The 144,179-nt window shown below is 45.6% G+C and overlaps 1 protein-coding gene across 1 annotated transcript; it reads left to right on the top strand.

Moving 5' to 3' along the window:
• Positions 1-44,382: 44,382 nt before the first annotated feature.
• On the top strand, positions 44,383-103,796 carry TAPT1 (transmembrane anterior posterior transformation 1). Its single transcript, XM_043447796.1, has 14 exons — positions 44,383-45,229; positions 56,693-56,823; positions 69,702-69,820; positions 80,346-80,508; positions 83,277-83,412; positions 85,226-85,323; positions 85,509-85,578; positions 89,808-89,888; positions 91,192-91,301; positions 92,735-92,794; positions 93,309-93,377; positions 96,384-96,460; positions 99,001-99,161; positions 101,522-103,796. The coding sequence occupies exons 1-14, from the start codon at positions 44,398-44,400 to the stop codon at positions 101,737-101,739; spliced, it is 2,325 nt and encodes a 774-aa protein (XP_043303731.1). The 5' UTR covers positions 44,383-44,397; the 3' UTR covers positions 101,740-103,796.
• The last annotated feature ends 40,383 nt before the right edge of the window (positions 103,797-144,179 follow it).

Raw genomic sequence — 144,179 nt, 5'->3', positions numbered from 1 at the left:
TCTATATCTGTGAGTCTGTATCCTTTTTGTTGTATTCACTTGTTTTATTATTTTAAATTCCACATATAAGTGATACCATATAGCATTTGTCTTTTTCTGTCTGACATATCTCACTTAGTTGAATACCCATCAAGTTCACCCATGTTGTTATAGCTGGCATTATTTCATTCTTTTTATAGCTGAGTAATATTCCACTGCATATATGTATATGTACATACATATCACATCTTCTTTATCCATTCATCTGTTGATGAACACTTAGGTTGCTTCTATATCTTGGCTACTATAAATAATGCTGCTATGAACACTGGAAAGTATGTATCTTTTAAAATTAGCCTTTTCATTTTTTTTTTCAGATTTATACCCAGGAGTGGAATTGTTGGGTCATATGGTAATTCTATTTTCAGTTTTTTGAGAAACCACCATACTATTTTCCACAGTGGGCACCAATTTACCTACATATTCTTAGCGTAGATTGCACTAAGGTTTTTTTTGTTTGTTTTGTTTTTATTTTATTTTTTTATTTTTTTACTTTACAATATTATATTGGTTTTGCCATACATTGACATGAATCAGTCATGGATGTCCATGTGTCCCCCATCCTGAACCCACCCCCCTCTCCCCTCCCTCCCCATCCCATCCCTCTGGGTCATCCCAGTGCACCAGCCCTGAGCACCCTGCCTCATGCATGGAACCTGGACTGGCGATTCATTTCACATATGATAATTTACATGTTTCAATGCTATTCTCCCATATCATCCCACCCTCGCCCTCTCCCACAGAGTCCAAAAGACTGCTCTATACATCTGCATCTCTTTTGCTGTCTCGCATACAAGGTTATCGTTACCATTTTTCTAAATTCCATATATATGCGTTAGTATACTGTATTGGTGTTTTTCTCTCTGGCTTACTTCATTCTATAATTGCTTGTTACATAGTATAATTGGACCATACATAATTCTATCGGCAGTACATTTCAATTCTACTTCATTGCACTGTGGACCAAGAATAACATCTGCTGAATCAGGAAACAAAGGATGTTGCAGCCATCAAGCCATCTCGGGATGGAAACTGGATGCCCGCCATCAAGCCCGCAACCACTGCAGGTACCCACCCCCAAGGGTGCCCCCTGAGAAAACTCAGGATGGGAAAACACAGGATACTGGCCCCAGAGAGCTGACCCCAGGTACACGTCAAAGGAATAATTTCAGTGAGTCCAGACTTTTGCATCTTCCCATGTATAGAAAAGCACTAAATTCATTAACTTGAGATATCTCATTTTCTTTAATTAACAGTCATCTTTTGATGTTCTGATCACCTGGTTTTTGTTACCAAACTTCTATATATACTGGCTCCTCCCTTACCTCTTCAGAGCGATTCTCTCAGAACCATCTGAGAGTCCTATCTCCTGGGCTTGACGGTCTCAGGAAATCTGCCAAATAAAACACAACTCACAACTTTGATGTCGTGCGTTTTTCTTTTCAGTCAATGCTGTGCTGGTAAAACTCCGTGTAAGTAGTGCTCGGTGAACGGTGCATGTCTCTCTAAAGTGATTGCTTTTTTCTTTAATTGTTCCAACTCTGTATCTCCCTAAAACTTTATCCCATATTTTTACAGGTCATGATCCTAAGGAATGTGGAATGGCCTTCCATTCCAGATGCTTCTAGGAAGGAAGTTAGGATTCTTGAGGTTAGTGCTAGAGCTGGGGGTAGAGTAAGGCATTCCCACCGAGACAACAATGGGCTCCAAGATCGGAGGTGCTGGTGAGGTCAGAGTCTAAAACAAAAAGAACTAAAGGCCAGACACAGGATGGCGAGAAACCACAGATTCAAAGAAACGATTGTAATCCAGCTCTCCAAGGAAAACAATCAGGGATATGGAGCTGATTTTAAAGGGAATATGTACATAGAGAACCCTAAGGAATCTAAAAAAACATAAAACAGATAGAGCTAATTAAATGGAGTTAGCAAGGTTTTAGATACAAGGTCAGCAACCAATTATATTTCTCTATATCAGCAACAGACATGAACACCAAAATTTCCAAAATAAGCCATTTTTAATAGCATCAAAGAACACAAACTAGTTAATAGCAAATTTAAATATATGTATATGTAGGCTCTGTACCTTGAAAAATACAAAAATTTTGATGGGAGAAATTAAAGATGAGCTAAATTAATGGAGAACCATATGGACTCAATGGACATGAGTTTGAGGAAACTCCAGCAGATAGTGAAGGACAGGGAAGCTGGCATGCTGCAGTCCGTGGGGTCACAAAATGTCAGACATGACTGAGCAACTGAAAAACAACAAAATTCACAGATTAGAAGACTCAATATTGTTAAGATGTCAATCCTACCCAATCAGAACAGCAGCAGGCAGTTTTTTTAAAAAAGACTTAGATTCTACAGTTTTTTGTAAATCTAAATGACTTAGAATTGCCAAAACTATTTTGAAACAGAAGAGTAAAGTTGGAGAACATACATCACCTAATTTCAAAACTTACTGTAAAGCATCAGAAACCAAGACAATGTGAGACTCATACAAAGATAGACACATAAATAAATGGATCAGAAGAGAGAGCTCAGAAGCAGATGCCAACAAACACGGCCCATTGATTTTTGCTGAAAACACCAAGATAAATCAATAGCAATAGTCTTTTCCATTAATGATGTTGAACAACCGAATATCCATTCACAAAAAATTAACCTCAACTTAGCTCACTGCATACATAAAAACTAGTTCAAAATAGATAGGAGGCAAACATAAAAGGACAAACTATTAAAACTTCTACAAAAAGGCATAAAAGAAAATCTTCCCAACACTGGTGGTTTCTTAGGTAGAATTCAGAAGCTTGCATTATGAAAGAAAAAATAATATATTTGAGTTTTATAAAATTAAAACCTCTTCTTCAAAAGAGGCTATTAAGAAAATGTAAGGACAAGCCACAGATGGGGAGAAAATATTTGCATTAAATGTATCTGACAAAGTACTTGAATTCAGCATATACCAAAAATTCTTACAATCAAATAATAGAAGGATAAGCACTCAATAAAAATATGCAAAGGCTTAAACAGACATTTCCCAGAAGAAGATGATATATGAATACCCAAAAGACAAACAACATCATTAGTCATTAGGTAATGCAAAACATTAAAAGCTAAAAATAAAATACAGCTATCCATCTATTAGAATGGATAAATTTTAAAATATTGGCAGGAAGAAATGAAGCAATATTGCTGGTAGAAAACAGTTGGCATTTTCCTATAAAGCTAAATATATACTTATTTTCTTACTCCTGAGCATGTACCCCCTACCAAATATTCAAATTTATGTCCACACACATGAACGTTCTCAGTAGCCTTATTCATAAGAGCCAAACATTGGAAACAACTCAAATATGTGATTTTGTCGGTTAAACAGATTATGGTATATTTCTATGATAAGACAGGGCTTCCCTGGTGGCTCAGTGGTGAAGAATCCGCCTGCAATGCAGAAGACCTGGGTTTGATCCCTGGGTCAGGAAGATCCCCTGGAGAAGGAAATGACAACCCACTCCAGTATTCTTGCCTGGAGAATCCCATGGACAGAGAACTCTGGTGGGCTACAGTCCATGGGGTCGCAAAGAGTTGGATACAACTTAGTAACTAAACCACCACCATATACAGTAAAATAGCACTGAGGAATAAAAAGGAACAAACTACTGATATATATAATAGCATAGATGAATCTTAAAAATTATGTTAAGGAAAAGAAATCAAGCATAAACAAGTCATACTGTCTGCCACCATTTATTTACACAGTCAAAGCTAATAGGTGACTCCACTCTAGAAAAGGCAACACTAGTCAATACTAAGTGTCTTAGTCAGTTCAAGTTGCTATAACAAAAGTACCATAGACTAGGTGGCTTAAACAACAAACATTCCTCATAGTTCTTGAGGCTGGATAATCCAGGATCAAGGTGCAGACAGATGGTGTCTGGTGAGAGCCTTCTTGCTGGCTTATAGAAGCACATCTTCTCCTTGTGTCTTTACGTGGTAGAGACAGCAGACAGCTTGATAATAAGGGCACTAACCCCATGATGTGGGCCCCACCCTCACGACCTAATTATCTCCCAGAGGCCCCACCCATTGGGGGTTAGAGTTTCAACACATCCATCTTGGGGAGACACAAACATGTATTTCAGGACACCAAGAGAAACCAGATCAGTGGTTTCCTAAAACTGTGAGTGGGGGACATTTGAATGCAAAGGAACATGAGGGGACTTTGGGGAATGATGGGATTGAAACTATGTCTTGAGTGTGCTGGTGATTACATAAGTGCATACATCTTTCAAAACTCATCAAACTGTGCATTTAAAGGGGGGAATTATTTTGTGTAAATTATATATTAAGATAAACAAGATAGTGGGTCCAGCAGTGGGGATAGGGAAATACGGAAGGGAGGAAGCCTAGTCACTGCATCCATGTCGCTATCGTCTGCAACTTGTCTTTCATGCATAGTAAGTGGGTGATTCTGGTCACCATGCCCCACGCTTTCTCTGCTAGTATGTATTAAAGCTTAGTACAAATAGCAAAGAATTCTCAGTCTCTCTGCCCACAAACACTTCACACTTTATGGTTCTCTGCTTTTGTATGTCTGCTTTTCGTTTTGTTATCTTTACTCCCACACTTCACTGGCTTCCCTGGTGGCTCAGACGGTAAAGAGTCTGCCTGTAGTGTGGGAGACCCAGGTTCGATCCCTGGGTTGGGAGGATCCCCTGGAGAAGGAAATGGCAACCCACTTCAGTATTTTTGCCTGGAAAATCCCATGGATGGAGGAACCTGGCAGGCTACAGTCCATGGGGTTGCAAAGAGTCGGACATGACTGAGCGACTTCATTTCACTTCACTTCACTTCATTTCACTGACCCCAACACTAGTCCAAACATACAAAGATAGATAGAACCTAGATAGGTGAGCGATGGACAGATAGATAAATATGTTACTCATCTGGTTTACATATAAATCCTGTCAGCCATAAGCTTAGCATAGCAGACAATAAGATGAAAAAGCAATTGCTACAAAATATTAAGTGCAAAGAACATCTCATATTTATTTCTAAAAAATTGTATGTTCACCAAATGAGCAAGGACCTGGAGAAGGTGGAAAGGGACGAGCCAAGCACAGAAACAGGTACTGGTCTTGGGGAAAATCCAGGAAATCTATTCATTGAGATAGAAAGAAAGAAAGTCTGAGAAAAGAGGTGTTTAAGAAGGATGCTACAGAATCGGTGGCCTTTTGTCTCTGCTTTGAGGGAAATAAAGTGAATGGAAGGGTAGGAACTTGATGAAAAAGGGGAAACTTTGTGACAGTCACTGTGAGCAGTGGGCAATAAAGTCACCACAGAAGGTCAGGAGTGATACTGCATAGGATCAGCTGTGGTCAGAAGTCATCATTTATTGATGCTTCCAACTGATCTTGAGTCAAAATCCATCTCCTCTGAAAGTCCTGGTTCTCTTTCTTGCCTTTCATATGCAGGCATTTTGAGCATTTTGAAAATGCAGAAGATATGTAAGATAGATATATAAAAATATATATTTAAGATATATATATCTATAAGATAGTATAAGGTACAGAGAGATACAAGATAGTAACACCTTGATGTTCTCACAGCCTAGAGATATACAATGTGTGGGTGATATATGTATCTGGGTTGTGAGAACAGCAAGGTGTTACTATCTTTGTATTACTATAAGCCCCTAAATTGTCTTCTTTCCAGTTTAACATCTCAACCTGCAGCTATTCCTCAAAGAGCTGCTGTTTGGCCATTTTGGCAGCTCTCTCTTACAAACAGATAAATAACAATAAAAATATTGGTCATACTTCACAGCAAATTATGTGGTGGCTAATTTTATTTGTCAGCTTAGCTGGGCCATAATTCCCAGACAGTTGGTCAAGCATTGCTTTTTATGTTTCTCCAAAGGTATTTTTTTAGAGGACATTAACACTTAAACTGGTAGACTTGGGGTCAAGCAGATTGCCCTCCATAATGTGGGTGAGCCTCATCCAATCAGTTGAAGGTCCTAATAGAAAAAGACTGACCTCACCCATGAAAGAAGGAATTCTACCAGCAGGCTGCCTTTGGACTCAAACTACAACTCTTCCCAGGGTCTCCAGCCTGCTGGCCTATCCCATCAGAATTTGGACTCCCCAGGCCTCCACAAATGCATAAGCCAATTCCTTAAAATAAGTCTCATAGATAGATGGATAGATAGAAAGAGAGAGAAAGAAAGAAAAACAAATATAAAGATTAGATATACAGCCAATTCCTTAAAATAAATCTCACAGATCAATAGAAAAATAGATACAAAGATTAGAAATAGAGATTGAGATAGAGGTAGAGACAAAACTTTGGTTCTATTTCTCTGGAGAATCCTGGCTAATACACTTTACAAAAAGTACTTTTGCATAAGCTCTCCAGAAGGTGAATTGTGGAAGTCATTTGTGCTAATCAGCTTACACAGCCTTTTCAAACATCTTTCACTTAGAAAAGAACATAAAGATCTGTGATCTCACTTCCAACTCTCCTAACTATAATTTCCAGACTTCCAACCCCACAGTGGCCACTGACTTGTCAGGATATTTAGTATATCAATATAAATCTTAAATGAGTTACACAGAAGAATGTTCAATATCAATTCCTTAATAGCATTTTTATAATATAGTGACTAGAAGTTTGTTTATTCACCAACTTTCCCTCTGGTCGTCAAATAAGTTGCTGTTTTTCAATAATGCAGGATTTCTAACATTCCAGTTATACATATTGTTACTCAAGTGGATTTGAAATTCAGCATCAAATCTATAGTTCATGGAGAAATTTGTCAGAATAAAGATGACTAATAACATATTATCAAGAGCAGTGAACAGCTACGGATGATGCAATTGGCAACTCACCCACATGTTACCAAAACCAGACTGCATTTCACAGATCCCTAAAGGAACACTCACACCCTTCTCCTGATGCTGAGCTCTCGGGGGTCTTTTCTTTGACCTAGTTCTTTGACAGAACATTACTTAGAAGCAAACAAACCATAGTTTAGGATGGAAAGTGAATGGGACAACAGTATACATGGGATATATTCTCTCTCCTTTCAACTCCAGTTCCCATAGGGTATAGTTCAGAGCTGCATCAGAACGTAGGCAGGCTTCCTGGGTGGTGTTAGTGGTAAAGAAATTGCCTGCTGATGCAGGAGACATAAGAGAGTCAGGTTCAGCCCCTGGGTTGGGAAGATCCCCTGGGGAAGGGCATGGCAACCCACCCCAGTCTTCTTGCCTGGAGAATCCCACGGACAAAAGAGCCTGGAAGGCTACAGTTGATAGGATTGCAAAGAGTTGGACACGACTAAACGACTGAGCGTGCAGATACACAGAACACAGACACCCACCCAGCTAACCCAGATATTAAATCAGCGAAGTGGTTTCCTACAGTGAAATACAATTTGCTTACAATATTGTCCTCCTGTGTGCAGCATAGTGATTCAATATTTTTATAGATTATGCCCCCTCTAAAGTTAATAAAGAACAGCGGCTGTATTTCCCTATCCTTGTTGCTTATCTATTTATACACAGCAATTTGTGCCTCCTAATCCCCTCCTCCTGCCTTGTCCTGCCTCCTCCCCTCTTCCCCACTGGTATCTAGGAGTTTTGTTTTCCATACCTGTGAGTCTGTTTGTGTTTATCTTATTTCTTGGATTCCACATATAAATGATAACATACAGTATTTGCATTTCTCTGTCCAACTTATTTCACTAAGCATAATGCCCTCTGGGTCCATAGCAAAATTGGTTTGTATTTGTTAGAAAACGACTTCTATGATCACTGGGGTAGAATGTCTCTACCCCAGACCTTTCTTCTTTTTCTCTGGTTCCTCCTTAGGGCTCCTCCAAGGCTTTCTCACAATCTCTAGCTAAAGGGATAATGCTGGGAAGGGTGGGAGGTCTTGGAACCCTACTCTCTGTAGCTACTGCTGACAGCCATTCTGACTGATCTACACACGTGCCCTACCGATTGCTAAGTATTCTACATATCATTCCTGGTTGGTTGGGAAAGTTTTGAGCATCTTTCTCTTTTTTTTTATTTTTTTATTTTTTGCACACAAAGGCTTTTGATTACTTGACCTATTTTTATTGAGACAATAAATAATTAAAGCAGAAGCACTTTTATAACAATCTACACCTTGTAGATTTTCTAATACAGTAGCTTATTCAACCAATATTTATTGTCTTACCATGTTCTGTACTGTAATAAGTATTAAACACATGCATGCGTGCGCACGCGCACACACACACACACACACACACACACATCACTTACTCCTCATGATAACCCTGTGACTTGGGTGCTGCTATAATAATTCCCCCCCGAAATCATGTTAATATTACCTAACATTTTTCCCCATGCTAGGTGACGAGCACTATGCTAAGCACTGTGCATGGGTTAGCTCATTTAATCTACAACAATATCATGAGATACGTGCTTTTTCTCATCCCCAATACATAGATAGTCATCTGGGACCAGAAAAGATTAACTCTTAAGGTGCATGAGCTGGTAGGAACAAAGTAGGCACTCTCATCCAGCTTCTCAATTTCAACTTTTCCATTGCCTTTTCCATTGTCCCCTGTTCCCTTGCATTAGGAGTGGATATGGGCAGACATCTTGAATAATAGGGCTCATGTAATTTCTAAATGGCTCAAAGTATCTTGAGCTCTAAGTTTCAGCTTTTGGATGGCCAACTTACAGTTTTCACGTTAGAGAAGGGCCATGTTCACACCAACAAATCATCTCACTGATCTCTAGATGAAGTTCTGCTTCAGCTACTCAATGGTTCTTGTCTTTAAAGAGTGGGCATTTTGCTATTGGGTGGAGACTCTTTCTGTGTTTTTCTTTTACATTGTATTTAAGATTCCCTGGCAGCTCAGAGCATAAACAATCCACCTGCAATGCAGGAGACCAAGGTGTGATCCCTGGGTCAGGAAGATTCCCTGGACAGGGCAAGGCAATCCACTCGAGTATTCTTGCCTGGAGAATCCCCATGGACAGAGGAGCCTGGCGGCTACAGTCCATGGGTCACAAAGAGTCAGACCTGACTCAGCAACTAACATAAGGTTAAAATACTGAGAATTCAACTTCCTGCAGACATTATAGAGACTTGCTCCATTATTGCCCCCTCCCCACTCTCCCCTGCTCTTTTCTAATGGAGGATGCTACTGGGAAAGATTGAGGGCAGGAGGAGAAGGGGACAACAGAGGATGAGATGGTTGGATGGCATCACTGACTCAATGGACATGGGTTTGGGTGGACTCCGGGAATTGGTGATGGACAGGGAGGCCTGATGCGCTGCGGTTCATGGGGTCGCAAAGAGTCGAACATGACTGAGTGACCAAACTGAACTGAACTGAACTGACACCATAAGTTTAGGGGGCAGGGACTGTGCCTATGTCATTTTATCCTTGGCCACTAACCCAGTGCTTCAGACATGTGAACATGATAAATACTGCTTGAACACAGGAATAAGTATGAGTGAGTGGTGGTGCTTTTTCAGGGTCTCCAAAAGAGACAATTGTCCTAATCATGATGGCCATGTGCTTTTGCACCCCCAGCAAACCTCCACTCCCATCAGGTCAAAACTTGACCATGTCCAGTATATGGCCTCTGATACATGGTGCTCTCTCTTAAGAAAAAAAAAAATAGATATTTTTGGCTGTGCTGGATCTTTGTAGCTCTGGATGGGCTTTCTCTAGTTGCAGTATGCAGGCTTCTCATTGCGGTGGCCTCTCTTGTTGTGGAGCGCAGTCTCTAGGGAACATGCACTTCAGTAGTTGTGATGCGTGGGCCCAGCAGTTGCAGCTGGAGGGATCCAGAGGGTGGGCTCATGAGTTGTGCCTCACGGGCTCAGCTGACCCGAGACCTGTGGGATCCTCCCGGACCTGGGATGGAAGCAATGTCCCTTGCATTGCAAGGTGAATTATCAACCACTGGATCACCAGGGAAGCCCATATAGTTCTGTCTACACAACAAACGTTTAGTGAAATTTCCATTCATTTACTTAACTGGTGTTTGTGCACACATGTTCCACACAAGGTGATATGCTAGATTCTGGGAATACAGTGATGAAGAAGAAGGTAAGCAAGGCCCCATCTTCAGGGGGCTCACATTCTTGTTGAGGGGAGGAGATGGAAATGAATACTTCCAAAAACTAACACAAGAAAAAGAAGGCAGAGGATAATTACCAATTGTATAAAGGGCGATGAAAAAAATAAACAGGAAAGAGAGATGGAGTCACCAGGAATAGCGAGGAGGGGGGACCTATGAGTTGAAATGACCTCAAGATGAAAAGGACCTTGTTGTGGTTTAGTCGCTCAGTCAGGTCTGACTCTTTGCCACCCCCTGGGTAGCAGCACGCCAGGCTTCCTTGTCCTTCACCATCTCTGGAGCTTGCTCAAACTCACGTCCATTGAAGATGACCTATCTGTGCAAAATGATGGGACGGGAGCCTCCCAGGCAGAGAGAAGACACGGGCAGGTGCCCAGGCTCCCGGGGAACAGAGCGGAGGTGGTGCTGCTGAAGTCCAGTGGGAAACGGGGGAAGGGTGCAAGCAGGAGAAGCCAGGCCTCCCGGGCTCCAACGCACACAGTGGGGCTTTTATTTGAAGAGAAATGCAAGACCAGCGAAGGGAGTGTCTTCTGCGGTCTGAAGAGGAAAGATCAAAGACAGGAGGTGATGGGGCTTGGACCAAGAAGGGGGCGGTAGACAGGGAAAGAAGTGGATGGATTTGAGTTCTACGTGAGCTGAATGTATTCGACAAGAGAGGGGGACAGAAAGGGACTGGCCAGAGCAACTGAGATGGGGAAAAGTGAGACCGGAACAGGGTTGCCATCAAGAGTTTTCATTTCGTATATATTATTTTTCCACTGCCTATTAAATACCCAAATGGGGTTATCACGTAAGCAGCTGGATATACAAGCCTTGAGTTCAGGGAGAGGGAAGAATGCGGGAGAGAGAGAGGAGCTGCGAATATTCAATTTGAGTATCAAGAGCAGATGGTGGTGGCCATTTAGCTGTAAGTCGTGTCCGACTCTTGTGACCCCCGTGGACTGTAGCCCGCCAGGCTCCTCTGTCCATGGGATTTTCCAGGCAAGAGAACTGGAGTGGGTTGCCATTTCCTTCTCCAGGGGATCTTCCTGACCCAGGAATCAAACCCAGGTCTCCTGCATTGCAGGCAGATTCTTCACCGACTGAGCTATGAGGGAACTCGAAGACCAGATAGACGGTATCAAAATCAAGCCAAGGATCTGCTCTTCAATATGTCAAGTCAGCAGCTGGCTAATTCTATGATCCTGTGTAAATAACTTCTTCGTGTCTCTATTTTCTCATCAATAAAATGGGAATAAAAGCATCACTCCTTAAGTTTGCATTGAGGATTAATAAAATAATCCATACCTGGTCAATTGAATGCCCTTTGTGTTTCTTTATCCGACATGCTTCTCTGTCACACTCTGGAAGTCCTGGATGGTCGTTCCTGCCCTCCATCCCCAGTTGCCCTCTCAGACAGCTCCAATCAGCCTCCCACCCTCGGGACCCCCAGGCAAGGGGAAGGCCCCAGTCTCATGGTTGGGGGATGTCAATGTCCTCTCCTGGCAGACTTTCCTCCTTTCTAGCTTTGCTGGAGGACCACTTTAATTTGGCTTAAAGGGACAACGCTCCCTTCTCACCCCAGAAAGAAGACCAGAAAAATGCTGTGATGCTCTTATACCTAAGAATCCCACCTAAAGCATCATCTAGCTTTTTCTTATATAGTTGAAGATGGTTAATGGAGTTGATGGAGCTGACAAAGAATCAGTTTCTTCACCTCTCAGTAAATCCTGCAGAAATGTGTCTAGCACTGATCTTTAAAACACAGGGAATTTGTCATACATCTTAACTAACTTTGAATTTCAGCCAGAATTCCGACAGGAAACTTCCCATTTCTCATCATGTGTATTTTATTTTTAATTTTGTTTCTTAGTGTCAGCTTTATTTGCCCATCACGACCTCCATGCCAATAAATGCTGGCCCATGAACCTGAAGAGATTCAAGAAGAATAACAGTATAGAATATTGCCTCTCTTTTCTATATGCCTCTGATCTTAGGTTACAAGTCTGAATAAGATATTATAAATTCTGTACTATAGGAGAGTGCATTAAAAAATATCATCTGGGTGATGTTTGAGTTTAAGGGAGGGTGATAATTAATTGCTCTTCCTCTTCAGAGTCCAGAAACAATTAAGAAATAGAGTCCAATGCATGAAGGCCAAAGCATTAAATTTACAATTCAGGAAGGCTGGGTTGGAAAATGGAGCTCATCCTGTAGCAAATGTAGGCTCCTCCCACTCAGAAAGGCAGGCCACTACATCCAGCAAGATGAAAACCCCACTTCAAAGTCTATCATACAGAGGCGGAAGCCACAAATGCAAGCTGGTTGTTGAAAGGCAGATCCCAGAGAGACAGTGTCACATGGCCCATTTGAAAATGGGGAGAAGCAATCAGGGAAGCTTGGACAAATGGACGTCCAACTTTCTCTACCTCCCCAGTCAAGATGGAGAGAGAAGAGAGAGATAGTAAAATTATTCCTTGCCTCCTTTTCCTTCCTTCCTCCTTTAAGGAAAGGCTGGATGGGAGGTGAGTGCTCCCTCAAAAGGAAGAACTAAATGCTATCAACATTCACCTGGCAGAGGAAAAACCCTGGGAGGACAGCATCATCGTGAGGTCATTTGCTCTGAACCTACCAGGTGTGAACTTTTCAGGGGAAGGTGTTCAGGAAGCATTCCTGCCAGAGAGAGACCATGAGTGAAGGGGAGGGGGAAAGGCAGCTGTCCTCAAGGACAACTGAGTGGTCTAGAAGGACTTGAACATCAAGAGCATCCGTGGGTAACAGAGAGAGACCCTGGAAAGGCCATCTGAACTTGGGTTGGGGAAAATCTTGGTTACAAGCCAAGGATTTGTATATATTCTTTGGTCAGAAATTGGAAGACAGGCAAAGTTTTTGAGTTGGAGAGGAACATAATTATAGCAATGCTTTAAGAAAATTAAGTCAGCTGCAGAGTTTGGAATATATTATCTGGGGAGAGTTTGGAAGCAGGAAGATAAGTGAGAGGCTCAAGTGGAAGCAATGTTAATTAGTGTCATCTTGGGGTGGATGGGGGTGCTGGAAGGCAAATGATGTGTGTGTGGTGCTTTAGAGTTTACAAAGTTCTTACGCCATCACTTATTTCTATTGATACGGCAATTGTGGGAAATAAATAGCTCAAAGGTAGACACACTGCAAGTCAATCAGTTTGCATCAGTAAATCTTCGTTGAATTAACACCAGGAAGACGCTAAAGGACTTGGTGGCTCAACACAGGAAGGAAGGCGAGTGAAGAGGCAAAAATGATTCACAGCCCTTACGCTAGAATAAGTCATTCATCTGTCAAATAGTTATCAAGCTCTTACTGTAATGCCAGGAACTGTTCCAAAATCTGGGCTGCAGAGAATTTGGTGAACAAAGACCTTACCCTCAGGGAGCATCTGTACCAGGGATAAGATTTCATCAGCAGATGTACAAAGAAATATAAAATGTCACGGGATAAAGAGATAAAAGTCAGGGTGAGAGTATGGAGGGCGAGAGCATCAGGGAGGTACTTTGTAAGATGTGTGATCAGAGTCCTTTCTGTGGAAGTGTCAGAGATCTGGAGGCTAAAAGGGGAGCCAAAGGCCAGGCTAAGGACTTCTGGTCATTGTGCAAAAGAATCATTCATAGAGGAACACAAGTGGAAATACAAAGACAAGCAAGAAGGTACTACAAAACATGGGTCCAGGCAAGAGATGATGATGGCTTGACCTAAAGTGTTATTTTTAGAGACGGCAAAGACCAGTCAGATTCCCAATATATGTCTCGATAAGGCTTACAGGATCTGTTTTATTCAATGTGATGTAGTATAGAAGAAAAGGAGAGAAATTAGGATGCTTCCGAAGTTTTCGCTCTGAGTGGTTGGGTAAACAGTTGTGCCCTTCTCAGATGGAGACTAGTGGGCCAAGGAATCAAGGGCTTTGCTTTGAACCTGCTATTTGTGATCAACTTGCTGAAAATTCAAGTGGAGAGGCTGCAAAACAAGGACATGATTCCGGACTTGGGGGAGATGTCAGGGTTAGAGATCTAAACGTCAGATGGCTTTTCCATCACCCAGGAGGGAGACACTGATTCTTGTACTCATCCAGCATTTATTAAGTGCTTACTGTACGTGAAATACTTCTAGGCCTTGGGGGTGCAGAGATCAAAGACATTTTCCTTCCCTTCAAAGGGTGCACAGCTTGTCAGGAACACAAATGAGGAAACAGCCAACCAGACTGTAATGTGATAAGTTTCATAATAGGAGTTTCCAGGGGTGATACAGGAAACCACAGAGGGGCAGTGGATCCAGGAATTCAAGGAAGGCTTCCTCAAAAAGGTGATGCTCAAGGGAAGCTTTGAGGATTGAAGAAGGGTTGTCTGGGGGAAGAGAAATCCAGGCACAGAAAGAAGGGTTATTCAGGTGGAGGGAACATAGTTAAGAGCGTTGAAGTACAAGATTGCATGGCATGGTCATGCACCTGTGGTTATTTAGACATGACTGGGAAACTGGGTGTTTCAGTGAGGGCAGCAAGAGAAGAGACGGGACAGAGGTGGGTGAGGACAGATCATGAAGACCCTTCTAGGCCGTGCTGAGGAGTCTGCCAGGTGGAAAAGAGGACCACCGTAGTCTTAGAAGTGCTGAGTCTGAGATATACACAGGACATGTCGAGAGGGCAACAGAAAATGGAAGATCAGACCCAAGAGAAGTCCAGGGCCAGAGTCTTACTTTCATTTCTAGCTATAATACTTAGCATCTCACTCACAGAGATCATTGTTGAAGACATTTTTGTTGCTATTATTCAGTCGCTAAGTCATGTCGAACTCTTTGTGACCCCACAGACTATAGCACACCAGGCTTCCCTGTCCTTCATCGTCTCCCGGAGCTTGCAGATGAATCCATTGAATCGGTGATGCCATCCACCCATCTCATCCTCTGTCATCCCCTTCTCCTCCTGCCCTCAATCTTTCCCAGCATCAGGGTCTTTTCCAATGGGTCAGCTCTTCACATCAGGTGGCCAGAGTATTAGAGCTTCAGTTTCAGCATCAGTCCTTCCAATGAATATTCAGGACTGATTTCTTTTAGGACCGACTGGTTGGATCTCCTTGCTGTCCAAGGGACTCTCAAGAGTCTTCTCCAACATCACAGTTCAAAAGCATCAATTCTTCAGTGCTCAACTTTCTCTAGGGTCCAACTCTAACATCCATACATGACTACTGGAAAAACCATGGCTTTGACTAGATAGATCTTTGTTGGCAAAGTGATGCCTCTGCTTTTTATATGCTGTCTAGATTGGTCATAGCTTTTCCTTCAAGGAGCAAGCATCTTTTAATTTCATGACTGCAGCCACTGTCTGCAGTGATTTTGGAGACCAAGAAAATAAAGCCTGTCACTGTTTTCATCTTTTCCCCATCTATTTGCCATGAAGTGATGGGACCGGATGCCATAATCTTCATTTTCTGAATGTTGAGTTTTAAGCCAGCTTTTTCACTCTCCTCTTTCACCTTCATCAAGAAGCTCTTTAAGACATAGACATGAATTAAATGTCCTAGAAACAGGGAATGCAGAGGAAAGAGGAGCAGGAAAGGGACCAGGTTGTAGGCAATGTCCACAGCTTGAGGGCTGGGAGAGGAACAGAGTCAGGATGGAAATCAGGGCCGGAAAGGTCCGGGATGGTCAGGAACTGAAAGAGTAAGTAGATCGTCAGCGGCCCCAAGGCAGGGGAAGATGCATGAAGGGAACGGGGGCTGGAAATGCCATATACTGAGCGAGGTTAAGGAAGGCGACATTTGAGGTAATGTCACTCAGTGTGCTGACCAAGTGTCCCTTTGTGACCTTGGGGAGAATAATTTAGAAACCTGCGGGTGAAACTCAGCAGCCAGGCATTAGAGGGACTAGGACTGGGGTGAGAAAGTGAAGGCAGAGAAGGGAGACTTCCAAGCCTCCAATCCTGAGCTCGTCCTAGTTCCTGCCTGGCAGCGGCCATCTGTATTCAACCTTCACTTGACCCTTTTTCCCTGGCTTCCTGTCGTGTCTCTCTGTCTGCTGTCTGCGGTCCCAATAGCACAGCATCTCCTGCCAACAACAATCCCAGCGTTCAGCCAACCAGCAAGCTATGAACTGAATCGTCAAGTGGACTTTATCTGATAACAAAATAGGTCAAGGATTACCTCGATGACACGTGTGCGGTCCTCGATTCTGTAAAACGATTAGGATCTCTTTGAGGACACCATCGACCTGGAAGAATCCACAAGAATCTATGAAGAGTGGTTACTAACTGGGTCCAGAAAGTAGGACATTGTGGGCGGTGGGGATGTTTTCTCCATTTCTACTATATACCCCATTTTATCATTTTAGGTTATTGTTGTTGTTGTCAATGTTTTACAACAAAAATGTGTTAGTTTTATCATTTTAAACACTTTTGGTAAAAAAAAAAACATATGACATCACCCCCCTCCCCATGCTTCTAGGCTGCAGAGACAGCATTTGGCCAAGACCATCTACATTTCTTCTCTTTGTGTTCTCCTCTCATCAATCTCTGGCAGCTAGAATTAACTCAATGGAAATGTTGGCAAACCCTCCAGTCAGACGTTTGTTCTCTTTAACATCATGGCCATATCAAGACAATTGTTCTTCTGTATCAACTGATATCTAGCATTTAATTAATTGGCTTTGCATATCCAAAAGCCACTTATGCAAATTAAAACGATGACTCCGCTCAAGAAACTGGGAATGATAACCAGGGTCATTATGAAAATGAGTGAAGCTAATCAAAGCCCCATTGTCATAATTTTCTTTTTAGAGACCAACTGCTGAAACAAGTGGAATCAGCAAAAGAATAATTGGCCACTTATTCCAAATGCCCACCATTTATAATAATAATGAACAGCACAAATAGCAAACAAATTAAGAACTGCTCCCATTGAATTCATCAGTTACCAACATGATGGCTTTACTTCTCAATACTTGAATTTCTCCCTTCTACCTCTGGCCCCATCCCTCTCCCAGGACCACAATAACCGCCTCCCAGTTTCCACTCCTGTTCCTCTTAGGTGTAGAATCTACACTGGCTACTGGATTGAACTGTCTAATACCAAAAGCAGGTCATTGTCTTGCCTTGATTAGAACACTTTGACCTGGAATTGAGCTCTTTACCAACCATCCAAGATGGCTGGCCTCCTGGCTCCCACCTGTGGATCTTCTGAACTCAGGCTCACGGTGGATCAGCTGAAGCTGATAGACTTGGGACTATCCTGTGGCACTCAGGTTACTGCCAAACTCCGCTCTGTCTTGTGGTGAGCTTCCCTTGGGGGAATTCAAGTGTCCTCTTCTGTCCCAGCACCTTGGTCAGGACCACCACCATCCACTGTAGCAGGTTTTTCTAATTTTAAGATTTAGGGAACTTTGCTGATAAAAGTCCACATAGTCAAAGCTATGGTGTTTCCAGTAGTCACGAAGGAATGTGAGAGTTGGACCATAAAGAAGGCTGATCATCAAAGAACTGATGCTTTCAAACTGTGGTGTTGAAGAAGACTCTTGAGAGTCCCTGGGACTGCAAGGAGATCAAGCCAGTCAATCCTAAAGGAAATCAACCCTGATTCATGCTGTTCAGGCCTGATGCTGAAGCTGAAGCTCTGATACTTTGGCCACCTGATGAGAAGAGCTGACTCATTGGAGAGGACCCTGATGCTGGGAAAGATTGAGGGCAGGAGAAGGGGATGAGAGAGGATGAGATGGGTGGATGGCATCAGTGACTCAATGGACATGAACTTGAGCAAACTCCGGGAGATGGTGAAAGACAGGGAAGCCTGGAGTGCTGCAGTCCGTGGGGTCACAAAGAGTCAGTCATGACTTAGAAACTGAACAACAGCTGGTGGTCCAGTGGCTAAGGCTCCACACTCCCAGTGCTGGAGGCCTGGGTTTGATCCCTGGTCAGGGAACTAGATCCCACATGCCGCAACTAAAGATCCCTCATGCTGCAATGAAGATCAAAGATCCTGCATGCCACAACTAAGACCTGGCCCAGAAAAAAAGAAAAAAAGTTTTGGTGGAAGGAGTTGGTACCTTACCTCTTCTCTTTTCACAAGTCTTTTGGGATCTTTAGGCAAATACATCTACTTCCTCCCCAGACCTCGGCAAAATGAGAAGTTTGGCTAAATCACAGGATTTTTTCTTTTTTAAGCTACTTAGTATACCATTTCCCAAAGTCAAGATATGCCTCAATTGTTACATTTATATAAAGGATGCAACTTCTATGTGACTTTCTATGTTCACCTTTAACTAAAAAATTTCAGCACACCAGGTACTCATTATAGATATAAGCACACACATACATCTTAAGTCTTATTATCTCTGCTTAGAAAATGACTTTTCTGAAAACATCTTTTAATAATATCATTGCAGTTTTGTAGGTAGTCTGACACATCATTTCCTGGAGTCAATAGCACTAAGATTAGAGCCTTCTTGACATTAACCAGGAACAAAATGAATGGACCGTCTCAATTAGCTGTTAATTACTTATTCTGCCCTAGACTTCTAAAAGAAAGAAGGAAAGAAGCTAGCAATTACAGATTTCTCAGACCATTAATAGGCGCTGTTGAACAGCATCTGCCTCTGTAGCTCTCAATCACACAGAAACACAGAAAGCGGCAATAGCCACAGTTTTTAGGATCAGGTGACTCTTCGGAAGGCAAAATTTTCAAACTCAGTTTTCAAACAGTTCAAGCTCTTTCACCAAGAATAACCTTGCCTCTTGGAAGACATTACTTGGGCGTCTAGAAAATGGTGACTGCAGAGACAGGACTGTCCATTGAAAACCTAATGGCAAAAGCTTTAGAGATATGATGCTGGACCATCTGATATCAGTAAAAATTTCAGCAGGACCCACAGACATACAGTCAACTAGCAAGCTGTGATCTTTTTAAAGACCCTTCAATACACAAAAATACAGTTCAGTTCAGTTCAGTTCAGTCACTCAGTCGTGTCTAACTCTTTGCAACCCCATGAATCGCAGCACGCCAGGCCTCCCTGTCCAGCACCAACTCCTGGAGTTTACTCAAACTCATGTCCATCGAGTCAGTGATGCCATCCAGCCATCTCATCCTCTGTCATCCCCTTCTCCTGCCCCCAATCCCTCCCAGCATCAGGGTCTTCTCCAATGAGTCAACTCTTCGCCTGAGGTGGCCAAAGTATTGGAGTTTCAGCCTCAGCATCAGTCCTTCCAATGAACACCCAGGACTGATTTCCTTCAGGATGGACTGGTTGGATCTCCTTGCAGTCCAAGGGACTCTCAATAATCTTCTCCAACACCACAGTTCAAAAGCATCAATTCTTCGGTGTTCAGCTTTCTTCACAGTCCAACTCTAAATACAGAGTTGGCCATTATGTCTGCAAGTACATCAGCTTTCTGAGTTCATCCATTCTTACAAGGACAAGTTGAAGCAGACAAGGAAGTTATTCCAGGACACTGGGAGCTCTGGAATCTCTGGGGTCATGTTTGGAGCCATCTGAGGTATCTAACCAGGAACAAGGCTGCCCAAGTTGGGCACATGTTCCACACATTCAGGTTGAGATTATTGGGAGAGGTTAATAAAGCTTTGTGTCTTTCTTCACATTATAGTTTCCTTTTACTCCAAATAATAGACTCTTGTAACTCAACACTTATCCTATTTTTGTCTTAAGTCTCAGAGCTCAATTTAGAGCCTCCTGCAGTAACTCCCCAACCAAAGGTTTTGGCACCAATTGCCGGGAGAAATATCAATAACCTCAGATATGCACATGATTCCACCTTAATGGCAGAAAGTGAAGAGGAACTTAAGAGCCTCGTGATGAAAGTGAAAGAGGAGAGTGAAAAAGCTGGCTTAAAATTCAACATTCAAAAAAGGAAGATCATGGCATCCGGTCCCATCACTTCATGGCAAATAGATGGGGAAACAATGGAAAAAGTGACAGACTATTTTCTTGGGCTTCAAAATCAGCGCAGATGGTGACTGCAGCCATGAAATTAAAAGACGCTTGCTCCTTGAAAGAAAAGCTATGACCAACCTAGACAGCTTATTAAAAAACAGAGACATTACTTTGCCGACAAAGTTCCATCAAGTCAAAGCTATGATTTTTCCATTAGTCATGTATGGATGTGAGAGTTGGACTATAGAGATAGCTGAGCACTGAAGAATTGATGCTTTTGAACTGTGGTGTTAGAGAAGACTCTTAAGAGTCCCTTGGACTGCAAGGAGATCAAACCAGTCAATCCTAAAAGAAATCAGCCCTGAATATTCATTGAAAAGACTGATGCTGAAGCTGAAACTCCAATACTTTGGCCACCTGATACAAAGAGCCAACTCGTTGGAAAAGACCCTGATGCTGGGAAAGATTGAGGGCAGGAGGAGAAGGGGATGACAGAGATGGTTAGATAGCATTACCAACTCAATGGGCAGGAGTCTGAGCAAATTCTGGGAGATGGTGAAGGACAGGGCAGCCTGGAGTGCTGCAGTCCGGGAGGTCACAAAGAGTCAGACACGACTTAGCGACTGAACAACAACAAACATACCAGGTGTCCTGGGAAACGCTGACACAGGCATACACAGGGAGGTGCCATCTGCACCCACTTAGCACATCCCATTTCAGTATCTCCAAGGTGCCCGTGAGGTCATATTTCTAGTCATCAGTATGTCCTCTTAGCTTCCTCCTTCCACTTTGCTCCTCCAGGATTGTGGGAAAAATCTGTGGGCACCCAACCAAACACAGCTACATCATCCAGGAGGTTCAGCTTCCACCATCCCTCCTTCAGAGAAGACAGGGATAATGACTGACCAACACAAGGGTCTGAAACAGCACCCCTTCGCCTGAAGAGAGGACCAGATGACGCAGTGTATGCGCTGAACCTCCCCCTGGGGTCAGGTCCGAGTCAGCCCCAAGGCCTCGTCCATGTGGGGTCCCCCGCTCTTTTCCTCTTACACCCCTTCTGCAGGGAGCACTCCCTCAAAACATCAGAGTCACAGAAACCCCTGCCTCAGGCTCTGCTTCTAAGGACCCAGCCTAACCCAGCTGGGTTTAGCAAACGTTTTCCAGAAGGGGACTGAGAACCAACACAGACCCGCAAGGACTCAGATCTGTGTGTTCTTTTCTATGTTGCTAAACCAAGGATCCCCAGAAGGAAGAGGCGCAGAGTAGAGAAACTTCTTCTTTCTGTAGGACGATGAGACAAAACCATAACTACTTTCATGGCCTCAGAGATTTTTATTTCGTTTTCTCTTAACTTCCTCCAAGGAAGCAGATGAGCACAGGAAGGAGAGGCCAGCAAATCCTCGGTGTAGGAATCTCCCAGAGTTTGACACTCATATTAAGGAGTTTCTAGGACCTCCCTGGTGGCCCAGGGATGTCTAAGACTCTGCACTCCCAATGTAGGGGGCCCGGGTTCGACCCCTAGTCAGGGAACCAGACCCCAACAATCCCACATGTCGCAACAAAGATAGAAGATCCAGCGTGCGGCGACTAAGACCCAGCACAGCCAAATAAACAAACAGATAAATACTTCTTTAAAAAAGAGAAGTGCTGGAGAAGTGTAAAGATGGTGTGGCCATCAGATTATTTAGCTCCTATAAATCTGCCCTTCACCAGGCTCACTCTTCTCATTGTCTTTGGCAACTACTTTTGTGCACAGAAAAAAGCACACTCGCCTCCATTCCTGTTGGGACGGTGACTGGTGCTGGGAAGAGGGAGGCGGGATGGCGTGAGCGAAGGTGGAAGGCGCTCTGATCCCAGCAGATCCTGTGGGCACCTAGATGCGCAGGAAGGGCACGGCTTTCCCCTCCGTGGGGCCGGGTAACCTGGGGTGCACACTGTTCTCCCTGCCGCGGCCACATCGGAGGGACTGACGAATTGCCAGGAGACTGCAGGCAAGGCAGAAGGCCACGTGACACGGTGATGAGGAGGGGAAAGTCGGCAACGTGGTCACTGAGCTCGGGACATCTGATCTGCGCCTGAAGGTTGAAACGCGGATATTAACCAAGGGGGAAAGGAGAAAGAAGGCAAGCCCCGCTGAGAGCCCCAGGGGGCAGAGAGGTGACCGCAGGTGGCAGGGGAAGGTCCAGGGAGTCCTGCAGGGCTGCGGCAGGAGAGGAGACTGGGAAGAGGGCTTGTGGACCTTGAGAAGGCCCACAGGATCGTGCAAGCTGCTCCCACAGGAAGCAGTCTGCCCAGCCTGGGGGGGATGGATTAGAGAGAAACAGAGAAGGTAGCGAAACCGGTCAGGAGGCTCTTGAAGTGCTCTCTGGTGCTCACTGTGTACTTAAGACTTGCCAGGTGCTGTGCCAAGGATTTTCCACATTTTATTTCACTTAATCCTCAAGAGGGTTGAATGTGACAAAGCTTATCATGCATCTCAAATGGCAGGAGGAAACTGAGACACGGACGTCTAAGTAAGTGGTCCAGGGAGTCAGGCTCCTAAGCACAGAGTAGTCACTTCAACCTGCGAGTCAGGACCTCCCTGGTGTCCAGTGGTTAAGATTCCAAGCTTCCCATGCGGGGGGCATGGGTTCGATCCCTGCTTAGGGAACTGAAGTTCCACATGATGCTCTGCAGAGCCAAAAGCAAACAAAAAACCTGGGATTCTGGCTCCAGAGTCGGCAGGCTTTTCTGCTTGACTCCAGGGGAGAAACGTTGAGGTTCTCTCTAGGGCAGTAAGAACTGGAACAGACAAGTGTGGAAGCGTTAGTTGCTCAGTCGTGTCCCACTTTTTGTAACCCCATGGACTTGTAGCCCGCCAGGCTCCTCTGTCCTGGGGATTCTCCAGGCAAGAATACTGGAGGGGGTTGCCATGCCCTTCTATAGGGGGTCTTCCCGATTCAAGCGTCAAACCCAGGTCTCCTGTGTTGCAGGCAGATTCTTTGCCATCTGAGCCACCAGGGAACAGAGAAAGGACAAAACAAATGACACTTGCAGGGTGAAGAAGTGACAGAGAACAGCACAGATAACTGAGGTTTCCACTGAGCCAAGTCAAGGGTATTCAAATTAATGAGATGGGGAACAGCAGCATCAGGGGTTAAAGTCTACCTGTGTGTGAGATGTGAAGTTTGCAGGGATTGGGGGTCTCACCCCTCCCCCCACCTCCCATCTTCCCACCTGGCATCGTCACACTCCCTCTGACCTTTGCTCTATCGAAACGTCTTCTCAAGGAAGTGCCTGGGACACTGGGACAGATGCCATCAACACACTGAGGCCAGTAAGTGCTCTCCTCCTGGACAGCTCTGATCGTAAATGTCAGGCTTGTTCCTGTAGAAGGAGTCAGGGAAAATCAGGGAATGTGCTGGAGAGGAGGCTTCCTGGCAACACGGAAACCCTGACCTGCTTAAGTAGATGACTGTCAGTCACATACTCCAGGACAAATTCAAACCTCAGACAGAGCAGTTGTTCTTGTTTTTGTTGTTCTGTGACTAAGTCATGTCCGACTCTCAGCCACCCCAGGGACTGAAGCACGCCAGGCCACTCTGTCCTTTGCTGTCTCCTAGAGCTTGCTCAAATTCATGTCCACTGAGTCGGTGATGCCATCCAACCATCTCACCTTCGGTTGCCCTCTTCTTCTCCCTCCATCAATCCTTCCCAGCATCGGGGTCTTTTCCAATGAGTCAGCTCTTCTCATCAGGTGGCCAAAGTACTTCAGCTTCAGCTACAGCATCAGTCCTTCCAATGAATATTCAGGGTTCATTTCCTTTAGGATGGACTGGTTGGATCTCCTTGCTGTCCAAGGAGCATATTGGACCCCTTCTGACCTGGGGGGCTCATCTTTCAGTGTCCTATATTTTTGCCTTTTCATGCTGTTCATGGGGCTCTCACGGCAAGAATCCTGGCGTGGTCTGCCATTCCCTTCTCCAGTGGACCACGTTTTGTCAGAACTCTCCACCATGACCCTTCCATCGTGGGTGGCCCTGCACGGCATGGCTCCTAGCTTCATTGAGTTACACAAGCCCTGTGACCACAACAAGGCTGTGATCCATGAAGAGGAAACAGATCAGAGTCCCCCATTAATTCAGTGCCTGTGGACAGATTGGGGTAGTTCTCAGGGTTCTCTCACAAGACACAAAAGCCCCTGGGAAGAGAAAACGCTTTGGAATGTCAGCTGATTCCCAAGGGCATATGGGGCTCCTTTCAAAAATGTTCTAGTCCTAGGCACCATCTTTTTAAACAATCAAGCATCTCTCTCTCTACCTCTCCATCTATTCCTTCCTCCTGCCCTACTATCCACGCTCCTAGTGGTTTCACCTAAAGGAAGTCGCTGACAAAGGGAGAAGGCTACTTATTCACTGTGTCATAATTTATACTAGCAGAGCACTGGACACAATCCAAACCTCCATCCGTAGCAGACTTATAAACTACGATGTTGTTATTACTCCTTCTTTTCAATCGCTCAGTTGTGTCCAACTCTGCGACTCCAAAGACTATAGCCTGCCAGGCTCCTCTGTCCACGAGACTTCCCAGGCAAGAATACTGGAGTGGGTTGCCATTTCCTCCTCCAGGGGATCTTCCCGTCCCAGGGACGGAACTCACATAACCTCCGTCTCCTGCATTGGAGGAGCCCTCTCTTTACCACTGAGCCACCTGGGAAGCCCATAAACTATGATACATTCTCATAATCCTGTATATTCAGCCTTGAAGAAAAACAAGGTCAAAGGCATAGGTACCAATATGGAAGCTGAGATAAATGATGTGCAGAAAAGCAAGGAGCAACCAGGCAAGTCACATGCGGTGTTTTTCCTGTGTATATTCTCATATTCGCAGAAAGAGACGGTAGAAGGCTATCTGCGGCAACAGCCTGAGTTACCCGCAGACGCAGAGGCGAGGGGGGTGGAGAGCACAGGAGGGAGGCAATGGGGCCCCGAGGAGCACTCTCTCCTCTTGACTTCGGAGTCACACAAACCTTGGGTTCCAAGAATAAAACTTAAAAAAAAAATGCAGAAATTAAAAGGAGATATTTTAAGGAAAGTAAACCCTAGGAAGCAGTCAAAGCGTGGCATATGGCCTTCTGGGCAAACCCCCCAAAGTGGGGGTCCGACTGGGGCCCGCCGGGTCCTCTCCAAAGGGCTTTCCGGGGATGTCTATAGGACGGGAGGAGGACAAAGGCGGGGAAAGGCAGGGATGAAGGGGACCACGTGGATGAGGAGGAGGGGGGCCCAGAGGAAGTGGCAGGAGAACCGGAAGGGCAGAGCCGCAGGAGCAAGACAGTATTTCCCCAAACCGCCCTCTGCCAGCCCACAGGAACTTCTCCCTCTGTCTTGCCAGGAATCTGTCATTCCCCCAGATTTTTTTAAAATCAGAAACATTTTTTTCTAAATATTTGGGAGAGACCCTCTTCGCTATGATCGTTTGGGGCTTGTGGGACAGGATCCTAACTGAAGATAGTAAACTGTGTCTGTTTCTCCACGCGTGTCCCACGCTTTGTCTTTGCTCCCTGGTCCCCATCGGAGCAGGAAGGTGGTTTCACACCCACGTGTTTCACTGCCTCAGGGAGCAGACGGGGAGGGTAGACCTCAAATGCTTGTCTGTCCAGCACTCACTGCCCCACCCACTGCACCAGGAAAGAGGGAAGGCGAACGAGGAAATGATGTCTAGGATCCCGAGAATGAGAGGATCCCTCTAATATGCCAGGAATGGACTGGACACGTGTCCAGGACTCCCCAGGCAGAGCCCAGCCTGAGACCTGCACCCCAAGCAAGGCAGGGAGACGGAGTGGGGGGACCCACACCACGTGAAAGAACTGTGCAGAGCCTGACCTACAAAGATGGGCGGTGAACACCGCCCAGCCCCAACCCCACCCGTTCCCTGGCAGGGGACGAGGTCAGGAACTGAGACACACGTCAGGAAGAGAGCCCGCTCTCGGCCGGGGTGAGGCCTTCCTTTTCCCAGCAACCTACCGTGGGTCTGAAAGTGAAAGTGAAGTCACTCAATCGTGTCTGACTCTTTGCGACCCCATGGACTGTAGCCTACTAGGCTCCTCCGTCCATGGAATTTTCCAGGCAAGAGTACTGGAGTGGGTTGCCATTTCCTTCTCCAGGGAATCTTCCCCACCCAAGGAATCAAACTCGGATCTCCTGCATTGCAGGCAGATGCTTTACCTTCTGAGCCAGTAGGGAAGCCTGTGGGTCTGAAGTTGGTATTAAACTGGTCTACAGATCATTTGCATGCAGGGTTGATCACACACTTAGATTTAGGGGGTGAAAGATATGCCCAGTATCTCTGATTCTTTCCAACCTAATTAAACAAGGGGAACTCTGGCTTGGTGTGGGGAAACAAAAACAGGACGTCTCTGATCTTCCCTGGGCTCTTCCAGCCCCATCCTGACCCACCAGAGGGTCACCCCACACCGGGTGTCTCTGCTAAGACCCAGAGGCAGCGGCATCTCTGTGGGGCTGGGAGGGCAACACGAAGCAAAGGCAGAAGCTGAGAGAACTTGTCAGGGAGAACTCATGACTGCTTGGTCCACCTTTCTTTAATTCAGAACGAAATTCCAAGGAGGTCACACAAACACAGTTGACTCAAAAACAGCCAACGGAAGTGCCCTGTACTTTGTCCTAAAGGCAAAACAACAGCAGAAAAACAAACCAAAAGAAGGGTCAGAACGGGGACAGGGTGGGATGCTAGCTATAAAAACAAAGGATGCAAAGAGAATGAGGGTTCTTCGAAGTCCTGGAGGTGGTAGCTGTGTCAGCTGCTACAGAGACAAGCTTTCTTGAAGGTAATAACAGTCCTGAAACCTGTCCAGCTTCCTAATACGAAGTTAACCTTTGGGTCTGTGTGAACTGGCAGGGGAAATGACAACATGTGTATCAACAGTGATACAAATGAACTCACTTACAAAACAGAAAGAGAGGCTCACAGACTTAGAAAAGGAACTTACAGTTGCAGTGCTGGGTGGGAGAAGGGATAGTTAAGGAGTTTGGGAAGGTCATGTACACACGGCTATATTTAAAAATGGATAACCAACAAGGACCCATTGTAGAGCACGTGGAACTCTATTCAATGTCACGTGGCAGCCCAGATGGGAGGGAGGTTGGGGGAGAATGAATATACATATATGGGTGGCTGAATCCCTTTGCTGTTTACCTGAGACTATCAAAACACTGCCCATCAGCTACACCCCAATACAAAATACAAAGCTTAAAGTTTGAAAAAAAATGAGTGCATTTCATATGTTCAACTGCCCTCCTAAGATTGCTACTTGTGGTTATTGTTTAGTTGCTCAGCCTTAGTCTCTTTTGCAACCCCATGGACTGTAGCCCACCAGGCTCCTCTGCCCAAGGGATTCTCCAGGCAAGAATACTGGAGTGGGTTGCCATTTCCTTCTCCAGAGGATCTTCCTGACCCAGGGATCGAATCCACATCTCGTGCATCGGCAGGAGGATTCTTTATCACTGAGCCACCAGGAAAGTCCAAGATTGATACAGATTCTACAAAAATAATAATAATAATTAAGGCCATGTACCGGTCTCTGCTTCCCAGGTGGCTCAGTGATAAAGAATCCGCCTACCAATGCAGGAGGTGAGGGTTTGAACCCTGGGTCAGGAAGATTCCCTGGAGAAAGAAATGGCAACCCACCCCAGTATCCTTGTCTGGAGAATCCCATGAACAGAGGAGCCTGGTGGGCTACAGTCCATAGAGTGGCAAAGAGTCGGACACGACTGAGCAATTGAGCACATTTTATGCCATCTGCTTTCACACATTATTGGAAAAACTAACTCACCTGCTGGACCGTGAGCTCTGAGAGGGCTAGAACAGTGTGTTTTCATATTTTAACCCCACTGTTCACCACAGTGCTCGATGCAAGGAAGCACCTAGCAAGCAGAAAGCAAAGTGATGGCTGGGAGGCTGGGGGGAGCTTGGAGGAGGCACAGCTGACACGTGTTGCCTCCGGCCTCCTTTTTTGTGAGGCAACCCAAGTACTGCGCAGTCTGAGAACACACGGGAGAAGCAGGGATGGGCAGGGTCACAGCACCATGCCCCGTGAGCAGCAGTCCTAGGTCGATGTGCTAAACCCTCGCTCACAACTAGAGAGCAAGGGTGTCAAAACATGCATGTGTGTGTGCTAAGTCACTTCAGTCGTGTCCAAATCCTTGCAGCTTTATGGACTGTAGCTCGCCACGCTCCTCTGTTCATGGGATTCTCCAGACAAGAATACTGGAGTGGGCTGCCATGCCCTCCTCCAGGGGATCTTCCCAATTCAGGGATCAAACCCACATCTTTTAAGTCTCCTGCATGGGCAGGCGGGTTCTTTACCACTAGCACCACATGGAAAGCCATGTGGCAGCTGGACATTCACTACAGCAGGTCAAGTCAGATGAGAGCATCGTGGGTTTAGAGACAAGAGATAAAATCCCCTTGACTAAAGATTTTAGTGTGAATCAAACAGCAGTAGTTTAAGGCAGAGCTCCAGGCCCAGCAAGGCATCAGAACATTAACTGGGACACCAACTGGACAGGTCAATTGATTTATGATGATTACATCTCTGGGGGCACTGGGTTGCTGACTCACTGGATACAGAGCTTTAGGCAGCAAGACTGATGTCAGGTCATACCCCCTGGAAAGGACTGGGGTCTTCACTGTCCTTGGAGATCCCATTCCAATTCTCCTGCATGTTCACTCTCTCCCTCCAACCCACTGGCCGTTAACCATGCTGAAGCCTCTTTTCTGTTTGTTGTTGGTTTAGTCGCCAAGTCATGTCTGACTCTTTTGTGACTTCAAGGTCTTTCCCAGGCAAGAATACTGGAGTGAGTGCCATTTCCTTCTCCAGGGGATCTTCCTGACTCACCGATCAAACCCAAGTCTCCTGGTTGGCAGACAGATTCTTTACCACTGGGCCACAAGGGAAGCCCTTCTCTCTTCTGTTAAAAGGAAATAAACAAACCAGTCAACCGATAAGCCAACAAGCTTGCTTCTTGCAGCCCTGTTGGCTGGACAGCTTAATCCCCGTCTTCTCCTCCCTCTCACTCCTCTTGGGAGTCCCCCCAGCGGTGTTTCTCTGCTGCTCATGAAAATGATGGCGTCACTGTTGCTAACGCTAAAGGACAGGTTCGTGTGTCTCCTGCACGCCCTCGGCTGCACCCTCGTCACTGACCACTGCTCTTCCATGACGCGACTTCCATGGTGATGCCCTCCGCCGGGGTTCCTCCTGCCTCCTGCCTCTCTCCATGCACTCCTTCTCCTCAGGCTCCTCCAACTTTCTGGAGTGTTGGTGCTCCCCCTACTTTTCCTGGATGCTCTCATATCACACTGTCTACCCTCCTTGGGAGATGTCACCCATTCCCTTGTCCTCAACACCTGAAGCAAATGACACCCAAATCTACATTTGACCCCAACTTCTATCCAAACCGCCATACCTAAATACATATGCTATTTCCTGAACACCCCTCCTTGACTATTAGTGGGCTGAAATAGGCCACTTTTGTTCTGTCATTAGAAGGCAGTTTGATCTGAAGGACCAAAATGAAGCTGACACGGGCCAAGATGAAACAGATTTCCCGGGGAAGCTCAACGGTAAAGAGTCCACCTGCAGTGCAGGAGACGCAAGAGACTTGAGTTTGATCCCTGGGTCAGGAAGGTCCCGGGGATGGGTGGCATGACAACCCACCCCAGTGTTCTTGCCTGGGAGGTTTCACGGCCAGAGGAGCCTGGCGGGCTACAATCCATGGGGGTCATGACGAGTCAGACACGAATGAGTGAAGAGTCAGACACGAATGAGTGACTGAGCCCTGAAAATGAGGGGCAGAAAAGTTTATGACAGATGAAAAGCTGAGTTGAGGATCATATATCATTGCTAAATTTAAAAACCACAAAAATTTTTTCAGAAAATATTGGGTTAGGTTAAAAAGAAAAGCAAACTACAGTGAACAATAGGAAAAAACAGCAAATGGTAAAAAAAAAAAAATACATATATTGCTTACAGATTAATGAAAAATTAAAAAGACTTGATTAAAGTTTATGTATATAAAAATTTGGCATGGTAAAAAAGAAAAAAGTGGACCTAAAAGGAGACTTGCATAGAAAAAACTATGATCTATAAAAATTTGACCGTGATGAAGAAAAAGAGGTTGAGAAATCATGTCTTCCTTATGAAAGGTACATGAGAAAGATTTTATCCTGATGCAAATAACATTGGTAAGATAAAAATGAAAGTAGAAACCAGTGGGAACAGTGTTAATATGCTGCAGAGAAAGTGGATTAAGGAATTAAGTTGCCTCCAAGGCATTCACAGAATTCATCAGTGTTGATATCATCCTAACAGAAGTGTTTACATTCCAGAACAAAACCCAACAGGGTCTAAATATACAAGAGCTGAAAATGATGAAGTCAAAATGTCCCACCCTTCCTCGTGGGCACTTCAAACTCCACAGTTTCCAAACGGGACTCTCTTTTCCTCCCCCCATTTACATCCCACATCATTTCTTCTCCCTCACTCCCCTCCCCTCCCTCTCACTCTTTCTGATCACATCCTGCCTTTTCTGGCTCCTAAAGGAAAAGGAGGGTAAAGTGAAGTCACTCAGTCGTGTCCGACTCTTTGCGACCCCATGGACTATAGCCCACCAGGCTCCTCGGTCCATGGGATTTTCCAGGCAAGAATACTGGAATATGTTGCCATTTCCTTCTCCAGGGGATCTTCCCAACCCAGGGATCAAACCCAGGTTTCACGAATTTCAGGCGGACGCTTTACAGTCTAAGCCACCGGGGGAGCTTTCTGGCTCCTAAATGTCCCCTGAGGTGTTCCCATCACTTCATCCCCACTATGATTCCTGCTATGGAAGCCACAGCACTTCAGCGCGGCAGCCTCTTTAACTGGTCCTCCTGGTTTCCCAGACTATCGTAAACCACTCCCACTCACTGGACGGAGGGAGAGCTTTCTGAATGTCTCATCTGATCACACATTCATCACAGGCTCCCTCTGCCTCATGCCTGGCACACAGGGGCCCTCATGGGTTTCTCCACCTCCATCCTCAGCCCCGCATCCACTGCTCGATGACGGCTCTCTCTGCGTCCTGACCTGCCATCTTCTGTCTGACGCGAGAGCAGTTCACGGTATCCCCTGAGACCTCAAATCCTGCTGCCCGCATCCAACCCCAAGAATCTCTGTGCTCACAAATTCCTACACGTCCTTCAAGAATGACATTGCAGTCCCTTGTTTTCTTGTCCAATAAATCATCACGTTCTCGGGGGAGAACCACGCCTCATTCACCATTGTATTCTTAGCACAGAGGACCTGTGTGTAATAGGAGCCGTCTCTGTGAGTTTGTCAAACAGAAGGACGGATCGTGTTTAATCTTCGCAACAATCCTGCACAGCAGGCATGACTCCCTTTATTGAAGGAAGCACAAAGAAGTCAGGCAACTTGTCCAAGTTTCCACGGAAAGTAAACAGCAGTTAAGGTTAAACCTATAACGATTTAACCATACAGTGCACGTTTTTTTATTCCATCCTGTAGAGTCTTTGTCCCAAACTGGGTCTGGTTCCAAACTGGGAAAGGAGTAGGTCAAGGCTGTATATTGTCAGCCTACTTATTTAACTTATATGCAGAGTACATCATGAAAAATGCCGGGCTGGATGAAGCACAAGCTGGAATCAAGATTGCCGGGAGAAATATCAATAACCTCAGATATGCAGATGACACCACTCTTATGGCAGAAAGTGAAGAGGAACTAAAGAGTTTCTTGATGAAAGTGAAACAGGAGAGTGAAAACCCTGACTTAAAACTCAACATTCAAAAATGAAGATCATGGCATCTGGTCCCATCACTTCATGGCAAATAGATGGAGAAACAATGGAAACAGTGAGACTTTATTTTCTTTGGCTCCAAAATCATTGCAGATGGTGTCTGCAATGATGAAATCAAAAGATGCTTGCTCTTTGGAAGAAAAGCTATGACCAACCTAGGTGGCATATTAAAAAGCAGAGACATTACTTTGCCGACAAAGGTCTATCTAAGTTAAAGCTACAATTTTTCCAGTAGTCATGTGTGGATGTGAGAGTTGGACTATAAAGAAAGCTGAGCACTGAAGAATTGATGCTTTTGAACTGTGGTATTGGAGAAGACTCTTGAGAGTCCCTTGGACTGCAAGGAGATCTAAATCAGTCCATCCTAAAGGAAATCAACCCTGAATATGCATTGGAAGGACTGATGCTGAAGCTGAAGCTCCAATACTTTGGTCACCTGATGCAAAGAACTGACTGATTGGAAAAGACCCTGATGGTGAGAAAGATTGAAGGCAGGAGGAGAAGGGGACGACAGAAATGGTTGGATGTCACCACTGACACAATGGACATGAGTTTGGGCAAGCTCCGGGACTCGGTGATGGGCCACAACTGCTGAGCCTGTGCTTTGTAGCCTGTGCTCCGCAATAAGAGAAGCCACTGCAACGTGAAGCCCATAAACGACAACTAGAGAGGGCCATCACTGAGCCCCAGCTCTCTGAAACTTGAGAAAGGCCCACACAGCAACGAAGACCCAGCACAGCCAAATAAGCAAGTAAAATTATTAAAAACAAATAACAATGCAGTTGCAGGTGCATGGATCATGGGTACATACAGAAAAGAGACTGGCTGTGGGGAAAGGGGAGGTTAGGCAAGACTGGGAAGAGGGATACTCCAACTAGGGTTTAAAGGATGACTAAGAGCTTGACTGGGAAAGCTGGGAAGCAAATCCTTGGGCAGATATAGAAAATGAGTTTAGTTTTCTCATATACCAGTTGCTGCAACATAACAAGCTTAAGAAATTAATATTCCCTGCGAGTGTGGTTTAGATGACAAAGCACCGAATGCCAGCATTTTGACATTTCCGAACACTGAAGTGATTAAATGTGTAAGAGCGAAGGTGATTTCTCAGAAGCATTGGGCATTATGCTGGAAGCCGCTTTCCTGGACGCTGCCAGGGTCCTCGGGCAGGCCATTATGAACACATTTCTTTGTGTCGTGTACCTCGTCAACCTATTCTGCTGTGTTCCAAGTGCTAATTAAAATTGTACACTGCCTGCCAAAGGAAAAGTGCTTATATTAAAACAATAAGTGTCTAAATTAAATGGCTTCAAACAGCCTGATTCCAAGTTGACGTACAGTTCTTACCCCACCCCAGAACTGTCGGGGGGAGAGGGGTAAGACTCAGACATAACATTTAATAGTGTTCTTTCTGATATTTATAATTATTCAAAATAATCTAGAACTTTAATGTTCCAAAGAGCAACCTCCAAGCCATCATCCCATTTTATTCTTTCAATAGACTGAAAGATTCGGGGCTGGGAGGTGAAATGTGATATTCTCTATGTAAAGAATACATTGCTTATCATTAAATTGCCCCTGTGATTCCCTGTCAAATATCTCATCCTTTGTCTTCTAGCCAAACAAAACAAAACACATCTTTAAGAAATGTGCGTTCTGTAAACATACTGAGATAAATCTTCAGAAAAAAAAGATGTCAGTAAAAGTTAACCGGATATGATATTGAGAATAAGACTTGTTGTTGTTCAAGCGCTAAGTCAAGTCCCATTCTTTGTGACCCCACGGACTATAGCACACCAGGCTCCTCTGTCCTCCACTATTTCCCGGAATAAAACTTAATATATAGTAAACAGGGGCTGTCCCGATGGGACAGTGGTAAAGAATCCACCTGCAATACAGGAGACTCGGGTTTGATCCCTGAGTTGGGAAGACCCCTTGGAAGAGGAAATGGCAACCCACGCCATTATTCTTGCCTGGAGAATCTCATGGACCGAGGAGCCTGGTTTAGCCCTGGAAACAAACTCAGTCGTGAAGCTCTACTCAAACACTGCATCTTCCTGCCTTGCTCCCTCTGTCCACGCTGCTCTATGTGCCCATTAAGGCCTTTTAGCCACCTCTCTCTGCCCCGTTTTCCACCCTACAAAAATATCTTCCAGGTGAAATCGCTCAGTTGGTCCAACTCTTTGCTACCCCTTGGACTGTAGCCCACCAGTTTCCCCCATCCATGGGATTTGCCAGGCAAGAATACTGGAGTGGCTTGCCATTTCCTTCTCCTGGAGAGCTTCCTGACCCAGGGATCGAACTCGGGTCTCCCGCATTGCGGGCAGACTCTTTACCAGCTGAGCCACCAGGGCACCTTCCAAGACCTGTTCAAAAGCCACTTGCTTCTAAACTGTCCTGCCTGCCCCAGCCCACCCCCCCCCACCCCCACCAGAATTATCCCATCTCCCCTCTGAATAACCACAGCACTTCATTCATTCCTCTACAGTGACACTTACCATGAGTGTGTGCATGCCCAGTTGCTTCAGCCTTTTCTCTTTGCAACACTATGGACTGTAGCTCACCAGGCTCCTCTGTCCATGGGATTCTCTAGGCAAGAACACTGGAGGGGGTTGCCATGCCCTCCTCTAGGGGATCTTCTGGACCCAGGGATCAAACCAGTGTTCCCTGCATTGCAGATGATTCTTTACTCATTGAGCCACTGTGGCTCAGCCATCGGGGAAGCCCTGATACTTTTCATACTGCAGTATATTTACTTGCAGACAGGAAACACATGTCATCTGTCTTTGTTACTCTTGGGTTCTATATAGTAACCGACATCAAAAACACTCAACGAATGCTTGCTGAATAGGAAATACTGAAGTCTGTGGATTAAAGGTAAGCAATTTAAGATAAGCATGATAATTTAGAATAGGGAACTTGACTTCATCAGAAGAAAAATAACATTACAAGCTTTATGCTAAGTCGACATTTAACTTCAACCTAAAATACCCCCAAGAGGTATTCATACTCTAAACCTCCTAAGTCTAAAACTGAAAGGAAACTACAAGAAAATATAGCCCATCCTCTGCTATCAGGGAATTAAGACCCAGAGCTCATCCCAAGGACGACTAGTAATGTCTTCAGACACAGTGAAGATCTTTTCTAGCCTACTGCCATCACTTGATGTTAGATTGTAGAATCTTGTCCCATCCTTGTACTGAGTTGCTTCAGTCATGTCTGACTCTGCAACCCTATGGACTGCAGCCTGCCAGCCTCCTCTGTCCATAGGATTCTCCAGAAAAGAATACCGGGATGGGTTGCTAAGCCCTCCTCCAGAGGATCTTCCCAACCCAGAGATCGAACCTGTGTCTCTTATGTCTCCTGCATTTGCAGGTGAATGGCAACTCACTCCAGTACTCTTGCCTGGAAAATCCCATGGACGGAGGAGCCTGGGAGGCTGCAGTCCATGGGGTCACAAAGAGTTGGACATGACTGAGCAACTTCACTTTCCTTTTCCTTTCTTTACCTGGGAATCCAATGGGGAAGCCAGATTGTAAAGTCTATGCTGTGCTTAGTCACTCAGTCATGTCCAACTCTTTGTGAGCCTATGGACTGTAGCCCACCAGGCTCCTCTGTCCATGGGGATTCTCTAGGCAAGAATACTGGAGTGGGTTGCCATGCCCTCCTCCAGGGGATCTTCCCAACCCAGGGATTGAACCCAGGTCTCCCACATTGCAGGCAGATTCTTTACCATCTGAGCCACCGGGAAAGCCTTTGTAAGGTCGAGTCCCAAATAAAGATGCCACCCACTCTGGTACAGAAGCAAAACATTGTTTTGAGAAAACCATCAGCTAGCTAGAAATAAATGCTTGCATGGATGAATCCACCTGTGTGTTTATACAAGTCCCTTAAGAATCAACGTACACTGCCTATCTGAAAGTTTAGTTTAAAAACTACAGATTCTGAAAAAAAAAAAAACACTCCTAATATATTGTTTTTAAAAATACCACTTAACAATCCCCACAAATACAAAGAAAATGATTTGCTTTCAAGGGAGAAGCCAATTATACTACTCTCCATAAAACAGAACATTGTCTATAAAACACCAGAGAAGGGACCATATTGTACCAATTAGGCTTTCTCTATGGAACATTATTACAATGTTAGAAAGAAACAAATGGCTGAAGATTTAGAGTGAATATTAAGCTGCCCAAACTCACCAGAATCAACTTATTTTTGAACCTGTAATTACTTAGTACAAGAAAGATTTTATTGTCTGTACTAAGATAAACTGGAAACTGTGAAAGAGAATAGTAAGCTTGTAAAAATAAACTCAGATTGCATGAAACTCAACAATATCTAGAAAAAGGATATCTAGCTAACCATGTCAGATCATAAATTCCAGAGTAATACATATTAAAACTGAATAAAATAATAAAAATAGCTTGCAGGACTAGAAATGTATTTTTATTTATATATGTGTTACTACAGAGCTAAGAATATGGATAAAAGGTCAGAGTTAAAGTCAAGAGATGATAAATAATGATCAGCATCTGATTTAGCCTGTTTCCTTAACAATCAAATATTTATGTGTGAATTACCCATGCCATACTTGTAACCCCAGCATATATCTGTTATCGGTGGGCATATGCACAAGGCAATGTGAATTAATATTAGTATCAGCTTAGGCAAAGCATAATTAGGAAGATAAAACTGTCCCAAGAAAGTAATGCTCAATGCCCAAGAAAGTAAAGCCACAAGACATGTTTTCTTTTTATTGCTGTTTTGAAGAACTAACTGTAATAATGTTTTTCTCCATGAAACTGTACACCTAAGTTAAGGTATTTATTAAGCATTCATATGGAAGATAAGAGATAAAAGTTGTTCAGTATTTGAAATTGATACTAAATTAGAAAAATATTGGAAACAACAAAAGGGTTTTAAATATAAACATAAATTTAGAATATTGAAAAGGAGATTACGATAGATGCTTACAAAAAAGCAATTTGAAAATTCAAGGCCATAAACTCATACAGACAAATTTCTAAAGCCTGGATAGCAAAAACCCTTTTAAAAGGATCATTTTCAGACTCTATTATTTTGGCATCAAAGATCAAAAAGAGATAAATACTTAGGCTTGCACAAGAAGAGGCAAAATTTAAATAATCAATGTTAATAAGACCCAAGGGGTACAGTCACTTCTAACTATATCAGAAACAAAGAGGAGAAATGGAAAAAAAATATTAGAATGGAAATACTGATTCATGAGCAGAAGGGAAGCTAATTACAAGGGTAGGACTGCATGTTCACAGCCAAAAAGAACTTAAAAGGGCGTGGAAGTAAAGAGAAACAGTACTCAGTTATTTTGATCCAAGAGAGAGCCACTAGAGACACTAAAAGAAAGAAAAAATGTCCTAAATAGCATGTGAGGTCTTCTGACTACCAACTACTACTTGGTAACTGGCCAGAAGAAGCAATAAATAACTCACCACCAGGGAATAATGAAAACAGGACAATAAAAACAAAAAAATTCTGAAAGGCAAAATCCAAAAAGGCTAGTGACATGAACCAAGTGATAAATAAAATCTTCTCTGCTGCATGATTCCTAAAATTAAAACCTTTGGTAGCTAGAATCCTAATGAAGGATTTTGACAGTTATCAACAGTTCAGTCTGCAAATGGATTCTTGTTAATTAACTGACTAAATGATTAAAACCACTCTAAACATGACACGTCTATTTTTTTAATCGGGATAATGAAAAATGAACAATGTTTTTCTCCTCAAAGAGAGAAATCTGGACTGCAGAGTTTGCTAAGCCATCACCATGGTCTCTCCCATCAGTATTTCAGAATTTTCCAGAAATTTAAAATTTAATATGATGCAAACCTTATAACTGATCATGAATAAAAGGTCTCATTAGCCAATAAAATATGGATTTATGTTCATACACTTTTATTACATAAACAGAACCTACTTTTAGGCGTTCAGAACAGAGTATCTTTTATAAAGCATCTCTTGTAACAAAATACAGTTTTCAGTAGGTCCTGTTTAAAACGGTTTGAGTCCTATATTCTTGTGCCAGAGAAAAGCTTTTAGAAATAAGATTTTGCTCATGACCGTTTTAGTTAAGTTGTAACAGGTACGTTAGAATCAAAGGCACATTATTCAATTTGTGCTACATCTTCCAGAAACAAACTGAGTTGATGTTCTTTAGAAATTCATGGAATAAAGCCCAGACAGGATAAAACATAATAAGTATGAGTCCAAAAATGATTACTGAAGATAGGAAATATTATTACTGAAACTCAGAGATTCAATAAACTCACAGAAATTTACTGCAAAGGCTTGCTCGAGGGCCCACAGTATATTTTATTTCTTTAGAACATCAGTTGCAAAGCTGCTCGGATTTTTTAAAAACCTGAATTCATACTTTTTTCTCAGAAAGAAAATGGCTGATGAATTAACTTCAGCACTACATTTTGTGAATTAGATCTGTGGTATTTATGGTTTAGAGAATAGAAGTCATGTATTGCTGAAATGAATTTTCAACTGGGAAATGCAGAATTCTTTTCAACTGTACACTATTTGGTGGTTGAATCTATACTACCAAAATGAATGTTATAGCAGTAATCATCTCAAATACTGGGTTGGGCCAAAAAGTTCGTCTGGGTTTTTCATAAGATGTTATTAATAAAAACCCAAACGAACTTTTTGGCCAACCCAATACCTTTTCAGTTGCTGTTCAATGCCACCTTCAAGCAGTATTCTTAGACTTATATATGCACGGGTCCCGTAAGGGAAATTTATAAAAGTACAAAAGTCCTGGCGTTAGGACTGGAAAGGTCGGCGGGAACCATCAGTTCTCACACACAGGGATGAAGAACTGATGCTTAGATTATGAAGAAGGGACATTAAAGATAACACACCTTTGATGTGCTATCAACAAAGTTATGTGCCTGCATGCTCAACCTCTAAGTCATGTCCGACCCTTTGTGACCCCATGGACTGCCACACTCCTCTATCCACAGGATTTCCCAGGCAAGAATACTGGAGTGGATAGCCGTTTCCTTCTCCAGGGGATCTTTCCCGACCCAGGGATGGAACCCACATCTCCTGTATTGGCAGGTGGGTTCTTTACCCACTGAGCCACCAGGGAAGCCTCTATCAATAAAGTTACTGCATTTGAAATCCCTGCATTCACCTTTTAGACCTGATTACAAAGTCATTCTATAACTAAGGATTTCATACTTTTCTACAAATCTTGAGAGTGTAAGCAAATATCTAGCTTTTTATAATTCAGGGGTCCAAGAATCTACAAAGGGTCAGGAAGGATTTTATCACAAAATTCTATAAGAGGACACCAGGGTCATCTAGTGCAATGGTCTACAGGGGAGAAAATGAAACATGGAGAGCTCACATGTGTCATCTTAGGTCAAAAGACTCTGATGGGAGAGCCAGAGGCCAGGCTTCTCCAGATTCAGGGTCCTTTCAAGTCAGCAAAGCATGTGATGTTTTTGTTCCTCAGGATAAGTATATGGAACTAATTTCAAAGATATTTTAGAGGCAATATACCAGAAATATCATCAAGAGGTAAGTTGCTTTGTAGTTGAAAAGTAAAACCTACTCAGTCTAAACAAAAGGAAGCATTCAAAGTTAGCACTAAGGAGGAATAAAAAGAAAAATCTTTTTTTTAGCTCCTACTACTGTGGAAAATTCTGAAAGACATGGGAATACCAGACCACCTGACCTGCCTCTTGAGAAACCTATATGCAGGTCAGGAAGCAACAGTTAGAACTGGACATGGAACAACAGACTGGTACCAAATAGGAAAAGGAGTACGTCAAGGCTGTATATTGTCACCCTGCTTATTTAACTTATATGCAGAGTACATCATGAGAAACACTGGGCTGGAAGAAGCACAAGCTGGAATCAAGATTGCCGGGAGAAATATCAATAACCTCAGATATGCAGACGACACCACCCTTACGGCGGAAAGTGAAGAGGAACTAAATAGCCTCTTGATGAAAGTGAAAGAGAAGAGTGAAAAAGTTGGCTTAAAGCTCAACATTCAGAAAACTAAGACCATGGCATCTGGTCCCATCACTTCATGGGAAATAGATGGGGAAACAGTGGAAAGAGTGTCAGACTTCATTTTTTCAGGCTCCAAAATCACTGCAGATGGTGATTGCAGCCATGAAATTAAAAGATGCTTACTCCTTGGAAGGAAAGTTATGACCAACCTAGACAGCATATTAAAAAGCAGATTCATTACTTTGCCAACAAAGGTCCGTCTGGTCAAGGCTATGGTTTTTCCAGTGGTCATGTATGGATGTGAGAGTTGGACTGTGAAGAAAGCTGAACACCGAAGAATTGATGCTTTTGAACTGTGGTGTTGGAGAAGACTCTTGAGAGTCCCTTGGACTGCAAGGAGTTCCAACCAGTCCATCCTAAAGATCAGTCCTGGGTGTTCATTGGAAGGACTGATGCTAAAGCTCAAACTCCAGTACTTTGGCCACCTCATGAGAAGAGTTGACTTATTGGAAAAGACCCTGATGCTGGGAGGGATTGGGGGCAGGAGGAGAAGGGGATGACAGAGGATGAGATGGCTGGATGGCATCACTGACTCGATGGGCATGAGTTTGAGTAAACTCCGGGAGTTGGTGATGGACAGGGAGGCCTGGTGTGCTGTGATTCATGGGGTTGCAAAGAGTCGGACACGACTGAGCAACTGAACTGAACTGATTGTGTAGGTATTGCCCCATTTACCAGTGAAAGATACTGAGAACCAGAGTTTATAGGGCTCATAAGAAAATTTTCTGGAGCTTGAACCTATGGTTCATATACAGTGTGTTCAATGTATTTTCTATAGTCATAAAATAAGTTATTAAACATTTACTAAAAAATGAAGTTATGTGATTTTTTTCAATTATATATACTACTCACACAATTTTCATTTTTTTTTTAAATTTATGTATTTTTCAGTGGGTTTTGTCATACATTCACATGAATCAGCAATAGATTTACACGTATTCCCCATCCCGATCCCCCCTCCCACCTCCCTCTCCACCCGATTCCTCTGGGTCTTCCCAGTGCACCAGGTTCGAGCACTTGTCTCATGCATCCCACCTGGGCTGGTGACCTGTTTCACCATAGATAATATACATGCTGTTCTTTCGCAACATCCCACCCTCACCTTCTACCACAGAGTTCAAAAGTCTGTTCTGTACTTCTGTGTCTCTTTTTCTGTTTTGCATATAGGGTTGTCGTTACCATCTTTCTAAATTCCATATATATGTGTTAGTATGCTGTAATGTTCTTTATCTTTCTGGCTTACTTCACTCTGTATAATGGGCTCCAGTTTCATCCATCTCATTAGAACTGGTTCAAATGAATTCTTTTTAACAGTCAGGATGGCTGCTATCCAAAAGTCTACAAGCAATAAATGCTGGAGAGGGTGTGGAGAAAAGGGAACCCTCTTACACTGTTGGTGGGAATGCAAACTAGTACAGCCGCTAGGGAGAACAGTGTGGAGATTTCTTAAAAAACTGGAACTAGAACTGCCATATGACCCAGCAATACCACTCCTGGGCATACACACTGAGGAAACCAGATCTGAAAGAGACATGTGCACCCCAGTGTTCATCGCATCACTGTTTATAATAGCCAGGACATGGAAGCAACCTAGATGCCCATCAGCAGATGAATGGATAAAGAAGCTGTGGTACATATACACCATGGAATATTACCCAATTTTCATTTCTTTAAAAAACATTTTGTGTTTTGTTCTTTTCAAAATACAGCAGCTACATGGTAGATATCACCATTAGGTAAAGGTTACACAGTTAATTAAGAATATGTGCAGCAATTTACAAGCTCTTGATTTAATTTACATAATCAGTTATTATGTATACATATTAAAAGACAATTTGAATGTATAAATCCCTTGAGAAGTTTCTCCACTCCTTGAATCGTTTTCTGTCTATCCTGTTTACATGTAGACTATTTTCAGCATCTCACTCATGCCCATCACTCTACTCTATTGGACCTGTCACCCACGATGAATCATCGATTTCACTAGCAGTTCACCCAGTGACATATTAACAGCATACCATCCAATTGTTTGTTGAATTAATGTTTTAAGTTCAATTCCTGTAGCTTATGGTCAACCAAATCCTGCTGTTAACTTATACCTTAACTCAAAATGCTTTTGGATGTGTCTTTAATGTGAGGGTTATCATGTCTTTTTTAACTACTCCTATTATTTACTAACAGTAGCATAATAAATCTAAGCTTATACATTTTGTTCTGCAACTGATAAAGAAAACATTATAAGTTCTATCTATTGTCCTCAGAGAACTGTTAGTTTTCTATGCTCTATAACTATTTAAGATTATGTGTAACTTGCCTTTTTGATGATATAGAATACATATTTGACAATGCCCTTTTCCTGGATTCTGAAATTTTGACAATGGGTGGAATGAACACAAAGAAATTTTTCATGTACAATAAGGTATTTATTTGACTAATTATTAATACCTAGACAAGAATAGTGTTGACTGAAAAAGTTATTTAATGTTCATTTCAAAAATGCTTTTTACTTTCTTTTTGGCCACACCGGGTAGTATGTGGGATCTTATTTCCCTGATCAGGGATTGAATGCAAGCCCTTGCGTTGGAAGCACAGAATGTTAACCACTGGACCACCACAGAAGTCCTTCAAAAATGCTTTTTATCATGTCCCACTTCAAGGTGGGTTGGTTTGAAGTGGTGCAATTTCACAAAACATTAGAGAAAATAATGTAGCGCCTGTAAAAAGATCCACTTGGCGAAAAGTGACCAGAGTTCAGCTTTCCTGTTTCAGGTTTACCCCTCTGCTGAATCACCTTCACAGCTGGCCCTCAATACAAGGCGCCCTCCCTTTGCTAACTATTTTAAAGGACAAAGACGGCCTTTAGAACTCCCTGTCTTCCTCAGGCCATTACAGAACAAGAGAGAAATCCATTCCTACAACTGGCTGCCTTAGGAAACAGACTTTACAATTCCTTCCCTTCCAGCTCCTGTGGAGTTAAAAGCAGGGCCCATCAGCCAATCAACGTGGTGAGACAGGAATCGGGAACTGACAGAAACAAGCAGTAAAAGCTTATTTCCTCCTGGACTATCGGTTAATAATAGAACAGGATGATTTTACTCTATTAAAGATCAGAGAATAACAGAATAACAGATTCGAGCCTTAAGGAATTTCAGAGGCCGCACAGTTTTCAGTACCTTTTGATTTTCAAAATGATTCTGAAGATTTGACCAGAGCACTTGTTTTTGATTGATTTCTTAACTCTGTTTTGACAGATGTAACCAAAACAAGAGAATTTCGTGGTCACAGGGATGCTTAGAAACGTAATCCTCCCAGCGATTCCGTTTTCTGAAGGATAAGCATGTTCCAGAGGCATCAGTTCCTCCTTTCACTGTGGTGCCCGAGGGTCAGTTCCCATCTACGCGGCCTTCTTGGTCCATCTGGGTCCCGCGCCCCCCTCTCAACCTCTCAACCTGCTCTTAGTCTGTGAGGAGGCTGTCCTCTCTGCATGGAGCCCACAACAGCCCACTCTGAGTTCGCAACCAGGTGGGTACCCGTTGGCGACAACAGAACCCTGAAGGTCTCTGATCAACCACCATGAGTTCGATTTTTGCTCTGTTCACACCCGCTTTTATCTATCACGGCTTCCCTGGTGGTTCAGACGGTAAAGCGTCTGGCTGCAATGCGGAAGGCCAGGGTTCCATCCCTGAGTTGGGAAGATCCCCTGGAGAAGGGGATAGCAACCCACTCCAGTATTCTTGCCTGGAGGATCCCATGGACAGACAAGCCTGGTGGGCTACAGTAGTCCGTGGGGTCACAAAGAGTCGGACACGGCTCAAGTGACTTCACTTTTCTATTTATCTATCTAGCTCTCCAGTTGAGGTCTAGGGAACTTCCAGACAACTTAACGTTAAGCGAAGAATTCCAGTTTTCTTTAAGCAAAAGGGAACCCCCAGAGGCACAGGTTTTAGTTGGTAGGCAAGAAACTGACCGGCCACAAACCCCCCACCCCCATAAACGGAGCGGTCGGCCCCTTCCCGGAGTCTGGAGCACCTTGACTCCCCGCGGCGGCGGCGGCGGCGGCGGTCTGGACACCGCGCTCGGTGCGGAGTCACACACGCCCGAGCTGCCCAGGGCAGTCACCCCAAGTAATGAGGGGCGCTCCGGTTGATGAGCGAGGGCGGCCGAAAGCCGCATCCTAACCCTAACGCCGACAGGCGGCCTTAGGAGGTCCGCGGGCGCGGAAAAAAAAGCAAACAAACGTAGAAAGCCCCCGGCTTCTCGGGCGGAGTCCCCGGGTCCGGGCCCTGCCCACTCCGCACCCCCACCTGTTGGGCAGCATCTCCGGGGCACCTTCTGGCCCAAATGCTTTGGAAACTGTCAACAACAACAACAAAACCCCCAGAGGCCCGGGATGCTGACGCGCCAGCCTAACAATGCAGAAGAGCGGGAGCCCAAGGAGCCGACCCGCGGGGCCGGGCCTCGCGGGGGTCGGGGATCATCTGGAGGCCGGCCCGCAGCGCTACGGCCGCGCCAGCGGTGCCAAGACCGGGCGGGCGGCGGCGCCGGCGCACTCCGGGCACCGAGCCTGCAAAAGGGGCCCCGGGCGAGCGGCCGGCCACCTCGCAGACGGCGGGCAGCGGGCGCAGCAGCAGCGGCTGCCGTCCCGGGGCTCCTCAGCCGACCCTCCGGCCGCCGCCGCCGCCGCGCTCGGCTTGCTCCCGCCGGGGCCCCGACCCGAGCCCCGGAGGCGCTCGCTCTCCCCGTCCGCGCGGCCCGGCAGCATGGAGCCCGGCGCGGCGCGGGAAGGCAGCGCGCGTCACGGCGACGGCAGGAAGAAGATGGCGGCGGCCGTGGCGGCGGCGACGACGGCGGCGGCGGCGGCGACGGCCGCCTCCTCTCACGCGCCGCTTACGCCAATGGTGCGCGCCGGCCGGCGGGCCGCGGATGGCGGCGGCGGCGGCGGCCCGGGCTCCGCTGAGGGGCGGGGCGAGGCGGGAAGGGGGCCGGCCGGAGGCGGAGGCCGGGCCGGCGCCTGGAGGGAGGCGGTGGGGACGGTTTGCTGTGCTCGGAACATGGCGGGCGTCGGCGACGCGGCCGCCCCGAGAGAAGGCGGCGCGGACGGCGCCGAGCGGGATGGCCGCGCTGAGGCGGAACAGCTGGGCGGCGGCGGCGGCGGTCACGGGCCCCCGCCGGCGCCTCAGCACACGGAGACGCTGGGCTTCTACGAGAGCGACCGGCGGCGGGAGCGGCGCCGCAGCCGCGCAGGTGAGAAGGGCGGCCGGCGCTAGGCCGCGGCCGGGGCGGCGAAGGGCGGCGAAGGGCGGCGACAGGCGCCGCGCGGGACTCCGGCCGCGAGCCCCGGGGGCGGCCGGGGCTTGGTTGGGCGCGCGCGGAGCCGGCGCGGCTCCCGAGGCGCCGCGGCCGCTGACAGGCTCCTCGGGCGGGGCCGCCGGCAGCGCCAAGGCCCCCGGGCGATAAAACGCCCGCCCGGCCAGGTGCGTCCTAGAGACCGAGAGAGAGGCGGGCAGCAGCCGGGGGCTTTCGTCCCCACTCCCTTTTCCTGCTGCTTCTGAAAGGGCTTTCTTTAAAACAAAACAAAACAAAAAAAAAAAAACGAAACAGAGCGTGTGGGGTCTCCTCCCGCCTCGGTAACGTTGGCGAGCATCTCACCCCCCATCCCCGGCTCGGGGAGCCCAAAACTGAGCAGCGCGAGGCTGGATTTCATTATCTGTGTGCCAAGGTGACTTCTGTTTCCAGCGAACTTGAGTCACCCGAACCTGTTAACTTGCTCTCTAAATAATGTGTTCTGCCGCAGATAACGCGGTGGTAGTAATGACAGTGAAGTTTGAGCCCTTCTGCCCAGGGGATAAATATTTAGCAGTCCTGCACATGTTACCTGTGAACTTTTCCTAAACCGAAACTTAAGCCACTTTAAAAAAAAAAAAGAAAAGAAAAGGCAGCACTTGAGAACCCTTCTTTCAATGACCGGTTTTTAAGCCTGTTGTTTTCATATTGTTTCTTTCAGCTATAGGATTTTATTCTTGTGTTCAGAAAGTTTTTAAAAGTTGCCTTTGTATTCATACTGCAGTTGTGTATGAGGCTCGAAAGAAGGGAAGACATTGAGGTGTATGTTTCATTGAATGTAGAGTGATCATAGCATTTTAATTTTGCGTAATTCTGAGTTTTGAAGATCAGTGGAGCCGTAATTCCCTTCGAATTTCTTCCAACTACAAATTGTTTCTGGTACACAGTAGGAGCTGCATTAGTCGTTATTTCCTGCAGTTCGTGCTAATAAATGTTTAAGTCCTCAGGCTTACTGCATCATTGACTGTACTTGTGTATGGAAGACTTGGAAGTCCTTTAGCGCTAACTTGGTCTGATCAAGTGAGATCGTGATTGATTTGCTAATTAGCAGAACTAGACAGAGGTTAGCTTTTGTAGAGATCTTTATCTTTGAAAAATTAAGTACAGACTGTGCCTTGTTTTGTCTTTCTCAGTGGGACCACTTAAAAATTCTCAACTCTGTTTGGTTAAGTTGTCAATTTAAACTTTTGCTTGGGAGAGTGTTTACTTTCTGAATTGGTCAGATCTGAGTAAGACAAAGGATTAAATCTCTCAGCTGTCTGTTTACTTACTTGGACTTGAAAATTAAAAGCACTCTGGTGCAAATAGAGAGCAGTGTGGCCAGGTTTCACTGTAATTTTTTGAGTTTCAGGAAATCCACTGTTATAAATGTGGCTTGCACGCACAAAAAAATGAAGTTGTCAGGAGCCTTTTGATAAGCACAGATGTTGGGACCCTTAACACTGTTTCCGTGGCCCTGCCCGACATCCGTCTGGATACCTGTGACCATGGACTTCCACAGACTTCATGCTGCCCGTGCATTCTTCCTCATCATGGGTTACTGAGGGTGGTTTACTTAACATGTTTGAAGCTGGACTTTCAACCCAGAGTTGCAGAAAGTCATTATCAGGGACACACTTCCGGCTCTGGTTGTTGGCGTAGTTAAGTGTTTCCCCAGTTCCATCTGTTCAGTGGAGGTGAGATGCATGTGGCAGCTCTTGAGGATCAGGACTTAGGTGAGGGTCCCAGGAGGGTCTCAGCTGGAGTCACCAGCCAGCGTTGTTCTGCCTTGGCCTCCACGTGGGCCCCGTGTCCTTTCTCCCGGGTGTCTGTACCTCTCTGCTAGGCACACAGCTCTCGCCACTGCCAGAACCCACTCCCTAACTCTGATGCTGCTCGGGGCAAACTCTCCTCACTGGAGATTAGGATTCTTGCAGTCATTCTGAAAGGCCCTGGGCTGCTTGAGTGCCTAGTGCATTCACCCTGACCCTCCAGCATTGCTCCTTTCCACGGCTTAGCATCCTTTCCTTCTGCTCCCGTCCAGAATTTAGAAAATTCTTCCCTAGGGGCTGCCCTGGGCCAGAGGGCCTTGGAGTGGCACCACCTAGTGTCCTGTGAGAAGCATTTCTTCCTGAGTCAGATGTCTTCCAAGATTGGATGCTTGCCTAAAGGTGTTCCTTTGTCCGTTTTTTACATTCTGGCGCTGCCTCTGATAGGCTGGTCTTCCCTCCTTTCCTGCCAATTCAGGGCAACCTTTGTCTTGCCTTTTGGAAGTCATAATTTTAGTGTCTTGGTGGCCTAAACCATCAGTTAGTTCCAAAGTCCCCTTTATCATTTCTCCCAGGGAATGTAGGACTTTTATAAGTTAGGCATTTGTTGGCCTGTCCTAACCATTCAAGATCCTGTAAATGAATATGCAGATTAGGTGATTAGCCAGACCCTCTCAGTCCAAGTAAAATAATTCAGAACATAGTGTTTGAGGTCCCTAGTTTTATTTTGTACCTGTCTGTTTATGTATATGTTTGTAGAATGTATATGTACGTTGGTTGGTATATATACAGCTACATCAAGGGTAAGCTTTGTTTTTCTCTTGTAAACTCTTGTAATCACTTTGTTCACTGAACTCACTCTGAGTCGTGTGTAGCCTGGCGGTGGGCTGAGACTTTTCTCAGGTGCTGGTACTTAAACCCTGGTTAGAAATGGCTAGTCCACTCCTCACTCCCAGTTTCGTTCTCTCTCTCATGATGGTCACTGTGTTGAACGCTATTCCACCATTGCCTCATGTGATCCCCGTCTTGAACTCTGGATATATTAGTCATCACGAACTGCAGATTCATCTCTTCTTTTTTTCTTCTTCTTAAAAAATATGTATTAATGTCACTGAGTGCGTTGTACACTTAAGAATAGTTAAAATGGTAGCATTTATATATATTTCTTACTGCAATAAAAATAAATGTAAAAATTAAAACAAACTATGACCAACTTCTATTGTCCTTTTTGCTATAAGACCAGATAATAAGTACATATTACTGGGACTTCCCTGGTGATCCAGTGGTTTCAGGACTCCACGCCTTCACTGCCAAAGGCGTGGATTTGATCCCTGAACAGGGAACTAAGATCCTGCCAGCCAGGAGGTTCCCACCCCGCCAAAAAAGAGTACATGTTGCTATGTTTCCCTGCTTACTCCCCACCTCACTGCTCTGCAGAAGTTCTAAGTGGTAGAGTTTCTGCATAACCCTGTTCCCATTTAGGAATCTAGGTCCAGCAAGTCAACTTTGGACTAAGCGTTGGGCAATGCGTTCTTGGCTTATTTCGGTTGTTGAATTGCTTTGTAGATGCTGTGCTTGCCTAATCTACTTGGCTCTGTTTCTTAACTCTGCCACTCAGTGGGTTAGTGTCCAAAGTATCTAAGTTGGCTCTAATGACTGGAGACCTAACAATAGAAGACCTGGTGTAGAGTGAACACAGCATCTACTGGTGCCGATGGAGCAGTGACTATATAATGCAGGTATTGGAGTATGAAACAGGAGCAGGCCTTGCTTATAGAACAAACGTGGAGTAGGGCATGGGTGAACATGGGGTTTCTGACTATAAATGGCCCCAGTGCTGTGGGGCCCGTTTCGTTCCTTTCTCAGTGGTGACTCTTCACTTCTGGAGCTTAAACTTGTTACCACCCCTTTTGCTTCTCTTCACTTTCTTTGCATTTTAGACCTCTTGCTTACCTCCATGAGCGAGTGAATAGAGGAAGGAAAACTAAAGCCCAGAAAAACCAACTGATGCCTTTTTAGCAGCTCCCACAAAAGATTTCGTCTGGGACTAAGGTTCAGATTCACCATGTCCTGTTGTGTAATTGAAGGTTTAATATGTTAAAATACATTTTCATATAACCAGTCCTAATCCTGTATAAAATGTTACATAGTTATACTTGTGGCCTGAGACTTATCCTGATGGACGATTAAAGGCTGTGATTTGGAAAATTATGCCCTAGAGTAAATCAATTTCTCATCTACAAAGGAAATTAAGAATAGTTGTAAAACTGCCTAAGAAATTACCTGGAGTGACACAACCCTGATACAGATAATGTAAAATTAGCTTCTTTTCTTCTGACAGATGATTGCTTTTCTTTAAAATTCTCACTTGTTTTATTTAACTAGTACCTGCAAACTGAAAAGCAATGCTATGATCTTTGACCAGGTCAATATCTTGACCTTTTTTAAGATGTTAAGGTTTCATCTGGTCTGCCCTCCAAAATTCAGTCCTAGAAGCTCATTTGCAGCCCACTTTGGGGAACCCTTGCATGAAAGAGGTCTTTGAAAAGACTGTATATAATTGACTGACAAGTTATTGATACTCTGTTCGCATTTTTAGTCCTTTGTAACCTTGGGAAAACTCACTATTCTTTTTGTATCTGTTTTTCCACCTCTAAATTTATGAGTATCTTTTCTGTTGTTTACTTCCCTAAATGAGGTTATTTATAAGCAGTTTGAGAGCTTTAACAGCTTAAGAGATACCTTTACTATATTTGACTTAGGAAAGCAAGATTGCTATCATTTCTGATTCCTGGTTGGCCTTGTACAAGGGTGTGCCTTTGTATTTGTGTAATAAACTTGTAACTAATATTTTAGTGTAACTTTAGTAAAGCCTATTAAGGCTCACATTATTTAAGATCATGGAGATTTGCAAGTTTCATAGTATTGTCCTAGCAGTTAGCCAATATTACTTTCCAATTTTTTTGATGGTCAATGCTATTTTAAGAAATCTATATTTAGACATATTACTGAACATGTAAATATATTTATGATTACTCATTACTTCAAATTAATACTTTTTTATCCTGAGTTCTTATTTCTAAAACAAGCTCTCTCAGAAGATAATCATGATATTTCTTTGTTCAGGGATGAGGAGGAAGCCTTTTATACTGTACTTTTTCTCAATTTAGGATAGTGGATCACCAAGGAATTCTGTGGTAGATGTATACTAATTAAAAATAATCTGGAGGAATTGATTTGGATTTATGATATTATTTTCCTAGTGTTAAATGTTCATAACTGGAAAGGCTTACTTATTCAAATGTAGAAGCTCTTATTTCTAGTAAATAGTGAAATACTTCTATTTTTAAAAGACTTTTACTGAATAATATTTCTTCTTGGTGAGAACTGGATAAATGAACTAAAATTGGTTGACATCTGAAAAGCTCAAACAGTATTGAGAAAACAAACAATTGGGTTATTTTATTTTGGAAAATAATTTGCACTTACACTATAAAGACAGATGTTTGACATAACAAATGAAAGTCAGTCTTGCTAAGAAGGGATGAAGCACCAGCACAGCGTGGAGAAAACTCAGTTCCTGAGTCATGTCCAGCTCTTTGCAACCCTGTGGACTGTCGCCCGCCAGCCCCTCTGTCCGTGGGAGCTCTGGTCCGTTGAGCCAGCCGAGTTCTTGAAGAATGGCAGCCACAGGTCAAAGAGCAGTAGTCATCTTCCTGAATAGTTAGCCGGGCAGTCTGCCTGTATCACAGGACAAGTGAGTTCAGGGATGTCCGTAGAATGGAGAAAACAGTGTTTAAAACAACAGCAACGACAAACAAAAACACTGAAACACAGCTATGCTCCAGAATGGAAGGTTCCAGAACAGAAGTAGCATCCTGCAGAATGTATTCATGACCAGCAAAAGGTTAGTGGAGGGTGGGGGGCAACCACACAGCAGCAGGACTACCTTATCATGCCTTAGGAGCTCAGGCCACAGGGCAACAGAATCCCCTTCTGCAGTGTGAATCAGAGGCTCCTTCTGAGAGGTGGAAGCCAGGTCAGGGCTCGGTCATCTTCTCTAGTGTGATTGTCAGATAGATGGATGATAATTACGGTCTAGGAGAGAGTGTGTGTTCAGTCGCTCAGCCGTATCCAACTGTTTGCAGCTCCAGGGACTGCAGCACGCCGTGCTTCCCTGTCTTTCACCATCTCCTGGGGTTTGCTCAAATTCATGTCCATCAAGTCAGTGATATTATCTGACTATCTCATCCTCTGCTGTCTGCTTCTTCTTTGGCCTTCAGTCTTTCCAGCATCAGAGTCTTTGCCAATGAGTCAGCTTGTCGAATCAGTTGGCCAAAGTATTGGAGCTTCAGCATCAGTCCTTCCAATGAATATTCAGGGTGGATTTCCTTTAGGATTGACTAGTTTGATCTCCTTGCAATCCAAGGAACTCTCTAGAGTCTTCTCCAGCACCAGAGTTTGCAAGCATCAATTCTTCGGTGCTGGGTTCTATTCCCAACTTGCCTCTTAGCTTTTCAGTGACTTTGGACAAGTCTCTTAAGCTCTGAGATTCTTGATTTGCAAAACGTGAACACTGTTAACTGCACCTTTAGCTCTCAGAGCTGTGGTGAGGATTTTATGAAGTAATGTGTGCCGCACCTTTGTAAGCCACCTCAGTCAGGTGTTTCATTTGTGTTAGTCCCTCAGTCATGTCTGACTCTTTGCCAGGCTCCCCTGTACTCCAGGCAAGTATACTGGAGTGCATGGCCATTCCTTTCTCCAGGAGATCTTCCCACTCCAGGGATCGAACCCAGGTCTCCTGCACTGCAGCAGATTCTTCACAGTCTGAGCCACCAGGGAAGCAGAGGACCCTAGTTCCTTACGCAGGGCCAGGCCTTCAGGAGTGTGGGGGGGTGGACAGAGGACTGTGGGGAGGGGGAGGTAAGAAAGCTTTCCAGCTGTCTCACCCCATGAAACTCGGTGCTTTTGTTAGTATTGCTTTAATGTTTCTTTTAAAACTGTTCTCCAACCCACTAGTATGGTGTTAATGATAGGTAAACCCTACCCTTACACTCAACTCACTGGGGGCTGGACTTCGGGAAGATCCGGATACATGGCGCTTGGTTTCAGAAAGCTTAAGGGCTGGTGAGGGAGCCGCTTAGTAAACAGTGTAACATCACGGAGGTAAACCCAGGGTGCTGAGAGCACAGAGATTGGGGGGGGGGGGGGGGGGGTTCCCAGTTTTCCAGAACACAGTGGCCTATTTACAAAAGCACTTAAGACAATGATAGAATAATCTAGTGCCAGAAAGCACAGGCTTTAGGGATGGACTGCTTGATTTGAATGCTGACTGTACTGTTTGCTTCTTCTGTGACATTGGGGGCCTCCTTCACTTCTCTGTGCCTCAGTTTCTTCATCTATAAAATGGTGATGATAAAGCCTGTCTCATGGTTATGAGAACTGTGTACTCAAAACATGTTTTGTCCTTTAATGCTTGGGTTTACTGTTAAATTTTCCATTGGAGAATCAAAATTGGTGTTTACAACTGAAATTCTTGCAATTTCTAGAGGTAGAATCCTGATACAGTACTTCTTCACATTTATAATAGAGTTTTTTAAAACACCCTTATAGGTTTATATTTTATAATTTTTTAAAACTTGTTTAAGGAAAATACCTTAGGTTATATAGTTTGTTAAATATGCTTGTTAGATGTGTTCCCTTTTATCCTTGGAAACAGGAGTGCAGACATAGCTGTAAGCATTAGGTGACCACCAGACTCGGATTGGCTAGTGCTGTAGACCATGTGAAGTTACTAGTAAGTGGTTCCAGAGAGCGTGTCATGCTTTGCGGTCTTCACACCCTTTCATACCCAGTCCCTCGAACATCCTTTGTGAGTGACAAGCAGATAACAGGTGTTATAAAACCGCTCAGAGCCTCATTTCGCTTTTCTGTGATGTTGAAATCTGTGGGTCGAGCGGGGTCCCAGGACCAGTGGGGACAGAACTGGTGTGGATCCGCCCTCATCTGACTGCTCTTCCTGTGTCCTCCGCTGGACCAGAACAAAACCCTCTCTCTGGAGGAAGCTCCGTCATCTGCGGGCCCAGGGAGGACACCAGCCCGGAGGATAACTTCCTAAATAAACAAGGGTACAGGGTCAGGCTGCAGCCCGCGGGCCCACCCAGCCTGAGCTTGCCCAGGTTCAGGACCGAAGGAAGAGCCGGGACTTGGCAACAGAGACCTCAGTGGTTTAAAATGGTTGAGGGGAGAGGGCGCTTCTATGTGTGAAGCGAAGTCCAGCACACACAGTCACGTGGTGGTGGGCTCGGCTCCCAGGGAGAAGGGGGCTCTTTGGTTACCAGGGAAACCAGCCGAGGGCCAGGCCCCTCCCTGCCCTTTGACCAGCACAGTCTGGAGCTGGCCAGGCCCGGGGTGGCTCTGCAGGAAGGTCAGCCCTGCGCCTGGGACACAGGTGAAGCAGGCCCTGGTCGGTCAGGGCATGGACAGAGAGCAAGAGGACAGCCATCTTGAGTGGCCTGACCACACAGACAGGTCATCCCAGCCTTTCAGTTTAATTTGCTTTTCAAAATGTAAACTTGTGTGACAGCCTGTTTATCTAATCCTTCACATGCCGAGGTACTAGTGCGCGCCCCCCCAGCTCCACTCCCTGCCCTTACTGGCTGTGCCCCTGGGGCGGAGGGCAGGTGCTTGTCGGGGACCATCCTTTGGATGCTCACTGACCGGATGCTCCAGAGCTCTTCCCTGCTGAGAGCGCCTGCATCTCACAGCACACCTGCCCCAGTCCCGGGCGCTGTGCCCGAGAAGCTGCCGCGCTCTGCTGCCGCCTCCTCTCATTCCGAATTTTGCTCTCCGGCTACAGCCTCCTCTGTGACTGCCTCCCTCTCCTCTGAGCCACACGTTTGTTCAGGGAACATGGGCTGAGCCGCTCTTCAGCGCTGCGCCCTGAGGGTGCAAAGGGAAAGGAGAACCCCGAATGAGAGCGTGTGTGTACCCGGGCTCCAGGGGGAAACCCGGGGAGTCTTCCTGGAGCCGGGTCACTGGTGAGCCCTGAACTAACGGTGGGGCTGCGGTAGTGGGCTCAATGGGGAAAGGGTGGGGTGCAGTTTGCTGGCTAAAGGTGCCTTTGGAATTTCTAGGTGGAGTTGCTCATAAGGCAGTGGGAAATAGGAACCCAGGCTCAGGAGTCAAAAACGGAAGCTATGGCAACATCAGGATTGAGGTGATGGTTTTGACCTTAGACCACCCCAGGAGAGTATGTGTAGGAAAGAAAGATGAGAAGAGAAAAGGAAAGGTGCCTGGTGACACATGAAACAGTACGGCCTTAACGGGCGGCCGGAATTTTACTGTGGCCTTGTCTGTTGCACGCATGTGTGTGTGAAGTCGCTCAGTCATGTCCGGTTCTGTGCAGCCCCTGGGCTGTGGCCCGCCAGGCACCTCTGTCCATGGGATTCTCCAGGCAAGAAGACTGGAGTGGGTGGCCATGCCCTCCTCCAGGGGATCTTCCTGATCCAGGGATGGAACCTTCATCTCTGGCATCTACCTGCATTAGCAGGCAGGTTCCTGGGAAGCCCGTAGGGAACCAGAGCCCCCAGCCAGACCCGCAAGACCGTCAGGATCAGGTGCAGGAAGACCAGGGAGTCTCGTGACTCGACCCTCGGGGCTTGTGATCCCGCTTTCTGGCCTCAGTGCCAGTTTGTGCCAGCGCAGTTCCTTCTGTTTCCTGAATGTCCCGTGGCTTCCCAGGATTCATTCACATGAAAGAACTGATATTTATAGATATTTGTTAATGAGAGCATCTCTCCTCTGTCCAATTGGAAAATCGAACTGCGTTCAAGTCTTAACTGTTTTATCTTTCTCTTCCACTTTAACTGTCCTTGTTTACAGCACAACACACTCTTTTTTTTTCTCTCCTTCACGTAGTAGATCTTGTGCTGGATCTAGCCCACCATCAACATGTTAGAAAGTTCTGAGCCAGAAGTTTCACTCCACACGGATACGGTTGCCTTGAGGCACATAGGTGGAGTTCACACCTTGTCTCCGTGGTTTCAGCCGTAGTGTCCAGAGAGCGCCGCGCTCGTGGTCACTGTGTGATCTGACCTGCCTCTCTGCCCGGCTGCAGTAGGCACAGGTCGGGTTCTCTCTCCACCTCTTTGAGTCTCCAGGTGGTTTTCATGGTACCACTGACTCTCCAAGTCGATTATGAATCTTGTATTTAAAGAAATCTGTAATTTGGAGGTGGGTAGGACTCTCACTTCTGCATATAAGCAAGCCACTTCACCTGATGTTCACAGAACTACTGTCTGTCCCAGTGCTGGAAGAAGTCAGCTGTTTTAGGCCCACTGAAAGGTAGTAAGTCCACTTCTGAGTCTTCCTAAAGGTTCTTCCAGAGTGTTTAGGACTGTGCAGTCGTCCCCACGCCTGCAGCCTTTAAATCCTAGCATCACATAAGACAACTCCACATGTGGACGCTCATAAGTGAAATTGACCTCCCTGCTTTGTCATCTGTGTGAGAACACCAGCATGGGGTTTGGGAAAGGACCATGAGGCCAGCTCAGAGCAGAGAGGCTGGTTTGCAGCCCTTGGTGTCCTGAGTCCGGGAAGAGAGGACGGCCTCCCAGAGAGTGAGAGGAGGGAGGGAGGGGTCTGAGGTCGGGGGCTGAGTGGTCACAGAGGCGGTGGGCTTCCAGGAAGTGTTGCTCGCATGGTGGAAACATTGGGATCAGGTAACAGCCTTATTTGGCATCCCAGGTCTGCCAGATACTGCCCAGTGGAAAGCGTTCAGCCTCCTCTGGCCTTTCTTTCCTCAACTGAGATGAGATGACGGAGGGTGAATTTGCATCAGAGGAATGGAAAACAGGTGGACAGGTCCATGGGGAGTGCGGTCTTCAGATGGGGTTGAGGTTCTGTCTTGTATCACTCACAGTTACCATTGTGTTGGGAAGCCTTCACCTGGGGAAATGGCGTTATTTAGACACTGGCAGCATCTCTGAGGCTGAAGAAGAAGAATTTGCACCAGTGTAGAGTGTGTACTTCACCCCAGCTCACTCCTGGGCTGGAGGCGCACCTCTCGGGCGACTCAGCTCGTGTGTGTGTGTGTGTCTCCATTTTCTATGTACTCGGTACCCACTCTCTGTGTGTGTTTCCGTGTGTGTGTGTGTGTGTGTGTGTCTCCATTTTCCATGTACTCGGTACCCACTCTCTGTGTGTGTTTCCGTGTGTGTGTGTGTGTGTGTGTGTCTCCATTTTCTATGTACTCGGTACCCACTCTCTGTGTGTGTTTTCCATTAGTATCTTTTTCCCTGCCTTCTACTCTGCATCAGCCCAGGCCCTCTATCACCTAAGGCCCCTCACGAGACTCTCACAGAGAACTTCTGACTTATATTCTGGCTTATAGCAGTGGCCCCTGGTGTATTCCCATGACATTTTCAGTTAATATCACACAAAAACGGTAGTTTTCTCACTCTCTGCTGATGGCTTATGTGCAGTTTAGTTGGGCGCGAAAATGTAGATTACTTTATTATCTTGTTTTACGTATGTATTACCTGGGGCCCCAGCTAGCCATGGAAGTTGCTTGATAAATGCTGTTCTTTTTGTTTTGTCATTTTTTTTCTTGTAGAGCTTTCACTGTTGAGGTTCCTCAGCGCTGAACTAACCAGAGGGTACTTCCTTGAACATAATGAGGCCAAGTATACAGAAAGAAGAGAAAGAGTGTACACTTGTATGCGAATACCAAGAGAATTGGAAAAGGTACTGTTTTGGGGGTTTTTTTAATTACTTGCCATCATTTTAAAAATTATGTCAACATGTTAATTCTGTTAAAAACAATGTGAACTGCTTGAGTGGAATTTTTAAAATATTGGAAATAATGTGATCATGAATAATTAGGTGGGATAGGAATTCCCAGATAGGAAGAGTTTTTAAAAGGTGCATTTTTCAGTGTCAGATCCAGTGATCTGTAACTTCGCTATTTATTAAACTTGCTGAATTCCCATTTGAGTCTTCCCTAGTAGCTCAGTGGTAAAGAATCCACCGGCCGATGCAGGAGTCATGGGTTTGATCCCTGGGTCAGGAAGATCCCTTGGAGGAGGAAATGGTAACTCACTCCAAGTCTTCTTGCCTGGAGAATCCCGCGGAGAGAGGGGCCCTTGCCCACCAGGCTGCCCATCCACGGGACCACAGATGAGGTGGACACTAGTGGCGGCTACACAGTACGAGCAACAATTCCCATTTATGTTCCATTCAGATAACTTTCTTCAAGGAATTACTCTCTTCTTATTCTTTTAGGTCTCCTCAGTTTGTTTTTCCTAGAAGCAGTTTTTTTTCCCCATTCAGCACAATATAAATTATTTAATTTCACCCTTTGTTAAAGTGTCAGTTTTTCAGAAAGCCCTCATTTTTAAAAATGTAAAGGACACTTTCTCCAAAGAAGATTGGATAGTCTGTTTCACCTTCAACACAGAAAACATCTCAGTGTGGAATAAACATGTAACAGCATCCACTAATCCTTCCATGTGGTCCTCCCTTGATGTGTCCTAGGCCACCAGGACTGATCAGATACGAAGCCAAGGCTGCCCTTTTCCTCTGCATTCACAGAGTTGATGAGTCAGAACCATTTGGAAATTTCTTATAAGAAGGAAAGAGTTAAGCAATAATTCAGCTTTCAGTTCAATTCAGTCACTCAGTCATGTCTAATTCTTTGCAACCCCAGGGGCTGCAGCACGCCAGGCCTCCCTGTCCATCACCAATTCCCAGAGCTTGCTCAAACTCATGTCCATCGAGTCGGTGATGCCATCCAACCATCTCATCCTCTGTCATCCCCTTCTCCAGCCTTCAATCTTTCCCAGCATCAGGGTCTTTTCTGATGACTCAGCTCTTCACATCAGGTAGCCAAAGTATTGGAGTTTCAGCTTCAGCATCAGTCCTTCCAATGAACATGCAAGACTGATCCCCTTTAGGATGGACTGGTTGGATCTCCTTGCAGTCCAAGGGACTCTCAAGAGTCTTCTCCAACACCACAGTTCAAAAGCATCAATTCTTCTGTGCTCAGCTTTCTTTATAGTCCAACTCTCACATCCACACATGACCACTGGAAAAACCATAGCCTTGACTAGACAGACCTTTATTGACAAAGCAATGTCTCTGCTTTTCAATATGCTGTCTAGGTTGGTCACAACTTTCCTTCCAAGGAGTAAGCGTCTTTTAGTTTCATGACTGCAGTCACCATCTGCAGTGATTTTGGAACCCAGAAAAATAAAGTCAGCTACTGTTTCCACTGTTTCCCCATCTATTTCCCATGACGTGATGGGACCGGATGCCATGATCTTAGTTTTCTGAATGTTGAGCTTCAAGCCAACTTTTTCACTCTTCTCTTTCACTTTCATCAAGAGGCTTTTTAGTTCCTCTTCACTTTCTGCCATAAGGGTGGTGTCATCTGCATATCTGAGGTTATTGATATTTCTCCCAACAGCATTGAAATCACACGCAAATTTCTGGGTGGATTTCTCACAGAAACTTGTAAGCTTTTCATGTTTGTTGTTGTGAGTATTAAATTGTCTTCTGGGAAAATCTTTGCAGGTCTTGATGGGACTTCAATATAAACCAGTGTTTTTCTTTTTTTTTAAGATTTATTTATTTATTTATTTTTTTTAGTTGAAGGCTAATTACTTCACAACATTTCAGTGGGTTTTGTCATACATTGATATGAATCAGCCATAGAATTACACGTATTCCCCATCCCGATCCCCCCTCCCACCTTACTCTCTACCCGATTCCTCTGGGTCTTCCCAGTGCACCAGGCCCGAGCACTTGTCTCATGCATCCCACCTGGGCTGGTGATCTGTTTCACCATAGATAATGTACATGCTGTTCTTTCGAAACATCCCACCCTCACCTTCTCCCACAGAGTTCAAAAGTCTGTTCTGTACTTCTGTGTCTCTTTTTCTGTTTTGCATATAGGGTTATCATTACCATCTTTCTAAATTCCATATATATGTGTTAGTATGCTGTAATGTTCTTTATCTTTCTGGCTTACTTCACTCTGTATAATGGGTTCCAGTTTCATCCATCTCATTAGAACTGATTCAAATGAATTCTTTTTGATGGCTGAGTAATATTCCATGGTGTATATGTACCACAGCTTCCTTATCCATTCATCTGCTGATGGGCGTCTAGGTTGCTTCCATGTCCTGGCGATTATAAACAGTGCTGCGATGAACATTGGGGTGCACGTGTCTCTTTCAGATCTGTAAACCAGTGTTTTTCAAACTGTGGTCTGTTGTAGGACCAGTAGTAGGTGGAATAATCCATATAGTAAGTTGTAATCGATGAGGATTTATTCTGTTTAATTGAAGAATAAAAAAGTATCACATTGCATTCATTGCCTGTACTCAGGGTAAGTGTTGTTTTTCTTTTTTTTTGAAACTTTGGTTTCACTTGTATGTGTGTGAAACATTATTAACGTGAGAGAAGTTTAGTGGACACCGCTCACACACACAGTTGCCATTTTGTTCTAATCCTGTTTCCCATGAGAAAGGCTTTTGGTTTTAGGACTATTTAGGAAATGTTGATTTAGTCTCTGAGAACAATACTTCAGCTGTTTTACTGCTTAAAATATACAAAAGAATATCATCTTTTTCACTTTAGAGAAGTTTCTTCTATTAGGTTGGTGCAAAAGTGATTGTGCTTTGGCCCTTTGATATTGGAGTACATTCTTATATAAATATGATTATGTTATACCCCATTTTAAGGTGCATTTCTCACTTTTTTTTTTTGCTAATGACATACTACTTGCTGTTTGTTTTACATTTATTTTAAGACTATAAAAATGATGTTAGACAAAAAGGAAATTTGAGCAATTTTTTAATTCAAATTCAAAATGGGTCGTAAAGCAGCAGAGACAGTTCATAACATCAGCAATGCATTTGGCCAAGGAACTGCTAACGAACATATAATGCAGTGGAAATTCAAGAAGTTTTGCAGAGGAGGCGAGAGCCTTGAAGCTGACGGGCTTAGTGGCTGCCCGTTGGAAGTCAGCAGCAGGCATTGAGAAAATTATCACGGCAGATCTTCTTAGAACTACACAAGAAGTTGCCAAAGAACTAATCCTCCACCATTCTACATTTATTCGGCATTTGAAGCAAATTGGAAAGGTGAAAAAACTCGGTAAGTGGCAGCCTCATGAGCTGACTGAAAAGTCAAAACAAAATCATTGTTTTGAAGTGTCGTCTTCTCTTATTCTCTTCAACAACAACGAATCATTTCTCGATCGGATTGTGATGTGTGACAAGTGGATTTTATACAACCAGTGATGACCAGCTCAGTGGCTAGACCAAGAAGAAGCTCCAAAGCACTTCCCCAAACCAAACTTGCACCCCAAAAAAATGGTCTTGGACACTGGTGGTCTCCTGCCAGTCTGATCCACTCCAGCTTTCTGAATCCTGGCAAAACCACTATATCTGAGAAGTATGCTCAGCAAATGGATGAGATGCACTGGAAACTGTTACACCTGCAGTCAGCACTGGTCAACAAACGGGCCCAGTTCTTCTCCATGACAACGCCCACCACACGGCACAAAACCAAGGCTTCAGAAGTTGGGCTACAGAGTTCTTCTGCCTGTTCGACCTCTCACCGATCGACTACCACTTCTTCAAGCATCTTGACAGCTTTTTGTAGGCAAAACACTGCCATAACCCGCAGGAGGCAGAAAATGGTTTCCAAGAGCCCGCTGAATCCTGAAGCATGGATTTTTATACTACAGGAGTAAATAAACTTATTTCTGTTGGCAAAAATGTGTGGATTCTAATGGTTCCTATTTTGATTAATAAAGAAGTGTTTGAGCCTAGTGATAATCTAAAATTCACAGTCCAAAACCGCAGTTACTTTTATACCAACTTAATAAGACTAGGTGACGCATAGAGGAAAGCAGACTTAGATTTCAGTTTAATTCCAGGCTTAACTATGTCTCGTAACAGCATGAATTCACTCTTCTGTCTCTAACGCCTTTATTTGATGTGGGGAGGGGGTCCCGCTTCAGGCATTTATCGTGAGAGTTGAGAGGCAGTCGAGACGTTCATGGTAATATAACTTATTTTTATTGGTTACCTTTGTGTTTGTTTGTCTATATAAAATACCATACTAATTTTTAAGAAACTGTTGTTGTTTTTGAGGGGGATAAATGCTACTGTATTTCCACCTAACCTTTGCAAAAAGAGAAACTTGATAATTAAAGAGCACTTTGTGTCTTCAGGGGTTGCAGATACTATAAAGCATGTAATTAATGCTTATTCTTTTAAAGTCAAGAGAAAGGTCAACTCAACATCTCCAACCAAACCTCTTTTGCAATTATTAAAAAGAAAAAAAAGACAGGTTTTTTGTGTAATATTGTCAGTAGATAAACATGTTATACTTGACATTTAGTAAATGTGAATTGCTTATATAAAGTAGTTTTTCTAGTTTTATTAGCACATTTTTATGCTTGAACTTCTCAATGAAATGTAAGGATATGGAGTTTTGGAGCATTTGTTGGCTTGGGGGCAACATTTCTTCTTTTCCTCCACAATCCTTTCTCCATGCTCCCACATGCTCCAGTGGTTCTTGTTTAGATCTGCTACTGACTGCTCGTATGCTCCACTTCGGGAGCTGTATTTTTTTCTTCCACACAAGGAGGAAGCTAAACTGCAGTATCCCTGCATCCTGAACTGAGATCCAGGATATTAAAGTGGTTAAAGGGCATGAACTCAAAGGCCAGCCTGCCTGAATTCGAATCTTGGCTCCACAGTTTATCAAGTGTGAGGCCGTGACCAATTCACTTCTGTTTCCACGTGCCTCAGTTTTCTCATCCAAGTGTTAATTACGTGGTAAGCCTTCTGTGGGCTTCCTAGGTGGCTCAATGGTAAAGAATCCACCTGCAATGCAGAAGACGCAGGTTGGATCCCTGGGCAGGGAAGATCCCCTGGAGAAGGAAATGGCAACCCACCCAGTACTCCTGCCTGGATAATCCCATGGACAGAGGAGCTTGGCAGGCTACAGTCCATGGGGTCACAGGAGTCAGACATGACTTAGCAACTAAACAACAGAAACCTTCTCTAAGTGTTTTAAAATCCTTTGCTGAAGTCTCACTTCAGCATATTGGAATGCCCTGCCCTTGGAGAACAGGAAAAAGTTCATAAGGTTTCTTGTCCCCTGGTTGCACTACAGTGGCCGTTTCATTTGCAGTGGGGATGGCAGTCGCCCTGGGCTGAGTCTAGCGGGGAGTGGTTGGGAGAGGACTGGTTTTCAAGGTTCTCTGTGTCCCTCTTTGATCTCCGGCTCTATTTCTAACCATCCTGCTTCACTTGCAAATGAAGGGCTCTTCTTACCCTGGAAGGGTCGTGATTTCTGACCCCCAACCTCTTGGATTGCTGATCTCAGGCAGAAAGAACCTTTATGAAAAATGTTTTCTTCCTTTTCTCCTTTCAGTCAGGCTATCTGAAAGTGAAGCTTATGTCTTTCATGGGAGTTTAGCTGATGGCTACAGAGATAATGCTTGCTCTTTGGAAGAAAAGCTATGACAAATCTAGACAGTGTATTAAAAAGCAAAGACATCACTTTGCCGACAAAGGTCCATATTGTCAAAGCTATGGATTTTCCAGTAGTCATATGCGTATGTGAGTGTTGAACCATTATGAAGACTGAGCATCAAAGAACTGACTCTTTTGAACTGTGGTGCGAGAGAAAACTCTTAAGGGTCCCTTGAACAGCAAGGAGATCAAACCAGTCAATCCTAAAGGAAATCAACCCTGAATATTCATTGGAAGGACTAATGCTGCAGCTGAAGCTCCAAAACTTTGGCCACCTGATTTGAAGAGCTGACTCATTGGAAAAGACCCTGATGCTGGGAAAGATTGAAGGCAGGAGGAGAATGGGGCGACAGAGGATGAGATGGTGATGGCATCACCAACTCAGTGGACATGAGTTTAAGCAAGCTCCGGATGTTGGTGATGGACAAGGAAGCCTGGTGTGCTGCAGTCCACAGGGTCACAAAGAGTCAGACACAGCTTAGCAACTGAACAACCAACCACCCACCCTCATGCAGTTATTTATCTTCTTAGTCTTAGTTTTGAGTGCTATGTTCCAGGCACTTTTACTGTGGGGAAGTACAGAGATAAACATGGGACTCGTGAAGGGAATGGCAAGGTGATGAAAAAGAGGGCACTTGTGTACGTTTTAGGGCATACGTGGAGGTGTGTGTTAGTGTTAGTCACTCCATCACATCCAACACGTGCAATCCCATGGACTGGAGCCCACCAGGCTCCTCTGTCCATGGGATTCTCCAGGCAAGAATACTGGAGTGAGTTGCCATTCCCTTCTCCAGGGGATCTTCCCGACCCAGGGGTTGAACCTGGGTCTCCCATATTGCAGGCAGATTCTTTACCATCTGAGCCACAGGGAAGTCCATGTGGAGGTGAGGGGGTGAGGTATACTAGGGAGACCCAGAGCTGGGAGATTGTTAGCACAAAAGAAAGGACAGGTGCAGTGAAAGGATGGGTTGGAACCAGGGACTCTGAAGGTTAGACCAAGGAGTTTAGACTGGCATCGGAAGGAAATTAAAATTTTTTCTTGAGAATAATTTTATCTGTGTCTGTACAGAATGGGCTTCCCAGTGACACAGTGGTAAAGAACCTGCCTACTGATGCAGGAGACACAGAGACCTACCTGGGCTGGATCCCTAGGTCAGAAAGATCCCCTGGAGAAGGAAATGGCCACCCACTCCTGGAAAATCCCAGGGACAGAGGAGCCTCGAGGGCTACAGTCCATTGGGGTTGTAAAGAGTCGGACACGAGTGAGTGACTGAGCATGAATACCTAACAGTGACTTAAACAAAAAGGTTTTTAAGAAATTTTGACGAGTCTAGAGGAAAATCTGTTTCCAGCGGATTCATGAGGCCAGCATGAACTCAAGTCCTTTTTATCTTTCTCTTTTACCATCACTGGCAGCAAATTGGCTCTTGGTCCTCTTGCTGCCTTTTACTAGAAGGATGTCAGCTGCACCTCAGACCTTGTATCTGCATTATAATCAGGAGATGGACGGTGCCCCCTTCTCCACCATCCCTTTCATAGTAAATTAGAAGCTCCCCCAGAGGTGCCCAGTGTGCCTTCTTCCTCCGATGCCTTGTTGGCCAAACTGAGTCGCACAGCCATCCCGCTGCACGGGGACTGGGCTTTTCCAGCAAAGGGAGAAGCAGGTGGAGGGTGGTGATGGGGTCGTCTGCCCCCCAGCGCTCTGCTTCTGAAGCGTAGCGATGTTCCGCATAGACTAGAAATAAGAGAAGCCGGGAGAGGTCAGGCCACTCCAGGCATGTGCTCTTCAGGTTCAGACCAGCTGATTAATTCACCGCTTAAGAAATCTATCCCTCACGTTAAATACATGTCAGATGTAGGGGTGATTATTATGAAGACTTTTATCAAAATTTCTTTTCTGTGGTAACATACATTTATATAGCTTTGCCTATCCTAAGATGTAGAACTAAAGTGAAATCATAATTTAGACTTTTCTTTGCCTTATAATTCTGCATTTTGACAGTCTTTTTCATTGTTACCATGCTTTGTACATTAGAGTTATTTATAGAAAATTGAATTCAACTGCTTAGTCTTAAATAGTAACTACTTAAGATCATTGAGTTGAAGAGATAAGTATGACGGTGGGTATAGAACGTTGTGTTTGGGGCATAGACTATGTCACTATTGCAAAGGACAGGTTAGTGTCACACAGGCCATCTTGGGGTGGAGACGAACAGCCTCACCTTCTCATCTCAGGTCCTCAGGGAGAGCCCAGTGGCCGATCAAGGCATTGCTTTGGCTTTGACTGTCTTCGTCTGAGATTAGGAGGTCGGACTGGGTCATCTCAGGACGGCCGGCAGTCCATGACCCTGTGGATGAGTTTACACACAAGAACAGGATGTGGCAATAAGGGAAAGAGTCACAGAAGGGAGATTTGATATCTCTAGTGGAGGAACTCAATTCTGCTTTTTTAAGTCAGACAGGTGATAAACATTTAGGAAAAATAAATCAAAAACTTCCTTTCAAAATAAGGAATCGAATGAACATATCACGTAAAGCCTTCTGTTGCTCCGTAGTGTGAGGGTGTGTTAAGAAGATGTAGCTACAGCCGCTGTTTGGCTTTTGTGTCAGTGAGACAGTCCTGAGATGGCGCTGTGAAGCTGGCCGAGAGCACACGGGCGCTCTGCGCTTGGCTTGACGTGCGCTTCCTCCTTTCCGCGCCTGGCAGCAGCTCACACCCATCTTTCTCCTCGTGGGGGAGCTTTGCTGACTGTTCCTGCCTCCCCTGGGTGCCCACTCCCCAGCCCCCGTCCCCACCCCAGTTCGCGCACAGCCCTTGTCTTGTCCCCAGCGCACCCAGAGCACATCCTTCATGCGGCCCTCACTCTGCAGTCCTCGCTAGCTTTGAATTCCCTGGGGAAGCGGCCCCTCCCCAGTGACCTCGTATCCCGTGTACAGGACTGAGCAAGACTCAGGAGTGGACCCGAGCCTCACACACTGAGACCAGGGTGGAAAGAAAGCCCTCCTCCTGCTGGACGCCTGCTTCCCGGCCCCCACCCCACAGCAGCGCCCGTGGCTCCAGGAGCTGCTTGGGGGCTGTGGTGGAGATGGATACAGAATTGCCAGAGGTGGCTTCTGCAGCTCAGAGAGGCACCTTCCAATCCCTGTGCTGCTTTCAATTGTAGCCATAACGTTTTATTTATTTTGAAATTCCAAGTGGCATTAAAAGGAAGGCAGGAGGTTTTGGTCAAAAAAGGAAACATTTTTTAAAAGTGAAGAAACCTTGCTCTGCTCTCTGTGGAGAGGGGCCAGCATTTTATTTATTACTTTTCAGGTTGGTATCTTTCAGATGATCAAGAGCAATAGCAGTAGGTTAAAAATGAGTGTGGTAAGAGCTGGTTGTGGAACTTTTCACTAGCAGGTGATGTTGACCAACAGTGTTACAGAATCGTGATTTTCACATTGAAGTTCAGATGTTAAAAACTTAATGGTAAATCTTTTTTTTTTTTAACATACAAGCGCAAATCCAGTGGCAAAGTTGAGGCTGAGTGGCAGATGTCGTTGGTAGAAATAGTGCTTCAGTCTCAAAACCACGTCTTCTGCAGACCTGCGGGAGGCTGGCCCTGCCTGTGCTGCTCAGGCCCCAGGTGAGCCCCCGAACCTTGCTGCAGATTTGGGGGCGTGGCAGTGAGGTCCAGGTGGACATGAGGCTGGACGGAGGATGGACAGAGGCTAGCACCCAGCCCTATTGCCCAATACCTGTGAAAGTCTTCTGAAACCCTGCCACACGAGATCTCCCGCAAGACAGAAAGGCAGGGGACTCTATAGAGCGTGCACTGAATGCTTAGTTAAGAGAGAGGAGGAGGGAGAAATCAAAACCTGAGTCAGCCCTGGGAAGTTTGCATACAAAACCTTGTGTAGCATTTTGTCATCCATCCCTGGGAAAATCCACCAGCTGGAAAAGAGGTATTAGCTGGCAGCTGCAGTGTAGGATTTCTTCCTGAAGCATGTTCATTATGCTTTGGTGTCTTTGCATTTTGTTATTCATATAATTGCAGGTTCAGAGAGATGATGTATTTATAAGGCTTCCCCCTCCACCACCCTGTAAAGCTGAGACACAGCTAAGGCAGGAGATAGTTATAACTTATACATACTTGTACATAATTTATCATCTTCTACAAGATGGGTGAAGTTGGGGGGGTGTGGCACGGAACTGGAGCAGGAGAGAAATGGGGAAGGGGCGAGAGAGAGACAGGAGCCCAGGGTGCACGGCGACCTGACTACCATCTGATTGGACGGGTGTTCACCCACGGTCTAAAGAGGCAGATTCCAGCAGCACCGTGCTGCTTTGATTTTAGCCACACCACTGTATTCATTTTGACCTTTCAAGTGACATTTAAAGGAGACTTTTGTTTCTCAGAAGGGAAACAGAGGATGGCAAATGACACCAGTCGCTCTGCTTTGTAGTTACAGCCTCTACATTTTAGGGACAGTTTCATCAGGCATTGCTTAAGACTGCGTGACTACTTTGTGGTTATTTGATCCCAATGAAAAGTAAATAGTAATACTTGTCTGTTTTATCAAGGTGGGCTTCCCTGGTGACTCAAGGGTAAAGAATCTGCCTGCAGTGAAGAAGACCCAGGTTCAGTCCCTGGGTTGGGGATCCCCTGGAGAAGGAAATGGCAACCCACTCCAGTAGTGTTGCCTGGGAAATCCCACGGACAGAGGAGCCTGGCTGGCTACTGCCCGTAGGGTCACAAAGAGTCAGATACGACTGAGCGACTAAGCAACCACAACAGTCTACAACATTTTATCAAGATGCCAAAGCACGCTGCCTTCTATACCTAGCAAAAACTGGGCCTGAGATATTTTGCTGCACTCACACGGCTTCAAACCTGTGGGGCCTGGAGGCAGACAGCCGCAGGGTGCAGGCCAGCTCCCTGTGGGCACGGCTGTGGGCAGGGGGTCCAGCCGCCAAAACCGTGGCTTCCTGGTGTGCCTAGCGGGGCTGACTCAGCAGCTCAGGAGCTGACGGGGGTGAAGCAGGCAGCATGGTGCTGGGGGCCCGAGGACACGGGAGGCCCCCTTGGCACAGGGCCTGGGTCACCGACAGATTAAACCAGAGGCCCTGGAGCAGCAGCAGGGCACCCAGGGATTCCTCTGCCTCCCTCCAGGGTGACTGCTCTCAGGATTACATCTTGTCTATTGCCTTTTAAGGACATTTTCTCATGGTCATTTGCAAAGGATTTAAAAGAACGCTGTGCTTTGTGAACGAGCGTAACACCTGAGCAGTAGGTACAGGAATGGAGTCACTTTCCCACATTTCTGAACCCTGAAAGGCATAGCTGGGTGCTTTCCTGGCCCCCAGTTGACGTGTCTTTGACCGCAGCCACTTGCTTTCCTTCCATTTTCACGCTGTGATCTGTCGTTGCGATAGCTCCTGTGGTCCCTAGGCGCTGAGCGTTCAGGGCTGGGGGGATTTTCACTTCCTGGGCTGGTTTAAAATGCGACGGGAAGGCCCTTGGACGTTTGTTACTGTTGCTTGCCATAGATGAGAAGCAATACTAAAACAAGTTTCTCTAAGCCTAAGAGGGATGACTGTTGTCTAAGAGAAAGCCCGCTTCTGTAAGAGACGCTGTCGGTCTGGTGAGGAGACCCCGGAGCGGAGCGGGGCAGGGCTCTGTCACGGCGGCATCTCCTGAGGCCTCACCCCGCTTGTGTGCCCCGCCCGCTCCGTGCCCTGTCATCGTCTCTGGTGTCTGCGTCCTCATGTCTCTTGAGGGACACACCAGTCACGCCGGATGAGGGCCATCCTCATGACCGCATTTTAACTTGATTCCCTCTTTAAAGAGCCCCCTCCCCAAGTACAGTCACAGGCGGAGGTGTGGGGAGGGAGGGGTGTGGTCAGGGCTTCAGCATATGAATTGCGGGGAGGGTATGCAGTTCTTCCCGTAACAGTGTGGGTTTTAGCTACTTAGTACATTTCTGTAGGACAGTTTATTGACTAAGAATACATGGAGTGTTGTGTGTGAGGGTGTGTACGTCATACCATGTTTGTGCGTCAAATGTACAGAAAGTCATCCCTCTTAAAACAGTACAGGTTAACAGCCTGGGTGTGGCTATTTGCTAAGGCATCACAAGATTCTGCCTTCCATCTGTGAAGTATTGTTGTTCAGTCGCTAACTTGTTTCCGACTCTTTGCAACCCCGTGGACTGAAGCACTTCAGGCTCCTCTGTCCTCCACTGTCTCCCAGAGTTTGCTCAGATTCAAGTCCGTCGAGTAGGTGATGCTGTCTAAACGTCTCATCCTCTGCCACTCCCTTCTCCTTTTGCCTCAGCGTCAGGGTCTTTTCCAATGAGTCCACTCTTTGCATCAGGTGGCCAAAGTATTGGCCTCTTTTAATTTCATGGCTATAGTCACCGTCTGCGGTGATTTTGCAGCCCAAGAAAATAAAATCTGCCACTGCTTCCACTTTTTCCCTTCTATTTGCCATGAAGTGACGAGAGCATGAAATATAGTCCTGAATTTAACAGATAGAAGTGTACAGTGTCACCCGAAATAGGGAGGATGTGGCAGGTACACAAGAAGGGGCAGCGATGCAGACATTAACAGCTGCCCCTCCAGTTAGGAACAATGGCTTCTTTGCACAGCAAGTTCAAGTGTGCCTGAAATTGTGTTAAAATGAATACTCTCTTTACATTAAAGTTAGAGTTTACGTTTTATCTGAAAGGTTTTCTATAACATCTCTGCAGCTTGAGGAGAAGTACCCAGAGAGCTACATCAGATGTGGCATAGCTGTGGTTGAGGGTGATTTGTCTTTGAAATAATTAATTTGTGTAGGTGGTAAACCAAGGGCTCTGAAAGAAGAACTACAAGCTTGCATTTTGAAAAGGAATTCTTCATTAGAATATGGCTCATATACACAAGGAGAGCTGTTAACTTGTTATTCCCATAGCTAAGTTATGAGAAATGAATTTCCTAACAAGTTTAGAAATTCCTTGATTGTTTGAAATATTCATCTACAACATTTTAAAGAATATTTATTTTGCATTTTGTCTTTTACGTTCTTCTCTCCTTTTAAAATCCAGCTCATGGTGTTTGGAATCTTTCTGTGCCTGGATGCATTTCTCTATGTGTTCACCCTGCTTCCTGTCAGAGTCTTCCTGGCCCTATTCAGGCTCTTCACCCTGCCTTGCTATGGCCTAAGGTAAGTTTTAAGATGATAAACTATTGTAAAGGTTTAAATTATTTTTGCTACTTGTGCTTAATAATCACTTGGATAGATTTTTTTAGAATAGGGATAATTTATTAAGTTTCTTTTACAATTTGGCCCTTAATGCATCAACTAATGCTGTTTATCTTTGTAGTGAATATTATATAATATGCTTATATAATATTTCTACATTTTATCTGTACTTTTTTTTTTTCCCCCAAATGGTTCTGAACCAGAACCTGTTTTGGCCAGGCGGCAGATGTTAATCATGCAGGAGAGTGTGCGTGTGTGTGTGTTTACTTGCTCAATTGTGTCCGACTCTTTGCAGTCCTATAAACTGTATCCTGCCAGGCTCTTCTGTCCATGGAATTCTCCAGGCAAGAAAACGGGAGTGGGTAGCTTTTCCTTTCTCCAGGGGATCTTCCCAACCAGGGATCAGACCCAGGTCTCCTGCGTTGCAGGCGGATTCTTTACCATCTGAGCCACCAGGGGGCATAGAAAGGGCCCATCGCTGAGGGTCAGGACCGACCGCATGGCCACTCTGCAGGCGCAGCCTGTACCTTTATTTTCTTCCTGTCCCCAGCCTCTTAAGCATCGTCTGTATAAAGTGAGGACCAGGTTCTAGGCTGGGGAGTGGAGGGGCGGGTAGCATCAGTAGCCCCTGTGGAACCCCCACTGCAGGGCTTCTCCTCCATCTCATTTAAGAGCCAGCGTCTTTGTGGCCTGGCACACCTTACCTGCTTACAGGTGAGATACCCTCTGATTTGTAAGAGGGGAAAACCCTGACAGACATTGTCCTGGTGGGAAGAATCAGACAGCCTGGCCCAGCACTGATGAACTGATGACTCGTGAGCCACTGCCTGACTTCTCTCAGCCTGGGTCCCCATCCTCAGAAAGGGGATATTTAGAGCCGGCATCTTTTACTGCAAAGACTAAGAGATGTAAAAAGAACACCCAGCGTAGTGACCAGAACAGATACTAGTTTCCTTCCTTCCTTCTCTTCCGAAACTAGGAACAGGAAGATGAAAATGTAAAGCTTACATGAATCTTGATGCTTTATTGGTCTTGAGGTTAGAAATTGAATTTTACAGTTTTTTTCTCCTAGTTGTGTCTCCATGCCTCTACCCTGTGTAGTCCCTCTCTGTAACATTATTACAGTTCTTAGCACAGTTGCCCAAGTTGCATTTGTAACATTGCTTCACTTTTTAAAATACATTTCATTCCTAAAGTTTCAGAATACTAAAATGAATAATATGTGAAACTTAGCTATGAAGTAGGTGACTCTTCCATGGGTATATTAAATGTATAATTAATAGCATTATTATCAATAACCACAGAAACTAAGTTATAATATACAATATATACAGAATTATATGTTTTCTTTTCAAAGTCATGGAAGTTTCTCTTTTAGTAAATGAGCGTGTACTTGATATTTAGTAAGTACCGAATGACATTCGGCCTTTTTGAAAATGAGCCTTAATCAATTTTAGTAAGGAAGAAATCCCTCCATATAAATTAGAAGAATTTTATTTATCATGATATTATGATAAGAATAAAAACTCTCCTTTGCAAGATCACATGGAATAAAACAATTATAAGGATTAAGATTACATCATTGTTACATGTAGTACTTTATACTCTGTCTTCTTACTCTGCTTCCAGAATGAAAGAATTATGTTTTATATTTTATTAAGTACAATTAACCAAGTGGGAGAATCTTTTTTAGGAATTTACCATCAACTTTAAGGTATTCAAGTACTTGATTTATGCCTCTGGAAGAATTTTTAAGAAGGCCTTATTCATACCAGGAGTCGATTTTGGAAGACATCTGTAACATTCACAAAGCCTCACCTTGTATACTATCACTATTTCTTTATCATCTTTGGGAGCTCAATAAAGTCATGGTTATTTCAGTTACGTTTTCAGAAGAGTGAAAAAAAAAATCTAATAAGACATGTACTAAACAGAAGTCTTCATGTGTGCTTGCATAACAAGGATGAACACATGGAAAGTTGGGTAAAGCCAGGTGAGGCTGCCTAACATAAAATAACTGATGCCATATATAGATTTTGATGTCTGCTCCATGAGCTAGGTTACCTCTAAGTTATTCTCAGCTCAGCAGTGTGAGGCAAGTTCCTACTCTAGCTATCTTTAAGCTTGTTCTGTGTGGCTGTTGGCGTGGTGAGGTGGAGGGTCAAAAGGATGTGTAACCTAAAGACTCCTTCCTTCTGGAGGGGCTCCTGGGGTCTCAGCCCTCAGTGGATGTTCACGGGGTGAGTGGCAAGGAGATTTGCCGTGTTCTCGGGGGCCTCTGTTTCTGGGCTCTTATTTGAAGAACCATCTTGCTGCTGCAGAGGCGTCTAAACTGTGTCCCTGTTGCTGGGGGAGCAAGGCACCAAGGTCGCCTAGAGAAGCCCTTTGGTGTTTGTTGTGGAAACCGGGAGAGCTGTTGCAGAGTGCCGGGGCGCCTTCAGCCCTCTGCTCCTGGTGGCTTCAGTGGATGGTCAGTGGTCCCTGGAGCCGACCATTTCTAGACCTTTTCAGATTTTTTTCTTAGCAGATAAAATAAAGATGATAACTGTCATATATTACTTTAAAATGCTTTTCAATCTAAGTTACTCTGAGTGACGTTTTAAAGCAGGATTCAAGTCTGTTCCGTTTTCTTGCTCTTGCAGCCAGGCCCACACTAGAGGGCAGCCGTCACACTGCTGCAAGGCGCCGTTCTGTTTTCCTGGGCAGATGCTTCTTACTGTTCTGCAGTTTGGATCCTCTGAAAAATGACATTTTATGCCATCACTTATATATGTGTATATAACGTGAAGCACAGTTAAAACGGTATAACAAAGTTTCAGCACTTCTGAGCGCTCCGTGAGCATAGGCAGATCATACAGAGTGTGGAGACCCTGCCTTCCTGTCACAGTGCCATCCTGCTCTATCAGAATGCAGTACTTTGCTGACAGTAACGTGGGCTGCAGTTCATATTTTCTTTGAGCAATTTAGGGAGCAATGTCTTCTGAGCATTATTTTTTTAAAGCTCCTAACTTGAAATATAATGTAAAAAATTGTATTACCAAAACTATTGTTAATACTTGTCTAAAATCTTTCAAATATTTTAGGAGTATATAAATACATTTCCTTTTTTTACAAAAGTATTAATCAGACAAGTTTTGCCTTCTTTTTCTACCAACATTCTACTTCTCTTAAGGATTATTTGACTTTTCTGTCCTGTGGCTGTATCATGTTCCATCTTTTTCAGCAAGCAAAAAGTGTTCTTTCCTTCAGTCTGACTTAATTTTTTCGAAGAGATAAGAAAGAGACCAGCAAAGAGGTCAATTGTATTTTTTTCTATTTCCTTTTTCTCACACTCCTGTGTTTTAGTTTCCTTTATGTTAAAAAAAAAAAGTTAGGGACTTCCGTTGTAGTCCAGTGGTTAAGGTCCCATGCTTCCAATGCAGGGGCACAGGTTCGATCCCTGGTCAGGGAACTAAAATTCCACCTGCCGCTGGCTGCAGCCCAAAACAAACAAACACACTTACTGTCTTCCTAGTCTCTTAGTTCTTAGAAATTATACCCAAAAAGTTGGGGATGGAGGAAAAAGGATATTTGTCAAAGTGGTCAGGATGCTGGCTGAAGCGCAGCGCAGTCCGCAGGCCTTGGTGCTGTGTTGTCGGGGTCCCGTCGGGCCAAGGGCTGGCACGGCCCTCCTTTCAGAAATGGGATCAGCGCTCTCACCTCCCGTTCGTGCAGTCACGTCTGGCGCAGTGTTTGTGGGGCCTGTGGAAGCTGACAGTCTCCCAGGTTTTCTGCTTTAGAATGGACTCTCTGCATCCACTTCTGAATCTTCCGTAAACCGGCCACAGGGTTTGGCTTGGGGGTTTTATCGGCCCGGTCATGAAGCCGACTCGCTGCCTTTCATTCAGGCTGAGGCCGGGGCCACTCAGCAGCGCTTATGGAGGCCGGCGTGTATTGTGGCTGCTCCACTGGCGGGCGCTTTGCCGGCCTCTGACCCTGTGAAAATATTTTTTATTTTGAGATGTTGGCAGGGTAATTTTTCTTCACTCTGTGGTTGTATACATGTTATCTGCAAAGGGTGCACTGCTTCCATAAAAAGTTTACACCCACCCGTAGCAATTTCAAGAATAATTAGGTGAAAGTTATTGCTAACGAATTAACAATCTTGAAAAATCTTTGCTATATTTTGTTATAGGTTAAAATAAATACATGCAGGTTCTCTAGAAGCCTGTTGATTTATGTATTTCTTCCCTCTTTCTCAGGTAGGGTAGTATAATTTTGGGAAAACATTTGAGAAAATTCTTGAATTTGGATAATTTTTTAAATGAAGAGATGAAAATGAGAATGAAGTCTTGATTTATTATATGAGATATCTTTGTTTCTTGACAGAATGAAAGTATTCTGTTTTTAGAAAAGTTGACTGCTCTACAGTATAATGTGCTTCATGCTAAAGAGGCATCCAGTGTTATTTTTCTGAACCTATGGGATAAATAAATAATAACAGTTGTGTGTGTGTCTCTAATTTACCTGGCATTTTTATGAATCCTTTTTCCTCCTCCAAGCTGTGACTTCATTTTGTGTTTTAGAATCCTCAGTCTTAACTTGAGTTAAAAGTTGAGGGAAGTTGTAGAGAAAAATGATACTCTCTGGTGCCAAGAACTGATAGTTTTGAAAACTTTGCTACGATATTTTAGACAGTAAGAAGTGTAGCTGAGGTTTAAGTAATAAATGCTAAGAGTATTTTTCTTTTACTGTTAGAGCAAATAAAATACGTGCAAGTAAATTTTACTGATTTCTCGCCCTGGTTTTAAGCATAACATCTCTTATTGGAGGCTTCATGTACCTTTCTGTTTTTAAGGCAGTGGTAATTTGCCCCACAGAAATCTCTCTCATCTCCTGAAGAATTAGGAATTTCAGATGCTCAAGTGTTTCTTAACCCATTGGGTTTCCTCCCCTGCCTTACTTCCTCCAAGGTAGTTCTCCCTGAAATGAACTTCACACACAAACACACACACACATAAGAGATTCTTCCTCTCTTTAGACATAAGCCTTAATTTCCACCTGGGTGATTCTTGCTACCCTTGTCATGCTCACATCACTTCTCCGGGAAACACGGCCGGCCGGCATTTCCCCTCCCAGGCTGGGTCTCCGTGCTCATTCGTAGAGAGCGATGTCTTGTTAGAGGGTCTTCCCGCCTCCGGCGTCGTCGTCCCCTCCTGCTCCTCACCGTGGCGCTGTCAGTGGCGTAGCGACATTACAACGTTCTCTCTCTCTTTCTCTCTCGTAAATCAGACCGAAGGGAGGCGCGCTCTCACTTCCCTTGTAGAGTGGAATGTGGTGTCACAGGGACTCCTCGTGGTGAGTACACCCTGATTTTTCTTCTCTTCTCTTGCCAAATTGACATCAGTACAGACAGATATTGATTATAACGAGAAACAGACATGAGCGTTTGGAGATGGACACTTCGGAAGGAAACATGCTTCCTTATCCTAACTTGGTGATAAAGTTTTGTCCACATTTGTGCAGGATATGACCAGAATCTCACCTAACCTAGGAAGATCACTTGATAAAATGAATTTCAATTATACATGTTGTCTAGATTTGACATCAAGTCCTTCATTCCCAATGCCGCATCAGTTCCCTTCATGTGAGCTTAAGTTCCTTCCATGTGAGCAGTTTTTATTTTGCATCATTCAAGCACCAAACATAGCTTTATCAAGCCAGTGCTTTTTTTCCTAGTATAGTTTGGAACCATTTTAAAGCCCAAGAAACACTTTAGTCATTCAGTTTAAGCATTTGTAATTAAGTTTTCTACTGTCTGTTGCAAAAGCTTAAGGTGTTCAATTTTCAGTCTTCTAAGTAAGGAAAACCTCTTAATCTCAATAGTTTATTGCAGTTTATTTTAAAATTAGAAAATGACTTCTCTTTCAAAAATGGACACCATTTTTGACTTTTCACTTTTTTCCAATAGTCCTTTGTATTTCTTCATTCTTTCAGTCATACCATGAGCAGCTACAAGCATTAAGAGAGAAAGAAAGTTAGATCCAGCCTGTGTATTTTGAGATGAAGTACCTCACGCTGGTACCTTGGCATGTTTGAACACCGACTTGAAAATGCAGTAGGCACGGATTACCCCAGTTCCCTTGGTCATGGGTGCTGCCTGCTCTTCCTTCCTGATCTTTCTGTTCACTTGTCAGCTTACACTTCAGTCTTAGTCAGCTGAGCACCTCCTGCTGCCCAGGATGAGGAAAACTGCAGCTGATCATCTTTCTGCTCCATCATTCTGTTCCCCAAGAGTGCCCTTGAAGCAACGGGGCCCTTTATTGGATAAATGTGCAAATCCAGGGGAAGTATTTGAATGACCGAAAGATAAAATTTAGAAATGTAGAAAGTTTTAATTTCCACAAGCTTGGCTTAACCTGAAAGTTTTAAATGTTTTTAAGTTCTGTTGAATTTCTTGGTTAGTATTACTTGTCTTGTGATAACTGATGACCAAGCTATAAATTAGATCAGCGGGTTTTTCACTTTGTCTAGCAGCTTCCTCCACTACTTTGTGTGTTTGTGTGGGATTTTCAGCATTTGCAAAGTGAATTACAAGTAACTGCTGTTTAATAGGCATTTATGAGGAAGAGCTTCACCCTGAAAGCATTATTCAGGAACCAGTTCAGAGCTGACTGGCAGGGCTGGTGGGTAAGCTTCTTATGAAGTTGGAAACGCATATCATACAGACATCCACAAATGTCCTGGCAGAGAAGGAAACAAACAGTGGAATTGGTTCAGGTTGTTTGCACCAGATGAGCTTATTCTGAGATTCAATCTTACTTCAGAGAGGTTGTGATGCCACCTTAGAATTTTTTTTTTTCCTCCAGTTTTTGCAGCTTTCCTTTTTCATTTACAGGTACATGTATATGATAGCAAGACCCTTTGTTTCTGAACAGTTCTGCTTCTTTTATTTTTTATTTGAATAAATCAATTTTTAAAATCAATCATCTCCGTAGTAACCAGTTATGATCTAAGCAATGGAACATTTCCACCAAAGCAGAGCCTGCACAGAAAGCAGTGGATCCAGTGGAAATAGTCCTTTTTTTCCCCTCTCTTTTTAGAAATTAAGAGCAAAAATTATAGCTATATTTGGTATTTAGCACAATCATTTTTCCAAATGAGATGACAGTACAGTGATAAATTATACAATATTAAACTATGCTGCAAGATCAAACATGCTGAGTTGCTGATTCCTGTGAGTTTAAAAAGTTCTTTTAAAGAAATGTCTAGAATAGTAGGCAGGAGTGAGAAATTGCCTTCTAGAGCCAGAGGCCAAGAGTCAGATCCTGGCTCCGCCACTTGTTAATTCCGAACTGTGCAGCTGCAGACACGTTCCTAATACCCTTTGGGAAATTAGGATGGTGATGGTCGCTTTCTCATTGGATCTCATAGGATTATTGCAGAAACTGAAAGAGAGCGTACGAGGTGCCTAGAATGGTGCCTGCCACAGAGGGCCTGTGGCTTGTAGCATGATTCTACAGCACTTCTGCATTTTCGCAACCTGATTTAATCCTAGGCAACATGAAGCTAAATTAAAGTTGTTTATGCCAAATTTTGAACTTAGTATCCTCTTGGTTTAAACATTGTGGTATTAAGTTATTTGAGATTATAGCTTTTCAATGTTTGGTTCAGTTCAGTCACTCAGTCATTTCCAACTCTTTGCAACCCCATGGACTGTAGCCCATCAGGCTCCTCCATTCATGGAATTCTCCAGGCAAGAATACTGGAGTGGGTTGCCATGCCCTCCTCCAGGGGATCTGCCTGACCCAGGGATCGAACCCAGGTTTCCTTCATTGCAGGCAGACTCTTTCCATCTGAGCCACCAGGGAAGCCATTCCTTCTTAGAGAATATACTGACTCATTGTCCCATTGTTGCAAATGTTTATAAAGAGACACAATTGAACATATATGTGTTAAAAGTCCCTTCATCTCTTAAAGAGCTTTGGCTGAGACCAGTTAACTGAGTAGATGCCATTCTAGTCCTAAAATCTCTACAGATTTCTGCTTTAGTTAGTTACCTAAATCCTTTTGGTAATTAACACAGATTCACTAATACCATCCTGCATTTCATTCCTGTCATTTTCTTTCATTGATGAAACACAGCCTCCAGTGCTGAAGCAGAAGGCCCCGACCATGGCTGATGTGTGCTTTTCAGCGTGTGCCCATCTGTGCCTGCACTTCTGCGGGCACGTGGGCGGGCGCTCCCGGCAGAGGCTTCCGTTTGTGCCCCGGCCATCCTGGGGGTACAGGCAAACAGTCCAGGGCCCAAGAGTGTCCAAGTGTCTCCTTTTCTCGTTGTTTGCATTAGCGATGTTTACCTCCGGCTCTTGACAAACATGTGTCTCGGGGGGCGGGGGCGGGGGGGGGCGGGAGCGCAGCGAATTCCCTTGAGAGTTGCACAGCCCTTAGCAGAGTTCCGTGCTCTGGGCTCAGTGTCCAAACTAAGACAGAGCTCACTCCAGATTTCATGGGGAAAAACAGGGCCGCGTCTGCGGGGAGGGAGAAGAAGAGCATTGGAGACAGGAAGGGACAGAGAAGTGATGGTAGAGATACGTCAGCCTTGTCCTGGAGGCAGTTTTCCCCAAGATTTCCACCTCCGCTGCTGAGAAGAACTCCCTTCGGTCTCTTGTGCCCGTCTCAAGACCCGGGGTGTGACCTGGACCGTCCTGACCCGTCTCTCCGTCTAAGCTCATTGGTTCAGCCCAGGGTCATCTGCTGCTGGCCCTCCCTGGATGCAGTCTTCACAGAGTCTGCCTCTTCTCAGGGCGTTTGTCGGGTTCCGTGTTCTCCCTGTGAAGAGACGGAAAGCCGTGCCCAGCGCACGTCGCTGAGGTTCTGCGCGCCTCACGTCGCCTTACGGCACAGCGCTTGGGCAGCGGTTACCCGTCCTTGCCCAACCCAACAAGGATCTTTGGAAGAAAAGTGCCCCTGATCTGAATGTGGCCGAGGGCTCGGCCGGAGCTCAGAGAGTAGGTAGCCAAGGAACAGCCAGTAAGTGGAAACTCAGGACGCCGGCGGCTCCTGAAAAGGGGGCTCACCCCTTAGTGGGAGCCAAAGTGCCATCACGGGGGCGGAAGTGAAGCGGCTCTGCACCCCTGATGCAGATCTTTGGGCTTTCTGTGGATCGCACGGTATGTAAGCTGCCGAGGTGGGGGCTGAGCGTTTTCCATCTTGAGGAATCAGCCTGCAGTAGACAGAGAAAGCACCTTTCCACTCCAGCCACAGGAACTTTACGTGTCGTGACAAACATCTTAATTTCTTCTTTTCTAGTGTATTTTTTCCCTGTATCTTAGGAATACATTTCCATTCACAATTTAGGTTTAGGTCCTTGTACTCTGACCTTGGAAGTAAGGAATGATTCTGCTCATATTACTTAGCAGACAAAACCATCATTGGCACTTGAGCCCCTGAGGGTTGGGGTACCAGCCTGACACACAGTGGCCAGCCCGCCATATCCATGGTCACTCTGTATCCAGGACTCCTCCCTGTCTGAAGTTCCTCATCCGAGGACTCAACCAACCACAGGTCACGTAGTGCTGAAGCACGTGTTTATTGGAAAAAATCCACGTGTAAGTGGACCTGTGCAGTTCAAACCCATGTTATTCAGGGGGCAACTGTATTTCCAACTTATGTTCCAGAGGGCTAATGTTTGTAATATAACAACCATCCTACAAACTAGTAAGAAGATACGAGGAGAGAATTCACAGGTAGTATAGATAAATATTTAAAGAAGATGTCAGTGTTCTAGTGAGAGAAATTAACAGTAAAACTGCTAGATTGGATTTCTCACCAGTGGCATTAGCCAGTATCCCTGAATTGATGCACGTGAGCCTCCAGGCGTCTGGTGCAAGTGTAAATTGATACAACTCCTGCAGAGGGCAGCACAGGTCTTACCAGAAGGACAAAGTGAACGTAACGTGAGATTCCAGTTTTAAGACTTTATCCTATAGATGTGTTTTCACTTACGAGGTATGACATGTACCTTACATCATGGTTTATAGTTGCAAAAGGCTGGAAATCTGTCAGTGTTATGTTAAATTATGATGCATCCATGCAGTGGAACACTGTGCTGTCTGTAAGAACTGATCATGGAAAATAGTGTCGAACGCTACCCCTGTGTCAGAAGGGCCGTGCCAGTGGGGTCCTGGGTTCCTGATGAGCTGGGAGGCCTGTGTCCTCATTGTGGAAACCCATTGCTTCCAGGTGCTCGGCCAGCAGCCACCTGCCCTCTGTGGTCACTCGTTAAGGTTCCCACTTCCTCTCATTGTAATTCTGGTCTAGTATCTTTATACTCTCTACCTGGGCAGGAAATTTCCTACTGTTGAGTAGTCAGCATAACTTTCCTCGTTAGTATGAAGCTTTTGTTTGCCGTTTCCTTTGTTTGCCACTGCCTGTCCCCTAAAATGGTTTATTCAAGAGCACAGAAGGTGAGACTCACCTTTTTACTACTTCTCGTCTGTTTCAGGGACCGACGTGTGCTTCAGCCCGCCCAGGTGTGTGACATCCTGAAGGGGGTCATCTTGGTCATCTGCTATTTCATGATGCACTACGTGGACTATTCCATGATGTATCACCTGATCCGGGGGCAGTCGGTCATCAAGCTGTACATCATCTACAACATGCTCGAGGTGAGTCCGGCAGGCCCGGCCCACGGCACACGGCTTCCCGCACAGGACACCCTCCCGCCGCCTCTGCCAGTGGCGCCTCCAGCCTCTGGGGCTCGTACCGTCATGGTGGCCTTGTGAGAATGCACATCTGATTTAGAAGCCCTCGAACAAGATGGTGCCTAGGCGTCCCAGGACACACTGGGGGCAGGCAGCCCACAGGGCACCGTGTGTCCCCCGGTGGAGAGGAGGGGGATCAGCTGCTTAGACGTTTCTGAGCCAGTGCCCCCTTGAGAGTGTAAACTATCAGATGGCAGGGGAATTTTTCCGATTCATTGGAAGCCCATGTGTGCTTTTTGCTAGAACTGTAAATGTTATGAAGATATTTTTAGAATTATGTGTTTATTGGCTATAATAGATTTATATTTTAAATTGCTTTTAAATTTTCACACATAACAAGTGAACAATTTCCCAGTTTCTCTAAGTATTTAAAGCTTTTAATACAATATGTCTTCAAAGTGCACTACACTTTAAAGTAGTCATCCTATGAAAATCTGCATTTATATAAAAAATAAACAGTTATACAAAGCAAAAAAAAAAAAACGCTTTGCTTTATAGGCAGAATCTTAAGGTTTTTTTAAATAGTAGTATTAAATATTAAATAATAGTAAATATGTAAATAGTAAAATAACCTGGGTTATATCATTAACCTTTTAAGATTCGGTTTGCACTTTTCTGTACTACTTTTTGGGGACACCAGTAAGGTCTCCCTGTCTCTTAGATTCAGTTCAGTTCAGTCGCTCAGTCGTGTCTGACTCTGCGACTCCATGGGCTGCAGCATGCCAGGCTTCCCTGTCCATCACCAACTCCCAGCATGTACTCAAACTCAAGTCCATCAAGTCGGTGATGCCATCCAACTGTCTCATCCTCTGTCGTCCCCTTCCCCTCCTTCCTTCAATCTTTACCAGCATCTGGGTCTTTTCCAGTGAGTCAGTTCTTCACATCAGGTGGCCAAAGTACTGGAGTTTCAGCTTCAACATCATTCCGTCCATTGAATATTCGGGACTGATTTCCTTTAGGATGGACTGGTTGGATCTCCTTGCTGTCCAAGGGACTCTCAAGAGTCTTCTCCAACACCACAGTTCAAAAGCATCAATTCTTCGACGCTCAGCTTTCTTTATAGTCCAACTCTCACATCCATACATGACCACTGGAAAAACCATAGCCTTGACTAGACAGACCTTTGTTGGCAAAGTCATGTCTCCAGTGGGTTTTCCGGACACGTTGGGGTAATGTGGGGCTGCTGGCCTCTCTGGTCTGACACTGCCTGGGTGGGGACTTCCTGTCTCTTCACAAAACCGCGGCCCTCTATCCATCCTGGTTGCGCCTACATTCATCAGCTGAGATGAGTTGGAACTACACCCCAGCTCCGCAGTGTGGGCTTGTCGCCAGGTCAGGTGAGGTGCTGACAGTGGGTTTGGCTGGGTTTGTGAAGCAGAGTGGCCATCCTGCGCCCCCTCCGTCCCATCAAAGAAGAGCCCAGGCCTCCTGTCCCCTCTGGCCGTGTGGGCAGCTCTCCACGTCAGGCCCCGCTGCCTCCTCTCTGGGGGGATTGCAGCCGACCAGGCTTCTCCCTCCCCCCAAAGCTTAAGATAGGTGCCTCCTGATGTACAACGCCCCCCACAAGGTGCTGTTGTTGCTGTTATCAGGAAGTGGGCCAAGCAGGAGGATCCATGAATTGCTGATCCCAGTGGTTTAAATACTCACTCACTCTGTAGACCACTCACTCTGCAGTTGAGTTTAAGCATAGTGGACCAGAGTCCAGGCTCTAGAGATAACTCTCTCCAATCCTGGTTATCCTGCACGTGCGTCCAGCTGCTGAGCAATTCTGCTCTTCAGCTTGTCATCTGTGAGATGGAGATACTAGGAGAATTACAAGGATTCCATGAGACAGCACATAGAAGGAGCTTAGCACAAGCCAGGTGTGTGGTGGGAGCTCCCTTAATGGTAGCTGTCGTTTCTTCATTCAGCAAGTGTTTAACCAACACTTCCTGCATGCTGAGATCCCCAAGAGCCCGAGGTGGACAAGCCTAGTCCCATGGCTAATACTCCACAGGTGGGAGAGAGGCAGTGATAAATACCGTGATGAATAGGCAGGTGAGAGAGAGGCAATGATAAATACTGTGATGAAGAGGAACAGGGTGATGCTTTAGAGACCGTGGGAGCCACCAGAGGTTGGATGGGCCAGGAACGTCCTATCTCAGAATGTGATGTTCCAACTGAATCCTGAATGATTTGTGCTTCTCTTTATCTATTAAACTATATTCATGGAGATCAGTACTTGAAAATGTCTTCCAGGAATAAATTTGCTTATTATATTCTTATATAATAAACCTCAAACAAATCACAGCTATTGTTACTTACCAATATTAGGTATAAGGAGAATGGGTCAAATGATATTTGTCCTTAAAAGTTTAAGTTTGAGTCCTGAATTTAAATTCAAAAAGTTAAAACCAGAAGAACTATGATTTTGATGTGTCCTCTCCCTTTTATTTAATGACTAAGATTTTCCTTGTTACAAACGTGGCTAGTTAGACAAATTCTAATTCAGTTAGTATAACACTTGGGTGTTCAGGTTGTGTCAGACAATAAGAAAATGTGAACGATTAAGTAAACAAAGATCCTGCTCTCTTTTGGAGCTTATCTCCTCCGGTATTTGTGTTACCTCTGAATTTTAATAAGATGTACAGATGGCATAGTAAGAAACATGTTTCCTTAATTTTTCTCTTTAGGTAGCAGATCGTCTGTTTTCCTCATTTGGACAAGATATATTAGATGCTCTCTACTGGACAGCAACGGAGCCCAAAGAAAGGAAGAGAGCCCACATCGGGGTGATTCCCCACTTTTTCATGGCCGTCCTCTACGTCTGTATCCTTTTAGACTTCTCGGAAACGCCAACCATCAACGCATATTTATACTATTCTGTTTGGTTAGCTGTTTCTCACACTTAAAGAGGTGTGTGTGTGTGTGTATCCTAAAGATTAATGTGAAATGTCTACTTTCTTTTGAGAAATTGGTTATAATAGTCTACTTAGTCCTTGAACAACACAGGGGCTAAACCAAGTATGGGGCTTCTCTGGTTGCTCAGTGGTAAAGAATCCACCCACCAGCGCAGGAGACAGAGAAGATGTGGGTCTGATCCCTGGGTCAGGAAGATCTCCTGGAGAAGGAAATGGCACCCCACGCCAGTACTCTTGCCTGGGAAATGGCATGGACGGAGGAGCCTGGCGGGCTGCAGTCCACGAGGTTGCAAAGAGTCGGACACGACTGAGCGACTCAACAGCGGCAGCAGCCCAAGAGTGAATTATAACCAATCTCTGTGTCTGAGGGTTCAGCCGCCAGCAGGCCGCTCAGTCCTGCAGTGTTTCACTGTTGAAAACTACCTGTGTGTAAGTGGACCCGTGCAGTTCAAACCCATGTTGCTCAGCGGTCAACTCTAACTGTACATTAGAGAGTCTTATGTGTGCATGCCCCTTTAAACTGCTAGAAACTGGTTATAAGGAGGGATTTTAGAATAAAGGGGTAGTTATATTTATACATACTTCAGATTTATATAGACTATGTAGTTTTTTCATACTTAGGTTAGAATTTTATTAAGTTGCTCTTAAACCTATGAATTCTTTGTTATAACCTTCAGCTGAGAATGTATGCAGTTCTTCAATAAAAAAAAATGAAAAATGTATACAGTTCATTTAGAAGTAAAATTTGAAATTAGCTGAGGAGGAATTTTAGAGGTTTTCTTTCCCCCTCCCTCACCTCCATCTGAAAGCTTTTCTTTTGGAGAATAGATGTTTTACCATGTAACACAGTGTGCACATGTATGTATACTATACATGCCTGTCTGTTTACATACATGTGCATACTCACACTCGTTTCATATCGGAGCTGGACTGGTTCACAGGAATGTGTCATGTGGGTTTTGTTTTGTACTGTCTTTGAAAGAGCAATGCTTAAAAGAATTGTATTAACATTTGGGAAGTTAAGGGACTGTATGGGGAAAACGTCTGTGGCGAGTAAAAGATTGTTTCAGACACAGTGGAACCAAAAGTTACTGTTCTAATTTAAGCTCTTCCATGGAATTTAAGCTCTTCCACAGGCGATATAATTCTAAAACTCATGAATGTCTTCTGAACTGGCATCTGAAGAAGAATCTTAATTACCAGACATTTCTGACTCCTGCATTCCCCATCCCCCAGCAAAAACCAGAGAGGAAAATCAGTTCCAGACTGACTCTCACTTTATGTTCTTTTCTGTTTTAGGATGCAAATTATCGGAATTCACAATGTATATATCTAAGTCTCTTCTTTCAGTATTTACCATAATGTATTCCATTATTTAAAAAACTTTTCTGAGATTCCATTTCCCAAGCATCGTGCCAAATGCCACAGCTCCAGAAAGAGCAAGACGGCTGTCCTCCAGAACTCCCCATCTAATTGGTTGGGATCATTTCTGCTTCTGTTTGTTTCATAGTTTATTTCATAGGTTTCTTATCCCATCAAATTTGTATCAACTATAGCTAATAGGGAAATTACAAAGATAAAAAAGTACTTGTGTAAGGCATGATTTAGAAAGCATAGTCATATTTTTCCCCATTATAAACTTCTGAGATTTTAATAGCATTATCTGTTAACATAAACTGGAAACAGACTTCAGTTTTTCCCTTGACATCGCTTACTGCTAGTTTTGCATGCCATCCTTATAATGGTTCAAGCAACAACTCTGAACGTGGCTTTTAACTCACACAACAAGTCCCTGCTTACTATCATGATGTCTAATAATGTAAGTATGAGATTTTATTTAATATTTTTGAGGTTGTATGGGTATGTTAACAGCAGTATTCTAGATGGGAGAAAGTTTTTTTTTTTTTTCTTAATTGTTATTTGTTCTGGCAAGTTTCACATATGGCGTGTCAATTTTTAAAAGTGTGGTAATGATAAAGATGACTTTTGTGTTTTCTGTTTCAGTTTGTTGAAATTAAAGGAAGTGTTTTCAAGAAGTTCGAAAAGAACAATCTTTTTCAAATGTCCAATAGCGGTATGTATAATCAGATTCTATTTGAAGCTTTATGCAGTGTTACTGTGTAATTCATTCTGAGACTCTTAATGTCACATTTCCAACAGGCCACTACTTCTTTGACTTAAGCTGTGTTTTCTCTTAACTCTCTCAACATCTTCACTAAGTTTTTTGTATTTTGGTTATTGTGATCTTGAGGATGTTTAATATAATAAATAATTACAGGCATTTGTATAGTACTTTACCATACTTTCATACTATGGTATAGTATGGTACCATACCTTACCATACTATAGCACCAAGTGCTATACAAATGCCCATAATTATTTATTATCTTATCTTTCTAATTCAGAAATTTCTTGAAAGCTGCTGATATAACTCCATTTTACAGATGTGGAAACTGAAACACAGAGGAAATGATCTGACTCGCTCAAGGTCACTCACTTAGCCATAGAGAGAAGAATTATGACCACAAACCTCAGATTGGCTCTTAGGTCTCAGCTTTCTCAGTTAAGACTTACTGCCTCCTTCCTAATTCTGCAAAGTGTGAGGGCACAAAATGTATCCCAGAAACATTATCATAACATAGTTGTCATAATCAGAGCAGCAGTGCCTTGGTTCTCAAGGTGTGGCCCATGGGTCCCTGGATGGGCGTCTGCGAAGTCAAGACTGTTCTTGTGAAGATGCTATTTGTCTCGTTCACCATGTTGCCATTTGCACCGGATCGTCCGGTCCAGTGGCTGCCCGGGCGTGTCAGTGACGCCGAGGCGCGTCCAGCACTGAGGGCCAGCGCGAGATGCTGCAGCTGCTCCCGGAACCCTTGGGGGGTTTCTTCAGCCTTGCACGGCCGCTTGCCCTGTCACCCAGCAGCGGGAGCATGGTTTCACAAAAGGACCTGTACAAGAACGGTTATGGCAGCCTTATTCCCAGCCCCAGATTAGAAACAACCCAGACCCTCCTGTTCAGAGGAAAGCAGATAAATAAATGTGTGTGTCTACATTGCGAACACTGCTCAGCAGTTAGAACTACTGTATTTTCAACTGTATAGAGGAATCTAAAAAGCTTTATGCTGAGTGAAAGGAGGCCAGACATAAATAAGTGCATGCTGTGAGATTTCATATTTATGAGGTTTGTGATCAGACAAAATTAATTTATGATAATAGAAATCAAACTGATTGCTTACTGGGGATGGGGATTGGGCAGGAAGGGGAGTGAGGGAACTTACTGCAGTGATGGAACTGTTCACGTTTTAGTTACAGGAATGGTGGCAGAGCTTATACATTCATCAGAACCCATCAGATTCTACACGTAAAACTTCGCATGTGTGTAAATTTTACCTCTGTATTAGGCAAGGAAAGTAATGGCATGTGAATATATTAAAGCAAAGGAACGCCTGGAATTATAGGAGATTTGATAACTAGGCAGGGAACAAAAAGAGCTCATGAAAAACTTGAGCCAGTCTGTGGAACAGTGGTAAAACCTTAGACCTCGAAGCTGTGAGAGGCAGCATTGGCTTGTGCCTTTCTGTTCGGTAATATTCTTTCGGATGTGTGCTGCCAGTCTCTGTGAATTTGAAATGAAAGAGGAAAGGGAGAGACAGGAGGGAAGCTGAGATAGGATTTCTTCTTCTGTGGAGGCAGCTATAAGAATTTCACTTGTAGCAGAAATCATGCTGTTTCTACGTAGTAGCCTGATTTGAGTAGGCACTCTTTGTAGAGCTGTAAACTAGGCTTGCAGGTCTTTTTAAAGTTTTAACAGTTCTTAGTCTTTATTGTGTGGAGGAGATTGTGAACAATTTGCAACCTTATCACCAGTATGTTGAGATAATTAATGTCCCCTTTCCTTTCTTTTAGAAACAAGTCCCCAGAATTACAACCTCTTAGCTTAGAAAAATTAGGAATTTAGTATTTCAGTTTTCAGAAAGCTCTGAAAACAATGGCATGTTGATCAAGCAATGCATGTGCGTTTACAAGAAATTCAAGAGTATATTATGGCATAAATGGTTAGTAATCAGCTTGAAAAGTCTTGCTTTTTGTTAGAGGTAGAAGAGTTCTTGTTACAGTGCGGTGTGGTCTGCCTTGTACCCCCTTCTGTCTACCTTCAAGTTTTACAACAAATTAATTTTACCAAAGGCAGCATTAAAACCCATTCCCACATAAGAAAAAGAAAAATCTCTCCGAGTGAGAGATGGCACGGACGTGGGATCAAATTCAGAACCTTGAACGAGTTTAATGTTGAAAACCTAGTTTGGAAACGTTCAATTCAGTTCAGTTCAGTTGCTCAGTCGTGTCCAACTCTTTGTGACCCCATGAATCGCAGCACTCCAGGCCTCCCTGTCTATCACCAGCTCCCGGAGTTTACTCAAACTCATACCCATCGAGTCGGTGATGCCATCCAACCATCTCACACTGTGTCGTCCCCGTCTCCTCCTGCCCCCAATCCCTCCCAGCATCAGAGTCTTTTCCAATAAGTCAACTCTTTGCATGAGGTGGCCAAAGTACTGGAGTTTCAGCTGCAGCATCAGTCCTTCCAATGAGCACCCAGGACTGATCTCCTTTAGGATGGACTGGTTGGATCTCCTTGCAGTCCAAGGGACTCTTAAGAGTCTTCTCCAACACCACAGTTCAAAAGCATCAATTTTTCAGTGTTCAGCTTTCTTCACAGTCCAACTCTCACATCCATACATGACCACTGGAAAAACCATAGCCTTGACCAGACGGACCTTTGTTGGCAAAGTAATGAATCTGCTTTTTAATATGCTATCTAGGTTGGTCATAACTTTCCTTCCAAGGAGTAAGCGTCTTTTAATTTCATGGCTGCAATCACCATCTGCAGTGACTTTGGAGCCCAAAAAATAAAGTCAGCCACTGTTTCCACTGTCTCCCCATCTATTTCCCATGAAGTGATGGGACCAGATGCCGTGATCTTAGTTTTCTGAATGTTGAGCTTTAAGCCAACTTTTTCACTCTCCTCTTTGGAAACTTTAGAGCAACTGTATCCTTTCAGTTTATTGCCTTACTGTGCATTTTCTTTCAGGGAATTGTCCAAGGACACGCGGAATAGAGTTTAGTTAATAAAACCCAATTTTTTAACTTTTGGTCCTTTCTTCCACTTCATGTCAGTGTAAGCCCCAGTTGAGTATGGAATCTAGGCCTTTCTGATTTGGGTTCTTAAAATGGAGAGTTTTACATAGTTTTTAACCCACTGACATTGTAAACTGTACATTCAGAAAGATCCTGCAGGCGTTACATTGGTTTGAAGTATGGTTCCAGCTCAGGGTGATTCTGTTTAAGTCTCAACATAAACCTGTGTACCTGCATTCATTTAAATAACTGTTGGAAATGAAATAGTCACTTCACGTTTAAAATGTGATTGTAAATACATTAAAGCATATCCCTGTTAGTGGTAACTTAGAAAAAGCAGATTAATAATTTGAATATCAAAAGTACTTTTAAAGCATTAGTCACCAGTGTTTTTAAGCTCTTTAATAGCGATTAAGAGAAAACATTCCCATTTTGGTAAAAATTTCACTTTTTAACTAACGTAAGAGTTCACCCCAAGTCAGACAGATTTATTTCATTCCATTTCCTGATTACATAGTATCTTAGATGATGATAAGAAGATAACAGGTTAAAAAGTGAAATGTGTTAACTAACCCTTAGCAGGAATTTAGTTCTTTCCTTTTATTAAATTCATTCAGAGTAAGCTCAGAATACTTAGTAATTAAGATTACTATCCTCATGAAACCTAATTTTTGCCTTGTTTTATTCTCCTAAGTTCCCTCAGTAATGCTGTTGGCTTTGTTAGCTAGTTAAAGGAGTCATCCAGTTGGTTGTTGTATTCCAGACCTGAAATACTTACCAGATCGGAAGCAGTCTGGGAAGCAGGGGTTTTATGTTACCCAAAGTCTTGTATTTTACTCTCTGCTTCTATTTTTTTCTTCTTTTGTAAAATGAAAACAGTTTCCTTATGTCCCCAAAGACCATTGGAGGAATTTGACTAAGTCTGACCAGATAGATGGTTTGAACATTTTTTGAGGTTTGTAGAGAACTGGCATTTCTGTACTAGGATTATGTTGGTTTGAAAGAAGTAAATGGCTTGCCAGTGTAGCACCACCCTATATATAACATATTTATTTCACAGACATTTACACTGTTAGACAATTTCGTCATATTCTGACTAAAAATTATTTTAGATACATACTATAGTATTATTTATATATACTACTTTTATGTTAAACTTTTTTTCAGATATTAAGGAACGATTCACAAATTATGTGCTTTTGCTAATAGTATGTCTGAGAAACATGGAGCAGTTTTCTTGGAATCCAGGTAAGGAAGTCTTAACAGTTATGGTGCCTTTCAGTTTTGCTCCTGAGCGAAAAATCATTCTCTTCCATGGAATAAAATGAGTACACAGAAAAGTGCAGAAAACTCCAGAAGCCTTTAGCTGGTCCACTCTTCACGTGTAGGATGGGTTGACTGTGCTCTATGGGGTGGTGGGAGCTAGACCCCCCACAGTAGTCTTTGGCCCAGCATGGTACCACTGGTAAAGAACCTGCCTGCCAATGCAGGAGACGCAGGTTCGACCCCTGGGTGGGGAAGATCCCCTGGAGCAGGAATGAGAACCCACTCCAGTATTCCTGCCTGGAGAAGCCCGTGGACAGAGGAGCCTGGTGGGCTCCAGTCCGTGGGGTCGCAGAGAGTCAGACATGACTGAGCGCACGCACACGGCTCCCACGGACCACACCGCACCTCCGCAGCCTGTGCCCAGTGACCCTGCTCAGCCCTGCACCGTAGATGCTTTTCTCTCTCATAGACGAGGAAACTGGAACTTAGTAGACAGTTTCCAGCGTCAGGTAGCCAGTCAGTGGCAGAGCTGATTGTCCAAAGAGGTCGAGGTGCCCTGACTGAAGCTCAGCACCTCCTTCCTGGTCAGCAGGGGGCCCCAGCCCTGCACCCTCCACCCGCCGCCAGCTGCCCCAGGGTGGGATTGCCGCGGGTCCCCGCCAACATTCCTGATTTTCCTGCTCTGTCCCACTTGTGTATCCTTCTTCAAGGCCTAAGCAGATTATCCTGATGTTTGCATTTGTTAATCAGGCACTTGGTACTGAGTTGATGTTTTAATAAATACAGTAAAGGTGAGCAAATCTGGCAGGTTACCTCTGTGTGACGGTGAAATAAAGGATGGATCAGTATCGTTGAATCTTAGTGATCAAAGAGAGGAAAAAACGGTTCAGTTGACTTTAGCACATTGTCCTCCCAGTTATCTACCATCACTCTGAGGCAGCCCGAGAGGTTTAGACGGAGCCTCCTCACTCACCATCCCACCAGTCGTCCTGTACCTCTCCCCAGGGAGAGGCCGGGCTCCGCTAACCCTGGCGCCCCCCTCAAGGCTTCCTCTGTACCAAGCACAGAGTAAGCACTTGTTGAATGACTTAGCCTTTAGCCTGATAAGATATGACTCTTCCTGATAATTAATTCTATGCCGGTTCTCTCTCCATTATCACTTGTTGAAAATGTTACAGTTTTACCCTGTGGAGAATGCAGATTTCTCTGGTAGCCTATGATAGGATGTTATGGACTCTATTCATATTAAGAGATGTAACTGTCTCTCTTCTCTCCTACTTTATAGATCATCTCTGGGTGTTATTTCCAGATGTCTGTATGGTGGTCGCGTCAGAAATTGCTGTGGATATTGTAAAACATGCTTTTATCACAAAGTTCAATGACATCACAGCAGATGTATGTATTTTAATAAACAATTCAATGTTTGGTGTTGACTTCTGATTAGTATCATAAGGTTGTAGAATAGCAAGTTAAATTTACTGAATTTATGAGTACGATAGAAAAGTACTACAGTTTTAAAGTTAGAATTATAATTTTAAATTTCTAAAAATGATTATGCTGCCAAAAGTACATTATTTCAATGTTAAACAGTTCTGTGTCTGTACTTTCCAGTAGAGGTATAGACTGACCAGTAGTTGAGATCAGGGTGTCTGTCACTAACTAAAACCATTATAAACTGTTGATACCATCATAACCTGTCTCATTAAACTTTTAAAAATCACGTTCCTATTTAAAATATTAGATATCAGAACCTCTCTCTTTGACTGGATTGTTTAGTATTTTATATTTTAAAATTGGTTTTCTTTTCTCCTGTGATTATGAATAGGTTTTTGGTAAGTCCTAGAAGACAAGCACCTTATATTTTTCTACTGAAAACATTTGTTGGAACTTTGAGAGATTTGTTTTATGTTACAGCCAGGTATTTTGTAGCATTTCCAAAAATAGAAATGTGGCTGTAGGCTTGATATAAACAAAATGAAGCCTACTCACTGAGTCATCCTACCAGTCTAGTTTTCAAGAGCAATGCTCATTCCTAACCTAGGACCAAAATGAATAGTGATTTACCAGTATCTCAATTTGGTTTGGGTTGTGCATGCTTATTGTCATATTTTAAAAGACACAGACCTACAATGCAGTGCGGTTGCAGCCGCTGCAGTTGATGATGGGGTTCCGGCATTTCTGAGTGTGTTAGTATCCTTGAATAAAAGATGATCATGCAGTTTTTTGCAAAGACCGGATATAACAATTTTACCCTTCACTGTCTTGGCTTCCTCAAAACAGGAATCCCTTTTCATGTGACATTTTCTCAGCAACCGAAGTCAAAGCTAATAGCCTTGATTCAAATATTTAGTGTGTTTTGTAGTGGAAATGACAGTTTGCAAGTGCCTTCAGGACTGCTGTGTTCTCCAACTCAGCTTAATATCATACTTAGCATTCACTCTTCTAAGAAGATATCATTATCATTAGATGTACAGTAGTAATTTTTAAAACTGTTCATTTAATTTATAATTTCAGAATTATTTTCTGTGCCTTGCACTACTTAAAATAGCCACTCTTCCTAAAAGTCTAAACTCTCAATGACCATAATCATTGAATATTTATCCCTCTTTAAAGGAAACCTTTAAAAGGCCTTGAACCTATCAAGGGGAATTGAGGCTCTTTTTCACTCTTATTGTAGGTGAACAAATAGGGAAAAACTACCCAGATGTCACTTGGTTATTAGCACCTCCTTCCTGGCTAGTTATTGAACATTGTATCTACAAAGTAAATCTTTCCATGTTTTATATTTGCACTATATTACTTAATACCTCATTCTTATTTGTCTTTAGGTCTACAGTGAATATAGAGCCAGCCTTGCTTTTGACCTTGTTAGCAGTCGACAGAAAAATGTAAGCATTATATATAAAAGGCATAATCTGAAGTTAACTGAACAATTGTTTAATTAATTAATAATTAATTTTTTGAATAATAGTTTAATATAGCATGGGATATTAATTAAGGGAAAGTTAGGTAAACCACCTTATTTCTGTTCTTGACACTAAACATTTACAAAATAATAAAAATAATGCTAATATATGGTTTCTACAGCATTGAAGCAGTTATGCAACTTTGTATTTTAAAGTTCTTATGAATATTTAGGTCACTCCATTGTTTTACTAAATTTCAATATAGGTACTAGGGTCTCTTCTTGCTCACAGTCTCACCTGTTTAGAATATTTGCTGGTGATGAATGAACTGTACTATTTTTTTTAAGTTTGAAACATTTCTTATTTTAATTACAGTAACAATAAGAAACATTACATATAAGCACAGACAGCATTCCTGTACCTGACTTTTCTGATGAATTCTGCTTTTTAAGTGCTTATCAAATCCCATAAATCCTTTTCTTCTCTCTCTGTCCAGGCATATACTGATTATAGTGACTCCGTGGCCCGGAGGATGGGGTTTATTCCTCTCCCACTAGCTGTTTTAGTAAGTCCATACGCTTTCTATGATGAGATGACCGTCATTAAAGAATATGAATAAATGGATTATCAATCAGTTTGTTCTAAAATGACTTGATAGTAAAATTAAAGGTCCATGACTTAGAAGGAAATTTTGTTTTAAATTATAATATTTTCCTTTTGGATTTTGAGCCATTTAATGGATAAAAGATGTTAAGGCATATTTTACGTGATAGCTTTCCTAACAATGAGAATATTCATTTTTGCTTCTTCACTTGGCAGTGGTTTTTCTTTTTGAATGGAAATACCTGGTGGTAGGCATTGAGCGGCCACTGTAACACATATTGGTGGGAGTGTGAGTTGATCCAGCATTTCTGAAGAGCCCCATGACAGTATTATGCTTTGATGAAGTAATTCCAGTTCTAGGAATTTCTCCTAAGAAAACAGTCATGAAAGGCAAATGGTGATTTATAGGAAAGGTTATGCACTGCAGTAGCATTTATAGTAGTAAAAATTTGGCAACAGATGAAATAGATTAAATAAACACGATTGCTCAAATGAAGTATTCTGTATTCATTATGAGTACTACTTAAATTTTTTTCCAAAGTTTTTACAAGGGAATTTTCTGCTGTTATACACAGGAAATATCATATATATTTTTAAATAATGGCACTGAAACTTACTCGATCAAAAACATTAGTCATCAACTTCTGATATTTTAATGAATTGCTCAGAAGAGCCTTGCAAATAGTTACTGTAATATTTAATTAGAGCTCTAATAATGTTAATTAAGAAGATTTTGCTGACTGCACTTATATTTGATTGCATTCCTTTTTGGCTAACTATTCTCACATCAAAACAAATGCAACTGTCTTTTCATTGAAGGATATCTGAAGTTTTCCAAAGACGCAAAGTCTCATGGAAATTAAGAGATGTAGAAAGAAGTTGTCGGTCATACTAACTGTATTTTTTACCAGCTTGCCTAACTTTTTTTTAGAGGATGAATGATTAATAGATTTAATGTTATTTAAACTTCAGCAGGACTCTCCAGATAAACACATCCTAAATGTTTTCAGTTGTGTTAGTAGTTTGTTTTTATTATATACAAATATGGCTTTCTTTTGCTTAGGGAAAGGAAGTCCTAGAATTTTGGAAAAACAGAAGATTCTGAAGAGTGAAATTGTTGTTAATGGTTTAAGAGATTGATAAAATAGAATTTAAGATTTTTTCTTTGTTTTCTGCAACTGGAAAAAGGATACTTGCCATGTGAAAATAAACCTAGGCTGCCTTTTTGTTTTTTTTAAGGATTAGTTAAGTGGTTGGATTTAAATGTGGCCCTGCTTTGCCAAATAATAATTTGTCTAGTAACTTACTTACCAGAAAATTCTGATCATAATTAGTATGAATTTTTTAAATTAGTATTTTTAGATTTTTCATCAATCTTCAGTTTATTCTCTGAGTGAGTTTTTATGGTGGTTATACCAGAAGATTTAAGTTTAGTTAATACTTGATTGGCAGAACACTTCTGGGAAATCTGTAGTTTTGAAGGGGATTGTGGAGCTACGTGCAGACCCAGTGGGTTTTCTCCTGCAGTGTTTTTCTCACCGAGCGCCAGAGTGACCCCAGAGCTTTGGCAGAAATCTAGGGCCCCTGAGGAATAAACTGAGGCCTCGGGAACCAAGCTAGTCCTTGCATTAAGGCCAAGAGTAGCAGTGTTTCCTTGTAAATGTTACTTTAAGTCCTAGAATGAGTTCATATCCAAGAAAAGTAAATCAAATCAAGGTCTCAAGGAAATTAGACTTGGGACATATGTATCTTAAAGTTACCTAATGATATACTGGGTAAAAATGAAGTCATTGAAACCTCTTTACTTTTCATATTTCTGAACAAAATTCTAGAACCATATTACTTTTCATCACAAATGTTTGATGACAGGTCATTTCCCCATTAGAGACTGAGACAGAGATTTTATTGGATATATATGGCAGTTCATTCTGTCTAGCTCCTCCCAATTGCTCTTTTATTAAAAGCATTTTTAAAATATAATTTGAAATGTTCTTGTGTTATTTATTTAATTGAGACTCTTCCACTTGAGGATGACATTACTGGACAAGGTTGGTTATTTTCCCTGATTTTCTGTTTTCACCTAGCAGTCCCCACATACCCTAATATATGGGTACATTAAGGTGAACCTGTAACATGTGTAAATATTTTTCAGTGACAGATCCCATCAGATTTATTCAGCAAATTTCCAGAGATAGCGTTGTTACTCTTATGTTTCTGTGAGATAAGTAAGAAAATATAAGATCCCTGGAGGAGGGCATGGCAGCCCACTCCAGTATTCTTGCCTGGAGAATCCCATGGACAGAGGAGCCTGGCAGGCTACAGTCCATGGGGTGCAGAGTCAGACACGACTGAAGCAACTTAGCAACCATAACTCTCCAAAAGAGATAGAAATTTTCTGGCCTGTAAGTAAATTAGTTTCCTAACAATATTTAGTTTGGTTAAACAGTATATGCCCCATAAGGGTTCCCTTTTCTGTCTCCCTCAGCAAGTCCTTGGGGTTCTCAGAGAGTCAAAGAACAAAGGACAGAAAATGCAAGAATGAGGGGCACGCTCACCAAGTGCTTCCAGCCCTGGTGGGGATGCGTGTAGCTAGATGAATCCGTTTATAGTTTCCAAAATAATTTTTATTTTTAAAACTAACTTATTTGTATCTCTGTTAAGTACAGGTAAAAATGTCAGTCATGAGCTGGGTGCAGTGTCTGACTTTAGAGTCAGCGGTTGAATTTGGCATTAGTGGGCATTTTAGATTTTCCCAAAGAATCTCCGTCTACCATAAGAGGTTCCACAAGCAGCCAGGTTCTGGTGTGAATTGACACATCCTATAACTGCTTTCTTGGGTTTAGACAGAAGCCACAGGAATGTGCCCAGAGTGTTAAAGTCGGCATGGAGAAACCTTCTTTCAAATGTTAACTAATAACTTGGTGTGTTTTGTTTATGTGATTTGTTGTTTTGGTTTGTTTCTGGCTAGCTCATCAGAGTGGTAACAAGTTCAATTAAGGTGCAAGGAATCCTGTCTTATGCCTGCGTCATCCTCTTCTATTTGGGGTAAGATTAACTGTTCTTTAATATGTTTTTGGTTATACAGTAAAGTGTAAAGGCAGAGGGCTTCCCAGGTGGCGCTAGTGGTAAAGAACCTGCCTGCCAGTGCAGGAGATGTAAAGTGATGCGGGTTTGATCCCTGAGTCGGGAAGATTCCCATAGAGGAGGGCATAATCCACTGCAGTATTCTTGCCTGGAGAGTCCCCTGGACAGAGGAACCTGGCGGGCTACAGTCCATAGGGTCACACAGAGTCAGACATGACTGAAGTGACTTAACACACAAACACACACATATAAATGCACAATGTAGTAGACGTTAACAGCAACCGGGTCACAACTGTCCTGGGATCTCCCTTGACAGCATGTATCCCCAAATGTATTTGTGACTCAGTTAAACTCTGGCTAAATTAAATATGCTATTTGGCAGAAGTATTGATGGCACTTTATTTTTTTTCTTTTTTTCCCATTTGTTTTTATTAGTTGAAGGCTAATTACTTTACAATATTGTACCGGTTTTTCCCATACACTGACATGAATCAGCCATGGATTTACATGTGTTCACCTTCCCGATCCCCTCTCCCACCTCCCTCCCCTTCCCATCCCTCTGGGTCTTCCCAGTGCACCAGCCCTGAGCACTTGTCTCATGCATCCAACCTGGGCTGGTGATCTGTTTCACCCTTGATAGTATACTTGTTTCAGTGCTGTTCTCTCAGAACATCCCACCCTCGCCTTCTCCCACAGAGTCCAAAAGTCTGTTCTGTACATCTGTGTTTCTTTTTCTGTTTTGCATATAGGGTTATCGTTACCATCTTTTTAAATTCCATATATATGCGTTAGTATACTGTATTGGTGTTTATCTTTCTGGCTTACTTCACTCTGTATAATGGGCTCCAGTTTCATCCATCTCATTAGAACTGATTCAAATGAATTCTTTTTAATGGCTGAGTAATATTCCATTGTGTATATGTACCATAGCTTCCTTATCCATTCATCTGCTGATGGGCATCTAGGTTGCTTCCATTTAGATTGTATTTTAATCTTTTAATGAAATCACTTACTTATAGTCCTCCTTATTTAAGGCTTAAGTTTCACCCATGTTTTCTTTTACGATAAAATTTGCCGTTACAGTCAGTTGTTGTTCTGTGTTTTAAAAAATGTTTTTTTCTACTATGTTTGCCACACTAATTATTAAGCACACTCTAGGCCTTGTCAGACAGTAAAGAATCTGCCTGCAATACATGAGATAATAATGGGTTTGCTCCCTGGGTCGGGAAGATCCCCTGGAGAAGGGAATGGCAGCCCACTCCAGTATTCCTTCCTGGGAAATCCTGTGGACGGAGGAGCTGCAGTCCGTGGGGTCGCAAAGAGTCGGACTCCACTGAGCACACACCACATACACATCAGTGTGAAGAGCTTTGTTTTGCTTTTTTCAGAATTTTTGCCAGATTCATTTCAAATGCCTAAAAATACTATGTACCTTTTGGCCCAGAAATCCCACTTCTGTAATTATAGATATTTTGGAGTTTATCTTAAGGAAACAGAGATATAACATAGTTTTCTTAAGCAGAAACTTTTTAATAGAAGCAACATGTTAGAAGTAATGTAAGTAACCAGAACTTGAAGGCTTTGGGGGGCCCTGTTATACGATGGCCGGCACAGAGCAGCTTTGCAAGCCCCTCGCGGCCAGCTCACTGAGGAGCCACAGCGGGTCGGAAGAATGTTCCGGGTGCATCGTCACTTACAGCCGCGGTGGTCACACCGCAGCACTGGTGGGCGCTTCTGTGTGCCCGGCACTGTTCTGCGGAGAAGGCAATGGCACCCCACTCCAGTGTTCTTTCCTGGAGAATCCCAGGGACGGGGGAGCCTGGTGGGCTGCCGTCTACGGGGTCGCACAGAGTCAGTCACGACTGAGGGACTTAGCAGCAGCAGCGGCAGCACTGTTGTGAGCATCTCACCTCCTTTCTGGACAAACTCGGTAGGGAATTCACTGAGATCCACACAGGTCCTGAGCAGTGGAGTCAGGGCTTGAACCCACACGCTCAGCCCCCAGAGCCTCTACTCCGGCTGTCAGCGCCAATCCCCCACCGCCTTCTTAAAGACACCCCGATTCTGGAGAGCGAGAGGTACAAATAGATGTCCGTTCCGAGCACAGACGACGGCAGGGTCATACTCCTGATGTCGCAGTGGTTGGCTCCGCGGTGTGGCGTTATAACGTTTTGTTGGTTTTCATCTGCATTTGCTGAATGTCTTTGTTTTGTAGTAAGAGAATAAATGTTAGACAATTTAGCACCAGGTAAGACTTCTAAGTATAATTAGTTCTTATGCTAAAAACCAAGGAGTTTTTCAAAACTGCTTCCCTGGGGTGAAGAAGCCTCCAGAAACTTGGGTGTGCACGGGGAGCTGGACCCGGGGCACCGGGTGGCCCTCCCTCCCCGCCGTCCCCTCCTCCCCGGCCGAGCGGGGGCGGTTGGCCCCCGTGTGCAGCGACGGGCCCCCGTGTGCAGCGACGGGCCCCCGCAGCGCGTGGCGGTGTCTCCCGGTTCTAGGTTGGTCTCCCTGAAAGTCTTGAACAGCATCGTCCTGCTGGGGAAATCCTGCCAATACGTGAAGGAGGCCAAGATGGAAGAGAAGCTGTTCAACCCGCCCCCGGCCAGCGCTCCCGGCAAACCGCCCGGTAAACCACAGAACAAGTGCAGAGCCTCCCAAGGTAGGTGTGGCTCTCTGTTCATCCTCTGAATCGTTACCTAGAGAGTCAGTCTGAACGCTCTGTGATAAAAAAATCACTGTTGAGCAGAGCTTTCAAGACTGGATTTTGCTTTGCTCGGCTGTGGATTATTAGTGTTCATGCTGAGATCTCATCGCAGACGCCCCTAGGGAAGAGCTCCAAGCCTTTTTCTGTTTGTCCCTGTTCAGTAGATGGTTGTCGGGCACCTGGTACCTGGCGGGTCCAGGGACAGCTGGGCTGCAGACGAGATGGTCGGGGGGAGAGCGGGTGGATGTGCACTGTGTCGTGGGAGAAGGCGAAGCAGGCTGGTGGGAGGACACGTGGGGTGGGGGCCCCCCAGCTGTGAGGATCTGGGGTGTGGGTGAACGTGCAGGGGCCTCAGGCAGGGGCAGCGAGAGCCAGGGAGGCCAGAGAACCCCGACCCCGGGGGAGAGGGACTGGGGGGTCTGAGACCCCCGACCCCGGGGGAGAGGGACCGGGGGGGACCCGAGACCCCCGACCCCAGGGGAGAGGGACCGGGGGGGACCCGAGAGCCCCGACCCCAGGGGAGAGGGACCGGGGGGGACCCGAGAGCCCCGACCCCAGGGCAGAGGGACCGGGGGGGACCCGAGAGCCCCGACCCCAGGGCAGAGGGACAGGGTGGGGGGGTCAAGAGCCCCGACCCCAGGGGAGAGGGACAGTGAGGGGACCCAAGAGCTCTGAGCCCGGGAGAGAGGGACTGGTGGGGGGCCTGAGAGCCCCAATCCCAGGGGAGAGGGGCAGTGGGGGAACCCGAGAGCCCCGACCCCGGGGGAGAGGGACAGTGGGGGGACCCGAGAGCCCCGACCCCGGGGGAGAGGGGCAGTGGGGAGACCCGAGAGCCCCGACCCCAGGGGAGAGGGACCAGGGGTCCTGAGAGGCCGCCCAGGACTCCCGCTGCTCTCATGAGCATCTTGGCTTCTGCCATGTAGGGAGAGGCCGTTGGAGAGAGGGGGGCCGGGATGCTGGATCAGTCTCGGTCTCTGTGGAAAATAGACTCAGGAAGGCGAGCCCAGGAGTGGAGGCCGGCGGGAAAATGCCCGGCTCTGTGCACAGGTCGGCGTGGGCGCTGCGGGAGACCAGATTCTGGGTGCGTCACCAGGAGCGCAGGGCTCGCTGGGAGCTTGTGCCCTGCAGAGAGGAGTTAAGGGTGGCCCCAGGATTTCTGGCCTGGAAGACTGGAGGAGAGACTGGGGCTTAATTGTTGTCAGTGGACGGCGGTTCCACGTCCACATGAGTATTTATTCAGATGACTTTTAGTTTAAACGATTTACTCTTCCGTGGCTGTGCCAGGCGGTATATGAGACCCTGGAGCTACAGAGGTAAATAAATCAAGCTCTGGGACCTCACAGACTGACAGAGGAGACGGCAGAAGTGGCTGATCCAGATCGGAGAGCAGTGGAGTTATAGAGGGGACGGGAGAGGGGTCCTTCCTGGAGGTGGCGAGGCCTGGACTGAGTCCCGAAGCACGAGAAAAAGTAGGACCCGGTGCGGGGGGCTCGTCAGGAGAGGGGCCGGCGGGGGCTCCACAGTGGGGCGGCAAAGCAGAGAGCCGGGGTCAGTGTCCAGGCGCAGCGTCTGCCCGCGACGGGGCGGGAGGTGAGCCGGAGGGGAGGCCGAGCGGGCGGAGGGGTGCCGGGCGGGGCGCCGAGCTCCTGCCTCCGTCGCGGCCGTGTGTGTGTCAGCGCCCGTCCGGCCCTCCGTCTCACCCGGGTACCCTCTGTGGGGCGTCACTCTTACCCCGATGACGCTGCTCAGGTACGGGCTGAGTGTACAGTTCGCAGTTTGGTGTGTCCAGGCCCCCAGGCTCGGGATGCCCGTGGTCGTTTGGGGTTTCGTTCACGGGTGTGTTTTTAATCTCCGATCTGAACTTCCTGGAGGTAAAATGCCGACTCTAACTACCGTGACCATGCACAAGAGGCACAGTGGTCTCGCGTCTGCTCGGCCCTGCTGTCCTGGGGGAGGCAGTGTTAGTGTTTGGGCCTGGCGGGGTCTTCCTAGGACCTGCTTGTGCAGGAAGATGGTTGTGACACAGGACTTCTGATTTTCCCCAGATCTGATAACGGTGCTATTTGTGGGCCGTGGTCCACATTACACTGTCATATACAATTTTGGATGAGGAAACGGAAATAGTATAGCCTCTTAAGTTTCATTATAAGCTATAGGGCTTATACACCATGCTGTTAATATTAGGCTATTGTTTGCTTTATCTGAAAGCATGGACAGTTGACAGTTTTTTTCAGTCCCACTATACTGGAAAGCTTGTGGTTATGATAGGCTGGTGGGACACCCTTTTCTAATTACACGGGTCTGTTTTTCCACAGAAGAAACCCTGTCTGCCTCAGTCACCAGCCAGCCCACTCATCAGAAGGAAAATGCGATCCCGCTGCTCGTGACGAGCAGCTCTGATCAGCTTCTGACCACCCCGGACGGCGACGAGAAGGACATAACACAGGAGAACTCAGAACTGAAACACAGGTCCTCAAAGAAAGATCTGTTAGAGATAGACAGGTTCACAATTTGTGGAAACCGAATTGACTGAATTCCGGAGCTCCGAGTGCCAAAGATGCAGTCTCGGGGCCCCAGAGGTAGTGCCCCCCAGACGGACAGATGCTGAAGACGGCACTTAAATATTTATTTAAGAACTTAACTTATTGATGGAAAGCAAATCTTAGTGTCCTTCTTCAGTGGCGTGGTCTGGCTGAAGGTCAGGTCACACGGGGCAGCCAGCAGCGACCTCCAGCCCCGAGCCCTTGGACAGATGGATGGCCCAGGAAAGGCCCCTCCTGCTCGGGGAAGCCGCAGAGTCACCCTGGGCCCCGCGGAGCGACCCCACCACCCCCTCCGCCCCGTCAGCCTGTGCTTCCAGAGGACGGGGCTCCACCTCAAGTCCTCCTCGGCGTCGGGATGCGCTGGAGACGGTGGAGCTCTTACATGACGCTCCGTTTCCAGCCTCATTCTGTTCCCACAGTTTTCAAACTTCATCTGCCAAAGCATTTAAAAAAAAAAAAAAAGATAACAATAATTAAACTTAAGATAAATGTTCTTACCACCAGAATACACTTCAAAAGATGTACCTGAATTAATCAGAATAAAAAGCTACCTTAAATGAGACATGATGGATAGTAGCATTTTATAGAGGGAAAGGAAAAAAAAAAACAAACCCTTAAGCCAGTTTATTTAAAAAATATGAATGAATGAAGGTTTGCATCACTGAGAAAATGTTTCCTAGTTTTTCCGTTTTACTCTTCACAGCCAAACGTGAGCTGTGTATTGTGTAATTGCAGTGGATAAAATAGGAATTCCCCGACAGAAAGGCACTTTTTATTCTGAAGAAAGCAGAGCAGTGTTCATTTTCAGGTGGAGTTAACTGGTTTCCCTTTCAAACTGATTGCTTCCTAAGTTGTTACCATTAAAAGGGTTTGGTATTGAACAGGCTGAGGAACTGTCAGAGGACAAAACTGAAAGGTATCAACTTCAACTGGGTTTTCCAAGTCGCGGTTTTAAAGTCAGTCTTGTCCACACAAGACTGGGGCATCGTCTTGCTCGGGCTCCTAGAAAGAGCTGGTCTGCCTGTCTGCCCGTCTGCCTGTCTGTCTGTCTGTCTGTGCGCCCGCGCCTGGCCTGGGTCTGTGCTCTGGGGAGGTGGGCCCCCGGGTGCGTGTGCGCCAGGGCGGGCAGGCTGTCTGGGGAAAAGGAAAGGAGACGTCTGGGGCGTGCGGGTGGCCGTCCGGGTGTGGGCAGGGGCTTGTGTGGGGAGCAGCCAAATGGTGCTTCTTGGTTTTGTTTGAGATCAAGATTCCATTTCTGCTTAATTACCCGTCCATGGCCCACATCACAGGACAGGTTCTTTTCCACCACATTTTATCTTGAGGAGCCTTTCTGCATTTTTATAAAAAATTGTCCAGGGTCTAATTTCAGAATGTCCAGATGTTGCCGTTAACTGTTAACTTCCTTTGATGTTTTCATTGAAGTTCAGCTCTTGTGCTGATATTTCCTGCATGTGATACGGCAGAAGGTAAATTTTAGCTGATTTGTCTTATCTCCTGGGTGAAATGTAAAGTAGGCTTTAATGCTTTGACTCATTCCTCTGAAAAATAAAAGCGAATTTTAATGTGTTGCATTAAAGCTAAAGGAATCTGAAGATGATTGTTCACATAAGGTTAAAAAAAAGAAAATAATACAGAAATGCTTTTGGGAAACCAGAAAGTACTCTAAGTTAAAAACGAAAGACTTGAAATTGCTTTGTGTATGTTTCAGTGAAGGCCCATGTTAGAATTATTATTGTTATTATTATTGTTTTTCCACCTTCTCTTCACCACCATAAGGAACAGTTCCACTAGGAATGGGCATAGCTTGGGGAAAACTTTGCCAAACAAAGCCCTGATCAGAGCAAAAATATGATTTGGGTATATCTTTCAGTTCAGCTTGAATGACTCTGTAACTATGCTGTCATTTTTGGAAGTTTTTTTTTGCAGAATATATTGGGAGTTTGGACTGATGTTCATTTCTTCTGTTAAAATGGCATTCAGTACTAATTTTATAAGTGCATCTTGTGTGAAACTCAATAAATTCAATTTTATAATCTTTTTTTAAAAACGGCCACTGAATTTATTTTAATTATATTGACTGCTATATTTGGTGGAATGAATTTCCCACTCTGTAAGAATTTCCTTCCAATTCACAAGTGACAGGACACTCTAATTTGAATTACTCTTTTGGTTTTAATGATAGAAAAATGTTTGATTTTTATCTTTGGAGAGAAATACTGGCTGGATCTTGATCATAGACCATTTAGTATCTCAACAAATTAAGGTATTTCATTTTGCAGGTGTTTTGAATGTCACACCATGCACTTTTCACATCTGGGAGTCAAGTTGAACACAGTGCTTTGGTTTTAAAAAAAAAAATCCAAGGCACAACATGAGTCAGGCTCATAGCTTTTTCTTTAAGATAGAAGTATAAACACCAGGAATCATTCAGAGCCTGGAGTCTTGTTATAATTAGAAATCGTCCGTCAGAGACGTTCCTGCCGCCCCTGGTAACTCAGCAGTGTTGTGTACTCAGCAGCTAAGTCCTGTCTGACTCCTCGTGACCCCTGGACTGTAGCCCGCCAGGCTCCTCTGTCCCTGGGATTTCCCAGGCAACAATACTGGAGTGGGTTGCCATTTCCTTCTCCAGGGGATCTTCCTGACCCAGGGATTGAACCCACATCTCCTGCGTCTCCTGCACTGGCAGGCAGATTCTTTACCACTGAGCCGCTTGGCAGCCCGACTCAGCGGAGAAAGATATAAAGGCACAAAATAATTTAAAATCCCTACATGTTGCTCTGTTTCCGTTCCATCTACCTGTTTATTCATTTAACCGAGACGTATTAACTCTTCCTGAAGAAGGACATGGCAACCCACCCCAATATTCTTGACTGGAGGATCCCGTGGACAGAGGAGCCTGGTGGGCTACAGTCCATGGGGTCACGGACACGACTGAGCAACTCAATGCTCACTCATTAACGCCTCCTATGTGTCAGGAACCGCTCCTGCTGCTGGGACCAGCACTGAACAAAGTCCCTGCCCTCCCGGGGGGGCTGACGCTCAACAAGTCAGTGAAACAGCAGCTGCTGGGGGCAAGTCACCCGATAACCGGATGATCTCATGTTTATTTCGGTTCTTAAACAAATACAATTCTGTAGCATTTTGATGGAAATCTGAACTATTTTTCCTATTGGAATTCTTAAAATAACTTCATTAAAGCTTCACCCTGCTTCTGTAAAGTAGAAGGAAGAGAAGACTGTTTCGCTCAGTACTGCTCGTCCACCAGCGTCTTCCGTGGCTAAGCACAGTCGCAGCCGGGCACCTGCCTGCCTCGAGGGGGACTGCGTTCCCAAGCCCTTCTTGCTGTTATGAATCCATGGGGTCAGATGGCTGATTCTCACCCAGAGCTGGAAGCTGATGGGTCTCCTCCGGCTCTCCCCTTCCCACCAGCTGGAACCTGGAGGTGTACCCTAGCCAGGCAGGTGAATGCGCAGGGCTCACTGGATGCCAGAGCCTGGGGTGGGGAAGAAACCCAGGCCTCCGAGTGCCTCTGGGAAGCAGAGTTGCCCATCAGCTTGGAGCAGTCAGCTCAGACTGTACATGCCTTCGGTTCTGAGCCACTAAACCGGGAGGGTCTGCATTGCAGCCCCTGTGCTGTGTGAAGTCACGTCATTCGTGTCCGACTCTGTAGCCCACCAGGCTCCTCTGTCCATGGGATTCTCCAGGCTAGGATACTGCAGTGGGTTGCCATGCCCTCCTCCAGGGCATCTTCCCCACCCAGGGATCGAACCTGCATCTCTTAAGTCTCCTGCATGGGCAGCCCAGTTCTTTACCACTGGTGCCACCTGGGAAGCCCATTAGAGCCCACATTCGTATGGAAATCCGAAAGGGCCTATTTAGAGAGAGCTTCACATCAAAGGAGTGGATGTCAGACCTCACTTCCCAAACATGTGCTTCTGCAAATACACCGGATATTTGCTATTTGTTGTTGTCATGAAAAGATAAAACGACTACACTCAGCGGTCAGACTCCCAGCTCATCTCAGCCTGGCTGAGACGACGTTAGGTGTGTCTGTAAGTGGTGAAGTCCTCTTTGTTCATATACTCTAGAGATGATGGGCTTCCTCGGTGGCTCAGTGGTAAAGAATCTGCCTGCAATGCAGGAGACACAGGTTCAATCCCGGGGTCAGGTAGATCCCCTGGAGAAGGAAATGGCAACCCACTCCCGTGTTCTTGCCTGGGAAATCCCATGGACAGAGGATCCTAATGGACTACACTTTGTGAGGTCACAAAGAGTCAGACACAACTTAGCGACTAAACAACAACTACAGAGGAGATGTGCGTTCCCCGTCTCTCAGGCCACTGTCCAGGAAGGATAGATCATGAGAACAGCCTAACAGCACAGAGGACTGGAAAGAAGGGAGTTAATATAGCAAAAGAGTCGCAGAGCCCTGATTATCTGGCAAGTGGTGCCAGGCACTTAAGGGCTGCAAATACCCCAGTGTTAGGGAGGGAGCAGACCCCTCTGATGCTTTAGATTAGGCTTCATCTGATTAAGGAGGAACCCGTGCCACTGAGACCGGAAGTTGTTAAAAAGAAATTGGCTTTCTAAGGCAGTTTGTTTTATCAGAGGAGTTTCCTTAAGAACAGCTGGTGCTCAGCAGGTGTTGTGCAAGCTTGGACTTGCTGTTGAGAATTTCAGTAAGAAAAGAAAGACTTCACACACCGGCAACTGAGTAAAAGACACGTTTTGACTTACCACAGTAAACTTGTCTTTGAAGTTGTTTGATATTTAAAGTGAAAAAGAAGGGAAGGTGTCTGACGATGTGTTTTGCTTTTCACTTACAACTTTCTCTTTGTCAGGTGAAGAAGCTGAGGGTCTTGAGAATACAGTTGGCGCCTTTTTGAGGGAATTAGGTCAGGGATTACTGAGTGTTTAAGCTCTTGAGGGGTGAATCACCTGCAAAGTGGGTGCTTTTGAAACTGCAGTTATTTCCAACAAGCAAATTTTCATTTCATTGTAGATATGTCTACATAAAGATGTAAATACTGAGGACAGTCAGAGATCTTGTCAGGGTTAACCAGATAAGTGAAACCCAACAAAAATGCTTGTCAAGCTTGATGTAAAATAGTCATGGCTCAGCCCCGTGCATGCACAGAACTGAAGACGCTGTGCTGTCAGCTCAGAGTTTATCAGCAGTCTGGCGGGGACCACTTGCCAAGGTTGGGACTGTTATGCCCGATGTCCGAATCCCTGAGCGGGAATAGAGAAGGCTTCCAAGACAGTGCAACTCGCAAAAAGGGAAGTTTATTACTGACTCGAGCCGGGGCCTCTGCCGCAACCAACGCAGTGGTGCAGGGTCAGAGAGCCCCGAGCCCAAGCTGTTACACAGATTTATAGGGTGAGCACACGCCATCGGTAGTTGGTTTAATCGGATTGGTTACAAGTTTGCAAAGCAATTTCATTGGTCAAAACTTTCGCGTGCGCGGGACTTTCCCGGGGGTTTCCGCCCCATTCCTAATTTCCTAATTGGCAAACAGCGGTCAGTGTTAAGCGAATGCTGATTGGTTGCATCCAGGTAGCCTGATAATCTTACCACCCAGAAGTAGGAAGGCCTACTCCTAATCTAAGCTGCCTGCCATGGCGTTACTTCTGCTCGCCTCACAGGGACAACCACAAACATAGCTGCCGCTCCCGGCAGAACATCTAATTCTGACGGGCTCCACCGTTTCCACTGTAGCCCTGGCATCTTGTACAGTTTCTGGCACGTGGATGCAGCTAATACATGTGTATTGGATGAATAAACCTGGAAGTCATTCGGGAGGTTCATTTAGGCTTCTTTGAAAATAGAAGAAATTAAATGGATAAAACAAAGAAAGGAAGGGTGATTCAGAAGTGAACGGAGGGGGAAGCACAGCATGGTTGCACCACGAAGCTTTGTTCACGGAGACATGCATACCTGAGGGCCTGCAGAGTGCCAGCCGTCATGCTGAAAATGCCAGGAAAAACAGCTTTATCCTGGGGGGATTTGGGGAAGGGGACAGGCTAGGTCTTCCAGAGCTTTTAATGCCTTACCAAGGATCTCAGATTCCAACCTGTAGGCAATGAGAGGCAATTAAGAGAGTTTGTGTTTTTTAGTTGTTTTAAACCACTGTGTGCTAAGTAGCTTCAAGTTGTGTCCGACTCTTTGCAACCCCTTGGACCCTCCTGGCTCCTCTTCCATGGGAGTCTCCAGGCAGGAATACTGGAGTGGGCTGCCATGCCCTGCTCCAGGGGATCTTCCCAACCCAGGGATCGGACCAGCATCTCTTACATCTCTTGCGTTGGCAGGCGGATTCTTTACCACTAGCGCCACCAGAGAAGCCCTTAAAACACTATGGTTTATTATGATTAATTATTATATATTTCAGGAGTACAGCATTATAGTTCAACATCTATATATGCCAGAGTGATCACTGCCTATCAAATGAGAAGATAAATGAAAAAGAAAAAACTGCAAGCATACCTCATTGTATTGCATTTCACAGATACTGCATTTTTTACAAATTGAAAGTGTGTGCCCGACAACAAACAAGTCTGTGAGCACAGTTTTTTCCAGCAGCATTTGCTCTGTTTGTGTCTCTGTTTCACATTTTGGTCATTCTTAAATTATTCCAAACCCTCCGTCAGGAAAAAGACTCAAATGAAGGTTAGGGTTTTTTAGCAATAAAATATTTTTTACATTAAATTGAGGTGTATACTTTGGGCTTCCCAGGTGGTCTAGTGATGAAGAACCCTCCTGCCAGTGCAGGAGATGCAAGAGATGCTAGTTCAATCCCTGGGTCGGGAAGAGCCCTGGAGGAAGGCATGGCAGCCCACTCCAGTATTCTTGCCTGGAGAATCCCATGGAGAGAGGAGCCTGGTGGGCTACAGTCCACAGGGTCGCACACAGTCAGAGACGACTAAAGCGACTGAGCACACACACACACACACACACACACACACACATACTTTTTTTCTTAAGACCATGCTATTGCACAATTAATAGATTGTAAGATAAGCATAATTTTGAATGCACTGGGAAACCTGAACTGTTTGAGTCCCTTTATTGTGATGGGCTTCCCTGATGGCTCAGTGGTAAGGAAATCACCTGCCAATATAGGAGATGTGGGTTCCATCAGGAAGATCCCCTCCTGGAGAAGGAAATGGCCACCCACTCTGGTATTCTTGCCTGGAAAATCCCACTGACAGAGGAGCCTGGCGGGCCACAGTTCATAGGATTCACAGGAGTTGGACACGACTTAGTGGCTAAAGAGCAGCAACTTTATTGTGATACTGGATTTGGCCGTGATCCAGCATCCAACCTGCAGTATCTTCTCAAAGGTGTCCCTATGCTTTGTAAACTACAGAGTGTCCCGAAACTTGTCCCAGATCACACAGGTTGCACCGTCAGACCACAGAGTTAAAACCCTCTCCTAACTAGAAAGCTGTTCTCTCAACCCCGGTGCCCTCTGCTGCTTTGGGAAGAGGGCAAAGCAGAGGCTGCTGCTGCTGCTAAGTCATGTCAATCGTGTCCGACTCTGTGCCATCCCATAGACGGCAGCCCATCAGGCTCCCTCGTCCCCCGGATTTCCCAGGCAAGGGTACTGGAGTGGGTTGCCATTGCCTTCTCCAAAGCAGAGGCAGAGACCCCTTATGGAGGCGACTGGTTCATCCACGCCAGAGTAGCAGGACCTAAGGGGAGCAGGGTGTGGTGACCTGGTGGACGTTGGACGTCTAGGATGTTTACCCAGGGAAAGCTGGCTGGCTGTGTGGTGTTGAGTCGGGGGCTTCCTCTGTGTGACACTGCGAACCTCCGTCTCCTCCTCTGTCAACTGGGCTTGATAATATTGGCAGGGCTGTTGGGAGGAGTGAACAAGATAAAGCATCTAAAACTCAGTTTGCAAAGGACGAAACCCTGCACAGGTCCAGGCTGTGCTGACCCGATGCCCCGCGGCCCAGACGAGTGGTCCCCAAGGCGTGGTCCCGGAGCAGCAGCATCTCATCACCTGGCAACATGGGAATGCAGATTCCGGGGCCCTGCCCAGCCCCGTTGAACCCAAAACTCTGGAATCTGTTTTCACAGACCTCCAGGTGATTGTCATGCACGATCACGTTCGAGAACCCTTGCCTAGAGCCATCACCGTGTAGGATGTGGGCCTTACATTATGGGGCCAAAAACAGCTCCAGCTGCTCTTCCCAAGGTAAAGGTTGAAGAGACTAAAATAGAATTGGGGGGTGTGGGGGGGGGCAGAGAAGGTTCTTTTCTGGTTGTTGTTTAGTCTCAAAGTCGTGTCCAACACTTTGCGACCCCATGGACTGTAGCCCACCAGGCTCCTCTATCCATGGGATTCTCCAGTCAAGAATACTGGAGCAGGTTACCATTTCCTTCTCCAAGGGATCTTCCCGACCCAGGGATCGAACTCGTGTCTCTTATATCTTCTGCATTGGCAGGTGGGTTCTTTACCACTAGCATCACCTGGGAAGCCCTAAGTTGTGCAACTGGGCATCAAAACCCTTTGTGGAGAAATGTCTATGTAGGTTCTTCTGCCCATTTTTTTGTTTTTGTTTTTTTGTTTTTTATTGAGTTGCATGAGTTGTTTATATGTTATGGAAATTAATCCTTTGTCAGTTGCTTCGGTTACAAATATTTTCTTCCATTCTGACGGTTGTCTTCTCGTCTTATTTATTGGTTTCTTTGCTGTACAAAAGCTTTTAAGTTAATTAGGTCCCATTTGTTTATTTTTGACATGTATATACTACTATGTATAATACAGATGACTAATGAAAACCTATTATACGGCACAGGGGACTCAACTCAGCGCTCTGTGGGGCCCCAAACGAGAAGGAAACCCATAAAAAGAGGGGATATAGATACACGTAGAGCTGATTCACGGATGCTGGAGCTGACGTTCCAATACTTTGGCCCCCTGATGAGAAGAGACAACTCACTGGTAAAGACCCTGCTGCTGGGAAAGATGGAAGGCACACAGAGAAGGGAGCGGCAGAGGATGAGAGGCTTAGCATCACTGACTCAACGGGAGTCTGTGAAACTCTGGGAGATGGTGAAGGACAGGGAAGCCTGGCGAGCTGCCATCCATGGGGTCACAGAGAGTCGGACACGACTGAGCGACTGAACCACAGCAACAGCTGATTCACCTCGGTGTGCAGCACAAACGGGCGCAGTGCTGCAAAGCCACCAGCAGTTCCGCTCAGCTTCTCAGTCGTGTCCGACTCTTCGCAGCCCCATGGACTGCAGCACGCCAGGCTTCCCTGTCCTTCATCTCCCGGAGTTTGCTCAAACTCATGTCCATCGAGTCAGTGATGCCATCCAACCACCTCATCCTCTGTCGTCCCCTTCTCCTCCTGCCCCCAATCCCTCCCAGCATCAGGGTCTTTTCCAATGAGTCAGCTCTTCACATGAGCTGGCCAAAATATCGGAGTTTCAGCTTCAGCATCAGTCCTTCCAATGAACACCCAGGACTGATCTCCTTTAGGATGGACTGGTTGGTTCTCCTTGCAGTCCAAGGGACTCTCAAGAGTCTTCTCCAACACCACAGTTCAAAAGCATCAATTCTTCGGTGCTCAGCTTTCTTTATGGTCCAATTCACATCCACACATGACCACTGGAAAAACCACAGCTTTGACTAGACAGACCTTTGTTGGCAAAGTAAAGCCAGTATACTCCAATAAAATTTTTAAAAAATCCTTTGCAGGAGATCAGTCCCCTCTGGGAGCAGCCCTGCTGTTCTGGGAGCCTCAACACGGCAGATCAGGTAACAGCTTACTCTCCAGTGGAGAAGCCAGACAGTGATCTTGAGAACAGCTGAGTAGTTCCGCAGGTGGGGGGTGATGGTGCCGTAGAGAAAGCCAGGTGATGTGACAGGGATGGGATGCTTTCATGAAGCTCAATGGTCAGGGACATCCTCTAAAAGGTGACACGTGCAATGTGACCTCAGCTGGTAGGAACCTCGCTCGGGCAGAGACCAGCAAGTTCAGAGTTGCAGAAGGGACAGCGAGCAGGGTATAGTCTACCTGCAGAACGAAGTCGGCAGGGCTTTGGGGGGTGATGGTGGGGACAGATTGCAGCTTGGGGTGCAGTAAGAGGTGGGATGGGGGGCAGGGGTCCCGCTTAGCCAAGCCCAGGGACCAGGAGGAGCTAGGATGTTCCTGGTTTCAGGACCAGGCAAGAGGTCAGGATGCTGCATTTCCCTGTTGCATGAAGGATGGACCGCAGGCAGCTAGAGCGGAATCAGGGACACCAGCGAGGGGTTGGTTTTTATGGAATAAACCACACTGGGGAAACCCTAGAGTCGGGCCAAGGCAGGGCCAGGAGCCCCCCAGGCTGACCTCGCTGCTCTGTTTCCACCTCGGAAGGACAAAGGAGCCCCCCCACCCCCTGCAAGAACCTTTAAAGCTCATTGGCCATACTAACAGGGAGCAGAGAGTTCAGTCTAGGCTTCCTCCCGCTTTGTCAATGTCGGCACTGTGGAGGAGGTAAAATCCATCAGTGGCTGATTTTCTGTTTCTCAGCAGATGATGTTGTGATGAGTGGCCTCTGGGTCTGATAACCCTCTGAAATGATTGCCCAGGCAGGCTGGGACCTGGTCACCAGCCCAGGGTGGAAAGCACATTTGCATTACAGGAAGTGGAAGGCAACACCCCTAGAGCCCCCAGCTGAGTAACAGGAAGCCGGGGCTCAGCTCCCCTGCTGTTGGGACTCCACTGAGAACTGGGAAAAAAAAGCTGGTGCCGGGGTGACATCAAGCCACATGGTTTCAGATTCAACCCATATTTACTTGGAAATCACAGCAACAAAGAATATGACTTTCCCTTGCAAATATATATAATGGATGTTCATTTCTCCTTCAAAAGTAATGCTTTTAAAAGATGGTGTAGGTCCTAGAAGATGGGATTTTGCCTCAAACAGGCTTTATCAGGCACCCAACCTCTGTCCCAGGGCAAGTTGCTTTCATCATGTACCCCGATGTCATCCGGCTCTGGCTTGAAGCAAGAACTGTAGTAGTAATAAGAATAAGAATGATTTTTTTTAGAACAGTATTTGGGGCTTCCCAGGTGACTCAGTGGTAAGAATCTGCCTGCCAGTGCAGGAGACACAGGACACAAAGTTTCAATCCCTGGGTGGGGAAGAGACCCTGGAGGAGGGCATGGCAGCACCCTCCAGTATTCTTGCTGGAGAATCCCATGGACAGGAGCCTGGTGGGCTATAGTCCATAGTGTGGCAAAGAGTCGGACGCGACTGAGCAACTGAGCATGCACACAAGCCATCATACAAGGCTCTTGTGATTCTTACCTCATCTAATCTGCTCAATATGCCTGTACAGTCCCCATTTTGCAGATGTGCAAACTGAGGCTAAGAGGGTTTTTCTCAACAGCCACATACCTCGGGAAACACAGGACCAAGATTTAAAGGCTGGTCCCTCTGATGGCAGAGCCCCGGTCCTTCACAACTGCGCAGCGCTCAGACCCCAGGACATCCCTGCATGAGAGCTCTTCCCAACAGGCGCAAGATTTTTTCCTTAAATCAAGTAGTTTTCTGGGACTTCCCTGGCAGTCCAATGGAATACTTCGCCTTCTAACCCAGGGGGTGCGGGTTGAATCCCTGGTGGAAGAGCTAAGATCCCACATGCCTCCTGGCCAACATAAAACAGAAGCAACACTGTAACAAATTCAATAAAAACTTTCAAAATGGTCCACATTTAAAAAAAAAAAATCTTAAAAAAAAAAAAAAAAAAAAGCCAAGTAGTTTGCTAACAAAAGCATGAGCAGTGAAACAGACTTTCCATTCCTCCAGACCTCTTTTCGGTTCACATTTTCCAGACTCTCATATGATTCTAATTCCCCATAGATTGGCTTGGCTGAGTGCTATTTTTTTTTTAATTTGGATTAGAAGGGGATTGTTCCAGTTCTGCTGCTTGTTGTTGAATCACCCTTTTTTTCCTCCCCAAGGAACCAAGGCAGCATGAGGCATGATGGCGTGGCTTTCTGTGACGGTGGGCACTTTTCCAGGGGTCTCTCCTTGGTCTCTCATCCACCCCTCCAAGGTGCGTCCTGATGTCCAGGTACCAACTGGGAATCCAAGGCCTTAGCTTTCCAAGAGTTTGGATGCATGTGCCAGGACCAAGGAGCAAGGCTCGACACCACGAGTTAGTCACGTGCTTGCTAAACGCGTGGAAACAGCAGGCCCTGCACCGCTGTCTCTGAGCTCTGGAGGGAGCATGGGGGTCCCCATCCTGGCTTGAGCAGTGATATGTATTTTAAACCCTGATGTTAGTTTCAATCTTCAGGTAACAGACAACACTCATTATAGAAAAATCAGAAGATTATTTAGAAAAAGGTGGAACGACTTCCCTGGTGGTCCAGTGGCTAAGACTTCAAGCTCCCAAGGCAGGGGTCCAGGGTTCAATCCCTGGTCAAGGAACTAGATCCCACAGGCCACAGCTAAGAGTTTTCATGCCACAGCTAAAGATCCCACATGCTGCCACGAAGACCTGGGGCAGCCGAATAAGTGAATGAGTAAAATAAACATTAAAAAATAAAAAAGGGGAGAGGAATGTCCATCATTTCACCATCTGATTTGGTGCATGTTCTTTCAAATTGCTTCTGATCATATACACACAGGTGTAGGTTTCTACATGTGAACATATTTCCATGAGGCTCTGCATTACTGGTTTACAACATGCTTCATTTCCTTCACATGGGGTGGACATTTTTCCATGTTAATGATTTAAAATATTTTCAGTGGCTGGATAGAATTCCATATACAGCCATATCATAATTTGTTTAATCCTTTCCTTTGGTTGGACATTTGATTATCTCCTTAACATAAATTCCAAGAACTGGAATTCCCTGGACAAAGGTTCCAAATGAATTTTGTTGTAGTTATGAAGCTGGATTTCAGAGGCACATGTGAGCGCACCAAAAGCCCACCCTCCCTCCAGCCATGGGCTGGCTGACTGTTCTAATCCCTGCCAGCCTTACCCATGGATTGTAGCCCACCAGACTCCTCTGTTCTCAGTTCACGGGATTTCCAAGAGTGCTAGAGTGGGCTTCCATTTCCTTCTCCATAAAAAAGGGTATGATTAAATATTTGAAATATATTTATTAGATGTTTCATCTTCGTGACATGTTTTCATATCTTTATTTATTTATTGGTATTTAGTTACAAGTGGGTCTGGGAGATGGAAATCTGAGAGCCTTCTGCTTGGCCTCCACCAGTGATTTGGGAAGTCTTTGATGAAGGCCCACATGGGAAGTATAGCTGACCCTTGAACAAAGTGGGAGTTAGGGGCATCCACCTCCTTACAGTCAAAAATCTGTGTATAACTTTATAGCAGGCCTTCCGAATCCACCCTTCCCCATCCTTGGATTCAACCAACCATGGATTGTGTACGACTATAGTAGTATAGTAGTATTTGGGGCTTCCCCAATGGCCCAGTAGGTAAAGACTCTGCCTGCAATGCAGGAGACAAAGGAGACTCAGGTTTGATCCCTGGGTCAGAAAGATCCCCTAGAGAAGGAAACGGCAACCACTGCAGTATTCTTATACGAAAAAATTCCATGGACAGAGGAGCCTGGTGGGCTACAGTCCAATGGGTTGCAAAGCATCAGACATGTCTGAGTGGTTCAGCACAGCACAGTAGTCGTATTTATTGAAAAAAAAGGGAAAAGTGGAAGGGTTAGTCACTCTGTCGAGTTTGACTCTTTGCAACCCCGTGAACTGTAGCCCGCCAGGCTCCTCTGTCCACAGAATTCTCCAGGCAAGAATACCAGAGTGGGTAGCCATTCCCTTCTCCAGGGGATCTTTCCAACGCAGGGACTGAACCCAGGTCTCCTGTGTTGCAGAGATTCTTTACCGTCTGAGCCACCAGGGAAGCCCTAAAGTGCTAGCTGCTCAGTCATGTCTGACTCTTTGTGACCGCATGGACTCCATGTATAAATGGACCCGCACAGCTCAAGCCCATGTGGTTCAAGGGTCAACTACACACGGCACGTTGAAACCAGTGTAGCACATAGATGTAACTAAAAAGTAAAATTTCACCAAATAATACTTACCTTCACTCTGGTTCACTCAAAAATTTTCTGTCTATAGTTTCTAGATGCTAGTCACACGAGTAAACTGATTTCATAATCCTGTGATAGATTGTGTCCATAGTTTGAAAAAACACCAGCTTACACCCAGCATAATCAACTGCCTGGAGCATATTGGCTCCAAACAAAATCAAGGTTTCAATAGCACAGAAGAGAAGGTAAAGAGGGACTTCCCTGGTGGGCCCACGGTTAAGGCTTCAGCTTCCAATGTAGGTGGTACAGGTTCGATCCCTGGTCAGGGAGTTAAATCCCATGTGCCTCTCGGCCAAAACGCTAAAATATCAAACAGAAGCAATATTGTAACCCATTCAATAAAGACTTTAAAAAAATGGTCCATATCCCCCACCAAAAAAAAAAAAATCTTTTAAGAAAAAGAGTGGAGAGAGACTTCCGTGGTAGTCCAGTAGTTAAGAATCCAACTGCCAGTGCAGGGGACATGGGTTCAATCCGTGGTCTGGGATGATTCCACGTGCCGTGGGGTAACTAAGCCCCTGTACCACAACAATTGAGCCCATCTGCTCTAGAGCCTGTGGCCCGTAACAAGAGAAGCCGCTGCAATAAGAAGCCCACACACTGCAGTTACAGAGTAGCCCCCAATCGCTGCAACTGGAGGAAGACAGCATAGCAACCAAGACCCAGTGCAGCCAAAATCAAATAAATTTTTTAAATTGTGTTAATTATTTTAAAACAGGGGAGGAGACATCAGGCAGACCTCAGAGCCAACATCAGTCTTTGAAGGATGGGCAGGTTGTGAACACGTGAGCCTAAGAGAGCAACAGGGTGAGTGAACAGAGGGATGCAGGCAGGCAAGTATCCAGCGCCAGGGTCTGGGCTCTGGGACAGACGGAAGGAGGCTGCCTGGGGGAGTCGTTTGAACGCCGCCTGCCCCAGAGGCCATCATGGGCAGGCTTCAGGAGAGCCTCCTCCGGGCTGTCTTAGCCAGTCTAGCGGCTGTAACAAATTATCGAAGATGGAGTGGCTTAAAACAAATCGTCCTCGGTTCTGGAGGCTGGAAGGCCAAGGCCGCGGTGCCAGCAGATCTTGTCTGATGAGGAGCCTCTCCCGGGAGGGCAGGCAACTGTCTTCGGGAAGCAGAAAGAGCTAGAACACGCTTTCTCTCCTGTCTCTCCTGATAAGGGCACCATGATGGCTATTTTAACGTGTCAACTTGGCTTGGACTAAAGGCACACAGACAGCTGAGACAACGTCATTTCTTGGTGTGTCCTTCGGTCGGGGGCATGTGGGTGGGCGGTGTTTCTAGAAGAGGTTAGTGTTTGAATCAGAAGAGGCATAAAGAGATCTGCCCTCAACCAGTGTGGCAACATCATCTAATCCGTTGAGGAGCTGAAAAGAACAAAAAGGGGAAAGGAGGGTGAATTCTCTCTTCTTGATCTGGGGCACACCATCTTCCCCTGCCCTTGGATGTCAGTGCTCCTGGTCCCCAGGCCTTCAGACAGAGGGGCTTAAAACCAACAACCCCCACCCCCCCCCACCAGCTCTCAGGCCTGCATCCTTGAACTGAATTTGACCTTCAATTCCTGATTCTCCAGCTTGCAGAGGGCAGACTTTGTGACTTCTTGGCCTCCCTAACCACATGAGCCAGTTCCAAGAATAAATCTCCTCTTATATATAACTGTATGTTTCCTATGGGGCTTCTCAGATGGCTCAGTGGTAAAGAATCCACCTCCAATGCAGGAGATGCAGGTTTGATCCCTGGGTTGGGGGTTGGAATGATCCCCGAGAGAAGGAAATGGCAACCTACTCCAGCATTCTTGCCTGAGAAATCCCATGGACAGAGGAGCCTGGCGGGCTACAGTCCATGGAGTCACAAAGAGCTGGAAACGACTGAGCGACTAAACCACAACAACTAAACCAATGTCTCCCATTGGTTCTGTTTCTCTGAAGAACCCTGACGAACACGGCACAAATTCCATCCATAAGGGCACCGCCCTCATGACCTAATCACCTCCCAAAGGTCCCACCTCCTAAGAGCACCACACTAGGATTTCAACATATGAACTTGGGGCAAGGCTGGGGAGTGGGGTGGTGGGCGGATATAATCAGTCCAGAGTGACGGGAGTTATCCTTGGACAGGAGTTCTCATCTCAGATACCCAGCGTTCTTCCTTCAAGTTCATTTCAGGGTAGCAGGCTCATCCTGCTCAGGTCTAGTCACCAAGCCCAGCGCTGGTTCTCCAGCTCTGTTCAAGCTGCAGCTATTTCTCAGCACTCTTTTTTTCACGTGGGGTAAGTTTTCCAAGTGTCTTCTTAAGCACATCGTCCTCACAATCCCCCCCAAAGTTCTGTTTAAACTCTTCATTGGATGTTTCTCTGGTGGCTAAGGACGATGGTGCTACACGGAACGGGAGTCGTACTCAATGGGGCCCGTGTCATCCTGAGTCGTGGTGTACAGACCTGATCCGATGAACTGAGCCCTGGCTCTGGGACACAGCTCACAGCATCCTCTCATTTCCCTCCATCGTGGTTGCCCCAAAAGAGTAAGGACACAGCAATTGGTCCCCATTCTAACCCAGTCAGGCTCAAGATTCCCAGTTCCCCAAAGGAGAGCTTTGCTCAGTTCTGTTGGGCTCAGAGATAAAGCATCTGCGTTTCTACCGGTGGTTTGTGTCCATGCCATCAGAGGAGTGCTTCTTCAAATCTTTGATCACATCACATCCCAGGTCCTGCCTCCTGTCTATGTGGAGTGTCAGCCTCTTTGCCATAAAGCAGATGGTCAGTGATGATGGATAGAAAAATCGATCCCATTCTTATGATGCCTCTGGGACTGGATTATGCTTGTAAGGGAGAGATGACCCAACAAGTTATCATGGACTCTGCAAAAGTACACACTCCCTGCACAAAGGAATCTTCCTGAAAGGGAATCTCAATTCGTTAACTTCAATTCATGCATTCATTCACTCAACAAATCAAGTAGGAGGTAGAATCCCAAAGAATCACTTGTACCGCACTGCATTGCCTGTAAGAAATAGCCCTCTGTGATTCACTGTAGTGTGTATTGGAATGCCGCTAGACTATGTGTTTCTATATGCTACTTTGGTGGTTTAGTAGCTAAGTCGTGTCCTACTCTTTTGACTCCATGGACTGTAGCCTGCCAGGTTCCTCTGTCCATGGGATTCTCCTGGCAAGAATACTGGAGTGGGTTGCCATTTCCTTCTCCAGGAAATTTTCCTGACCCAGGAATCAAACCCGGGTCTCCTGCATTGCAGGCAGATTCTTTACCAACTGAGCTACAAGGGAAGTTATATATGCTACTTTGAATCCTTGTTAAGTGGTGATCAAAAAAGAATAATGAACAAGGAAACAAAAATCACTGTTCTCTGGTGAACTTGAGCTCCCAGGACATAAGCTGAGAGAAGAATCTGATGTGATCATGACAAAACCTTGCATTTGTGTAGAACTTAATACTTTCTGGATTTGTTCTCCTCAATTATCTTTAATAGTTGACATAGGTTTGACTACACCCACGTTTCAGGCCTTTCCAAGTGGCACTAGTGGTAGAGAACCTGCCTGCCTGCTGCAGCCAAAGCCAAGTAGGGATCGAAAGTGATCAATGCACAGTTTGGGAAAAAGAAACTAGAAACAGAAATAAAGTCTTAAAGATGGGACCAGGGGACTCAAGTCCTCTCGGATCAAGAGCCCTGTTCCTCGGAGTCACATCATGTTTATTTAGTATCTTGGCAAGTGGAAAGTATCTGTTGTGCTATGATGAAGTCAGACTCTTGTGTCCCTGGTCACGTCTCCCATCTTATTGATTACTTTAAACTATCTTTGGTACTTTCTTGTATAAGGGGTATCACCTCGCTGGAGATCATAGACCCACATATGCCTTGGGAAAACATCTTGGTGTGTGCACAAGCAGCGTTCTGAACTTGGGCTGACCCAGTGTTCCAAGGTCCACACTATGTTTTTCCCTAGCTTAGCAGGGCATGATGACCCCAACTAATCCACCTGATGTACTTTTATTTGGGTTATGATGTATTGCTATATTTTGCTTTTATTCTTTTCCCATGGTGATTTTCTCATGGCTTAGCCAGAGTAACAGGCGGCTGACTATTAACCCCTCCACCTGCCAATGCAGGAGACATGAGAGACCTGGGTTCGGTCCCTGGGTGGGGAAGATCCCCTGGAGGAGGCCATGGTAACCCACTCCAGGATTCTTGCCTGAAGAATCCCATGCACAGAGGAGCCTGGTGGGCTACACAGTCCATAAGGTCTCAAAGAGTCAAACACGACTGAAGTGACCGCATGCACACTCATGTTTCAGAGTAGGAACACCAGACCTGGGAAGGTAGACAGCTTGCCCTACAGGCGACACATCTGGCTGGTGATGGAGGTAGGGCTCACCCGGATGCAGCTCTGTGCCCGCAGCCACAGGTTTGCCCCACCCTCCCCTGAGCAGGACACTCCGCTGCCACCGCAAGTTAAATTCCTCTGATTTTCTAGTTAAAATGGCATTAATTAGCTCTGCCATTTTAACACGGATGACTGACATGGATGCTGTCTTTCCTTCACTTTGCGAAAGTCCTTTCCTTCACTTTGTGAAAGATGACTATGCAGTTACGCCACGAGACAACCCCCACCCCAGCCGTCCCCAGCAAGCTGCAGACCGAGTTTGAAAAGCTGAAGCCATACCTCAGTGCAGACACTGTTTCCTACCTGAGACCTCGAACTTTTGGTCTCTGTGTTCCTAAACTTGGTCCAAACTCACAAGACCAGCCTCCCAACCTCCTTGCTGTTTTGTGCACTAAGTCACTTCAGTCGTGTCCAACTCTTTGCGATCCCATGGACTGTAGCCCGCCAGCCTCCTCTGTGCATGGGATTCTCCACGAAAGAATACTGGAGTGGGTTGCCATGCCCTCCTCCAGAGGATCTTTCCACCCCGGGGATCGAACCCATGTCTCTTACATCTCCTAGCACTGGCAGGCAGATTCTTGGCAACTGGGAAGCCCAGTTGCTGTTTTGATCAAATGATGCTGCTGCTACTGCTACTAAGTCACTTCAGTTGTGTCCAACTCTGTGCGACCTCATAGACGGCAGCCCACCAGGCTCCTCCATCCACGGGATTTTCCAGACAAGAGTACTGGAGTGGGGTGCCATTGCCTTTTCTGATCAAATGATAAAAAGCCTTTATTTTCAAAAAGCGACGTACAACTCACCCAGAGCCTGCATACCGCAGTTTAACTGGATGTTCAGGGCAGCTGGTGAGGTTAACACACAGAACATAGCTTGTATTGATGGGGGTGCTTCCTCCCAGGTCTGGACTCTCTGCTCACATGGCGAGAGTGCTTAGCGCATTCCTTCTGCATGTACCTTTTCTGAGCTGGGCACTCTCACGAGCTACTCCTTTTTCTAGATAAGACTCTGACTTCAGATAAAAGCCGCAAGTTCAAAGGAACACAGGAAGGGGTGGAGGCAGCATTCAAACCCAAGCAGTCTAGCCTCAGACCCGACTGAACCACCAAGCTGTTCACTCCATCTGTAGCCTTTCTGCAGCCCTGGGGCTCTGTTTACCCCTTGGATCATGATCATGTCCTGAGAGCCAGTAGGGCCGGCAGGCAGTGGAGGGTCACAGAATTGTCCTCTCCTATGAATAACCCCCCAGAGGGCATGGACACCCACCAGCTGGCTCAGCCCCGGAAGCTGAGGGCTGCAGAGAAAGGAACTCCCTTCTGTTGCTGGCCGACTTGACGTCAACGAGAGGGCTGGTTCCTTCCACACACTATTTTAAATCTTCACTGCAAGAAGGATACTCTTTTTTTTTTAAATTGTTTTTATTTATATAGTTGATTTACAATGTTGTGTTAATCTCTGCTACAGCACAGTGATGCAGTTATACATTGTGTACATTCTTATTTAATAATCTTTCCCATTAGGTTCCTCCATCCATTGAATTTTCTAGGCAAGAGTACTGGAGTGGGTTGCCATTTCCTTCTCCAGGGGATCTTCCTGGCCCAGGGATCAAACCCAGGTCACCCACATTGCAGGCAGACGCTTTACCGTCTGAGCCACCAGGGGATCCCATGAGGGTTTATCACAGGACATTGACCACAGTTCCCAGTAGAACCTTGCTGTTTATCCATTCTACACACTTGCATCAAATCTCAAACTCCCACTCCCTCCCCACTCCCATCCCCCTTGGCAACCACAGTCTGTTCTTTAGGTCCCTGAGTCTGTTTCTGTTCTTAGATAGGTTCATTCCTGTCTTATTTTAGATTCCACATATAAGTGGTATCATATGGTTTCTGTCTTTCTTTCTGACTTACTTCCCTTAAGTATGATCATTTCTAGGTCCATCCACATCGCTGAAGCTGGCATTCTTTCATTCTTTTTTATGGCTGAGTAATATTCTGCAAAGAGGACAGTCTTATCTTAGGTTTATAACCAAGGAGCCTGAGGTCCAGGAAGGCCAGGTGACCCCCCCTAAGGTCACGCAGCAGGTGGTGGAGATGAGAACTGAAGCCAGTTTGCTGACACCCAGGGGCCGACTGAAAGGTGAGGTCATTAATCCCATCCACCTTCAGAGAAATATTCCGGGGGTTGGGGGCGGGGGCACGGGTGTCAGTCATGAAAGAGGGCGGAGCCTGTTGAGCACTGATTAGATTCACAGTATCAACCAGACTCAGACCAGATCAGAAGCTCCTGAGCAAAGTACCTTAACAATGCCAAGGCTTTTGTTTCTCTAGGATCAAGAGGCAGTCTAGGGGGAACGTGCTTGCCTTATGGGAGACCAGAAAAATCAAGGCTCACGTTGAGCTCTCTTCTGGGTGAGAAGGGTGGAATTGAGCCTGTTCTTTCAGGCAGGGGGACAGAGAGGACTCAGGACCCACCGATGAGACCTGGGCACCCAGCAAAGCTAGACTAGGAAACACACGGAGGCGAGCGCAGTTGCTAGTTGGGGTGGAGCGTTAGAAGAGGACGCAGAGCATCAGGAGAGAGACCGGGTAAAGCGGGGAGCACAGAGGGAGAGCCTTCCTCCAGGAGCACTCCGTGGGGCTGAGAGAACACAGGCTGCAGATTCCAGCCCCCACCGCTGCGCTCAGCCAGCCCCATCCTGATGCCCGAGACCTACCTGCATTCAGAGGGTGAAGCCCCGTAGTACGGCAGGTGCTTGGGAAGAGAGAGGGAACCACTGCCCCTCATTACCTGCGGGGATGGGGGAGCAGAGACCCAGGGAGCCGGGGGCCCCGCCCATCCCTGCAGGAGGAGACCCCGGCAACAAGGCGCACCAGCTCCATCCTTCATCCTGTAGCAGATGAGGGGCAGGGAGTCCGGGGCACAGGAGCAAGGGGCCAGGACGTGGGTCACGGGGAGTGCGGTTTGCAGAGGGTCTGGGCTACAGTGGGGTTCAGCAGACACGTTCTCCTTTCCCATGCCCACTTAATAGGAAGGTCCCCTTGCACCAGCTCCCTGGGGACTAAAGGGGGGAGGATTCTCTCCCTGCCATCTGCCCACAATCCAGCCATTCGAAGGGCATCACCCGGCACAGCTAAGGCTGAGTCTGTTCTGAGGGGCCGGTGGTAGGCCTTGGGACTGTGAAATATTTTCCCTATCACCCTTGTGTGTGCTGGGCGCTCAGTCGTGTCAAGACTCTTCTGCGACCTTGTGAACTGTAGCCTGCCAGACTCCTCTGTCCATGGGATTCTCCAGGCAAGGATACTGGAGTGAGTTACCATTTCTTCCTCCAGGGGATCTTCCCAACCCAGGGATGGAACCCGCATCTCTTGCATTGGCAGGTGGATTCTTTACCGCTGAGCCACCTGGGAAGCCCCATCTCACCTTTGGTTCTGAATATAAAATGCAATCTGACAAAAATTGTCTACTCCTTTAAAACAATTGAAAAACCATTCTATTCAAAGCCACTTTTCTCTGTGTTCAAGTTTCCTAACTGGGGCCCACAGTTGATTTTGACCTACAAATGTTTTCAGTTGGGGGCCTTCAAAAGGTGTTTTAGAAATCAGACAATTTTGCAAAAAAAAAAAAGAAAAGTATATATATATATATATATATATATATATATATATAATTTCTGTTTTTTAATTTGCTCTGGTCCTATCCTTCACTTTCCACCTCATCAGTAGCCTTGAAAAATAACCGTTTGCACTCCTGGTACTGGATGAAGCAGAACAAAGCTGGAATTCTTTCAAAACATCATTCCCAAAGAATGAGCATCATTTGACCTGTCTAGTAGTTCTCTGGAAGACCCACTCAGAAAACTTGTCTTTATTTCAATAGACGCAAAGTCCCCTCCATGCAGAAGTCTCTGACTAGGAGGGCCGTAATAAAAATAAATACATTTTAAATTAACAAGTGTTGGCAGGGATGTGGAGAAATTGGAACCCTCACACATGGCTGGTGGGAACTGAAAAATAGTGCAGACTCTATGGAAAAATTTAGCAGTTTTCCAAAATGTTAAATAATGTTACTACATGAGACAGCCATTCTCTTGGATATATACCCAAGGGAAGTGAAAACAGACCTCCGCATGAGAATTTGTACATGACTCTTCATAGCCGCATGATGCATAGTAGCTGAAAAGTGGAAACAAACAACTGTCCATCAACATTAAATGGAGGAACACAATTCCATACAATGGAATATTGTTTGGCTATAGAAAGAGAAGCACTGACTCTAACTTTGGCATGGATTAAAAACATGCTAACTGAAAGGAGCCTGACAGAAAGACCACATGCTGTAGGATTCCATTTATACAAATGGGTGAATCCATGGAAACCAAAAGCATGGCAGTGGTTTCCAGGGCTGGGGGAGGGGAAATGGGGAGAGACTGCCTAATGGGTATGGAGAGTCATTTTGGGGAGGGATGAAAACATTATGAAATTAGAGAGTAGGGATGTTTGTACAACCTTGCAAGTGTAAGAAAAGCATTCCATTTTATACTTTTAAATGGTAAGTTTCTTGATAAGTGAATCGTATCTTAAAATTTTTCATCACTCAGCAAAAGTATAAGGAGGACTTTGCCGTGACTTTTTTTTTTTTTTTGTCTTATGGACCAAATGTCAGCTCCAGATTGAACCTTTGATACCGACCTTCTATATCTGATGTTCAGTCTGACTTTTTGAAGCGGAAAGTAAAGAATATGAATATTTATTCTGGATTTGATTGGAGAGGAAACAAGAGCAGAGACTGGTTTTAAGCCATTTCAGGAGCTAGCTTTCTAACTAGCTATTGCCAGCTTGTTCCTTGTGGAACTCCGTTGCTGCTATACTCATGTAGAGAGGAGTCAGTAAGAGAACATTTTAAAGTCTAAAAATAAAAGTCAATAAGAAAAAAAAAAATGCGAATTGTCAAGTTACAATGAAAAATCATGAAGTGTGAAAATATTTGAAAATTATATAACAAAAGTCCAATGAGAGGGGGAAAAAAGCATATTCAAAATTGATTCTTGAGAAAATAAATGGATACAGGCAATAAACATACAAATATACAGTCTCAGGTAGCTTAAAGATCACAAGTTAAAACAATAACAAGACATCATTTTTTTACTATAAAATATGAAATTAGCACAATGATTACAAAGAACTATAAAACCAGTGTTGCTGAGAGTCAAGAGTACTTGCCTATACTTTTTGTGGGGCCATGCAGGAGACCCAGGTTCTATCCCTGGGTCAGGAAGACCCCTTGGAAAAGGGAATGGCAACTCACTCCAGTGTTCTTGCCTGGAGAATCCCATAGACAGAGGAGCCTGAGGGGCTATGGTCCATGTGGTCACAGAGTTGGACATGACTGAGTGACTTACACAAGACATAGATTATCATGAACTTTCTGGAGGGCTATTTGACTGAAGGTATGGAAAGAATGAAAAGCTACAGAAACTTATTCCGTGTGTTTAGGGATCAGAAACAATTAACAGCATAAGTTCCCAGTTCAGTTCAGTTCAGTTCACTCACTCAGTCGTGTCCGATTCTTTGCGACCCCATGGACTGCAGCAGGCCAGGCCTCCCTGTCCATCACCAACTCCCGGAGTTTACTCAAACTCATGTCCATTGAGTCGGCCAACAAACATTTCATCCTCTGTCGTCCCCTTCTCCCCCTGCCTTCAATCTTTCCCAGCATCAGGGTCTTTTCAGATGAGTCAGTTCTTCGCATCAGGTGGCCAATGTATTGGAGTTTCAGCTTCAACATCAGTCCTTTCCATGAATATTCAGGACATAAGTTCTAGAATCAGGTAAACCTAAGATTTGATCACAGTCTTCACCATTTACTAGCTGTTTAACCTTGGACAAGTCATTTGATATCTCCAAACCTCAATCACTTCACCTGTAAAATGGAGTTAATTCTAGTACCAGTTTCCTCAATTTCTCTGGGCATTTGTTAACTGAGACAACATTTGTACAGCACAAGCAGTCACTGGCCCTTATAAACACTAAACAGATATTCACTATTTATTGTCATTAAGAATTTATTCTAAGAACGTGTGAGGTTTATGACAGGGTTCTTTATACTAACGCAAAAGAATGTCTAAAAAGGAGAAATGTTAAATAAATTATAGCTCATCTACATAATAGATTTCCATTCAGATATTTTAAAGTATAATAAAAATCTTTATTTACATAGAAAAATATTTACATTATATTGCTAAGTAAGGAAAAACGAGTTAAAATGCTATAACATGAAACTATATAAAAAAGTCTGCAAAACTTTAGGCACACAATTAAGATGGCTGACTGAACATGGATGTGTGTAATCAGTCTCTAACTAATTTTTTTTCCCTTTAAGTGATTTATTTTAAAAAAAAGTAAGCCTTATTTTTTAAGGCCAGTTTTAGGTTCACATCAAAACTGAGTGGAAAGTACAGAGTGTTCCCATATGCTTTCTGGCTTTAGACATTCACAGCCTCCACCCCCTGATCAAGATGCCCCAGGGAGTGGTACCCGTGCTACAAAGATGATCCACATGGACACTTCATGATCACCCAATGTCCATAGTTTACAGGAGGGTTCACTCTTGGTGAGCACACATTCTATGAGTCTGGATAAATCTATAATGACATGTATCTACAGGATCACCCAGAATAGATTCACTTGTGAAGGTTAGCACTGTTCTAGTACCCAGACATTGCTAGCCTATGCCTAGCATGGAACAGTCTATGCCTAGATTTCTGGAGTTGTTTTCTAGTTGACTGGGGTAGCTGGCTTCAGAACTTTATGTGAGTATCTCTGAAAATGAAACCTTTAATATTTCTGTTATACAGGCATCACAGCTGTGGATTGAGCAGAACTTTTTGTAGGGCTGCCTTGAAGATGACAACTTTGGAGGAACTATGGTGACTGGCAGTGGAAAGAATCAGGACGTGTGAAAATCCTTAAAAATTTATTGACTTAAATAACTTTGCCTATGTTATGAATAAAAAGAAACCTTTGTGCAGAAAAAAAAAAAAAAATAGATTCACTGCCCTGAAAACCTCCTGGGCTCTGCTTTTTCATCCCTCCCTCCATTCCCCCAAACCCTGGCAACCACTGATCTTTTTACATTCTGTGTAATTTTGACTTTTCCAGAAAGTCAGACTATTGGACTCATACAGTATATATACAGCCTTCTCAATTGCACTCATATCAGACACTAGCAAATTAATGTTCAGAATTCTCCAAGCCAGGCTTCAACAGTACATGAACCGTGAACTTCCAGATGTTCAAGCTGGATTTAGAAAAGGCAGAGGAACCAGAGATTAGATTGCCAACATCAGCTGGATCATCGAAAAAGCAAGAGAGTTCCAGAAGAACATCTACTTCTGCTTTATCGATGACACCAAAGCCTTTGATTGTGTCGATCACAACAAACTGTGGAAAATTCTTAAAGAGATGGGAATACCAGACCACCTTATCTGCCTCCTGAGAAATCTGTATGCAGGTCAAGAAGTAACAGTTAGAACTGGACATGGAACAACAGACTGGTTCAAAATCGGGAAAGGAGTACGTCAAGGCTGTATCTTGTTACCCTGCTTATTTAACTTATATGCAGAGTACACCATGAGAAATGCTGGTCTGGATAAAGCACAAGCTGGAATCAAGATTGCCAGGAGAAAGATCAATAGTCTCAGATATGCAGATGACACCACCCTTATGGCAGAAAGAGAACTAAAGAGCCTCTTGATGAAAGTGAAAGAGGAGAGTGACAAAGCTGGCTTAAAGCTCAACATTCAGAAAACTAAGATCAGGGCATCTGGTCTCATCACTTCATGGGAAATAGATGAGGAAACAATGAAAACAGTGACAGACTTTATATTTTTGGGCTCCAAAATCACTGCAGATGGTGGCTGCAGCCATGAAATTAAAAGACACTTACTCCTTGGCAGGAAAGTTATGACCAGCCTAGACAGCATATTAAAAAGCAGAGCTGTTACTTTGCCGACAAAGGTCCGTCTAGTCAAGGCTATGGTTTTTCCAGTAGTCATGTATGGATGTGAGCGTTGAACTATGAAGAAAGCTGAGCACCAAAGTACTGATGTTTTTGAACTGTGCTATTGGAGAAGACTCTTGAGAGTCCCTTGGACTGCAAGGAGATCCAACCAGTCCATCCTAAAGGAGATCAGTCCTGAATATTCATTGGAAGGACTGATGCTAAAGTTGAAACTCCAGTACTTTGGCCACCTGATGTGAAGCACTGACTCAGTGGAAAAGAGCCTGATTCTGGGGAAGACTGAAGGCAGGAATAGAAGGGGATGACAGAGGATGAGCTGGTTGGATGGCATCACCGACTCTATGGACATGAGTTTGAAGAAGCTCTGGGAGTTGGTGATGGACAGGGAGGCCTGGTGTACTGCAGTCCATGGGGTTGCAAAGAGTCGGATACGACTGAGTGACTGAACTGAACTGAACTGAAGATTACTCCATGTCTTTCCATGGCTTGATAGCTCACCTCTTTTTTAACACTGCATAATATTCCATTGTCTGGATGAATCACAGTACCCCTTCACCTACTCCAGGCATCTTGGCTCCTTCCATGTTTTAGCAATTATGCTATAAAAGCTGCTATAAACATCCATATACAGGTCTTTGTGTGGACATAAATTTTCTTAACTAATTTTCATGACAGCTTCATTGAGCTATAATTCATACACCATAAAATCCACCCATTTAAGGAATATAATTCATTGATTTCTAGAATATTCATAGAGTTGTGCAATCATTAGCTCAATTAGTTTTGAACATTTTTGTAACCAAAAAAGAAACCCTCATCTCTCATCCCAGCCTTAAACAAGCACTAATATACTTTCTGTCTTGAGATTTGCCTGTTCTGGACATTTTTGCAACATGTGATCTTTTGTGAGTTCTTTCACTTAGCCTAATATTTTCAAGGTTCATCCATGGTGTTGCCTGTGTCAGTACTTTGTTCCCTTTGTCCCAACTGTCTGGAGAGAGCACCTTTTTCTATACCTCTTCATCAGCTGATGGACATGTGGATTGATTCCACTTTTTGTCTCATGTGAATAATTCTGCTGTGAATATTTGTGGGCAGGCTCTTGAAAGATTGTTGCTGAGCCATGAAAGACACCGTGAAAGACCTCCGGAGGAGTGGAATTCAATCTGGGGCCAGTGATGAGGCTTGGCTGCTCAGAGCTTTTGTGTAATAAATTTTTATTAAAGTATAAAAGAGACAGCGAAAGCTTCTCACATAGACATCAGAAGGGGGCAGAAACAGTGCCCCCCACTAGTCTTTAGCTGGATGTTATATAGCTACTAGAAGTCTGCTAATTAGAGAAAGGAAATGTCTCAAAACTCAGAGACTGGCACCAGGCCCCTCACCCACAAGATGCATTCTGAGATAACATTGGCGCAAGGTGAGTTTTCCCCGGCCCTAAAAATGATTGACATAAATCTCGAAGAAAGGCAGGTTTCCAAGCAAATACAGTCTCATGAACATAGCTTAAGAGAAGATTTGCATGAGTAAAACATACCGGTTTGTCAAGTCGGTTCTGAGTCTGAGGCGGAACTGACTTGAAGACAGTCTAGGGTAAATACACAGTTCATTAACATAGCTTAAGACAAACATTTCCATAAGAAAAACTCATTGGTTAGCTCAAGGTTTGAGAAAAGTTAGGCTCAGGAGGGAGGAACCAGGTGTCGTCATGGCAACACGGAATGTGAAAAGCAACCTCTTCTAAGATTTGTGTAGAGAAAGGGGAAAACCTAACACTTGTTTGTTTCCTCCTGCCACTTAAGAGAGAGAGAAAAAATGTCCGACACTTGCAGCCCATTTCCTCCGTTTGGAGACCCCCGGCCTTCCTGCCTGTTACCCTCTCACCCTTATGTGGCCATATGCTTTCATGTCTCTTGGGTATGTCCCGAGGGGTGGCATTGCCGGGTCACAGGACAGTTCTGCTGAACGTTTTGGGGAGCCGCCAGACTGTTTGGCAGAGCCGCTGTGCTAAGGCCAGCTGAGGCTGAGGCTCTAATCGCTCCGCATCCTCACAACACCTGCTGTGATCTGCGGCCGTAGAGTAGGTCCCCTGCAGAGGAACCTTCCAGCTGCGAGCTTTCAAAAATGCAGACGTGCGTTGGCACGTCCCAGCGTGTAAGTCAGTAGTTCACGTGTCTGGTGCGCGTTGTCACACGTGTACGTCTTCCACAAGCGGCTGCGCTTGTGTGTACTTTAGTGTGCAGAGTCCAGCAGTGCAGAGTCTCTATTTCTTGCCTATCCACGCCATGCCACCCCTGGGTGCCGGCTGTTGTACTGTCCTACTGTACTTTTCAAGGTACTGTAAGGCTAAGAATGTTTTATTTTTTGTGTTTCTTTGGCTTTTTATTATTATTTATGTGAAAAGTATCATAAATCTATTACAGTAGAGTACTGTATAGTACTATATGACAGTCCCTTGGACTGCAAGGAGATCCAACCAGTCCATCCTAAAGGAGATCAGTCCTGGGTGCTCATTGGAGGGACTGATGTTGAAGCTGAAACTCCATACTTTGGCCACCTGATGCGAAGAGCTGACTCATTGGAAAAGACCCTGATGCTGGGAAAGATTGAGGGCAGGAGGAGAAGGGGATGACAGAGGATGAGATGGTTGGATGGCATCACTGACTCAATGGACATGGGTTTGGGTGGACTCTGGAGTTGGTGGATGGACAGTGAGGCCTGGTGTGGCTCGCGGTCATGGTCACAAAAGAGTCGGACACGACTGAGCAACTGAACTGAATTGAACTGAACTATATAGTCCTACGTTGTTAGTTAGGGTACCTAGGCTAACTTGTTGGATTCTCAAGCAGCACGCTCAGAACAGAACAGAATGGAACTAACTTTGTTATAGGGGACCTACTGTATGACCCTGTTGTCATTGTGGTGATTTTTTTATACATTTCTCAGTCTTACAATGAGTGTGTAAATCACATTTGTAGTTGTGAAGGATAAGTTTGTTAATACAATCATAAAAGTTGTGAGGAAGAGTGCAAGAGAAATGCAGATGTCTTCTGAAAAAATGCGGGCAACCACAAGCTGAGACACTGCCTTTGTTGAACATAGGGGAGCTCCTCTGTGGTCTGCCACCCACTGGATGTCCTCTGACTCCTGCTCCCGAACAGTTCCCTCACTTGGTTCCCCAACTCCAGAAACGCACATTCAGGGATTGGGCCCTCCCTGGTTTGAATTTGGGGTTTGCCTCCTCGATTATCCTGCCTTTGAGGCTTGCTCACTATGCAGCTTACCGCATGGGCAGCAGAACACATACCAAGTGTGGATAGACTATTGGGATATTTCGGGAGGTGCTGGAAAGCCATTCCTTTGTTAGCACTCCTCTCGTAGGCAAATATTATTCCAGCAAGGCCCAATCCGCATGGAAAATGGGTTCAAAACTACTTGCTTATCCCCAGGCACTGCTATTCAACTTGAACCTGGTGCATCTAAGTGCTGCTAATAGCCTTTGATGAACAGGGGAAAGAAGAGAGTGAAAAAGATGGCTTGAAACTCAACATTAGAAAGATTCATGGCATCTGATCCATCCTTCATTCGACAAATAGAGGGGGAAAAGTGGGAAGTCATGAACAGATTTATATCTTGGCTGCCAAAAATCACTGTGGATGATGACTGCAGCCATGAAATTAAAAGATCCCTGCTCTTTGCAAGAAAGCTGTGACACATATAGTGCACGCCCAGTTGCTTCAGTCCTGTCTGACTCTCGGCGACTCTATGGACTGTGGCCTGCCAGGCTCCTCTGTCCAAAGGATTTTCCAGGTAAGGATACTGGAGTGGGAACATTCCCATCTCCAAGGAATCTTCCAGGGGATCCACACTGCAGGCAGATTCTTTCCCATCTGATCCACCAGGGAAGCCCTTGACAAACCTAGATAGCATATCAAAAAGCAGAGATAACACTTTGCTGGCAAAGCTGTGTATAATCAAACCTATGGTTTTTCCAGTAGTCATGTACAGATGTGAGAGCTGGACTATGAAGAAGGCTGAGCAATGAAGAACTGATGTTTTAGAACTGTGGTACCAGAGAAGACTCTTGAGAGTCCCTTGGACCGCAAGGAGATCCAACCAGTCCATCCTAAAGGAAATCAACCCTGAATATTCATTGGAAGGACTAATGAAGCTGAAGCTCCAATACTTTGGCCACCTGATACGAAGAGCCGACTCACTGGAAAAGACTCTGATGCTGGGAAAGATTGAAGGCAAAAGTAGAAGGGGGTGATAGAGGATGAAATGGTTAGATCGCATCACGGACTAAATGGACATGAATTTGAGCGAACTCCGGGACATGGCGAAGGACAGAGGAGCCTGGTGTGCTGCGGTCTGTGGGGTCACAAAGACATGACTGAGTGACCGAACAACAGGTGCTCCCAAGTAAGCACGTCTGAGCAGAACTGTGCCCCTGGGATATTGCACTGTTAGTGGATAATCAGATGACAGGGACGATTTCCCTTTTTAACTGCAAACTTAGTGATATGGTCGTTGTGGAGCCCAAGTACACAGTTTGGAACAATAATGAGAACAGCAGCGGGCTCTGCGGCTGGAGGACTTGATGCCTTAGCTCTGCTGGCAGTTTGTACACACCTGTTGATCCTCTGACACTCAGCAGCTTCCTTGCGGCCTGATTCCTCACCTTCCAGAAGGTTGCAAGCGCCATTCCTCACGCAATCGGTCAGTTCTGCAGTAGCAAAGGCACCATTCTTGTATTAATCAGGCCTTTTCACTCTGCATTTTTTGATGCTTTGACATCTTGGGCTCCTGCCGACCCTGGAACCCCTCCCAGGGTAACTAATTCCTAGAGACAGCCAGAGGCTGGCCTGTACTCTTGTGTTTCCTATGCAAACTGACCAGTAATGCAGAGCCCAGACCCCCAGCCACCTCCTCCAAGGCTTTCACCATCTGAGCCACTGCTCACTTGCCCTACTCCCTGCCAAAGCCGGGGACCAGACTCCCAGGGACAGCATCCATGCCCCAGAGTCTGCCCTCAGCCAGTCCCTTCCCCTGGGAACAGGGTATAGGTTCTTCTTTGTCCACGTTTTCCTCTTGCTCTCACGGCCTCCAAAGGACCGTGGTGCTTTCCCACGTGGCCCTGCATAGCTTGCCAGACCTCCTGTTTAGGGGGATCTGTGAGCATGACACACTTCTTCCTTGACAACAGTCACTATCGTACCAGTTTCCTAATGTACCGATGAAAACAAATCCTGTCTACTCTTTACACACTGCTGGAGACTCAGCTGACTCTGTGTGTGTGTGTGTGTGTGTGTGTGTGTGTGTGTGTGTGTGTGCATGAGTGTGCTTGTGCTGTGCTGTGCTGTAAGCAGGATCTTACTTCCCTGATCAGGGATCAAACCTGCACCCCCTGCAGTGGAAGCACAGAGTCTTAACCACTGGAAAGTGAAAATGAAAGTCACTCAGTCGTGTCCCACTTTTTGTGACTCCCTGGACTATACAGTCCATGGAATTCTCCAGGCCAGAATTCTGGAGTGGGTAGCCTTTCCCTTTTCCAGGGGATCTTCCCAACCCAGGGATCGAACCCAGGTCTCCCGCATTGCAGGTGGATTCTTTACCAGCTGAGCCACAAGGGAAGCCCAAGAATACTGGAGTGGGTAGCCTATCCCTTCTCCAGCAGACCTTTCTGATCCAGGAATCGAACCAGGGTCTCCTGCACTGGAGGCAGATTCTTTGCCAACTGAGCTATCAGGTAAGCCCTTTAATCATGTAAGCACCAGGGAATCCTGGAGATCCAGTCTAGAGCCCCCCCATCTCCCATTTCCTCAATTGCCTTCAGATGACTTTGTAACCACCGAATTCCCTGTCCTAATTCTCTTTCTGCCTAGAAACCACTAGAGGGTCTTGTTTCCTGCAGTAAACCCCAGTGATAAAGCCACGTAGCCAACTGCACAATTGGCCAAGAACAAAGACCCACAGCATCTGCGCCAAGCACCCAGGCCCTCGACCAGGAAGCGATCTGTTTGCCCTGGCATTTGCATAACCACCTCCAGTCTCAAAGGTGCCCCCTCTCTGAAAGCCCTTCTTCACCGCAGAAGGCTGGTCAGCCTCCAGGGGAATCTGTAGCCCGAACACGTGTTTTGCAATTCCTTGAAGTCTGGATCATTTCTCTGCAGTGACCTGAGCTCGGGGTTTGGTTTCAGTCCCCAGAGAAGACCTTCTGTGAAGCTGAACTGAGCGTTCTTTCCGTTTTGGAAAGGCACCAGGGATGGCGGGGATTTTGAGATCACTTCCTGCCATCGCCTGTGTCTTCAGAGTTGTTCTGGCTCCACCTGCTGCAGCTGAGGGGGGAGCTCCTATCAGAGCCCATCAGATATTTCTACCTGCACGTGTCCTTGGAGTCCTTTCCCCGTCTGGGCTCTTGGAAGCAACTTCCCACATGGCATAGGTGGATTCTGTAGCTCATTCTGGCTATTTTCAGACAGTTAAAGATTTCAATCTAATCTGAGGCTGACTTGTTTTTTTTTTTTCTTTTTCATCTCATGTCTGGTTCAAAGCAATGTCCTTCCCCCAGTGCAGGCAGAACCGCAGCAGGCGTGAGGACACCGTGTGTCCTTCAGCTCATCCTGTTTCCTCACCTTCCAGAAGGTTGCAGAAGCCATACCTCACGCAATCGGTCAGTTCTGCAGTAGCAAAGAAACCATTCTTGTATTAATCGGGCCTTTTAACTCTGCATTCTTTGATGCTTTGACATCTTGGGGCTCTGCTGACCCTGGAGCCCCTCCCAGGGTAGTTAATTCCTAGAGACAGCCAGAGGCTGGCCTGTACTCATGCGTTTCCTCTCCTTTCCTCCGTACACCTGGTGTGTCTGGATCCTCCGGAGCCGGAGGAGAAGGGTGAGCAAAGAGGAAGGAGATGTGCAGACAGACAGCTCTGTTGAATTCCTGTTGGGATCTCAGGCTGCTGGTTCCTGCTGGATGGGCTTCCCAGGAAGCTCAGTGATAAAGAACCTGTCTGCAGAGTGGGAGACGGGGGAGACCTGGGTGCGATCCCTGGGTAGGGAGGAGCCCCTGGGGAGGAAATGGCCCCACACTCCAGTATTTTTACCTGGGAAATCCTCTGGACAGAGGAACCTGGTGGGCTACAGTCCATGGGGTTGCAAGGAGCCAGACACGACTTAGCAACTAAATAACCACCACAACCTGCCATGCAACCAAAGGTGGGCCCTCTGGTTAATTTCTCAGGGCTGCCGTCCTAACAAACCACCAGGATCTGGGGCGCTTAACCCAACAGAAATCTACCGTCTTACAATCTGGAGGCCAGAAGTTCAAAATCAAGGTTTGGGCAGGGCCACACGTCCTCTGAAGTCTCAGGGGAGGCTCCTCCTGCCTCTTTCAGCCTCTGTTCGCTCCTGGTATCCTGGGCTATGGGCAGCATTGCTCCAGTCTCTGCCTCTGTCTTCACACAGCCTCTTCCTCTCTGTGCCTGCGGAGTCCCCTCTTCTTATAAGGATGCCAGTCACGGGGGATTAAGACCACCTCCTCCTCTGAAGATAAGGGGTGACCTCATCTTCACTAATGACATTAGCCACAAGCCCATTCCCAAATAAGATCACATTCACAGGCCCTGGGGTGCAGGACTTCAACATACTTTGAGGGGGGTATGTAATTCATTCTTAACAGCCCCCTTTCTCCTCTTTCCTTCATGGGGTGTTTTGTGGGCTCTTCAGAGATACCCCCATCCCTCGTTTCCCCACCCTTGTCACCTCCTGGGGCTCCTGGCGCGGGAGGTGTACTCTGTCTGACCTCTCACATCTTTTTTTTTTTTTTGGTTGTACCACTTGGCATGTGGGGGTCTTAGTTCCCCTACAAGGGGTCGAACCCATGGCCTCTGCAGTGGAAGTATGAGATCTTAACCCCTGGACCCCAAGGGAAGTCCCATCACATCTCTGACCCGAGGGGTTCACCTTGGAGGTCGCCTTGACTGGCCAGAAGCCTCCTGAACAGTTTTTCCAGGAAGGTTCTAGTCTGGTTCCTTCCTTGACTTCCCATGGCCCACCCGGCCCCAGGGGAGCAGGTTCCACCCCTTGCTGCTGCTCCTCCATGGGCCTCCAGAGCAGCTCCAGGAAGGAGGTGCCACTTGCCTGGGGGCCCCTGAAATCCAGAGGCCGAGCCCTCAGGCCCCGGTGTCCCTATCGTCTGCTCAGGAGCCCAGGCCTGCAGCTCAGGACACGTCCAGGAGCCCGAGGTTGGAGGGATGCAGACCCCAGCCAAGGGATGCCCAGAGTTGCCAGGAGCTGGAAGAGATGGGAAAGGACCCGCCCCCAGATCCTTTGAAGGGAGCACCACCCTTGACTTTGGATTTCTCGCCTCCAGAACTGTTCAAAAATAACTTCCTGCTATTTCAGGTCACCAAATTGTGGTAGCCCTGGGAAATGGCTACAGTAAACACTCAAGTAAAAGTCTGCTATGTGAGTGAATGAATGAATGAATGAATGAATGAATGCTGTCCACGACGGCAGTGTTCAGCCCCTCTCTATGAGATCCTGGGGAGCCCACTGCATCAAGACGTCACCCCAAAGGAAGAGCAGGGGTCAGGACCGCTGAGGGTAAGTCCCTGCTCTGCTGCTAAGTGTCAGTTTAGTCCTGGCCGCAGTCTCCCCAGTTGGAGAGGGGGTCCCCAAGGTCCCTGGGGTCGCCATGATCCGACAGGAGTGTGCAGAGACCTAGAAGACTCACTCCAGGCAGCTGCACATGCCCCGGTTTGGAGGCCTCAGCTGGCAGAGGACCCCTGGGAGCCTCCCCGCCCCCCCGCCCCGAGCAGGGCACAGGCCGCGTGCCCAGCAGTGGCAGCTGCTGTGAGTCTGTGTGTCTGCCCCCGGGGCCTCGGGTTACCTTAGTGACCGTCTCTCCCCCAGGCTCCCCGCGGCAGATGGGACCAGCCGGCGGTAAGGCTCGGGGAGAACCGTCCCCTGGCTGGGAGACAACTCGGTGCATCACGAAGGGCTCAGCCTCTCAGCCAAGGCGGAGGACCAGTGGTTCAGGGAATTCGCAGCAGTGCTAGAGACAGGCTTGGCTTCCATTCAAGGGGTGCAGGGAGGCACCCCGGGATCGTCCTGTCTCCTGGAAAGTCTGGCCGGATTCCCCAACACAGAGAAGGAAGACTATTTTTGGCAGCGTGTAACGACAGGCAGAAATGTATCCACAAACCCTGCCTCTGTATTCTCCCGGGAGGATGCTTGGATGGCCAAGGTGGATGGTTAATTTCAGCAGGCTTGTATGGGTTTTTAAAAAAATTCAGATCTCAGTGCATCTGAGGTGAAGCACAGCTGACTTCACTCTTGTGACCTTTCCAATGACCGCTTCTTCCCGCGCAGCTGCTGCCCCGCGGGGTGACCCCTGCCCCTGGCAGCTGGGTGCAGTCGAAGGATATGGGCCTAGGTCCCAGGACACGTGAGCATGAGAACAACCTGGGTGACTTTGAAGAAGTTTCTGCTACACTCCAGGCCTCTGCAGACTCATTTGGGAACTAGAGATCACAATGTCTGTTGTGCCCACCTCCAGGGACTGGGAGAAGGTCCAAGCGGGTAGACACATTGGAGGGATTTTCTAAGAAAAGGCCTGGGCCCTCCATTCCAGAGAAACAGATAGACAAGCTGGAGGTAGAGGCAGCTTGGTGCGCAGTAAGGCTGCAGTCCCCAAGCATTCTGGCGCCAGGCGCAGGTTTCGTGGAAGACAATTTTTCCAAGGACAGCGGGGGTGGGGGGGACAGGTGGGGTGTGGTTCAGGCAGTGATGCAAGCAAGCAGTGAGGAGCATAGATAAAGCTTCACTCACCCGGCACTCACCTTCTGCCATGGGGCCCACTCCTAACAGGGCAAGGACCAGGACCAGTCTGAGTCCCAGGGGTTAAGGAGCCTGCAATAAAGGATTGATTGTGCCCAAAGGTGTGGCTTTGCCTCCAGCTCCTGGGAGGTAATCTCCAAGCCCTTGGAATGTTCTGCCTGCTAGCAGTGCCTTTGGTTACCTGGGTTTGGGGCTAGGCCAGACAGTTTGCCCTGACCTTGTGGTCTAGGGTGGGGCCCATGGGCCAAGCAGTATCAGCTTGCCCTGCTGGAAGGAGCTACATACAAAAGTCAGCCACAGAGGCAGTCAACTGAGTCTGAATGGCTCATCTCCATAAAGACCCTGGACACCCAGGGTGGGTGTGTGCAGTTGGCTGGCTAACTGCACAGTGCACACGTCTCATGTGCACGTCTCACAGTGCACATGTCTCACGTGGTGGCCGGGAGGAGTGAGGACCATCCTGAGTCTCCTGGGAGAGGATCACGGCTACTCACCCCTGGGATTCCCCTGGACCCTTCCCTAAGCCCCGTGCCCCGCTTTTTGTTGCTGTTCACACTCTCTGAGCTTTTGCTATAATAAACCACAACCCGTTCAGTTGGACAGCGGTCCACACTCATTTCAATGCTTTGCTGTCACCATCTTTAAATCTTCTTTCATAATTTTTGGACAAGGAACTCACATTTGGTTTTGCACTAGGTCTTGCAAATTATGCAGCCTGTTTTGCCTGGCAAGGCATCAAGTATCATACAAGCGCAGGATCTGGTTATAACCTTTGCTTACCAGGAAATGATCTGATCCATCAAGGTGGTTTTCACAGCTGCCTCTTGCATTACTGTTATTTATTTTGTCTTAGACTTCATGAAACTACCACCTGTCCCACCGGCCATAAGCCCCTGAGCCTCACCCCGTGGGGTCACCAGAGGTTTCTGAACCCCAGGCTCACTCGCCTGCTCTGCTGTTGTCTGTCCTTCTTGATTCTGAGCTCTTGGTGCTTCCACTCCATGTCCCCCTTCCCTGCGGAAACGCTGCTGCCTGGACTCAGCCGTCATCGCGGCCCCGCTTTCTCCCTTTCTCCAGATGCTGCTTCTTTGTCTCCTTCATTTCCATTTGCTCTACTTTCTCCCTGCCCTTCAACCCTGGATGGACCCCCTGTCGTGGGCTCCCTCTTGTGTCTGTGCTCCTCTGCAGATCTCAAGTCTTCAAAAAGAACTTTTCCGCAGTGACTTCCAAGGCGGCTGTTCTGACCGGCTTCTGGGCATCACCGTATGGCTGGGTGGCGTGGATGGACACCTCCGTGTGGATGCCTCAGTCAGCTCCAAATCTAACGTCACCCACCTAAGCCACCTCCACCGCTCATCCTCCAGATTGTGCCCGTGTGATCATCAGCCTTCTAGCTTCAGTTCAGTTCAGTTCAGTCACTCAGTTGTGTCCGACTCTTTGCAACCCCATGAGTCCCAGCACACCAGGCCTCCCTGTCCATCACCAACTCCCGGAGTTTACTCAAACTCATGCCCATCGAGTCGGTGATGCCATCCAGCCATCTCATCCTCTGTCGTCCCCTTCTCCTCCTGCCCCCAATCCCTCCCAGCATCAGGGTCTTTTCCAATGAGTCAACTCTTCACATGAGGTGGCCAAAGTATTGGAGTTTCAGCTTCAGCATCAGTCCTTCCAATGAACACCCAGGACTGATCTCCTTTAGGATGGACTCTAGCTTAACTAGCCTCAACATCTTTCCTGCCTCCATACTATTACCTTACTTAACACATGTCCCTCATTAACATTGTTCCTACAATGATTTCCAATAGGGTGTTGGGTGTGTCAGAACCTCTGGGCAGGGGGCTGGAGTGGGAAAAGGGTGTCAGTTAGCCAAAGCTCCCTGGAGCTTCTGATAAACACCCTAAAGAGAGCATGACCTCCAGTTCCAATCCCTAAACTCCCAGTTGAGAGTCACTGCCTGGGAGGAGTTGGTAGCCACCTGCGTATTACTTATGATATTTACCCAGCTCTGCACCAATGGTTAATACAACACTCCCTAAATCAAGGTAGACGTTTAGGTCTCACAATACTGCCTGCCTGTGTGCCAGCCAAGTCCGGTACAGACATCCCATGACTGTCAAAGACCAAGGCACCTTCTATCTCATTTCATATCCCCAGTATATGGTCCAAAATGTCTTCTGCGCTCCAGCCATCATTTCTGCATTCCAGCCAGCAGGAGCCAGACTGAAAGACACTTTCTTGAAGCTGGACTTGACTGTCCATCTCCTTTCCAGTGGCTAGATATCTAAACTGAAAAAGATAGTCTCTGTTCCACACTGTGATGACCCCAGCTAAAGGTGTGTTGCTCTTCATCCAAAGAAGTTACTGTTAGTGGACAACAACATCTTTGTCCCTGTATACAAGCAAAACTCTTAGGTAGAACCTGCAGGAAAATTCACATCAATGAAGGAGATACACACTCTGCTTTTCCCATCATCTCTCCTTCTCGCCTCCAATTTGGCTGTCATGCACTGGACATGGATCAGAGGTAATCTTGAGGATATATGACGATGGAGAAGCAAAAAGTAAAAGGAACCTAAGTCTTGATGGCTATGAGGCCATCATTCTACCCTGAGCAGTCCATCTCCAGACTCGGTTACATAAGGAAGAGATAAACACCTGTCGTGTTTAAACCCCTGTCAGTTTCTTGTGTAGTCACACACAGGAGAGCCAACCCTAAGGCCTAAACGATACAGGCGTGAAGTCAGTCCCTGGCTAGCAGGCAGACCCCAGCTGTGATCCCCACTGTTTCTGTCAGCCAAAGACGGATAAATTCATACAGCCACTGAAGGTGCTGGGAGCTCTGCAAGGGACCTCAAGAGAGGAGTGGAATTTTGGCAAAACAAGTCTGATTCAAGTCTTAAGATCCAGAGGGGTGTGCAGGGGATCTGAAGATAGTCTGGAAGCTTGTGTTTGAGATCCATTCTGACTCAGCTAATAGGCTATTTGGGATGGGAAAGGCCTGGAATATAAACAGAAGACCTACCTGCAAACCATAGGGATTATGGTCAAGGTGATCATTAACTCTAGCCTGGGGAGGCTTGAAGACATTGGGAGGATGAGGCATGTAGGTGCAATGTGTGTGAGTGTGTGAGAGAGAGAGAGAGAGAGTGTATATGTGTGCGTGAGTGTGCATGTGTGTGCACATGTGTGTATGTGTGTGTATATGTGTGCACATGTGTGTGTCTGTGAGTATGTGTGTGCATTTTGGAGGTCACTAAATGCACATTTGACCAAATTCTAAATTGGCAGATGGTAGAATCAGTCTGTGGTCAAACCCAAGACAAAGCTGCCTATAGAAATCCTAAAAGAAAATTGAAGGAGAGTGTGATGAAGTGATTCTTTCTGCCCCAAGGCTGCCCCTCCTGGGATGTTTGGTCTATGGGGAGCCGGAGTGTCCAGATGCCATATCCTCAAAGGGATGGACACAGCATTATCGATGCTATTCCTCCAGTCAGGCACACAGAAGGGCCAGCAAATATTTGTTGAGGAAATGAATGAATGATATGCTTTCTGCTTTCAGGGTCCCTATAACTAATGGTTGTTCAGTTGCTCAGTCTTGTCCAACTCTGCGACCCCATGGACTGCAGCATGCCAGACTTCCCTGCCTTTCACCATCTCCTGAGGTTCGCTCAAATGTGTCCATTGAGTCAGAGGAGGCAATAATTAACATTTTCAAGCTGCAGGGTCAAAGAAAAACTCCAGCCACAGGGAATCACATTTTCAGGATCAAGCCCTACAACAAGAATTCTGGTATTTTTGTCTGATGTTTAAATATATGTAAATGAAAATCTCAAGAAGATACTTGAATTTAAACACACTCTGCTGCTTTTCACAACCTTTATGCCTCCCAGCCTGCCATGAGCCATATCATCTCATGCCTGGAGACTGGGTTTGCTTCCTAACCATTCTCACCAATTCCATTTTTTCCTCCCAGCGAGTGGTCCAAGGGTTTCATATGTGGACATGGTACAAGAGAAACACTTCATTTGGGGATCTCAGTCCCGTGGGGGGCAGTGAGAACCTTAGGTTACTAATGGTCAGGTTCTCTGCTTCTTGAAGAAAGTTGGTCAACAGTCAGAGAGAATAAAACAAAACAAAGCCCTGGCAACATCACTGGAACGATTGGCTCCGGCTCTGCCTGGATTTGCCCCTATTCTTTCTGGACACCTAAGTCAACAACCTTTATGTTTAAACTCCTTTGGAGCCAGGATTCTGTCCCTCACCAACAAAAGACTTCCAGCAAGTGCAATTGTCTAGGTCTCAGCTTCCTCATCTGCAAAGCAAGTCACCTCCTGAATCTTAAGATCAGATGAACTAGGGCTGCATCAGACCTTTGTGAATGTGAAGTAGAGTTCTCTGTTGTCACGTATGGGTCAAAAGCACTTAACAGCCAGCATGCTCTGGGTTGCAAGAAATAGAGTGCATGACTAAAATGACTTTCAGCCATGCCTACTCTAAGACAGTAAAGAATCTGCCTGCAATGCAGGAGATGTGGGTTCGATTCCTGGGTCAGGAAGATACCCTGGAGAAGGAAATGGCAACCCACTCCAGTATTATAGCCTGGAGAATTCCTTGGACCGAGGAACCAGGTGGGCTACAGTCCATGGGGTCACAAAGAATCGGACACGACTGAGGGACTAATACTTTCATTTTTGACTCAGTGTAGCCCAGGATCCGCATAGGCATCATCTGAGATTTGCTGGAAACTCAAACTCGGGAGCTTCTCTTAGCCCCAAATCACACCCCTGTGCTTTAACAAGTTCCGCCGAGTGAGCCTCACACACACACTCAAGCATGGACATCAACAGCTTCAGCAACTACAGACTTATTCTCTCAGATACAAGTAGCAGAGCGTCAGCTGGGAGCGGGCTGTCTAAGCTGACCCAGGGCCCGGGTGCTTCCGCGCTGCTCGTTCACTGGCTTTGTTCTCAGCTTTGTCTCCTGGCTGCAAAATGGCGGCTCGGCCTCTGATCAGAATCTTCTCAGAATCACATCCGGGAACAGGAGGGGCGATTTCTCCTCACACATCCTTTCCATCAGGGAGGAAATCCTCCCCCAACCCCCAAAGGACCCTCTCCTTTTCCCTCAGGAACCAGGGCCGCCTCCCACGGCCTAAGCCATCATGGATGCGGGCGGCGAGGGACCACGGATGGCTCAGACCGAGCCGCAGCTATTGCCCGTGGGCTCAGCGGGGCCAACTCCCTTGAGCGGGTGGGAGAGGGGATGCCCAGACCTGGCAGGGTGAAGAGGGTCAAGCCAGCTGAGAGGCACCCCCAGGAGGGTCTGCTGCACGGATGACAGGAGGGTGGTCTGGAGCCGTGGTCCCCAGGCTTCTGGGCACCAGGGGATGGTTTCGTGGAAGACAATTTATCCACACCAACAGAGGGGAGGGGATGGTTTCAGGATGACTCAAGTGCATTACATTTATTGTGCAAAGTGACAAGTGTGACAAAGTGAAAGTCGCTCAGTTGTGTCCGACCCTTTGCGACCCCATGGACTAGACTGTCCATAGCATTCTCCAGGCCAGAATACTGGAGTGGGCAGCCCTTCCCTTCTCCAGGGGATCTTCCCAACCCAGGGATCGAACCCAGATCTCCCACATTGCAGGCAGACTCTTTACCAGCTGAGCCACAAGGGAAGCCCATTGCACTTTACCTCTATTATTATTTCATTGTGATACATAATGAAATAGTTACACACCTCACCAAAATGCAGAATCAGATCGTCAGATTCTCTAAGGAGCATGCCACCTAGACCTAGAGCAGGCCCAGCTCACAGTAGGGGTCTCCCTCCTATGAGAATCTAGTGCGGCCCCAGGTCCGACAGGAGGCGGAGCTCAGGCGGTGATGGGAGCGATGGGGAGTGGCTGTGAATACAGAGGAGGCCTCACTTGCTCGCCCACCACTCACCTCTTGCTGTGCAACCCGGTTCCCAACAGGCCATGGACTGGGACCGGTGCGTGGTCCAGGGGCAGGGGACCTCTGCTCTAGATGTTGGAGCGATCCTGTTGCTTTGTCCCCTGATCCGTCAGTTAAACTCTAGGGTG

Source organism: Cervus canadensis, chromosome 26 (genome assembly GCF_019320065.1).
Source record: "Cervus canadensis isolate Bull #8, Minnesota chromosome 26, ASM1932006v1, whole genome shotgun sequence".
Taxonomy (NCBI): Eukaryota; Metazoa; Chordata; class Mammalia; order Artiodactyla; family Cervidae; genus Cervus; species Cervus canadensis.
This window is presented reverse-complemented; position numbering and strand designations above follow the sequence as displayed.

What these genes read in the sequence shown, in the direction of transcription:
- TAPT1 (XM_043447796.1), top strand. Translation starts at nt 44,398, where the DNA reads ATGCAGAAGAGCGGGAGCCCAAGGAGCCGACCCGCGGGGCCGGGCCTC. An exon ending in TTAGCAGTCGACAGAAAAAT is followed by an intron (nt 92,795 to 93,308) that starts GTAAGCATTATA and finishes CTCTCTGTCCAG; the next exon opens with GCATATACTGATTATAGTGA. An exon ending in CAAGTGCAGAGCCTCCCAAG is followed by an intron (nt 99,162 to 101,521) that starts GTAGGTGTGGCT and finishes GTTTTTCCACAG; the next exon opens with AAGAAACCCTGTCTGCCTCA.